This window comes from Salvelinus sp. IW2-2015, linkage group LG19, assembly GCF_002910315.2.
Source record: "Salvelinus sp. IW2-2015 linkage group LG19, ASM291031v2, whole genome shotgun sequence".
Classification (NCBI taxonomy): Eukaryota; Metazoa; Chordata; class Actinopteri; order Salmoniformes; family Salmonidae; genus Salvelinus; species Salvelinus sp. IW2-2015.
Window position 1 is genome coordinate 11436887 of NC_036859.1, and position 144179 is coordinate 11581065.

At 43.3% G+C, this 144179-nt stretch overlaps 3 protein-coding genes and 2 long non-coding RNA genes across 7 annotated transcripts in view; 4 read left to right on the forward strand and 1 right to left on the reverse strand.

Annotated features, from left to right (window-relative positions):
* Positions 1 to 21538, forward strand: part of LOC111979429 (epidermal growth factor receptor) — a 52858-nt gene extending 31320 nt beyond the window's left edge. Inside the window, exons 2-27 of the mRNA XM_024009963.1 lie at positions 3279 to 3430; positions 3933 to 4119; positions 4667 to 4798; positions 5099 to 5167; positions 5291 to 5409; positions 6423 to 6564; positions 7219 to 7335; positions 7673 to 7799; positions 7917 to 7990; positions 8123 to 8210; positions 8349 to 8548; positions 8973 to 9105; positions 9688 to 9778; positions 11302 to 11468; positions 11628 to 11666; positions 11833 to 11977; positions 12106 to 12228; positions 12644 to 12742; positions 13850 to 14035; positions 14731 to 14886; positions 15174 to 15249; positions 16724 to 16968; positions 17128 to 17295; positions 19203 to 19256; positions 19428 to 19521; positions 19782 to 21538. Of these exons, the coding sequence (XP_023865731.1) occupies positions 3279 to 3430; positions 3933 to 4119; positions 4667 to 4798; positions 5099 to 5167; positions 5291 to 5409; positions 6423 to 6564; positions 7219 to 7335; positions 7673 to 7799; positions 7917 to 7990; positions 8123 to 8210; positions 8349 to 8548; positions 8973 to 9105; positions 9688 to 9778; positions 11302 to 11468; positions 11628 to 11666; positions 11833 to 11977; positions 12106 to 12228; positions 12644 to 12742; positions 13850 to 14035; positions 14731 to 14886; positions 15174 to 15249; positions 16724 to 16968; positions 17128 to 17295; positions 19203 to 19256; positions 19428 to 19521; positions 19782 to 20212 (3614 nt within the window). The 3' untranslated portion in view covers positions 20213 to 21538. The remainder of the gene's footprint in view (positions 1 to 3278; positions 3431 to 3932; positions 4120 to 4666; positions 4799 to 5098; positions 5168 to 5290; positions 5410 to 6422; positions 6565 to 7218; positions 7336 to 7672; positions 7800 to 7916; positions 7991 to 8122; positions 8211 to 8348; positions 8549 to 8972; positions 9106 to 9687; positions 9779 to 11301; positions 11469 to 11627; positions 11667 to 11832; positions 11978 to 12105; positions 12229 to 12643; positions 12743 to 13849; positions 14036 to 14730; positions 14887 to 15173; positions 15250 to 16723; positions 16969 to 17127; positions 17296 to 19202; positions 19257 to 19427; positions 19522 to 19781) is intronic.
* Positions 21539 to 25626: 4088 nt separating this feature from the next.
* LOC139029347 (uncharacterized) lies at positions 25627 to 26754 on the forward strand. The gene is made up of 3 exons (XR_011481661.1): positions 25627 to 25712; positions 26054 to 26110; positions 26247 to 26754. It is a non-coding gene; the product is annotated as an uncharacterized lncRNA (long non-coding RNA).
* Positions 26755 to 36149: 9395 nt separating this feature from the next.
* LOC111979494 (NPC intracellular cholesterol transporter 1) lies at positions 36150 to 65101 on the forward strand. Of its 2 annotated transcripts, XM_024010078.2 has the most exons (25): positions 36166 to 36401; positions 49657 to 49785; positions 49947 to 50053; positions 50235 to 50398; positions 50820 to 50987; positions 51187 to 51436; positions 52846 to 52928; positions 53133 to 53503; positions 53890 to 54116; positions 54382 to 54482; positions 54967 to 55069; positions 55188 to 55377; positions 55577 to 55759; positions 55917 to 56031; positions 56266 to 56393; positions 57120 to 57254; positions 57355 to 57444; positions 57571 to 57761; positions 59332 to 59447; positions 59829 to 59958; positions 60198 to 60383; positions 61131 to 61362; positions 61549 to 61662; positions 62783 to 62945; positions 63637 to 65101. In XM_024010078.2, the coding sequence occupies exons 1-25, from the start codon at positions 36324 to 36326 to the stop codon at positions 63717 to 63719; spliced, it is 3837 nt and encodes a 1278-aa protein (XP_023865846.1). In that variant the 5' UTR covers positions 36166 to 36323; the 3' UTR covers positions 63720 to 65101. The 2 variants fall into 2 exon arrangements, with proteins under 2 accessions (XP_070304919.1, XP_023865846.1); XM_070448818.1 differs by lacking the exons at positions 61131 to 61362; positions 61549 to 61662; positions 62783 to 62945; positions 63637 to 65101 and having other exon boundaries at positions 36150 to 36401; positions 59829 to 59941; positions 60198 to 60381.
* Positions 65102 to 70612: 5511 nt separating this feature from the next.
* On the reverse strand, positions 70613 to 103466 carry LOC111979490 (CDK5 and ABL1 enzyme substrate 1). 2 transcript variants are annotated; one of them, XM_024010074.2, is made up of 10 exons: positions 102352 to 103466; positions 92362 to 92433; positions 91901 to 91993; positions 90492 to 90569; positions 81211 to 81316; positions 80957 to 81116; positions 79830 to 79936; positions 76891 to 76997; positions 76447 to 76654; positions 70613 to 74920 (listed from the first exon to the last, which is right to left on the reverse strand). In XM_024010074.2, the coding sequence occupies exons 1-10, from the start codon at positions 102912 to 102914 to the stop codon at positions 74780 to 74782; spliced, it is 1635 nt and encodes a 544-aa protein (XP_023865842.1). In that variant the 5' UTR covers positions 102915 to 103466; the 3' UTR covers positions 70613 to 74779. The 2 variants fall into 2 exon arrangements, with proteins under 2 accessions (XP_023865842.1, XP_023865843.1); XM_024010075.2 differs by lacking the exon at positions 90492 to 90569 and having other exon boundaries at positions 102352 to 103457.
* An 83-nt stretch (positions 103467 to 103549) lies between these two features.
* Positions 103550 to 109678, forward strand: LOC111979491 (uncharacterized). The gene is made up of 3 exons (XR_002879338.2): positions 103550 to 103654; positions 108503 to 108553; positions 109343 to 109678. It is a non-coding gene; the product is annotated as an uncharacterized lncRNA (long non-coding RNA).
* Positions 109679 to 144179: the final 34501 nt, after the last annotated feature.

The window sequence follows — 144179 nt, forward strand, 5'->3', positions numbered from 1 at the left end:
ATATCACCCATTATATTTTTTTTTGGGGGGGGGGGTATAGAAATCTATAAAACCAAACTTTTTCTCGCATGGCTAACAACCCAATGAATTTTGAAAAGACCAAGCTGAGCGGACGGGAAGTTTATATTCATGAGCTGGCCTTGACTGAGAGCTCTTTGAAACCACCTATGTCAAGAAACTTGGATGCAGAATGCAGTAAAATCATCTCAATCAAATTTGTTGAAACACAAAGCAACTCAAACAACATTGAAATTGCATCAATTATGTATTTTTTTTATACGGTTGAAGTCTGAAGTTACATACACCTTCGCCAAATACATTTAAATATTTCACAATTCCTGACATTTAATCCTAGTAAAAAATCCTGTTTTAGGTCAGTTAGGATCACCACTTTTTTTAAGAATGTGAAATGTCAGAATAATAGTAGAGAGAATTATTATTTCAGCTTTTATTTCTTTCATCACATTCCCAGTGGGTCATACGTTTGCATACACTCAATTAGTATTTGGTAGCTTTGCCTTTCAATTTTTAACTTGGGTCAAACATTTGGGTATAGACTTCCACAAGCTTCCCACAATAAGTTGGGTGAATTTTGGCCCATTCCTCCTGACAGAGCTGGTGTAACTGAGTCAGGTTTGTAGACCTCCTTGCTCGCACACACTATTTCAGTTCTGCCCACACATTTTCTATGAGATTGAGGTCAGGGCTTTGTGATGACCACTCCAATACCTTGACTTTGTTGTCCTTAAGCCATTTTGCCACAAATTTGGATGTAGGCTTGGGGTCATTCTCCATTTGGAAGACCCATTTGCGACCAAGTTTTAACTTCCTGACTGATGTCTTGAGATGTTTCTTCAATATATCCACATAATTTTCCTACCTCATGATGCCATCTATTTTGTTAAGTACACCAGTCATTCCTGCAGCAAAGCACCCCCACAACATGATGCTGCCACCCCCGTGCTTCACGGTTGGGATGGTGTTCTTCGGCTTGCGAGCATCCCCCTTTTTCCTCCAAACATAACGATGGTCATTATGGCCAAACAGTTCTATTTTTGTTTCATCAGATCAGAGGACATTTCTCCAAAAAGTACAATCTTTGGCCCCATGTGCAGTTGCAAACCGTAGTCTGGCTTTTTTATGGCGGTTTTGGAGCAGTGGCTTCTTCTTTGCTGAGCGTCCTTTCAGGTTATGTTGACATAGGACTCGTTTTACTGTGGATATAGATACTTTTGTACCTGTTTCCTCCATAATCTTCACAAGATCCTTTGCTGTTGTTCTGGGATTGATTAGCACTTTTCGCACCAAAGTACGTTCATCTCTAGGAGACAGAACACGTCTCTTTCCTGAGCGGTATGACGGCTGCGTGGGTGTTTATTCTTGCGTACTATTGTTTGTACAGATGAACGTGGTACCTTCAGGCATTTGGAAATTGCTCCCAGGGATGAACCAGACTTGTGGAGTTCTACAATTTTTTACTGAGGTCTTGGCTGATTTCTTTTGATTTTCCCATGATGTCAAGCAAAGAGGCACWRAGTTTGAAGGTAGGCCTTGAAATACATCCACAGGTACACCTCCAACTGACTCAGATTATGTTAATTTGTCTATCAGAAGTTTCTGAAGCCATGACATCATTTTCTGGAATTTTTCAAGCCTGTTTAAAGGCACAGTCAACTTAGTGTATGTAAACTTCTGACCCACTGGAATTGTGATACAGTTAATTATAAGTGAAATAATCTGTCTGTAAACAATTGTTGTTTAGTCGGTTAGGACAAAGTATATGTCCTAACCGACTTGGCAAAACTATAGTTTGTTAACAAGAAATTTGTGGAGTGGTTGAAAACAAGTTTTAATGACTCCAACCTAAGTGTATGTAAACTTCCGACTTCAACTGTATATATACATCTCCCGTTTGTCATGTCTCTTGTGATATGGTTCACAGCTGCACTTACAGATGTGTTAACCTGACAACTGTGTCGGCGTTTTGAATGACCTTTCCCCCCTTTTGTTCCATGCTGGCTGAAGACCTAGCTAGCCAGTAACGAGCTAACACCAGACACAGATGAAAGGGGAAACATGTAAATATCTTTGCCATCGATGAATAGTGTAAACTTTGAATTATATTTGCTGACAGACACACTACAGTCAAATTTTGGCACCAGTAAAATAGCTACCTAGCTCTATAAATCACGCCCCTCCACAAACACACCTTCTCCGATGTTGGTTACAAGGCAGTACTTATTTAAATTAGGTAAGAGAATATCATGTTACCATTGGTTTAATAAAATTTGCGTTAGGGTGATGTCACCCTATTCCGTTAGTAATCCCGCCTCCTGAATCCAAGTGTTTGACATGGAGGAGGGTGTATCTCTCTCCAGCTCCCTGACAGACAGGTTAAGTGTCAGTTACAGAGGGGACCAGTAACTTTATGATCAAACTTCATCAATGTAGAAGCAACAGTAATTTTTCATACTTTTGCCATCATACTTTGATCTGGTTTCATCTAAATATCAACCAATTTCATGAAAAACTAGATTTTGACTGTTCAAGACCTTTAAAAAGTCATTGTTATCTAACTCCAAAACTTGTCGGTTCATGAACTTCAGAAGATGGTCGAGAATGGGAAATTGGACCGATAGCGTTCCTTTAATGTTGCCAATATTCTTAGTTGTGACAGGGAGATGAGTGGAATAGATAATAATCCCCATGAAACGCCTGTTTGTGACGAGTAACTCAAAATATTTCTGCACAGAGTTGACACGGTGCAGAAACTCAAGGCATTTGTTTTAACTAGCCAGAATAGCAGTGGAAAGAGTCTGGGCCAAGATAAATATGGTCGGCCAGCTCAGAGCACACAGCGACTCATGAGTAAGCGCCAGCATCGTAGGGATCAATTTCCCATTCTCGATTCAATCCAGCTCAGCTATTTAATGCTATTGAATGAACCAAAGTATGACTGTGCACAGCACAGCTCACACCTACAAACAAAGAAACAAGCCAACTTAAGCTCTTCTGACACACGTGTGTGAAGAGAGGCAGAAGTGAATCAGAGAGACGGTGTACTTTGTTCTCTTGGGTATGCCAGTGTACATTTTAACAGTGACTATGCATGATGAATATCACTATCCATGTAAGGGTGCTTGGTAGCTAAGATATTCCTGTCTGGATCAAGGCAGCAGTTTTTCCATGTTCATTGTGAAATTCAAGTACGATCACTTTTCACCCAGGTGTTGTCTTCTACTTTCCTGGATGATTTCTAATCATCTTCTCCCCCCCAGTATGCCAGGGCATCACTAACCGGTTCAGCCTTCTGGGGTCAAAAGAGGGCCACTACTTGAACATGGTAAAGACCTACAGCAATTGTACCATTGTCCTGGAGAACCTGGAGGTCACACACATGGAAGACCACCATGATCTGTCTTTCCTCAGGGTAAGATAAAAGGAACGTTAGCCTGGTCCCAGATCTGTTTGCGCTGTCTTGTCAGCTCCTATGAACAACGACCATAGGAGATGTCAAGATGGCACAAACAGTTCTGGGATCAGGCTACAGGTAAGGAACCCCTTTGTTTGGAGAAAGCATTGGAGAAAGCATTACTGGATGAAAACATCACAGCTGCAACAACAAAAAATGTCTCACAAGCTTGTTTTAACCTACGGTCATGGTCCAAAGCTATTTCAACGGGTAAGCTGTCCAAAACACCTCAATAGAGCCTTATAGCTTCAGTTGAGATAGTCTCTTAGGTTGCGCTCATACTTGTGACTAGGTTCAGTGGGTTACCGGTGGTAACCTGTGAACCTTGTCTAGCTATGAGGTTATAGACAGGTGAAGACCAGTAGGACCTGAGCTGGAGCCTCTAGGTCTGAAGTTGTTCACCCCTGGCATAGTGTGTGAAGACAAGGCCTAACCCAAATGTTTCCTTGTTTGTCCACAGTCCATTCAGGAGGTGGGTGGCTATGTTCTGATCGCCCTCAACACAGCCAACAGGATTCCCCTGGACAACCTGCGCATCATCCGAGGCCACACTCTCTACAACGATGGCTTTGCCCTGGCTGTGTTGATGAACCATAACAAGTCAATGGGAGCAGGCACCACCGAGCTGTCTCTGACCAGCCTCACAGGTCAGTCTCTAGGCCTGTCCCTGCTCTGTCCAGGCAGTCTCTGTACCCAGCCGCATAATGAGTGTTAGGGTTGTGATTGAGGCTATGGTTAGGTTTGAACCAGGATGTGAACATGAAGCCTGGGTTAGGGTATGAACCAGGATGTGGACACGAAGCTAGGGTTAGGGTTGAGGCTAGGGTTAGGGTTGAACCAGGATGTAGACATGGAGCTAGGGTTAGGGTTGAGGCTAGGGTTAGGGTTGAACCAGGATGTGGACATGGAGCTAGGGTTAGGGTTGAGGCTAGGGTTAGGGTTGAACCAGGATGTGGACATGAAGCTAGGGTTAGGGTTGAGGCTAGGGTTAAGGTTGAACCAGGATGTGGACATGGAGCTAGGGTTAGGGTTGAGGCTAGGGTTAAGGTTGAACCAGGATGTGGACATGAAGCTAGGGTTAGGGTTGCTTTTGGAGCTGGAGCTAGGTTATCTACACCGTTTTATTACATTGATTAATTCACATCAACATTCAACATCCATCTGAAAATAAACGCATCTCTCTCCATTTTCCAGAGATCCTGAAAGGAGGAGTGAAGTTCTCAGGCAACCAGCTGTGTAACGTGGAGACCATCCAGTGGTTGGACATCGTGGACATTGACAGCAAACCCAACATGCAGTTACCTGAACCCAACAGAAATCGTCTCTGTAAGGAGCTCCTGTTACAGCACATTAAACAATGCGTCACATAAATGCACCTACCATAATCCCATTCAATGTTTTATGTTCTTATACACCCTTGAGGCTAGATTTGTTCATGTTGTTAGATATTAACAGGAAGCTGCTTCACCCAGCGCAGCCAACAGTTTAGTCATGTTTAACTTTCAACTAATCAAATACTCCAACTTTGCTTTATTGAACATTAAAATACTGAAGTACACTATAAAGTATTAAAGTACACTGAAGTTGCAGAGTTCTTGAACTATTATTTTGATATATTTTCTGTAGGTAAAAAATGTGATCCTGGATGCTTCAATGGTTCATGTTGGGCGCCCGGCCCAGAACACTGCCAGACATGTAAGTCTGTAAACCATACTCTAATATTGTTGAAAGGTATACCGTAAGACAAAACAAGGGCTTAGTTGTATGATATCATAACTGGCACTTGCACATTACTGATGCTGTTTTCCTTCCTTCTAGTGACGAAGCTGAACTGTGCCCAGCAGTGCTCTAAGAGGTGTAAGGGTCCGTCTCCCATCGACTGCTGCAACGAACACTGTGCTGCAGGCTGCACTGGACCCAGACCTACAGACTGTCTGGTGAGACCCTAACCATAACCCTAACCCACCTTCACACTGCACTGGACCCAGACCTACAGACTGTCTGGTGAGAGACTCTAACCATAACCCTAACCCATCTTCACACTGTATCTGACCCAGACCTACAGACTGTCTGGTGAGAGACAGACCGACTGACAGACACGCCACTTTCACACGCTACTGTCAAGTGACCTGACCTTGGAAGAGAGAGACAGATTCCACCTTCACATTGTACTGGTGGCATAGGGTGGGACAGGAGTGACCATGAACGATTCTGTGCTTTAGTTAGGCTTTAAGTAGGGTCCAGAGTTCCTCCTGGTCAGGTCACGTGGTCTGAAAAAACCCTGGCTAGTCATAGGTCAAGAATGGCATCTCTCACATATACTAGGCCGTCTTTGTAAATAAGAATTTGTTCTTAACTGACTTGCCTAGTTAAATAAAGGTTAAATAAATAAAATATTTTTTTATTTTGTAGTTATTTCTTCACCCAATAAATGTGTTAGGAAACAGACACACATTGCATTTCACATTTCACACATCATTATTTCTGTCTTATGATGCTCCCTTTTGTCTTATTGGCTGGTGACCAACATACTTTACACCAGTAACACTGTTTTCTATCCACTTTATGATTAAAACCACATTGTATTGCACATTGTATCCGGTGACCCTTTCTATCACTGATTAAACCCTGCTTTTTGACAGTGCCTTGAGAATCAGGCTTAGTCCCCGGCTGGGAAGCTAAGCCGGCGTCACCTATTCCTCTCTGGCTAAGCTGAGCCGTGAAATAGCAATGCAGTATTATAATCTGTGCATACGGGTCTGTTATGGTMCTATTGCTCTGTCAATGATGGCTGGGCCGTATTTATTAGGACATGTAACATTTTCAAACATTTTTCAACGGAAAGTGAAAACAAGCGTTTCTTATTGGACAGGTTCAGGTAGTCCATTTCCTGTTTGTCTGTTGTCTTTGGTTTGTTGCTTAATGAACATAGCCCTCTTTGGTGCCGTAGGCCTGCCGGGACTTTCAGGATGACGGGACGTGTAAAGACTCGTGTCCGCGCCTCCTGCTCTATGACCGCAACCTTCACCAACTAGTCAACAACCCAGACGGGAAGTACAACTTCGGGGCCACCTGCGTCAAGACCTGCCCTCGTAAGAAACCCCCCATGTCCCATCCATGTCCCCTTATGACCTCTTCTATGAGGCTACTGTATATGATAAAGGATATAAGGATTCATTAGAAGCTTTGTACACAGAGAGGGGGCTTCAACCGAGACTACAGAGAACACATATGAGTCTTTATTGACATTCAGTGATGTGTAACGTTCAGATATGGTATGCTGGTGTGCTGAACGAGGAGCCAGGTGATCCCTCTAGGCCAGTGTTTCCCAACTCCAGTCCACCAGTACCCCCARCAGCACACATGGTTGTTGTAGCCCCGGTTCAACTCATTGAGGACTTGATTATTAGTTGACAAGTAGAATCAGCTGAGTTTGTCCGGGGCCACAACACAAATGTGTGCTGTTGGGGGGGAGTCAAGGACTGTAGTTGGAAAACGCTGGCCTATAGGCCGGTGTATTACTCTAAGTCAGTCAGTCTGTGCCAGTCTCTCTGAGTTGAATCAGAAACTGCATAAACGAGGGGGAAAAAGGATTTAGGTTCAGGGAGTGCTAATACTACAGCTGCCTCCACTTTCTCCAGGCTCTTAGAATCAGCTCTCAGAAACTGGCATGCATACAATACTGTCCTATWCAGTACACAACGCATTACATAGATTTGTTATATATTCTATTTTTCTCCCCTCAGATAACTATGTGGTGACAGACCATGGAGCGTGCGTTCGGACGTGCAGTGGTGGCACGTACGAAGTGGATGAGGGAGGGGTCAGGAAGTGCAAGAAGTGTGATGGACTGTGCCCCAAAGGTACAGTTGATACTGCCACAACGTCTAACGTTACTTTACATCCTCATGGCAGGGGATGATGACACTGCCTGAATGTGCCTCTCTGTAACATGGAAAGTTCACCCCAGAGTGTTATTCCGCAAAGATGCACTGCAGGGTTGTGTTCAATACAATTTTATTTCCAATAGAGGATTTTCAAATTCTTGAWTTGGAATTTAATTTTACTTATTGAAAACAAATGTATTTTACCCTGCTGTACTGCGTTCGTTTTCTGGCTTGTGATTTCTCAAACATTTTAGTGTGGCAAAGAAATTAGAAGCCACGTTTGTTTTTATTAACATATTACTAATTTTCACAGTTTGCAATGGACTTGGAATGGGGAAACTTGACAAAATTCTGTCAATCAACGCCACCAACATTGACACGTTCAAAAACTGCACCAAAATCAATGGGAACATTGCTATTATCTACACGTCTATCCATGGGTAAGTGTTAAGAACATATAGAATTAAGACCTGACTCGTTTTTTACACCACACATAATGTGTTGTATTTGTATTTGTGAATATGGCAGATACATTTCACAGTTCTTGCTATTCCCAGGGACCCATTTACCAAAGCACCAAAGATGGATCCTGCCAAGCTAGACGTTTTCAAGACGGTCAGAGAAATCACTGGTAAGAGGCAGTGCAGACTAGTCTATTAACTATACTAAAAGGTTATCAAAAGAGGCATGCTGTTGATTATTTTACGTTCAAATGTATTTGAATTGTCTTTTTTTTTTTYGTTCTAAAAAAACAAACATCCAGGCTATCTGCTGATTCAGAACTGGCCAGAGAACATGACATCCCTCAGTCCCTTTGAAAACCTGGAGATTATTCGAGGACGGACCAAACAGTAAGATCACTGTTCAGTCTCCGCATCTATTATAGAGTGGCAGTAGTGAGCTGGTCAAGCCCTTAATAGCCACCTGGAACGTCTAAAAAAATGAAGTGTCTCCCTCTCACTCCCCTCTCCTCTCTCTCCCTCCTCAAGTGGTACGGTGAGCTTGGCCATAACCCAGTTAACCATCACCCACCTGGGTCTTCGCTCGCTGAAGGAGATCAGCGATGGAGACGTGGTCATCACCAAGAACTCCAACCTCTGCTACACCAAGAAACGCCACTGGAAGCAGCTGTTCAAGTCCGACAGGCAGACCATACAGCTGGAGAGCAATGCCCACGCAGACGCATGCGGTAAATCATAAAGTCATTCTTTTGTGATGGACATCTTTATTGGTGTGTGTGGTCACATGACACCCCCCAAAAAAGGAACAGCAGCAAACAGAGCAGTCGCAACAAACACCAACAGTCAACACCATAATGTCACATAAACAACTCGAGCCCATAATAAAAGGGTGATAACATGATGTTCTGTGTTTACTAAAACAAAGGTCACATCGAGGTATGTGGCTCGGAGATTAATATTGGCCCATCTCTATTGTTGTGGCCATAAAACTGTGAAAGTGTGGGAGAACTAGGAAATGAACGCTAGCTTGTTGCTTGTACAGGGTTGTGTGAAAAGTGAAAATAATATTTTGAATACTATATATACTTTATGTATTGGTTAAAATAAAGATTTTGTGTTGATATCTATGTGTTTGTACATGTGTGTTTGCAGGGCTGCAGAACAACACATGTGACACAATGTGTACCAGATATGGCTGCTGGGGACCTGGACCCACCATGTGTTTCGCCTGTCAGGACTACAGCCGAACAGGAAGCTGTGTAGACTCCTGTAACCTACTAGAGGGGTGAGGGAGGATCCCTTGTCTGTTCCCCATTTATACAATTAAAGGGACCTGATTCTGCAAAGCTGAAGCAGTGAAGAAGAGTGAAATTAACTTTTTGTACACTTGGCAAAGAAAACTATTGGCAACGCAAGCTATCAATTTAACATGGGTATTTTTGCATGGAATGAAATAGTAAAATCAGACAGAAGACTTGCCGTCAGCAGTACATGTAAGAAGTTCTTAAGGCAGTAAGGCGGCAATTAACCCAATTCATGAGAAGACAGTCCTCTCAGCTGGAATGGGAGCACTTAACTCCTAGATATTTAACTTCGGGAGTCTCCTCTGTCAAACATTGAGCGTCACCTTGCTTACAGTGGAACTCTTGCTATGAGGAAAGGGATCAATGCAACCATCTGCAAATGGAACCACTTAAAATCCAATGTTGAACGAGTAGAAAGCGTAGCCTGGTCCCAGATCTGTTTGTGCTGTCTTAGCAACTCCTATGGGACAATGACAATAAAGGTTGGCAAGACAGCGCAAACAGATCTGGGACTAGGGTAGTGGAAATATGCTACATGCTGACGTTTTATCCTCATTCTGCAGGGAGCCACGTGAGACTGAAGTGAATAAGACGTGTGTGGAATGTCACCCTGAGTGTCTGCTCCTCAATGGAACCCAGACCTGCACTGGACCAGTATGTGTGTCTCTTATATTTATTCTATGTCTAAGTATTTGTCTCTATATTATAAACTGGGTGGTTCGAGCCGTGAATGCTGATTGGCTGAAAGCCGCGGTATATCAGGTATACCACGGGTATAACCCCCCAATTTTTTTTTACTGCTCTAATTACATTGGTAGCTAGTATATAATAGCAATATGGCACCTCGGGGTTGTGGTATGTGGACACCTGCTTGTCGAAACATCTCATTCCAAAATAATGGGCATCAATATGGAGTTGGTCCCCCCTTTTGCTGCTATAACAGTCTCCATCCACTCTTCTGGGAAGGCTTTCCACTAGATGTTGGAACATTGCTGCAGGGACTTGCTTCCATTCAGCCACAAGAGCATTAGTGAGGTCGGGCACGCAGTTGGCCTTCCAATTCATCCCAAAGATGTTTGATGGGATTGAGGTCAGGGCTCTGTGCAGGCCAGTCAAGTTCTTCCACACCAATCTCGACAAACCATTTCTATATGGACCTCGCTTTGTGCCAGGGGGCATTGTCATACTAAAACAGGAAAGGGCCTTCCCCAAACTGTTGCCACAAAGTTGGAAGCACAGAATCATTTAGAATGTCATTGTATGTTGTAGCGTTAAGATTTCCTTTCACTGGAACTACAGGGCCTAGCCCGAACCATGAGAAACAGCCCCAGACCATGGTCAACTGTAAGTGCTGTTATTTTGAAGAGGAATAGTCAACTGTAAGTGCTGTTATTTTGAAGTGGAAATGTCTAGGAGCAACAACGGCTCAGCCGCGAAGTGGTAGGCCACACAAGCTCACAGAACGAGACCACCGAGTGTTGCAACCGAGGACAGACAATTTTATGCGCTATGCGCTTATGCACTCAGTGGTCCCGTTCTGTGAGCTTGTGTGGCCTACCACTTCGCGGCTGAGCCGTTGTTGCTCCTAGACATTTCCATTTCAAAATAACATCACTTACAGTTGACCAGGGAAGCTCGGCTAATGGCTGTATCCAGGCACTCCGCGTTGCGTCGTGCTTAAGAACAGCCCTTAGCCGTGGTATATTGACCATATAGGGGCGGCAGATAGCCTGGCGGGGGAGGAGCGTTGGGCCAGTAACCGAAAAGTTGTTGGATCGAATCCCAGAGCTGACAAGGTTCTGCTCCTGAGCAAGTTAGTTAACGTACTGTTCCCCGGGCGCTGATGATGGTGATGTCGATTAAGGCAGCCCTCGGGACCTCTCTGATTCAGAGGGGTTGGGTTAAATGCGGAACACACATTTCAGTTGAATGCATTCAATTGCAAAACTGACTAGGTATCCCCTTTTCCTACCACACCCCCCCCCCCGTGCTTTATTGCTTAATATACTATGTGTCTCTCCATGCCATGTCCCAGCACAGTAAGCACACTGTATTTCTCTAGCATGCTATTATTATACAATAGTTGTGTCTGTTAAATATAGTATGTCTCTTCACAGTTGTTTCTTTTAGATGTGTATGTAATACAAGGTCTTGCTATCCTCTTCTCTCTCTTTCAGGGCCAAGAGCAGTGTACCCAGTGCGCTAACTTCAAAGACGGCAACAACTGTGTCCTGGGGTGCCCTAGAGGGGTGCCAGGGGTGGCAGGGGGCAAGAACACCTTCATCTGGAAATATGCAGATAAGATGAAGGTGTGCCAGCTGTGCCACCAGAACTGTACCCAGGGGTAAGTGAAGGAATCTGTCACAACTGCATAAATACCGTAATACACAAATACAGACACATGCATCCCATTTGAATTTAAAAAATGAAATGTCTCAGTAAAAAAATAGATGTAGAGGTGTTGGAACGGACACGTGTTCATACGTCCTTTATGTGTTTACAGATGCACCGGTCCTGGTCTGAAAGGCTGTCAGTCTATAGGGTAAGCAATTGACTCTTATCATGAACAGTAACTTACAATGGTACTGTTCAAATTGTACTCAAACTTAGAAACACTAAGTTCACTAAGCTAATGGACATTTATCATTTGTATGTCGTTTTTTTTCTTCTCTGCGTTGTTTGGTTACCACCACCTGTCTCCCATGCAGTAACTCTGGCCTATCAGTGATCGCGGCTGGTGTGGTGGGTGGGCTGCTTGCCTTCCTCATCATGGGCCTGTCTGTCTTCGTGTTACTGCGGCGACGCCACATCAAGAGGAAGAGAACCCTGCGAAGACTACTCCAGGAGAGAGAGGTGAGAGGCAGACACTGAACCACTGAGCTTTAAGGGCTTTCTACGGATGGAATGTAGTCATCGTTGATAGTGCATCAAAGTGAACAGAAAGTCAACCGTCCTTATCCACATCTATTGCTATTCTACAGTTAGTTGAACCGTTGACCCCCAGTGGTGAGGCGCCCAACCAGGCTCTGCTCCGCATTCTCAAAGAGACAGAGTTTAAGAAGATCAAAGTGTTGGGATCAGGGGCCTTCGGCACTGTCTACAAGGTAAATACAAGATCTAACTTTTTCTAGATTCCGTTCAGAGAACTCCAGTGTCTTGGATTGTACTGTAGTGAAGGAGCTTATGGGAATGTGTGTTACGACTGCGTATAAACCAACACCCTTTAACCACATCTACGTCTGTTGTCAATTTTGCAATTAACAGCCACATATTTAACGTACCACATCCTGCATCATAATCCAATCTACAGTAACTACCAGTTAGTTTGCCCTTCCCACGTTCCACTGTAACGAACCAAACCTTTAAGAAATTATTAAAGTACACTCATTTTTCGTATGATTATTTAGTGCCTGGAATTTTTCCTGACCTCTTGACATGACCATGAAAACATCTGTACTGTGTGTGTGTGTGTGTGTGTGTGTGTGTGTGGGTGTGTGTGTGGGTGTGGGTGTGGTGCAGGGTCTGTGGGTCCCTGAAGGAGAGGATGTGAAGATCTCTGTGGCCATCAAGGTTTTAAGAGAGGCCACATCACCTAAAGCCAACAGGGAGATCTTGGACGTGAGTTATATCACTCTATATCACTTCACTCTTAGACAAGGCTGGTAGAAACACAATCCAGAAATGTTTCGGCCCTCAAGGACCAGGATTGATCCCTGCTTAAAGATGTTTGTTCATGGGAGTTCGAACTGGTATCTTCCAAATATAAAGACATTCTATATCTGATTTACAGTATAATCTAAGTTAGTGCTATTAGGCACAGTATGGTATCATACATTCATTGATGGTTACCCATACCACACTGTACAAGCACTTTCAAACGAAACATTCGTTGGCAAATTYGTTTTTTGACCTAATTTAGCGGCATAATATGTTATTGAGTAGCCTATACAGCCACTCWTGCATGTCACTGGACACTAATTCCAAGCACATGCTCTTCAATTCAGGAAGAAGCTGAAATAATGACAACATTTAGTTAGAAAATGGGAAATGGAGTCAGGTTTCTAGAAGTCATTTTCTCAGTGGGAGCGTAGGAAATTAGATTAACTCATTGAGAAGGTTTGGACCAGGGTTGGGGCGTGGGAGGAGGATACTAATTCAAGGTTAAGRTTTTCTGGAATGAAATCTAACGTCTTTTCCAGTAACTGCAGTTTTAAAAAACACAATCCAGACCTTGGTTCATAAAGTATTCGGAAATACTTTGGCTGGCTGGCTTCACTTGATTGAGCTTTCCTGAYGCAATGGAAGCAATAGAATAGTCCAAATTCATGCCCCACCGATCTAGCACTCCAGGCAGGCTCAATCAAACGCCCTAAGTATTTGAAAGATATCAAATATGATTTGAGCCCAGGTCTGGCACGGTTCTGTGAATATTCAGTTTCAGGATTTAGAGTGCATGGACAGCTGATGTTTTTGCAGTGATGTTTCTCTTGACCTCTTACCACGAAGGTCAAGAGCTTTCTTAAAGAAAAGGTCTTGCACGTTTACGTATCTSCCTCGTAAGCGTACATTGTCTTCAAGCTGTCAGTTGTTGAAATGGTTCATGTTTAGATATCATTATTGAGTTTTACGAGCGCACACTAGAATGATGCCAGCATCCCTAGCCCTAAAGGCTGTATACTGTACTGCCCTGGAATAAATGTTGGTACTATATCTAACCGACTATAGGAGGCCTATGTGATGGCCAGCGTGGACAACCCCCATGTGTGTCGTCTGCTGGGCATCTGCCTGACCTCCACAGTGCAGCTGGTCACCCAGCTCATGCCCTACGGCTGTCTGCTGGACTACGTCAAGGAGAACAAGGACAACATCGGATCCCAGTACCTCCTCAACTGGTGTGTGCAGATCGCCAAGGTAAGACTATGGTGCATTTAAGAGACCTGGCAGTATGTGTTCATTCAATGTAGTGAATTTCCAAGACGCTGTTGTTTTTCCAACTAACCAAAAGAAAAGTGTGTTTGTGAAAATTCCTATTCTTTTTTTTACTCTTGTTACGGCTACATTTGGAATTTCAAACCACAAAATGCTGGGTGCACTTCCTGTCCTGAAGTCGTCTGTCATGCTCTGCAGCATAATTATACAGATCTGGTGTCAGTCTGTGTTTGATTTAGAAAACTTGTTGCTGTCTTGTCACACAACGATCATGACGGGGTTAGGCATAAATGGCGAAACTGGAACGTGGCACCCAGACTATGATAAGGCTCTGACCTCTTTCCTAACCATGTGACTTGACCAAAACTCTGGCCCTTTAAGACTACCCATGAGTCACAGTGTAGTGTATTAAAATCTAATCAAACAGTGAGTCAGTGGAAAGTCCGGAATGGCCATATATGTCCATACACTCCTATAGACACCTACAGTTCAACGTTCACTTGACATCTTGTTGACCTTTTTAAAACAATAATACAATGAGTCACTAAAAAGTGCTGTAGCCCTATCTCTCTGTTTGAATACAGTTAGAATGCTTAAAACAGGGCCCATGTATGGCCATAGACTCACTCATTCGCTTCTACCTCCTCATTTGACCTTTGACCTGTGGTTGGCCACAGGGGATGAGCTACCTGGAGGAGCGTCACCTGGTGCACCGGGACCTGGCAGCGAGGAACGTCCTGGTGAAGACCCCTCAGCACGTCAAGATCACGGACTTTGGCCTGGCCAAACTCCTCAACGCTGACGAGAAGGAGTACCACGCAGACGGAGGAAAGGTCTGCTCCTCATTCCCCTCATTACTGATTAAATTGAATTACTGTGAAGAAATGTAACACAAGGAACACATTTTTGGTCAAATAAATATAATATTATGGTCCCATTTATTTATTTATTTTCTGTATGATGGTGATTTATGTTACTATTTCCATCCCGACCTAATATAGTCTATTGATAACACAGTTGCTATACTTTACCGACATACCTAATGTTGTATTGGTCATCTGGAAGAACTACCTCAGTTTGGTCTTGTGAACCCTAACTCATAAGAGCCCTCTCTCTGCAGGTACCAATCAAATGGATGGCACTGGAGTCCATCCTCCACAGGAAATACACACATCAGAGTGATGTTTGGAGCTATGGTCAGGAACCCACATACCCACACTATTTAATAGGATTAATACCACAGTGCTTGTGTAAATCCAGATACATAAATATTGTTTCTGGATCATGTACTTAATCAGAACTGTTCAAATCAGATCCAGATAGGAGTATTGGGGTTTTGAGTATCTGGAAGATTAGAGAAACGGGTATCTGGTATCGCTGATCTAACTTTACACCGGCAGGTCCTGGAGTTCCGATGTCTTAGAATGTTGAAACCTCCCACCTCAAAGCAATGTCCCTAACACACACCACCCCTGGTTTGGACACACAGTTTGGACACATGCACACACACACACTCCGCTCTGTGGGCCGGTCTCCAGATCCGGTTCTCTGAAGTTGTGTCTTCTACTCTACAAGGCAAAGACATCAGCAGGCCCTGGCAGCACCACCCGCCAGCCCTCCTAAGCCCCTCTTTCTATCCTCCGCTCCTTTTTCTGGTCCTCCTCTTCTCTTTCAAACTGATCCAACACCAACGGAACCTGCCAACTCCCACTCCTAAGGACACATCCAACTTACTGATGTTGACTCTGTGGGGTTTTAGAAAGTAACTTGACATTGTTGGTATCTGCCTATCAGCTTTTCTGGAATGAAAACAAAGTAATGTTCCCTAGTTATTTAACTTTAACTGAGATTGTTCCTATGCCACTATAAGTAGCCCTTTACACTCGTACCTCTATACGGGTTGAAAATGGCAGGTTTGTGCACTGACAAGCGCATAAATTGGAATGCAGTGGGTGTACAGTAACGTGCTATAAATGACGGCGTTTTTGGATTGCGTAAACAACAACAGTAATTGTGTGAAGGCGGGGATGCAGGGTTGTGTTCCAAACCAAACAACTACAAGTGTGCTTGTTCTAGTTCCTCAACGGCACATCTAGGAGAGCTCAAAAAGAGCACCTTACATTTGAAGACTCTTCTTTGAGTCATGAAAGTGTATTTATATGACTTAGGAACTGTGTACACTTTGGAGAGGAGTGTGGCCACTTGGAGACACCAGTTAGTCCTCTCAGTCAAACCCTTGTCAATTTTCTGTTTTATGTTGCACCTACCCCATATTTTCCAGGAATATTCTTATCATGTTACTGAATGTATCCAGAATATTTTCTGATTTTGTTATCAACAAATGCAGCGAAAAGTACAGTAAATGTAAAATGCACATAAAATCAACAGTGAAATGTTTGGATTCAGTCTTGTGTCAGGTGAACTGTTGTGTCCTCACCTTTGGTCTAATAATTGTCCCATTATCTCCAAGCTGTTCCCTTTCATTTGCTACCACGGTTATGCATATGCTTTTCATATTTCTTCTGTAAGAAACATTTCAGTTTAGCCCTATCCAAACAGGCCAATTCCCACAAGTGAAAACGTTTTTTTTTTGTGACAGTAATGAACGTTTTTAACTGAGATTAGGTCATTGATTGTGCCTCTGATCTATTTCACTGTACCTCTGTTTAGGTGTGACCGTGTGGGAGCTGATGACATTTGGGACCAAGCCCTATGACGGCATCCCAGCCAATGAGATAGCAGGGGTGCTGGAGAAAGGGGAGCGGCTGCCCCAGCCTCCCATCTGCACCATAGACGTCTACATGATTATGGTCAAATGTTGGATGATCGACGCAGASAGCAGGCCTCGTTTCCGGGAGCTGATAGCTGAGTTTTCCAAGATGGCGCGGGATCCCCCACGTTATCTTGTCATCCAGGTGAGCGGTGTAACTCATTGTCATGAATTACTGTGGGGTCACAGACCACACAAACCGATTAAACTCACTCAGCCACTGTAAGTTTAGTGAACAAACACGTACCTACTCTATAATTCTTTCGGACTGGTCTTTGGGTGCTGATGTGTGTGTCTCTTCCAGGGTGACGACCGAATGCACCTCCCAAGTCCCACAGACACCAAGTTCTACCAGAGCCTAATCAGTGGAGAGGACATGGAGGACGCTGTGGACGCAGACGAGTACCTGGTACCTCAGCACAGCTTCTTCTCCAGCCCCAGTACCTCCCGTACCCAGCTCCTACACTCTATGGTAAAATAACACATCCACTAGGCTAGCCATAATCTACTGCTTTGTAATCTCGTCCACTAGCCGGCTCTGTCTGTCGAACCGTCTGGTTTCACAGTGCCTCAGAACGGGACTTGACTGGAAGTCTATGGAAGGAGCGGACGAAGCAACTGACGGTTTTAATTGGCTGATCTCTCATCCAATCACCATCTAGCATAACCCTCAGAACCTCCCCACTACATTGTGGACTTCAAAGCGTGAGCAGCACAAGTGATTTAAACAAGGTTTAAGTGAGTTGGGATAGTTTTCACATAGAAACTGTATATGCCCGAACTCAGAATCAGTTGGGATAGAATATGGTCTATGGACCATAGATAATATAGAATATGGATAGAATATGGTCAATGGGATAGAACATTTATTTCGATTGGCGATTTTCGCCATTTTTCAAAGTCCCATCTAATTCACCACACCCCTTTCAAGTTGTTACCAGGCTCTATGCACCAGCAATTTGAGCCTGGGGACGAGGCTCAAATTGACAGAGAGATACTATTTCTCAGGAATAGTCTACTCCTAGACTAAAAAGCATGTTCAATGGGGATTTGTCCAGGAAAAGGCTGAATCTATATCCAGGAAACTAGCCCAAAGAAAAGGTTTCCAACATCCAGCAGCCACTGGCTCTCTTCCTCTACACTCATTTCTAACACAGATAAGAGTTTTTTTTTGTCTATTAAAGAAACTGGATTAAATGCATCATTGCAGTGAATCAAAGAAAAGGAATTCCATCTAACTCTTTATGCTCACAGCTCTTGTCTGTTGTTTTACAAAGAAGGGGTCTGCAGAATTTTGGTATCCAYCTCCACTGAGTTCACATTTTGGCAGGGTGAAATTGACGTTTATTGGGCAATTTAGACTACTGGAGGGAATTTAGGTTTCCCTACTACACCTTGTATTAGAACCAACAACCTTGTGGTCAATTGTTTCCGCAAATGCTAGAACAATCTCTTTATTTATTTATTGATCCTGTATTTAACAAGATTAAATCAGGTCAGGTCATGTTGATAGTACGTATCCCAGTTCAAGTTCTTAGTTAGCCCCTTTTGCAATCGTAGTGAAATTGAATCTTGGTTTATGTTGGCCGGGGAGGAAAGAGTAAATTGAATTTACGTGGGCGTTTATACCGTGTCATACCTGGCTTGAACAAGACAGGCCTCAATSGCCCACTTCCTGTTCCTGTTAAATTGTCATCAGGGGGACTCTTCTTCTTCCCCTGTCCTTGTTCTGACCCCCTACTCCCCCACTACTCCCTCACCCCCGCTTCCTCCCATGTGCCCCTTGATTGATTGCATTTGAGATTATGAGAAATCCTCTCTCTCTCTCTCCTCCTCTGTTCTCTTCAGACTCAACTCCAAGAGGTCCAGTGTTGGCTATCCGGGCTGTATGCCTGCCACAGAAAGCCGGCTGGTTACTCCATAAGCTTTCAATTTTGATTACCTTCGCAGGCAGGCAGCACTACTTGTTAAATATTTTTCTGCCAGAATACAAGTGGAGGAACCTGCTTATATAATAGAAGCGTTTGGGTACACTATACAGCCTTTTATGGACTTGGACCGTAGTCTTTGGCAGATGGTTCCCTGCTTAACTTGTTTTAATTTCCTCTTATTCAGCCTCTCGATAACAATTACATTTGGATGAGCTGTTTTGTCACTCTTTTTATTCACTGTGGTCGCTTTTATTTCACCTTCTTCTTCATACACAGTAATGAAATTAAAAGGTTTTGACCTTTTGAAACATTACTGTAAAGAATTCAACCAACAACAACTTAGTAGAAGTAGGCCTACAGAAATGTGGATATTTATTTGTGTTTTTGTGGTGTTTTATCATATGTGTTGGAATGTAATTTTTGACTCGGGTGTAAATCTGTGTTTCAGAGCCAAAACAGCACATTGAACAGCAGCATTGGATTGTGCCACAGCAGAAATGGGGTAAGAGAGACACACATCACAAATGTAACATTGAGGTGAATTGAAAAGCAAACTTTGTAGCATTGACACAGAGTCTTTCACAGTATGGAACAACAGCTCTCATCTCTAACTCATATGATACTTTGCAGTTAAGGTGTGGTTTTGGGCTAACACGGATTTTATTCTCCCTAGAATGGGTTCCCTGTCAGAGAAGGAAGCATGGTTCTCCGGTACATTGCTGACCCCACAGACAGGTTCTTGGACCATGCCTTCCAGCCATCTCCAGGCAAGTGTGCCCCTTGACCTCCCAAAGGGTCTTAACCCGAGAACATGGTTCACTTCCTAAGAAATAGTGATACATTGTGAAGTTTTCCTACCAGAAACGCTTTTATTTTGAAAAGAAGGACCTCTGCTAGGCAATGGCTGTATGTCATTGTAGAACATCTCTGTCATTGTTTAGAAAACTAAAATTGAAGTCTTCACTTAGTACACAGAGTGGTTGTTTACCTGCTGTCGTAACTCATCTCTGTTATTTCGCTTCAACAGACTACATGAACCAGAATGGAGTGTCGGACATGATGAACCCCGTATACCAGCACCCCGGTGCCCCTCGAACCCTCCTCCCCACCATTTCCTCAGACGACACAGAGACAGAGTACCTGAACTGCTATAAGAACGAGGCAGTGGGGCCTGAGTACCTCAACACCCTCCAGCCCTCTCTCCTCTCCCCCATCACCTCCAGTGGCCTCACCACCACCGCTAACAGCCTTTTCCCCATGTTCAATGGTCTCTCCTCCCCGAGCTCCAATGGCCTCTCCCCCACTTCCAATGGCGGTCTCCACTGCGTCCAGAAATACCAACCCCCGAACAGTATAGATAACCCAGACTACCAGCAGGACTTCACCCCTTCCGTCAAGACCCATGCCAACGGACACATCCCGGCCGCAGAGAACACAGAGTACCTAGGCCCAAACTGAGGCCTGTCATCCCTTACCTCCCACTGTGGATGAAAAGAGACACCGGGTAATAAGACTCTCTGTCCCACTGAGAGAAGACATAATGTCTTTGTTTAGCAGGGGTAGCGGTACCATGGACTGCTTTGCAATGTATTTATCCCTGCCTAAATGAGCCAAGTGTGTGTGCTTTCTGTTGTTCGCCAGTTGTAGTACGGTACAGTGCTGGGAAAGTCTTCTCATTCCAAAAACTCTTCCATTTCAAATGGAGTCTGAGCTGATAGTTTGATGAGATGAGACAGAAATGAGGCTCTTGATGTTTAACTCCATTGGGTGAAAAAAAGCAAGAGAATACCTTAGGCCTATACTTTCAGACACTGTAGCCCATATCAGAAACCCATAGGTGTCATGTTGCACGAAACAATGTTGTGATACGAAAGTGGAGAAACAATATTACTAGACAAAATAACGTATCCTTCAATCCTTGAGATCAGATGCTCCCTGTGAAAGAAATGTAAAAACACGTATATGCCCTTTTCTTGCCAACACATAAACGGTACATGTACTAGAAGATGTCACTGATACAGTATTGGTGTATTGAGTATATAGTATTGGGTATTTAGCTCCCACATCTAAAGGGCTGGAACTGTTAGAACAATAGTTGGATGTCTGCGCTCTTCTGTGTGGAACCTACAGTTTGAGACCTGCTGGAGTCAAATGTTGCTGAGCGTTAGTGTCGGAAGTGGGAAGGAGGAGGCCCTCATCGGAGTCTGATGGTGGCTGGTCCATGGAGGGCGTTGATGGAGGAACTTCTGAAACCTTACAGGACTCTTCCTAAAGAAGCGGTTGACGAGGACACCTCTGTGGCAAATATTGCTATTGATGACTTTGCTGAAGGCTTTTTAACTTTCATCATATGGCCAGATGGGAGAGACACTGCCCCCTGTTGGTGACCCATTGTAACTGCATCAACATTAGGACATCGGTATTGCTTATTATTGTTTTGTACAGTAATGCCTTTCATTCTAACACTACATCGTTAAATCTTCTCACAGCTTTAAAGTCTTGCACTCTTGCTCAAACTTTCAAAATTAATCTCTTTCCTAGTTTTAAATGAACATATGAAATAGCTACTTGTCATGTGAGATCCTGCTGTTTGACAGAGGTCCATGTATAGATAAGTATGAAATGATGTTGTGTACAATATATTCAATATGGCCACCTATAAATTATCCTATCAACATTCCTCATTTAAATGGTCTTGCCACTCTATATATAAATATGCAGTTATTGATGAGCTGTAATTATTTCCTTTCAAAGTGAAAATGAATAAAACGTATTTATATTTAACTATTTTACGTGTTTTTTAAAGACCTATTTACATATTTTAACTGTTCAACTGACAATCTGAGTGCTTTTCATTCTGTTTTACTTAGCTGAACAAACAAGATTATTAAGGGTCTCGTAACAAAAAAGGAAACGTTACTGTAATGAAGGCCTGAAGAGTCCAGGATTGAATGTTCTGTGTGTCAACGTGAGAAGGGTGCACTTGCAGCCTGCAATTGGGGGCGTACAAAACATTAAGACACTTTCCTAATAACGAGTTGCACCTAGGGCTGTGGCAGTCATGCCATTTTGTCAGCTGGTTATTGTCATGTAAAAGAATGCCGGTCTCACGGTAATTGACCGTTAATCAACATAAACACATTTAGCATCTCCAGGCCTCCATTCATTCCCAGTTGTCTTGAACACACTGAATTCGGAAGTCGAAGATTTACAAGTTCCCAGTTCTTTTGAACCTTGCATTAATCTCAGCCGCAGGGGGGGCGAGAGCAACAGAGGGTCCGCTTCTCACGGTCCCTGCTCTCTCCTTCCCTTCCTCCGGTGAGGCTGACCAGAGAGGGGGGGGTACCTTTTTTCACTTGATGGCGAAACACAGCATATGCTTCATGCACAAATTCATGTTGTGCCTATGACTAGAGAAAATGAAATATACTGTACTTCGATATTAAAATAGACACGACGAGCTGCTAATAATAAAATCGCAGGGCTATCAATACACTTAGATACTCATTCATTGCAGCTGCAGCGGAAGTAGGGAGAAGCAGGTTTTATGTTTTGTAATAGTATTGAATAAAAACATTATTGACAGTGCTGAATCAAAAACTTAAACATGAACTCACTGATAAAAACACCAGCTCTTTGTTGGAKTCTCTGACCGTCTCGATTTAGTTACAGATCTCCAGGTCCACCTGGTAGGCAAGGTTTGTCTTTTCAGATAAATGAAATGGTTCAAAATGGGAACACTTGCCTACCCGGTGCGCAGGGCTTCTCATTTAAGTACTGCCAACAGCACAACATAAAAACATTTTTTTTTGTGGCTTTTCTGTAGAAATATTTGGTGATTGACTAGGAATGCCTTGAATATCGACCAGTCTATCAGGATCAACCAGTTGGTGACCACTTGCCTACACCATAACAATAAATGTATTATTTATTTTAGGCAGGTCTAAATAAACATTATGATATGAAGAAAATGTATTTCAGAAGAACAGAATATGAGTTGGCCTACTGTACGTTATCTAGCTATGGGCCATGCCAGAGGCTTTAGGCTTGTTCATTTGTCAGACAATATATGCTTATAATGCTTACCATTATTTTATATTATATGATTTTATACTAAGAAGAATATAATTGAACTTAGCTGAATAAAATAGAAAGGATATTTTTCCCATTCCAGACCAAATGCACATTAAATTGATCATTTGAAACAGGTCCTATATGCTAGATTCAGAGTTATTTGGCAACTTTAGCTGTGAATTACGCAAACCATAGAATGTCTTCTAAATCAAACATATATGGGCTGCATGATGTGACTGTACGTTATTGATTATTTTAGCGCTCTGTTACTTGCCTCAGGCTGCAGACGCTGTTCTTTCATCAAGTGATCATATTTTCACCCATCAGACTATTCTCAATTTAATCTTGTCTTTACTAATACATTACATGACCAAAAGTATGTGTACACCTGCTCGTTGAACACCTCATTCCAAAATCATGGGCATTAATATGGATTTGCTCCCCCCCCTTTGCTGCTATAACAGCTTCCACTCTTCCTGAGAAGCATTTCCACTAGATGTTGGAATATTGCTGCAGGGACTTTCTTCCATTCAGCCACAAGAGCATTAGTAAGGTCGGGCACTGATGTTGGGCGATAAGGCCTGGCTCGCAGTCGGCCTTCCAATTAATCCCAAAGGTGTTCGATGGGGTTGAGGTCAGGGCTTTGTGCATGCCAGTCAAGTTCTTCAACACCTTCTCAACACCATTTCTGTATGGACCTCGCTTTGTGCACAGGGGCATTGTCATGCTGAAACAGGAAAGGGCCTTCCCCAAACTGTTGCCACAAAGTTGGAAGCACAGAATCATCTAGAATGTCAGTGTTAAGATTTCCCTTCGCTGGAACTAAGGGGCCTAGCCAGAACCATGAAAAACAGTCCCAGACCATTATTCCTCCTCCACCAAGCTTTATAGTTGGCACTATGCATTGGGGCAGGTAKTGTTCTTCTGCCAAATCAAGATTCGTCCATCAGACTGCCAGATGGTGAAGTGTGATTCATCATTCCTGAGAACGCGTTTCCATTGCTCCAGAGTCCAATGGCGGTGAGCTTTACACCACTCCAACCGATGATTGGCATTGCGCATGGGGATCTTAGGCTTGTGCGGCTGCTCGGCCATGGAAACCCATTTCATGAAGGTCCTGAACAGTTATTGTGCTGACACTGCTTCCAGAGGCAGTTTGGAACTCGGTARTGAGTGTTCGGTAGTGAGTGTTACTAGGACAGATGATTTTTATACACTACACGCTTCAGCACTCGGCGGTCACGTTCTGTTAGCTAGTGTGGCCTACCACTTTGTGGCTGAGCCATTGTTGCACCTAAACGTTTCCACTTCACAATAACAGCACTTACAGTTGACCGGGGCAGCTCTAGCAGGGAATCAATTTGACGAACTGACTTGATGGAAAGGTGGCATCCTATGACGGTGCCACGTTGAAACTCACTGAGATCTTCAGTAAGGCCGCTTTCCCACAATGTTTGTCTATGGAGATTGGCTGTGTGCTCAATTTTATACACCTGTCAGCAATGGGTGTGGCTGAAGTCCACTAATTTGAAGGGGTGTTCACATACCTTTGCATATATTGTGTATGTAAAATTTGTTACTAAARMAAAACATTACTAAAGGACACCAATAAGAAGAAGAAAYTTGCGTGGGCCAAGAAACACGAGCAATGGACATTAGACTGGTGGAAATCTGTCCTTTGGTCTGATGAGTTCAATTTTGAGATTTTTGGTTCCAACCGCTGTGTCTTTGTGAGAAGCATAGTAGGTGAACGGATGATCTCTGCATGTGTGGTTCCCACCGTGAAGAATGGAGGAGAAGGTGTGATGGTGCTTTGCTGGTGACACTGTCGGTGATTTATATAGAATTCAAGGCACACTTAACCAGCATGGTTACCGTAGCATTGTTCAGCGATACGCCATCCCATCTGGTTTGCGCTTAGTGGGACTATCATTTGTTTTTCATCAGGACAATGAACGGCTATTTGACCAAGAAGGAGAGTGATGGAGTGCTGCATCAGATGACGTGGCCTCCACAATCACCCGACCTCAACCCATTTAAGAGGGTTTGGGATGAGTTGGACCACAGAGTGAAGGAAAAGCAGCCAACAAATGCTCAGCATATGTGGGAACTCCTTCAAGACTGTTGGAAAAGCATTCCTCATTAAGATGGTGGAGAGAATGCCAAGAGTGTGCAAAGCTGTCATCAAGGCAAAGGGTGGCTACTTTGAAGAATATAAAATACATTTTGATTTGTTCAACACTTTTTTGATTACTACATGATACCATATGTGTTATTTTATAGTTTTGATGTCTTCACTATTATTCTACAATGTAGAAGATAGTAAAAATAAAGAAAAACCCTTGAATGAGTAGGTTTGTCCAAACTTTTGACTGGTACTGTATTTATTTTTAAGTTAGGACATGTGGGAGGCAGAGGCGCTCCTGTACAGTAGGTGGCGTTAATGCACAATAAACCCCACAGAAGAAGGGGCAAGGTTAGGTAGCCCCCTCCTGTCGGTTACTGTGTTTTGTTAACGATAGGGTGACCAGACGTCCCCGTTTTCCGGGGAGGGGCCCCGTTTTTGGTGGCCTGTCCAAGGCTGGAGGTGTCCCCGGAAATGTCCCCATTTTTAACTGTGCTTTAAAAACAGACTGCAAAGTGAAATATTTTACCTGGCAAGAAAGACCGGGCAGCAGAGCCTACCGGTTGACGTCTCAATCGCGTTGTGCTTGTTTAGGCCAGCAGAGGGGGCTGCTCGCTATATCAGCTTCATTCACTCTTCTTCTTCTACTAACTACTTGCTCGCGATAGTTTTAGAGAAAACTGCTGTGGAAAACTCGACCAGAAGCTAGCAAGTGTYAAGTGAATCCACAACATCACCAGAAACGTATTTTCAAGTCAGGTAAGTTACAATCGTTTGAGATACTAGCTAGTGATGTTATAATGTCACAATTTATTATATAGATAGATGATCTGCTCTATAAGGTTTTAAATAGGTTATGCTAGCTAACGTTAGCTATGTAGAATAAGTTAGCTAGCTAAGTTAGCTAGCTACTGTTATGGTAGCTAGGTTMAAAAACTTTCACATGTAAACATGCAGTGGACGGGCTATTTTGAAAATATGATTATATTAAATGAATGCACAATTAATTCTGAGAATATTTTTGTATCTTACAATTTTAATGGTTTGGCATTATAACAGTAGTGTAAAAATATATTTAGAAATGTTCATGATAACATTAGCAGTGGAGAGGAGGAAGACTGGAAAGGAAGAAGAGTGAAGGAGACAGAGGAGGAAAGGTAACGATATGGTTACAGAGCCTGACAATGTATTATTCCAAACAATGTTTTTGAGATAAAATACAAAAATTAGGCAAGCAATGGGAATCTGTTAACCAAAGTATTTGATCTAATAGTATGCTGTTTATTAATACAGATTGGAGAGAAAGGAGAAGGGRAAATTAAGGGAGTAAAAAGAGGGAAGCAAGGAGAGTGTAGAAGAGTGAGGTGGAAAGGTGAAGAGAAGGAAAGGAAGACGAGTGAAGAAAAGAGGAGAAAGATTGGAGGAGAAGAAAAAGTTAAGAGAGTAAGAAGAGTGACACAAGGAGAGTGAAGAAGAACAGACAGAGGAGGTACAATGACTGTTTCCAAGAAACGGAAATGCACTTTTTATGAAAAACATGATAAGAGAATTTCCATTAGTAAGCTCAGGTCAAGACGATAGAATCGTTCACTGCACCCTTTGTAATTCCTCTTATTCAATTGGCAGCCGGAGAAGAACGGCAGTGGTAGAACATCAGCAGACGAAAAAGCATAAAGCCTCTCTGATTGCCCGTGTTGGTATGCCCTYTGTCACCACATTCTTCAAGAAGGTAGAGCCTTCCCAAGAAGAATATGGTTTAGCTGTACAGGAGGGTGTCTTTGCATACCACACTATGCGACACAATCCTAGTTACAGATCTATGGACTGCACAGCAGAACTGACATGGAAGCTTTATGAGCCAAAGTTTACATGTGCTAGGACAAAATGTGACGCCACAGTGAGTAACGTGTTAGCACCATGGGCAACTACTTTGGTAACACCGGACCTAGACCAGGTTGAATTTGTGTCCCTGGCCATTGATGCGTCCAATCATGGACATGTAAAGCTGCTGCCATTAGTAGTCAGACATTGTAAGATATATGATGGCAACACATCTGTGGAAACAAAACTGCTTGATTTTGTTGAATTGAAAGAAGAAACATTTTAGTACACAGCAATTTTCGCTGCATGTCCATGCTCCCTGCTCTAGAAAGAGTGCTGAAAATGTATGTGACATTGAAATCCTTTTTTATTTCTGAAGACAAATGCCCTGTTGTCCTGTGAACAGTGTTCGAAGATCCACTGACTGAACTTTGGCTGGCCTTTGTCCATGGAAACTTGACCATATTCAGTGACACGATCAAGATGCTTGGAGGCCAGGACCACTGTGCTGTGGAGTCCGCTGCAATTCTTAGAAACGTTGAGGCAAAATTCACTGCAAGACGTGATGACAACTTCATTCCAGTTTTTGTCAGAGGACTTCTGAGAGAGCTAGAGGAAAATGGAGCCATGTWTAAAGAGAGCTTTCTTAAAACATCCCAATCATTCTTCACTATGGCTGTGAACTACTTGCAAGCATGGGGAAAGCACACAGATAATCAAAATATTTACATGGTCTCCTTTTAAAAAGGCAACCTCTGCGTGAAGAGATCCAGAAGGCAGCAGGCACGCTGCAGAACAAATGCCCCACTGTGACCATCAATGAGGATGCATTGTGTGACGAGGTTACTGGCCTGCAAGAGTTCCTAAAAGGGGATCGCTTGAAGAATGGAAAACATCTGAGACACTGCTTAGTCAGAGATGGAGCACGGTGGTTACCCACTTCAAAGAGAATGACATCCCACACACTAACCTGGCTAGATTAGCGTCTGTTGTCATGTGCTTACCTGGAAGTAATGCACCAGTCGAGAGAGTGTTCTCCCAAATTAATGATCTTTGGACAGCAGCAATAAATTTGATCACTGTTCCTACCATCAAGGCCATGCTTATTGTGAAGACAAACTTCAACCTCCCCTGCCAGGAGTTCATGGAGAAGCTGGCCAAAGACAGAGCAATCCTGAAGAAGATACATTCTTCTGAGAAATATACAGATTAGGTTGGTATAAGTATATTATGTAGTTACCAATCTCATCATCGTCTTATTTCTTTATTATGTTAAGTATTTCACATATACTATTGTCTGTTNCTGCGTGAAGAGATCCAGAAGGCAGCAGGCACGCTGCAGAACAAATGCCCCACTGTGACCATCAATGAGGATGCATTGTGTGACGAGGTTACTGGCCTGCAAGAGTTCCTAAAGGGGGGATCGCTTGAAGAATGGAAAACATCTGAGACACTGCTTAGTCAGAGATGGAGCACGGTGGTTACCCACTTCAAAGAGAATGACATCCCACACACTAACCTGGCTAGATTAGCGTCTGTTGTCATGTGCTTACCTGGAAGTAATGCACCAGTCGAGAGAGTGTTCTCCCAAATTAATGATCTTTGGACAGCAGCAATAAATAGGTTCACTGTTCCTACCAAAGGCCATGCTTATTGTGAAGACAAACTTCAACCTCCCCTGCCAGGAGTTCATGGAGAAGCTGGCCAAAGACAGAGCAATCCTGAAGAAGATACATTCTTCTGAGAAATATACAGATTAGGTTGGTATAAGTATATTATGTAGTTACCAATCTCATCATCGTCTTATTTCTTTATTATGTTAAGTATTTCACATATACTATTGTCTGTTGTCTATTGTCAATTTTGCTCATGTTCTCTTCTGCTCTTATTCTACCAGGACCATGGAATGGCTGTTCAGATCGGACAGTTATGTCTTGTCTGTAGCGTTTCTGTAATATATTTGTTTTCTCTGTCTATCACAGTGTGCCTGTTAGACTAAATACATGAAACTGGAATTGTCACCCTTTTTTATTTCATAGATAATATAACATTGGATATTTTAATTATATTGTAATGACCTGACTAGATCATAAAGGAACAATTGTCCAGACAGAGGCTTGAGTTTACGAATTGACGGTTTATTTACCCAACTTTACACAGGCTACTGTTTGGCCGTAGCCCACGCCAAATAAATGAAAGATAACCACAAGCCAACCGTGACCTTCTCTTGTGAAGGCCAGACATAAGAGAGAACAAAGGCTAAACCTGGTCTTAACTTCCAATGCTCCATCCCCCTGCCCAATCCCCCTCCACGCCACTCCGCCAACCGCCAGGATGCCCGGCATCAGAACATTCCAGGCATTCCCGTGATTGGCAGATAGCAGGTTGATTGGCCTGTCGGACCCCGCGAACACTGGGTACTGGTAAGTACAACACAACCACCTACTAGCCTAACACATAACACACAGCTGTCTGTGCGGGTCGCTACACAGCCCCTCCACCACAAAGTCCCTCGTCCCCGAGGGAACAAACAAAGTCTCTGAAGTGACCCGGAGGTCTCCTTTGCCTGCGTGGCCGTGATGGTCGCAGAGTGCCCCTCTGGGAACCAGGGGATGAATGCAGGGATATGGGGGACAAGGAAGCGGGAACGGGTAATACAGTCCGTGGCTCTKGGGAACCACGCGGTGACACAGGGAGGGAGACAGGGGGAGTGGGCTGTCTGGAGCCTTGTCTGCGGCACCTGGGGGTGGGTGCCTGGAGAATGTCATTGCCAGAGAGGGGAATTGTGGGGGTCCCTGGGGTTTGGGGAGAAGAGGCCCCTCTGTATGGGGCTAACCTGTCCCGGTGCAGTGTCACCTTTCTCCCCCTGGTAGGAAGCTGCACCCAGTAAACAATCTCCCCTACCCTCTCCAGGACGCTGCAGGGTCCCACCCAGTGACTGTCCAACTTGGGGCATCTGCCTTTTTTTCTTAGGGGGCTGTAGACCCAGACCAGCTCCCCAGCCACAAAGTGCCTTCCCCGGGTGTGCATGTCATAGTTCCTCTTCTGCCTCACACCTGCATTCACCAGGTGCTCTCTGGCGAAGGTGTGGGCTGTCTCCAGGTGGTCCTGGAGTCTCCGGGCATACTCCGGCCCCGGGGGAACATGAGGGCTATCCAGGGGCCGACCAAATGCCATCTCCGCAGGGGTGCGGATCTCTCTCCCCAGCATGAGGAGGGCAGGCGTGCAGGAGGTGGAGTCTTGGACAGCGGAGCGGCATGCCATGAGGACCATAGGCAGGTGCTTGTCCCAGTCACGCTGGTGTTTGGAAGAGACGATGGCCAGCTGCTGTCCAAGCGTTTTGTTGAAGCGCTCCACAAGGCCATCACTTTGAGGATGGAGAGGAGTAGTGCGGGTCTTGTGCATACCCAGCCTCTCACACACGGGACTCAAAGTTTCTGCCTTGGTCGCTGTGGATGGAATCCGCAGCTCCAAACCTGCTGAACATCCCCACTGTCAGGGCGTCGACGATGGTCTCTGCCTCCTGGTCAGGCAGAGCATAGGCCTCGGGCCATTTTGTGAAATAGTCCATGGCCGTGAGCACCCAGCGGTTTCCACTGTCTGTGGTGGGGAACGGCCCAACTACATCCACTCCCACCCTCTCCATGGGAGCCCCCACTGGGAACTGTTGAAGCTGAGCATGARAGMGGCCTGGRGGGCCCTTTCTYGYTGTGCAGTTGTCACAGCGGCRGMAAARGTCCTCCACATCCCTCTTGTGCTGCCCCCAGTAAAAGCCCTGACGGAGGCGGCGCAGTGTTTTTGTGACCCCAAAGTGTCCAGTCCCCACCCCCCCCATGAGTACTCTGGAGCACAGCCTCCCGCAGTGCTTTTGGGACCACCACCTGCCACCTCTCCTCTCCCGTAGCTGACTCCTTCCATGCCCGCTGTARYACGCCATCAGCCAGCCRCAGTCKCTCAAACTTTGACCACAACCCTTTGGTCRCGAGTGAGAGCGMTGTCACCTCTTCCCAYGGTGGCCTCACCTGCGCCTCTACCCACTGTAGCACTGGCTGTAGGTCTGTGTCCCGTCYCTGCTGCTGCCCCCATTCAGCCACGTCGACAGTCTGCAGCTCACAGCAGACAGGCCTGCTCGCCCGACACACTGTGGCACAGACCCCCTCCTCTGCACACAGCTCTCTCCCGTCCCTCTCTCCGCTCACAGTGGCGGCAGCCGTCTGCAGTACAGGGCCGACGGGACGTCGGCGTTGGAGTGGCGTGCCCCTGCCCTGTGCACCACTGTGAAGTCATACGGCTGAAGCTCCTCCAACCAGCATGCCACCTGCCCCTCTGGCTCTCTGAAAGACATGAGCCACTGGAGAGCAGAGTGGTCAGTCCTTACAGTAAAGGGCAGACCACCCAGGTAGTACTTGAAGTGTTTGACGGAAGCCACAACAGCCAAGAGCTCCCGCCGGGTGACACAGTAGCGGTGCTCATGTTTGTCAAATGTTTTGCTGAAGTACGCCACCACTCTCTCCCCCTCTGGCCCCACCTGGGCCAGCACCCCACCCATGCCCACATTGCTCGCGTCTGTGTCCAGGATAAAAGGCAAGGTGAGGTCAGGGGGGGGGCGAGCACGGGGGCCTCGATCAGTGCACGTTTGAGGGTGTTGAACGCCTCCTCACACGCCACTGTCCAAGTGAAAGCCTTGTCCTTCGGCAGCAGGCGGTTCAGGGGAGCAGCGACGCTTGAGAAGCCCCGTACAAACCTCCTGTAGTACGAGGCCAGGCCCAGGAAGCTCTTCAGCTGACGCTGGTCGGTGGGGGTGGGCCAGTCTCTGACAGCCCCTACCTTGTCCTCCATGGTGCTGATCCCCTCCTTCGCCACTCTGTGGCCCAAGAAGGACACCTCTCTCCTCATGAAGTGGCACTCCTCGGGGTGGAGCTTCAGATCTGCGGCAGCCACCCTCTCCAGCACACGCCGTAGCGCCCCCAGGGCTGACTGGAAGGAGCTGCCATGGGCCAGGATGTCATCGAGGTATACCAGACACTGCTGTCGGGGGATGCCATCCAGCACCCTGTCCATCAAACGCTCAAAAGTAGCTGGAGCGTTGCACAGGCCAAAGCACAGGACCTTGAACTGCCAGTGTCCTCTGTTAGTGGAGAACGCAGTTTTGGCTMTGGCCTCTGGGGAGAGGGGCACCTGCYAGTAGCCACTGCRGAGGTCTAGTGAGGAGAACCAGGAGGACCCCCTAACCAGGTCCAGYGACTCATCGATACGTGGTATGGGGTATGAGTCCTTCCTGGTTACCTCATTCAGCCGCCTGTAGTCCGCACAGAACCTCAGCTTGCCCCCCTTCTTCGGAAACCATGACGACTGGCGCCGCCCAGGGACTGTCTGAGGGCTCAATGAAGCCTGCCCGCTGCATCTCCAACACAGCCTTGTCTGCCGCCTCCTGGCGTGCCAGCGGGATACGGCGGGGACGCATATTGATGGGTCGAGCATCACCTGTGTCGATCTCATGCTGCACCAGATGAGTCTGACCCACCTCTTCCTCACTCAGCGCAAAGCTGTCTCTGAATTCAAACAGCAACTGCCACAACTGTTCCTGCTGCTCGGGGTCAAGACCAACACAGTTCCTCCCCCATATCTCCCTCACTGCAGACAGTGTCCTCTCCTCTCCCATCTGGGGTAGCTGGGCTGGGGGTGGTGCGGCCCGGGCTCACAGAGGGCTGTGTCGTGGAGGTAGCTGGGGGAATGTAACAAACCGCCGTAGGTGACAGGGGGGCTGGGGAAAAGTCACACACAGCTGTGGGGGAGGGGGCGCAGCCATGAGTCTCTGCTGCTTTAACTGTTGGTGTAAAGCGTTTGTTGGGTTGAGTGAATGTGACATGAGGGGGGGCCATGGTGACTTCCGGCCCTCCCTGGAAGCTCAGTGTGCCCCTATTTAGGTCTAACTGGCAGCCTGTGCTCCTAAGAAAGCCCAACCCCTAGATACAAGGGTCCTGCACAGCCGCCACCCACACAGGATGACGCACCTTCCTGCCCCCTACTGTCAGAGTCATTATTCCCTTCCCTTTCATGGGTGCCAGCTCACCTGTGACTGTGCGGAGCTGCACACTGAGTCGGAGTGCGGAGCTGCACACTGAGTCCAACCTGGCACAATATCTGGCCTCACCAGGGTTACTGTGGACCCAGTGTCCACCAGGGCGGAGCAGGGCACCCACTCCACAGTGTTGGGGACATGACAAAACTCCACAACACAGGTCCGGCCCACCACAACAACAGGCTCCATCCGCCTGCCCTCGTCTGCTTCTGGGGGAAGTGGAGCCTTGCTTCCCCGTCTGTGCCGGTGGGCTCCTCCTGAAGAAGATGGTGGTTGGGATAGAAARCCAGGGGTCCGCACTACCCGGTCTATGCGGACCACCGAGCCGTTTCCCTGAGCTCTGGGGGACATGGGGCATTCCTGCCGCAGATGGCCTGGCTGGCCACAACCCCAGCAGATCCTGGGACCAGGGCGTGTGTTTCGTGCCGCCTGTAGCGACACAGCACGAATGAGTTCTGTCATTTCAGCCACCCATGCAGGCTTTTCCAGCTCCGAGCTGCTCTGCCCCCCCAGCTCGCACAGAGGGTCTGTCTCCCTGCACCCCCACCAAAGCCCCAGCCCACACCAGCTCCCTCTCCAAAGCCATCTCCAAGGCTATCTGCAATGACTCAGGATGAGCCAGCTGGGTCTGTATGCCCAGCTCCGTAGGAGAGAGCGCCTGTATGAACTGGTCCCGTGCTAGCTCGCTCTGCACGGAAGGGGGCATGTGAGCATATGCCCGCCGAGAGAGGCTCTCAATGTCATTAGCTAGCACCCGTAGAGGCTCTCCAGGCTGCCTGCGTCTATTACTCAGTTCGGAGCGCAGTAGCCYGGGCTGTACACACTGTCCATAGAGCCTCCTCAGCGCTCCCACTAAAGCACCATAATCACGTCTGTCCTCAGGGCTAATCAATATCAAACAGGCCAGAGCATCATCCGTGAGGCATAAAGCCAACTGCAGTGCCCTATCTTCATTCGACCACCCCCTAAAATGAGCTAACAGTTCAAACTGAGCATGAAAAGCTTCCCAATCCGCCTTACCGGAATACTTTGGGGTCTTAACAGATACGGACGCAGCCGGGAACTGGGCGCCGCCATGTTTGTTTACATCCTGAGCCCCAGATTCCTCGTCGACGTCACCCCTTCGGTCCGCCCACCAGAATCCGCGCGAAGCACAGTCGACGAAGCACTCATGCCCGCTTCAACAGCCATCACTCTAACGTCCTCCCTCAAGCGGCCTCTGGGCTCCGACGCCCTGGCGATCTCCTCCGACGTCCATGCACACGCACCTCCTTGGCCATAATCGTCCCCTACCTCCACCTTCACTTTTGGATTTCCTCGAAGCATTTTCAACCACGTTCTCACCTACGGTAGCTAGCCACAGAAGTCAGCTAGCTAGCTGGCTAACTTTTATCAACGTTTTTACTTCTGACACCAATGTAATGACCTGACTAGATCATAAAGGAACAATTGTCCAGACAGAGGATTGAGTTTACGAATTGACGGTTTATTAACCCAACTTTACACAGGCTACTGTTTGGCCGTAGCCCACGCCAAATAAATGAAAGATAACCACAAGCCAACCGTGACCTTCTCTTGTGAAGGCCAGACATAAGATGAGAAACCAAAGGGCTAAACCTGGTTAACTTCCAATGCTCCATCCCCCTGCCCAACCCCCTCCACGCCACTCCGCAGGTATCAAATAAAGTTTTTTTATATAGCCCTCGTACATCAGCTAATATCTCGAAGTGCTGTTACAGACACCAGCCTTTAAGAACCCCATGTCTGTGTGGCTTTCATAGCCGATCATTAAGAGTATCTCTACTGCTCCTGCGTCTCTAGAGAGTTGAAAACAGCAGGTCTGGACAGGTAGCACGTCCGGTGGATAGGTCAGGGTTCCATAGCCGCAGGCAGAACAGTTGAAACTGGAACAGCAGCAAGGCCAGGTGGATGGGGACAGCAAGAGTCATCATGCCCAGTAGTCCTGACGCATGGTCCTAGGGCTCAGGTCCTCCGAGAGAGAAGAAAGAAGGAGAGAATTAGAGAGAGCAACTTAAATTCACACAGGACACCGGATAAGACAGGAGAAGTACTCCAGATATAACCAACTGACCCTAGCCCCCAACACATAAACTACTGGCAGCATAGATACTGAGGCTGAGACAGGAGGGTCAGGAGACACTGTGGCCCCATCTGATGATACCCCCGGACAGGGCCAAACAGGAAGGATATAGCCCCCACACCACTAGAGGGATATCTTCAACCACCAACTTACCATCCTGAGACAAGGCCGAGTATAGCACAAAATCTCCACCACAGCACAAACCAAGGGGGGCGCCAACCCAGACAGGAAGATCACGTCAGTAACTCAACCCACTGAAGTGACGCACCCCTCCTAGGGACGGCATGAAAGAGCACCAGTAAGCCAGTGACTCAGCCCCTGTAATAGGGTTAGAGGCAGAGAATCCCAGTGGAGAGAGGGGAACCGGCCAGGATGCCCGGCATCAGAACATTCCAGGCATTCCCGTGATTGGCATGTCGGACCCCGCGAACACTGGGTACTGGTAAGTACAACACAACCACCTACTAGCCTAACACATAACACACAGCTGTCTGTGCGGGTCGCTACAATATATTGACCGCCGAACTGGAAATGTCCCCGGTTTTCATTTCTGAAATCTGGTCACCTTAGTTAACGGCGGCAGGTGTTCAGAAGGTGGGAGAGAAGGTCGCTATGTGCTAACTTAGCCAACTAGTCCAAAAGAAGATTAAGATACACAGCAGGTGGGAGGCTGGGGCGAAACCATTTGCTAGCTAACTAGCACACAGTGTCGCTGCAGCCTCCCGCCTGCTCATTCGCTCCGCTTTTTGGGCACTGTTTTCCCGCAGTTTTCTCCGGTACACAGCAGGCGGGAGTCGAGGGTGACACTGTGTGCTAGTTAGCTAGCAAATGGTTTCGCCCCAGCCTCCCACCTGCTGTGTATCTTAATCTTCTTTTGGACTAGTGGTTGTGCCACTAACAAGCTAGCTAATAAGCTATCACTCGCGAGGCGGGAGTGACCGTCGCCTCCGCCTGTAGGGGACTGTTTTAGTAATGACGGAGCGCAGGCAGGAGCGAAGGACACGGTCTACCGTTATCCTAGCTAGCAAGGATGACTCCAGTAGACGGGGGCGGGAAAAAATTATATTTCCCTTTTTTGACCCATATTCAAAATTGTCACACAAGCATGAAGATGTTGCGCTTGAGAGAGAGGGGGGGGGGGTCATGAAGGAACCAATGGGATGCTCGAGTGGGACGCCCAGAATTGCGGGATGCAGTTGCAGGCTGTGGTCAAAGTCAAGAAAACGTTGCACAATGTTACTAGCTAGTATCCGCACTATCCAATCCTGGCTGTGGCAGCAATGTGACAAACGGTTGTTCTCCAGTCACCAATGCCGTAATGAAGTCAGAGTAGCAGGAAAACTCCGAAGTCTTTTTGAGTAGAGGGATGGGGCTCTTATCAGAAAGAAGCTATTTCTTTTTGTTTTACATCTTCATAATTTTGACAGAGGGACATTATAAATGGGTAAGTCAACCTACGCGTTAAATAGCTTTCTGGACGGGAGACTTTTAGCTAAGTAGCTAATCTCTTATTGCGTATCTATATTTAGCTTGCTGTCAATCACCGGTAGGTAACGTTAGCTAACTAAAGTGTGTCAAGCGAGTTAATCATTGTCAAAAAGTAAAGCAAGGCCTGTTCACTTTTAGCCGGTGCTGGTAGTGTTTGTTCAGCGTACAGTTGTCTTGGTAGGTAGTGTAGTGTTAGCTAGCATCTATCAACCAGCATCATTTGGCCAGCTAAAGTACTATAGCTACAAATTGTGCAAGCAGACAGTTAAGCCAATGTGAGCTCCGTGTCGGCAGGCGATTGCTAGCTAGCTAAATGATATTGTATAGTGACAATTCGTGTAACGAACTAACTAGGACGCAAACAGCCAGTTCTAGCTAGCTAATCTAACCCATACATTGCGAAATATTTTGCGTCACTGTCACGCGATTATCATGTAGCTAGACGAAACTCATTCAACAAATGCAACAAGATAAAGGAAATGACCACGTTTTTCACAAATTTAATATTTGCGTGATATGGGCTTACATGTAACATAGTCGGTCTCGAGAAGTGAGACAATATCTTTAAAGCCACTGATATGCATCCTCTATCCTGCTCCAATAAACAACTTTTATTGCGAAGTAAAATACAATATAATCCACACTAAAATAAACCCAACCCAAAGCAATTGTGTGCATTGTGTTGATCAGAGTTGGTCTCGTGGAATGGAATTCAATAGCCCTTTGCCAAAATGGACAATTGCTGTCTTTGTACTCGCGGATTAATTTGCATCCCCAAAATAAACTAGGGGTGTATTCATTAGTCGGATTCCGTTGCAAAATGTTTGGTCTGTTAAATGTTTTGCAACGGAAACCTTATACGGTTTACTCTAGGAAGAACAACACGGAAATAACGGGAGGAACCTACCTACATTTGTCCAAAATAAACTATTTTCCATTTGGAGTAAACGGTGTCTGTTGCAAAACGTTTTACTACAGAATTGGCTTAATGAATACACCCCAGGACTCCTCATTCCTACAGTCAAATAATGTCCCATACACAACTCATGCAGCAAAAGGGCAATTCATTTTAAGATGTGGAAACAGTGTTTTATGGGGTAACAATAGAACCATTTTTGGATACTGAAAGTGGAAACTACCGTAATTGAAGACCTGTATTCTCAAGGAAAGAACTTTAGTTTCTTTCTGAATTTCACCTTTCAATCAGACATTTTAATGACATTACTCAGCCTGTTAAGTGTCTGGCAATCCTCCTCAGAGGCAACTGATTAAGTGGTTTGTGGCAGATGGCGGGGGCCTTCAACTTCATCCCACATTGAAACACAAGGCCTGTGTGTCAGAACAGACAGGCTAGGAGGAGGACGGCTAAGGTCTGGTCACAGAAAATAAGTGCGTTAAAGGCCTCAAACACACCCCACTTCAAAAGCATGTGCAATAAGTTATGATACATGTTGGAAGTCATTTGACAGTAGTTTAGACGTAAGTTCAGTCTGGTTTGTCTTAGAGTTCATCTTACTTGAAACCCCTGACAGTGACAATTAGGGAACCAACCAAGTCTCATTCAGGTGAGACAACCACATTCAAAAGAACAGGGCACCAAAGGGAATATAGTGTACTGTGCATTATCAGTCAGTACAACAAAGAGAGAAACGTGTGCTGGAAGTCAACCATCAAAATAGTAAATCAAATTAGCAAAGAGACCAACAGCACGTGATTGATTGCCAGAAGTTAAGGTTGCATTTCGGGACCTGAAACACAGGGGTTCTCTCGAGGTGCATAGTAGACTAATATTACATTCAGATCTGGTTTAGAGAAAAAAAGTAAAATGAACCCAAAGGTGCAGAATAGGTCGGCTCACTTCTGCTTTAATTTAGAAAGAATATAATTTGGGTTTCAGCTGTCTTTAGCATTGAACAAAAGCATAGAGTGCCTTTGTGATATTCCTTGACATTTACACAGTAGGGCAATTCCACAGAAACATAATTCTGCTGAGTCTCAGATTTTCACCTTAAAATCAGATGAGGTATAGGAGGACGTTCTCATTGTAATGGCTGGAATGGAATGCAGAGAAATGTGGTTTCCATAGGTTTGATACTGTTCCATTTATTCCATTCCAGCCATTACAGTAAACCCATCCTCCTATAGCTCCTCCCACCAGCCTCCACTGCCCAAAATGTATGCCAAACAAAAACCATTGATTTAAAAGTTTACAACTATATGCACAATGACTACTTTGAACAATTGAAACAGAACATTTCACAAAAACACATTTACTGGAACTGTGCAGTTTGGTAACAGAATTCAAATCACATTTTATTTGTCACATGCGCCGAATACAACAGGTGTAAACATTTACAGTGAAATGCTTACTTACAAGCACTTGTAAGAAAATATTTATTAAATAAACTAAAGTAATTAAAAAAATAACACAATAACGAGACTATGCACAGGGGGTACCTGTACTGAGTCAATGTGCGGGGGTACAGGTTAGTCAAGGTAATTTGTACATGTAGGTAGGGGTGAGGTGACTATGCATAGATACACAGCGAGTAGCATCAGTTTAAAAACAAAGGGGGGAGACTTAAATGCAAATAGTCCGGGTGGCCATATGATTAATTGTTTAGCAGTTTTATGGCTTGGCGCTCTGATACCTCTTGCCGTGCGGTAGTAGAGAGAACATTCTATGACTTGGAATTACAGTGAAATCATTTTTTTATGTGACCATGTTTTCTAAAAACTCTGTTAAATATCTGCTCCGAGTAATCAGGTGTCAGCTATGACATGGCACCTTGAGTTAGAAAACATCTCTTTTGGTTATTGAACTACAGTACATTATACTGTACTCTAGTGTACTGTACTGTACTATACTCTACTTTTGACTGTATTTTACTCTACTCTGCTTCACTGTACTGTACTGTCCAAACTTGTGAAACATCAATGTCTACGATAGGAGCAAATCAGAAGCACTTACCAATCATGGACATCTATGTTTGTGCTAACGTCCGTGGACATTGAAATCAAGGCCAGGGCGGACTGACCAAATTGAAACTATTTTTCAACGTCCATGGATGTCTGGTGTCGGTCGATACTAAGTGGGAGAGGGAGGGGGTTGTCCAGAATGTTTTCACACTCTCGCCTTTGAGCATCAGACAACAGAAAGAGAAAGAAAACAGTTGAACATAACAGTATGTCAGTGGAAGAGAGGACAGTAGCAGGTGACCCAACTGGTTGGTGTTTGTACTATTTTTGGCAATTTTCTGGTGTTTTGTGGTGGAAAACTGACCATTTCGAGCATATCACCTCATACTAGATAGACAGGCTAGAAATGTTTTAACGATGAATTCAATTGCCACTACCTGTTGCACACAACAAGCTTCCATTCTCTCTGTCACAAGGGGATTTATGTCTGATTTTAAGATGAAATCGTCAACCCTGTTCCAGTTAACCCTTTTACTTTATTTGCCACTTAATGGGCACTTACTTTAGTATTTTCTTTGCTCTGAGAAAAGGACCAAGTAGGAAAAAACAGTCCACTAGGCTATATACAGTGATGCCTGACACCAGCTTATTGTAAATTGAGACAATATCCTTTCCCCTTACCCCCAATACAATCTATTCATAGGTTGCACCTCCGTCACTCGGTTGCGTCATGCCATTTGTTATAAACGTTCTCAAGCCGCCCTCTACCGGCGGCGCCATAGTGGTGCCCTAAAGTGGTGATAAACCCAGTCATTCTGGACGGAGGCAAACTACTGTTTCGTCTAAATTACACTATAGTTCCTGGAACTACGATGGCATTGCTAGTCAAATATTCAGTAAAAAACTACTTTGGCAGCATTATCATGTCGTCAAATTTAATTTAGACAGATGACAATGTTGTCATTAGCTAGCAAAGTTCGTCAAAATTACCTAGCAATTCAAAATGATGACAAAAGTTATCCTACTACACTGAACATACATGTAAAGTGTTGGTTTCATGAGCTGAACAGAAAATACATGAAATATTCCATACACAAATTGTGCACGAGTGTGTTTTATATCCCTGTTAGTGAGCATTTCTCCTTTGCTGCGGTGTGGCATATCAAAAAGATGATTAAACAGCATGATCATTACACAGGTGCACCTTGTGCTGGGGACAAAAGGCCACTTTTAAAATGTGCAGGTTTGTCACACGACACTATGCCACAGGTGTCTCAAGTTTTGGTGCTGAGGAGTATTTCTGTCTGTAATAAAGCAGACAGAAATATGGCTGTGCCTGGCTGCCAAGTGGGTGTGCCTATGCCCTCTAAGGCCCACCCATGGCTGTAACACTACCCAGTCATGTGAAAGCCATAGATTAGAGCATAATGAATTAATTTAAATGGACCGATTTCCTTATATGAACTGTAACTCAGTAAAATCTATATTATATTTTTGTTCAGTATAGTTATTTGCCTCCTTTTGAATGTCATTGTATTTCCAAGCCACTGTAATGCACTTTTGATGAAATCTTCATCAGAACTCATTGACGATGCATTGAGTAGAATGCTCAGTTGGGCATCAGTCCAAAACGAACGTTCAAATAACTGTTTTTCTCTATGAAGTAACGATAGAAGTAGCTGATGCCAATGGGCTACATGGACACTGAAAAGACCATTCAAAGGGGGAAATATAGCATGTATGTCAACAGTTCCATGGAAGTGTTTGTGCAGGTGTGTGAGTTTGTATATGAATGGAAGTGTGTGGGATGGTGAATATGAATGTGTAGGAGGGTGGGAGCGAATGGGTGTGTGACTGCATAGAGTATATGTTGGGCGGGAATGGATGAGTAAGTCTGGGTGTAAGTGTGTCTGAGAGGTAGGCAAGACGGGAGGTTGGGACAAGCTTGGGTAGGCAAGACGGGAGCTTGGGTGGGATTAAAGGGGAGAAAACAGAAAGGTGGAGAGGGATGGGTTTGGCTTGGGAGAGAGCGAAGGAAGGATTTAACTATACTACAATTAGGGCTGTCTCCGACAAAAATAAAATGTTCTTTCGACCAATCGATTGGTCAATTTTAAAACGTGTATTTTTCCATATAGACGCATCTTATGTGTTTTAATCAAATCAACTATACAGACTGAGCTTGTCTGATGCTTTAATCGCACTGTTTGATAAAATAATTAAGGCACACAAATGACTAGAGGGAGTCCGATCGCAATTGATTTGATTGTGGCGGACAGCGAGTGGCTGTGTGACTAGCACCCATTGTCTCTCTCTCTCTCTCCTCCCTGCTGCAGCAACTACCACAGAACATCAATAATGCTGTCCGTGTTGCTGAAGCTGCAACATAATTACAGCCATTTCTGACTGAGAAGTTCTGTTACCGAAATCCTTCATTTGTTTAGGAAAAACATTCCCAACTCCTTCAACCCTTGCTCTCTTTACTTGACACATGTATGCATTGCATGCACTTGACCAATAGGGGCTGACCTATAGCATATCATAATCACATCAATAAATTGTTATAACAAACTCCAAACACCGTAACACGTGACAGAAAAATGGATGCAGAGGACGTGACGAATAAACTCGAAACGGGGGAATGTTTACTGGTTGCTCAGGAGGTAAAGGGGAAGTCAGATCTGTGGAATACATTTGACTAGTTGTGGAAAATACTGGAGATCAAGAAAAAGAAGGTAAGGATCAAGCGCTGTGCATATGATTTGTGCCAAACAGGTGCTGTTAGTTTAAATGATAATTTTCCTGACCGTTTGGAACCATTTTAAACGACACTAAATAAATTATAAGCATACCAGAGTCTGTAACGTTCTTTTGTAAAGCCTTTATTACAGCGAAGACAGAACGGTTTATGTATTGTTTATGCAAATGTATGAAAATCATAAATGTATGTAAATCATTTCTGAGTGTTGGTGTGTGTCCCTGTCTATCCGTACATTTTAAAAACAAGAACATGGTGCCGTCTGCTTTACTTAATATAAGGAATTTGAAATTATTTATACTTTAACCTTTTATACTTAAGTATATTTTAGCAATTAAGTAAACAAGAAAAGAAAGTCCCTTTTTCAGGACCCTGTCTTTCGAAGATAATTTGTAAAAATCCAAATCCTTCATTGTAAAGGGTTTAAACACTGTTTCCCATGCTTGTTCAATGAACCATTAACAATTAATGAACAATTAATGACACTAACAGCTTACAGACGGTAGGCAATTAAGGTCACAGTTATGAAAACTTAGGACACTAAAGAGGGCTTTCTACTGACTCTGAAAAACACCAAAAGAAAGATGCCCAGGGTCTCTGCTCATCTGCGTGAATGTGCCTTAGGCATGCTGCAAGGAGGAATGAGGATGGCAGATGTGGCCAGTGCAATAAATTGCAATGTCTGTACTGTGAGACGCCTAAGACAGCGCTACAGGGAGACAGGACGGACAGCTGATCGTCCTCGCAGTGGCAGACCACGTGTAACAACACCTGCACAGGATCGGTACATCCGAACATCACACCTGCGGGACGGGGTACAGGATGGCAACAACAACTGCCCGAGTTACACCAGGAACGCACAATCCCTCCATCAGTGCTCAGACTGTCCGCAATAGGCTGAGAGAGGCTGGACTGAGGGCTTGTAGGCCTGTTGTAAGGCAGGTCCTCACCAGACATCACCGGCAACAACGTCGCCTATGGGCACAAACCGACCGTTGCTGGACCAGACAGGACTGGCAAAAAGTGCTCTTCACTGACGAGTCACGGTTTTGTCTCACCAGGGGTGATGGTCGGATTTGCGTTTATCGTCGAAGGAATGAGCGTTACACCGAGGCCTGTACTCTGGAGAGGGATCGATGTAGAGGGTCCGTCATGGTCTGGGGCGGTTTCTTTTTTTGCTGAGTTTATTATATTGGGTGACTTTCACTTTTACTTSAGTTACTTTCTATTAAGGTGTCTATACTTTACTCAAGTATGGCAATTGAGTACTTTTTCCACCACTGTAAATGTGGAAGACACATTTCCCTTATCCCAGCACACAGACCAAGAAGGCAGTTTTCTGATGTTGAATTGTAGCTTACATGGAGAAAAATACACAGTGATTTCATTGTATATCCCACCAGGGGCAAAGCTGGTGTTTTTTGTTGTTGATAAAATTCAAGCTATATTAGATCAAATCCAGACAGGAACTATTATTTTAGCAGGTGTCGTGTCTTTGGCTATGCCGGATTAAGTGATATGACATGCTATTCTATAAAATCCTTTCTCTGTAATTAATATTACCTGATTGAGCTAATCATGTAAATGTAATTAAGTAGAAAGTCGGGGCACCACAAAATAATATTTATAGAGCAGTTATCTTCCGAATAAACTCTTAAAGACCTAGTCATATTTTACATCAATAGCAGTCAATATTAATCGTCACCTTATTTCAGTCTCATCTGAAAGTTGTAAATTCTTGGTTATCTTCACGAACCCTGGCTAACAAGTTGAATCAGCAATACAAAATTGGGTTTAATTATTTATTTACTAAATACCTAACTAATCACACAGAATTACATATACACAGAATGAATCATACCTTGATTACAAATTATGTCATAAAGGAAAACGTCCCTAGCGGACGGAACAGATATGACAGCTGGTTACACAAAGAAAAGGGGGTTGGGTTTGAGTGAAAGAGCGGGAAGACTGAAGAACAAAGGGAGAAGCGATGTCTCAATCGAGCCGTAGGCAGCTACTCTATCGTAAATACAGAATCTTATGCATTCTAAATTACTGCCCATTTGGAAAAGGAAAATGCAATAAATATTTACTCTGAGCTGCGCTTCAAKAGGTTGGTGGTAGATGGAAGGCCGTGTTGCCCAACAGAGTCCTTTGACCTTTGAAGAGTGTCTCTGGTGGTGAACGGGAAACGTTGTAGTGTCGTCGTTGTGTGGTAGATGGGATACTCTGTCTGTCCTCTCCTAGCCCACGTTTACAGCGGCCGCTGCTAACTCAACGGCTAGGAGGTATCACTTCTGTAGCGAATAAGAGTTCAAAGTTCATGCCATTCGCAACCAAAGCTCACGCTGAGGTTGGCTTCGTTCTGTAGTTATTATCTGAACCCTTCTGACATCGGATCGTCATCCTAATGTACCCGGAACAGGGAGTTATATTGTTGTCAAGGCTTTATATAGAAAGGGAGAGGAGGGCGTGTTTCATAGTTTATAACCAATGTCTCTTCACGTGGGCGGGCCACTGAGTCGGGCCTAATTCACTCATGAAAACCCAATTCTCACATTTTAGAAGCTAAAATTACATTTAATCTTCTCACAAATAATTTCATATTTAAACATTTAAATTGCACAAAAATTCCATGTGAATCTGATAACTATAATGTGTAGACTTTCCACTGTACAGTTTGTCATCCTATCATTGATGAGAATGTCTCAGATGACAACCGAACTGACATCATATTCATTAAGTACCAACGCATATGTTCAACTGGTTGGATTACCAAAATATGGTTCATTTCCCCCCCACCTTCTGATGTTCCCAGAATCTCTATATTAACCAAGGGATTTTCAATAGTCACATCAGTAGGGTAGAGAGGGGAAAAAAGGGGGAGAGGTATTTATGACTGTCATAAACCTACCCCCAGGCCAGCGTCATGACACAGGCGACCTAAATCATAGAAATAAAAAAGGCAAATTCAAGGGACCTCCAAAGAGGATGAGAGATGTCATCTCTACAAATAATGTACAGGACACCGGGAGTTTACTATTCCCAACTACAAAAGACTACTAAAGCTATTAAAAGCTATTAAAGAATTGATTCAAAAATGTATTTCTTTTAAATGCTCTGAACCATTTATAGGCTCCCGAGTGGTGCAAAGCACTGCATCTCAGTGCTAGAGGTGTCACTACAGACACGCTGGTTCGAATCCAGGCTGTATCTCAACAGGCCGTGATTGGGAGTTCCATTAGGGCGGCGCACAGTTGGCCCAGCGTTGTCCGGTGTTGGCAGTCATTGTAAATAAGAATTTGTTCTTAACTGACTTGACTAGTTAAATAAAGGTTCTGTTTAAAAATATATATATATATTTTACTGGGTTCACATAGTGATATTAGATCATTCTCCGGAATAATACTTAGACATTTTACGTAGACCCGAAATGTATTAAATACGTTAAAAAGAAATCCTTTTACCATTACAACTGTAGACATAGAGGACAGAGAAAAGCAGTTCCCCGGTATAATGTGGTGTGCTTTTAATCCCATAGCCCTGACAAAATGAATACACACCAAACCAGTTATAATTATAAAAGATCAAAATGTGTTAATTAGAAACAATACAATTTAATGACCATTTTAAAAGCTATGAAAATAGTTGGACTGATCCTTCTTAGAATCAACAACCCTGAAGCAATTAACAGCAGTCAAATTATCACAAACAGAACTCCAAAAATAATTTAGACACTGATAAATAATTTGCCAGGAATTGATGGCTATTCTATTGAGCATTTTGGGACAAAGTAGCACCCCTATTTACACATGACAACACAAATGTTACTCAATTCAGTGCTTCCTAGTATCAAACAGTTATTTCAGTTCTATTAAAACCAAGAAAATGTGGAGTCCCCTCTTTTTATTACAGACCCATAAGTTTAATAAATTGTGGCAATAAAATAATATCAAAGCTCATAAGCAATAGAATGGCAAAAGTCTTACCAGACCTGATACATATTAAAAATAGACACTTACAAAAATAGAACATGTTTCAGTTTAATATAAGATATATATTTTTCAATATTTGGTGTTGATGCCGAAAAGGCTTTCAACCATCTTGAATGTTCTTTTCTGTTGAAAACTTTGGAAGCTTTCTAGCTGAAATAATACATTTAATAAAAATATTATTTAAATGTCCTAAAGCAAAATTATACACAAATAATACATTCTATGATGAAATTGCTTTAGAAAGAACATCCCTGTCTGTGCACCTTTCTCCCCGCTCCTGTTTGCACTGGCAATTGAATCACTTGCAAAAATAAATAGACAGGACTCAAACGTAACAGGTATTGGTAAACATGAAAATAAACTTATTTGCAGATCTGATATACCTGACCAATATTGGACACTCAATGCCCCCATTGCAAAAAAATATATATCTGAATAGTTTCAAGATAATCTCAGGATATAAAATGAATGTGGAAAAAAGGAAATAATGGCAATAGGGAAAATTTAAAAAAGCATTACTCAATCCTTTAAGTGGACCATAAAACATATAAAATACTTACACTAAAGAGGAACAATGGGTACACATTCAAGATGTGCATGCTCATCCCCAGAATCTTTTTACGTGTCTATTTTCTAAGAATAAAGATAAGAACTAGTGTTGTCACGATACCAACATTTTACTAACGATACCAGGCCAAGTAGTATTGCGATACCACTAAAATACAGTGGCCTAGCGTCCTGTTCGCCCTGTCCCCCGGACGCTTTTGCAGAACGTTAAGAAAACGGGAACATGTGCTACTCAAACTGGTCACTGAAATTCACACTTCTATTCAATACAACACATTTGAATTTAACGTCACACTGTTCTCTGTGTGTGTGTGAGAGAGAGAATCTACATGTCATTGTGGTAGTAAGGGGAAAACACTGCATGATACCCAATTTACTCTTCAGTTGACATACACACACTCTCTCCCTTCCTCACACTCCCTCTTTTTCCGCCCTCTCATAAACACACACCTCTCTCTCGCCCGCAAACACATACTGCTCGCAGCTTTTATAGTTTCGACTTACATTAGGCCCATATGAATCCTACCTTTGAAGCACATCTCATGAGTAGCAGACCCTTTTCCTTTTTTTCCTGTGCCAATCAAATTTGCCTAGACCTACTGTCAAGTTACCAGGTTGTTAGCTAGCTAGGTAACATGACTGAACAACGTTTCGTTATCAAACCAATAATTAGCGACCCAGGATTAATTTAAAACGGCCCGCGACATGGTTTGTGAAATTATATACACTTAACAAAAATATAAACGCAACATGAAACAATTTCAAAGATTTGACTGAGTTACAGTTCATATAGAAATGAGTCAATTGAAATCTATGAATTAGTTCTACATCTATGGATTTCACATGACGGGGAATACAGATATGCATGTTGGTCACAGATATCTTAAAAAATAAAGGTAGGGGCGTGGATCAGAAAACCAGTCAGTATCTAGGTTTGACCACCATTTGCCTCATGCAGTGCGAAACTCTCCTTCGCATAGAATTGATTGTTGTCTGTGGAATGTTGTCCCCACTCCTTTTCAAAGGCTGTGAAATTGCTGGATATTGGCAGGAACTGAAACACGCTGTCGTACATGTCAATCCAGAGCAACCCAGACACGCTCAATGGGTGACATGTCTGGTGAGTATGCAGGCCATGGAAGAACTGGGACATTTTCAGCGTCCAGGAATTGTGTACAGATCCTTGTGACATGGGGCTCGGCATTATCATGCTGAAACATGAGGAGGTGGTGGCGGATAAATGGCACGACAATGGGCCTCAGGATCTTGTCACGGTATCTGTGCATTTTTAAATTGCCGTCAATAAAATGCAGTTGTGTTCGTTGTCCGTAGTTTATGCCTGCCCATACCATAACCACCATGGGGCACTCTGTTCACAATGTTGACATCAGCAAACTGCTCGCCCACACGACGCCATACACGTTGTCTGCCATCTACCCGGTACAGTTGAAACCGGGATTCATCCGTGAAGAGCACACTTCTCCAGCGTGACAGTAGCCATCGAAGGTGAGCATTTGCCCACTGAAGTCAGTTATGACGCCAAACTGTATTCAGGTCAAAATCCTGGTGAGGATGACGAGCACGCAGATGACTTTCTCCGAGAATGTTTCTGACAGTTTGTACAGAAATTCTTCGGTTCTGCTAACCCACAGTTTCATCAGGTGGCTGGTCTCAGACGATCCCACAGGTGAAGAAGCTGGATGTGGAGGTCCTGGGCTGGCGTGGTTAAACGTGGTCTGCGGTTGTGAGGCCGGTTGGACGTACTGCCAAATTCTCGAAAACTATGTTAATGTTATTGTAGATAAATTAACATAAAATTCTCTGGCAACAGCTCTGGTAGACATTCCTGCAGTCAGCATACCAATTGCACGCTCCTTCAAAACTTGAGACATCTGTGGCATTGTGTTGTTTGACAAAACTGCACATTTTAGAGTGGCCTTTTATTGTCCGCAGCACAAGTTGCGCCTGTGTAATGATCATGCTGTTTAATCAGCTCCTTGATATGCCACACCTGTCAGTTGGAGGGATTGTCTTGGCAAAGGAGAAATGCTCACTAACGGGGATGTAAACACATTTGTGCGCCATATTTTTGAGAAATATGCTTTTTGTGCGTCTGGAAAATTTCTGGGATCTTTTATTTCAGCTCATGAAACATGGGACTAACACTTTAGTTGTTGCGTTTTATATTTTTGTTCAGTATAAAATGTTGGTATCATGACGTTTTGGTACTGTGATATTACCGTCGTATCGGTATACCGTTGAACACTACTAAGAACATTAACAACTTCATAGTTCACAACAGGAATGCCAGCGAAGAGCCCGGATCTCAATCCCATTGAGCATGTCTAGGACCTGTTGGATCGGAGGGTGAGGGCTAGGGCCATTCTCCCCAGATATGTCTGTGAACTTGCAGGTGCCTTGGTGGAAGAGTGGAGTAACATCTCACAGCAAGAACTGGCCCATCTGGTGCAGTCCATGAGGATGAGATGCACTGCAGTACTTAATGCAGCTGGTGGCCACACCATATACTGACTGTTGTTTTTTTTTTTTTATCCCCCCCCCTTTGTTTCAGGGACACATTAGTCAATTTCTGTTAGTCACATGTCTGTGGAACTTGTTCAGTTTATGTCTGTTGTTAAATCTTGTTATGTTCATACAAATATTTGCACGTTAAGTTTGCTGAAGATAAACGCAGTTGACAGTGAGGACTTTTCTTTTTTTTTGCTGAGTTTGAGACCTATCTAAAATGCTAGAGTATAGAATCAAATAAAAGTTTTTCGCTTCACTGTCAAAATACATATGAAGGGGAGTGTATGTAGCCTACAGAACAGCACATTTAAAGTTCTGATAAGCCAAAGAGAATTTCCATCACTTTAGAACTAGCGTCTCATGAATCAAGTCCTCCTTTCTACACCTTTCACAAGACAAATGTTAAGATTGCTTGTTTTGGTCCCCCTATCTCCTCTCAGGTTCAAGCCCAGCACTGTGTGTGGTACGGTGAGTGTGGGAAGTCCGACAAGGTCCCGGGGAAGAAGTACAACTGCAACTATACAGGACCACCTATCCCACTCCCAGCAGAGGGCCATGAGCTGCTCACAGTAAGGTTTATCATGGAAGCTTTTTTTGAACTGGTTCTCTATGTTTTCATTGCACTTCTGAAATTACACTTGACTCCAATTTTAATGTTCTCACATGTTTTACTTGAACAAAACCAGGTTAGGTCATCTAAATGATCCCGGTTCTTGTTTTGTGTGTGTAGGAGCTGTGTCCAGGCTATGACTATGGGAACCAGAGTCTGTGCTGCGATGTCCAGCAGCTCCTGACACTTCAAGGGAGCCTTCAGCTTCCCCTACAGTTCCTCTCTCGGTACGCACCATAGTCTTTGCAAAAATAACTTTGTCATTCCATGTGCCATACTTGGACATACTCCCGTAATAGCTATGATTTAGTTTAGCGAGATGCCTTAGCAGTAAGGTAGCTTTGTTGATATGTTGTCATCTCTGTCAATCCAAAGTTCCCTGACTCTCTCTCGGTTCTCCGTCTCCAGATGCCCAGCCTGTTTCTTCAACCTGATGAACCTGTTCTGTGAGCTAACCTGCAGCCCCCGCCAGAGTCTGTTCGTGAACGGCACCCAGTTCACTAATGACACAGCTGCCAACAAGACCAATGTGGTGGAAGTCCAGTACTACATTGGACAGACATTTGCCAATGGTGAGGGGGCACAGACCGGGGCGGCAGGTAGCCTAGTGGTTAGAGTGTTGTGCCAGTAACCTAAAGGTAAAAATGTGACAAGGTAAAAATCTGTCATTCTGTCCTCTGAACAAGGCAGTTGTTGACGGTTCCTAGGCCGTCATTGTAAATATGAATTTGTTCTTAACTGACTTGCCTAGTTAAATAAAGGTTTAAATAAAAAATTAAAACCTGTTAATGCTTTCTTGCCAACTCCTATGGTCATTGTCCATAGGAGTTGGTAAGACTGCAAACAGATTAGGCTAATGGAGAGATCCGGTCACAGTTTGAAGAGTGGAAATATACAGTCACTTCCATTGGCTAGCAGTATTGTTGACATAATGCTACAGATATCAGTCAGTCCCAAGGTGTATAATGTAATTTTGGTCCTTTCTCTTGGCAGCCATGTACAATGCTTGTCAGGATGTCCAGGCCCCCTCCATTAACATGAAGGCCTTGTCACTGCTCTGTGGTAAGGACGCCAGTGACTGCAACGCCACCAACTGGATTGAGTACATGTTCAACATCAACAATGGACAGAGTCCCTTCCCCATCATCCCTATATTCTCAGGTTAGATGCACAATACAAAATATGTACCATTTACAACGAAAGGGCATCTGTCTCCACAAGTATTCATACTTATTTCAGTTAAGGATAACATTGGTCTCAGTTTAAAACAGCACAAGAACATTCATCTGGAGTCAAATTGGTACAGCTCACATTTATTTTTCAATAACTCCACATCCTCTGACTACCCCTACCTCTCCAGACGTGCCAGTGTCAGGCATGATCCCCATGAACAACAAGACATACAGCTGTACGGAGGGTCTGGAGGATGGCTCTGGGCCATGCTCCTGCCAGGACTGTAGCCAGGCCTGTGGCCCCCAGCCTGTCCCTCCGCCCCTGCTTCTGCCATGGACCATTCTGGGCATCGACGCCATGGTGGTCATCATGTGGATCTCTTATGTGGCCTTCCTCCTCATCTTCATCGGAGCCGTGATCGGAGCCTGGTGCTACAGGCAAGGACCGAAGCATATTATGAACTAGAGGTCGACCGATTAATCGGAATGGCCGATTAATTAGGGCCGATTTCAAGTTTTCATAACAATCGGAAATCGGTATTTTTGGGCGCCGATTTGCCTATTWAAAAAWAAAAAWAAAAATGTGAATAACTTTATTTAACTGGGCAAGTCAGTTAAGAACACATTCTTATTTTCAATGACGGCCTAGGAAGGGTGGGTTAACTGCCTTGTTCAGGGGCAGAACGACAGATTTTCACCTTGTCAGCTCGGGGGATCCAATCTTGCAACCTTACAGTTAACTAGTCCAACGCAATAACGACCTGCCTCTCTCTCGTTGCACTTCACAAGGAGACTGCCTGTTACGCGAATGCAGTAAGCCAAGGTAAGTTGCTAGCTAGCATTAAACTTATCTTATAAAACACAATCAATCATAACCACTAGTTAACTACACATGGTTGATGATATTACTAGATATTATCTAGCGTGTCCTGCGTTGCATATAATCTGACTGAGCGGTGGTAGGCAGAAGCAGGCGCGTAAACATTCATTCAAACAGCACTTTCGTGCTTTTTGCCAGCAGCTCTTCGTTGTGCGTCAAGCATTGCGCTGTTTATGACTTCAAGCCTATCAACTCCCGAGATGAGGCTGGTGTAACCGAAGTAAATGGCTAGCTAGTTAGCGCGCGCTAATAGCGTTTCAAACGTCACTTGCTCTGAGACTTCTAGTAGTTGTTCCCCTTGCTCTGCATGGGTAACGCTGCTTCGATGGTGGCTGTTGTCGTTGTGTTGCTGGTTCGAGCCCAGGGAGGAGCGAGGAGAGGGACGGAAGCTATACTGTTACACTTGCAATACTAAAGTGCCTATAAGAACATCCAATAGTCAAAGGTTAATGAAATACAAGGTATAGAGGGAAATAGTCCTATAATTCCTATATAACTACAACCTAAAACTTCTTACCTGGGAATATTGAATACTCGTGTTAAAAGGAACCACCAGCTTTCATATGTTCTCATGTTCTGAGCAAGGAACTGAAACGTTAGCTTTCTTACATAGCACATATTGCACTTTTACTTTCTTCTCCAACACTTTGTTTTTGCATTATTTAAACCAAATTGAACATGTTTCATTATTTACTTGAGGCTAAATTGATTTTATTGATGTATTATATTAAGTTAAAATAAGTGTTCATTCAGTATTGTTGTAATTGTCATTATTACAACAACAACAACAAAAAATAGTCCGATTTAATCGTTATCGGCTTTTTTGGTCCTCCAATAATCGGTATCGGCGGTGAAAAATCATAATCGGTCGACCTCTATTATGAACTGACTGGCACTTTGAAGTCTGAAGCAGTGTTTTCCTAATATGTATCTAATGGTGCTGGATTTTTCTACTTTTCTCATCCAGAAAAAGGACAATCGAGTCGGAGTATGGTCCCATTTTGGACAGCAATAACCCTCCCTGTCTGAACAATGACAACATTGACCAAGGTACGGTGCTGCATATCAATAAGTCTTTGTGCAGCACTTACTTGTTTTACTTAACTTTCTGGACTCCAAGCTTTTAAAGTATCTACATATGACAGTGCCAATTGCCAAATCAGCCCAAAATGCAGTAATGTTCAAAAAAAAAAAAAAAACTAATTTTCTACCTGACCATTAACTCATTCCCTCCTCTCTCGCTCTGTGTCACAGTGGACGCATCGTGTGGTGAGACGCTGGGCGAGCGCTTCGAGAGCTCCCTGCGTTCCCTCTTCACCCGCTGGGGCTCGTTTTGCGTACGGCAGCCCCTCGTGGTCATCCTGGGCAGCCTGGCCGTAGTGGCCGCCTGCTCAGGGGGCCTGGTCTACATGAAGATCACCACGGACCCCGTGGAGCTGTGGTCCTCTCCCAGCAGCCAGGCCAGGCAGGAGAAGGACTACTTCGACAGCCACTTYGGACCCTTCTTCAGGGCAGAGCAGCTCATCATCACCACCACGTTGCAGTCAGAATCCATCTACTCCCCGTACCCCGCGGGGGCTGACGTGCCCTTCGGAGCCCCCCTGGACAAGGATGTCCTCCACCAGGTGGGTTAGTTGGAGGAACTGGGCTGGGGGGGTGATGGATTGAGGTGTGATTGATATGTTCAGATGGAATTGTTGTAGCATTTAGAATGTGATTATGGGTTGTGGACATTTTGGTTCAAGCTATCTGAGTAGGGTTTCCCCTAGGATTTCTTTCAGCAGCTAAAACCCTGGATCAGTGACCTTAGTTATAATCTTTGGCTCCCGCCTCTGCTAAATTAGTATAGGGGAAACGATGCTGTGTCAAGAATATATCCGCTGTCTTGTTGATCAAGTGTGGAGGCTCTTCTCTTCAGGAAGACGTACAGTATTTGGTCTTTGCCTTAGTTCTAACGTGACATTTTATAGTTTTAGTTTTTCTCAAATTTTTACACAATTTCTTATCTCAGGTGTTGGATCTCCAGACGGACATAGAAAACATAGTGGCTTCATACGGGGACCAGAAAGTGACCTTAAAGGATATCTGCTTGGCCCCGCTGGCCCCCTTCAACGACAACTGCACCATTCTCAGTGTTCTCAACTACTTCCAGAACAGCCACGAACAGCTGGACCATAGCATAGGAGATGAGTTCTTTGTCTAYGCAGACTACCACACACACTTCCTCTACTGCGTCAGGTGAGTGAACACTTTCTCTAGTGACATCTGCACCTGGGGAATGCTACAGAACTCATGAGATTATACCAGTTGCAGTTCCTCTCCAACTCAAATCATTCACATTGAAAAATTGGTTCTGATATTGCACATTGTAAAATGTTTTTCTTGCGCTTCATTTTCCTTCAGCAAGTATATACTCATAGCTGTGTATGGTGAATAGTTAGTTTTAGATTTGTGTATATTACCTCAGTTATTAAATCATTCTCTCTGTCTCTCCCGTGTGTAGTGCCCCAGCATCCCTCAACGACACCAACAAGCTCCATGATCCCTGCCTGGGTACCTACGGAGGCCCTGTCTTCCCCTGGCTGGTCCTGGGAGGCTATGATGGTGAGTGGGGATACGTTAACATCATCACACAAAGAAATAGAATCTAGAATTAGTCAGTGGGAATAAGAATTAGTCAGTGGGAATAAGAATTAGTCAGTGGGAAATATACCTTTTCAATTTTGTGCTGTTTTTTTCTATGGGTATGTTTGAGTGTATTGTATGTGTGTTTATGTTTTTAAATTAGGAAAACGTGTCTGCTACAAAAGACTAAACGTTATTGCTTAACTCCTGTATATAATCACACGTGTTTTTCTAGTTTTTATTATGCAGAGATACCTATGCAAAGATAGTTATTTGGTCACTGACCTTGTAGAGTCGGGTTTAATGGGCTAACTTGGACTGTTTGCAACTTTGAATCTATGTCTTGGAACATCTTTCAGGCTCTTTGCTATTMATTTTACTATTGTTTACTGTGTTTTTTGTATGGAACTTTGTCAACTGTCAACACAAATTCCCTTTTTTGCATCTTGTTCTCCCACCCCAGCCACCAACTACAACAACGCCACAGCTCTAGTGATCACGTTCCCTGTCAACAACTACCATAACGACAGTGTCAATCTGGGAAAAGCTCTGGCCTGGGAGAAGGAGTGAGCAAAACAAATGTTTCAGATGCTAGTGTATTTACTAAAGGAATTTCACATTTCAGTCAGATTTGGTTTTGTGCCATGAGTTGCCATTTGAAGTAACACATCCCTCCATTTCCAGATTCATCGGTTTCCTGAAGAACTACAGCAACCCCAACCTGACCATCTCCTTCAACTCTGAGAGGAGCATCGAGGACGAGATCAACCGCGAGAGCGAAAGTGACCTCAGCACCGTCGTGGTCAGCTACGCCATCATGTTCGTCTACATCTCCCTGGCGTTAGGACATATCCACAGCTTCAGGAGGGTGCTGGTTAGTAGTAACTAACTTCAGGCATTATAATAGTTTACTTTATTTAATAACGTGTTTTGTCGACATCTCCCCGACTCAAGACAATAGTTTAGGTCTTTGTCTAGCTCAAAAGAGAGGTCAAGCCCCTATGCGCAGCATTGTGTCTCCTGCAAGGTTCTGATTCTGAACGACTAACCCTCTGTCTTTGCTTTCTGCCCAGGTGGACTCTAAGATCTCCCTGGGCATAGCAGGCATCGTGATAGTGCTGAGCTCAGTGGCCTGTTCTCTGGGCATCTTCAGCTATGCTGGCATCCCTCTCACCCTCATCGTCATCGAGGTCATCCCCTTCCTGGTKYTGGCTGTCGGCGTCGACAACATCTTCATCGTTGTCCAAACGTACCAGGTACTAAGCTTTATTCTCGTCTGACTATACTTTCATTGAACCACAATGTTTCATTATGTGTATGTAACGGCATGTATATGGTCACTGTCGAACTCTGTAATGGCAGTGATGAATGAATGAATGTATTAATCACCATGTGTGATGCGTTGTTGTACAGAGGGATGARCGGATGCCTCAGGAGGAGCTGCACCAGCAGATAGGCCGTATCCTAGGAGACGTGGCTCCCAGCATGCTCCTCTCCTCCTTTTCTGAGACAGTGGCTTTCTTCCTGGGTATGAGAATGACCTGTAACCTTCAGTCACTTAACACCTCTAGTGTTGACACACTACTTGGCTACATTATAGAACAATCATACGTATTGTATAAGGCAGTATGTAAATACTTGAAGATGTCAACTAGGTCCTTTGTCATTCCCATGGATTTCCGTGTTGACTGCAATYTGTGTAACGACAAGCTTGAGTCTGGAGCTCTGATGTCAGTGGGTTACCTACCTTTTTCCTCTCCAGGGGCCCTGTCCACAATGCCAGCTGTGCGGACCTTCTCCCTGTTTGCTGGGCTGGCTGTGTTCATTGACTTCTTGCTACAGATCAGCTGCTTTGTCAGCCTGCTGGGCCTGGATGCCAAGAGACAGGAGGTAAGGAGGGCTGGGCTGGTATGGGGGTGGGGTGGGGTGGGGTCTGGAGCTCTGATGTCAGTGGGTTACCTACCTTTTTCCTCTCCAGGGGCCCTGTCCACAATGCCAGCTGTGCGGACCTTCTCCCTGTTTGCTGGGCTGGCTGTGTTCATTGACTTCTTGCTACAGATCAGCTGCTTTGTCAGCCTGCTGGGCCTGGATGCCAAGAGGGCACGGAGGTAAGGAGGGCTGGGCTGGTATGTGGGTGGGGTAAGATATGGCTGGGTTAAGGGTTGGGGATGATTTCCTGCTACAGATCAGCTGCTTTGTCAGCCTGCTGGGCCTGGATGCCAAGAGGCAGGAGGTGAGGACGGCTGGGGAGTAAAATAAATGTTTCCACACTGCATTTGCTTCTCCTGTGAGAGGACTGGTGATGACTCACAGGGGTAGGCTTGGCATGCTAAACAGTAGCTGTCAGCATTCTGTGTCACTATTTGCTAACTCCCGGTTTCATTACCATGTTATTCCCAGCTAAGCATGAGCGTCACAGTTACAGCCCACTTCAAGTGAGCAGTGCATCGATGTCACATTTAATAGAGAGACACAAGTTATCTAATTAGGAAGTAGATTCTGAACACTGTTTTTAAAATGCTATACTGATTGGGTCCTTGGGGCCTTATTCAGGATTTCCGGGTTAAGTCAACATCATTCTCTTGCGCTTCAAGAATTTAGACGTTGTTTTTCCAGGGGAATCGTCTGGACATTGTGTGCTGTGTGAAGCTGCCAGTTGGCCAGGAGGAGAGGACAGATGGCTTCCTCTTCCACTTCTTCAAGAAGGTCTACGCCCCCTTCATCCTCAAAGAGTGGGTCAGACCCATTGTGGTGAGTGCTGATACTCAGATTTAAATTCAAGCCAACATGTTTTGTAAACAGTTAGCTACTAAACTTCCATGGTGTATTTTTAACAACTTTTCTCGGACAGGTTGCTGTGTTTGTGGGGATGTTGTCCTTCAGTATCGCTGTCACCAATAAGGTAGAGATTGGACTGGACCAGAAGCTCTCCATGCCTGATGTAAGTATGTCTAGTACGTCTAACCCCACCAGCCTCACTCAGTGTGCTATTGATAATCGGTCTTCTCTTTTGATGCGTTGGATAATGTCAGACATTTTGTCTCGTGTTGAATCTCCTATCCAATAGGACTCGTACGTGCTGGACTACTTTAAGAACCTGAGTGAGTACCTCCACACGGGTCCTCCGGTCTACTTCGTGGTGGAGGACGGCCATGACTACCTGAGTCTGGAGGGCCAGAACTCTGTGTGTGGAGGGGTGGGCTGCAGCAACAACTCTCTGGTCCAACAGGTCTACACAGCGTCTCTCATCAGCAACTAGTGAGTGAAGCAACAGCAACCCCTCTCAACTTCTTTCACCTTTGGACTGCATGTTGAAATCAGTAGYATGATGTGAAATCAGTCGGGGTTTAACAGGGAGACTAAAACTCTGGTTTTGAACTCGCTGACAAACAGTGCTGGGATTCGCGACACCCACAATAACATCTGCTAAATGTGTGTATGCGACCAAAAAAAWTTGATTTAATTACTTGAAAAAGTCATATTACCTATTACTTGTTACATGTAGCAAAACCACCCACCACTGCTGTGCATGGCCAAAGAGCTCTATTTTCATGTCATCCAACAAATGTAGTTTGTTGTAGTTTGCTGTAGTTTGCTAAACTGCATTGTCACTTGGATTGGAACCGGTGATATGGTCAGATGACATGAAAATAGAGCTCTTAGGCCACAGACAGCAGTCGTGGTTTTGGTGTCAAAAGAAGGATAAATATGCTGAAAATTACCTCATGTCTACTGTAAAATATGGTGGTGGATCTTTGGTGTTATGTGGCTATTTTCTGTCCACTGGGGCCATTGTCAAGGTCAACAGCATGATGAACTTTACCTAGTACCAGGATATTTTAGCCAAAAACCTGGTTGCCTCTGACAGGAGGCTGAAACTTGGCCACAAGTGGATCTTCCATCAAGAGAAGAGAAGGCAATGGACTTCTCAGTCTCCGAACTTGAACCCCATTGAAAACCTGTGGTTTGAATTAAAGAGGGCAGTCCTTAAGCTCAGACGGTGGATATCAAGTATCTGGAAAGATTCTGTATGGAGGAATGGTTTAAGATCCCTCCCAATGTGTTCTACAATCTCATAAAACATTTTTGAAAAAGGCTCCTTGCTGTTATCTTCGCAAGGGGAGGGAGGGTGCCGGAGTATTGAAAACAGGGGTGCCAATAATTTTGACCCCTTATGTCTTTGAGAGAAAAAAAGATGACTTGTTAAACAAAATCACTTTCTGTGAACAATTGTACTCGTATTAAATAATATAATTTCATTTTTTTGCATTTAATATAGCTGTGTATTTGTATTATTTGTGTCTTTTTCTGCTCAGCTTTATCAAGGGTGCCAATCATTTAAGAGGTGACTGTGTATAGTTTAATGTTACAGTTATCGCTATCATATATGGGCCTTATTAGCCTAATATAGGCTAAGCTAAACCTCTGTACAGATTTCCTTTATTTTCATTCAAAATCCAGCCGTCAGTGCTGGTTAGACCTCTGCATAGAGAAGGATAGAGGGCGCCCTTGGCACTAGACGGTGAATCCCTATGGGTTTTGTTATCACAGAAGCGATCAATGGCACAGCTCAGAGGTTAAATATTTTCTGAAAGTGACGCGCACATTACTTGAAAAAGTAACTATTATTACTCCCAAAAAATGTAGTAACGTGTTACATTACTCCGTTACTCATAAAAGTAATATCATTACATAACGTGTTACTTTTGTAACGCATTACCCCAACACTGCTGACAAATACCTTTCTTGTTTGGAGGAATTATAATACTTTCTTGAATGTCTTCCAATAGAAAAGGATCTAGTAATCTCAATTTAATTCTCCCCCCAGCACCACTATAGGATTCAACCCGTCGTCGTGGCTGGATGACTACTTTGACTGGGTGAAGCCTCAGTCCTCCTGCTGTAGATATTACACCTCCTCTGGGGCCTTCTGCAATGCCTCAGGTAACACACACACACACCTGCTGTAGATATTACAACTCCTCTGGGGCCTTCTGCAATGCCTCAGGCACTAACGTTAAACCATTATCCAATGTGCCAATAGCACACTGCTCTGATCAGGTCACACACTCTCTTTAGTCTCTTCCAACAGCTGCTGGGCAAAGCAAGTCTACACGTTCAGGACAACTCTTAACATGTCTAACAATGTCTCACTCGCATCCTGATTTTGAAGACACAGGCTACATTCCGATATCAAGCTGTTGCGAAAGTGCCATTCTGAAGTATTGCTTTTAGTCAATGAGGCAGTATTTGAATGGCTTTTTCTTTGTAATTGTATGTTAGAAATGTTGTATTGAAGTACCTACATTTGTCTACTTTCATCAGTGGTGGACACGTCGTGTGTGCACTGCCGCTCTATGACCCCCAGTGGGAAGCTGAGGCCCATAGAGCAGGACTTCATGAAGTTCCTCCCCATGTTTCTGTCAGACAACCCCAACGTCAAGTGTGGGAAAGGGTAATGGTTGTTCCTCTATGGCAATGAAGGCATTGTAGTTCATAGTTGAGTGTGTATTGAGACATATTGACTGGTTGCATTTCATGCTTTTACCTTGATGTAGTTAACACTTTTTTGCTTTTCACTGATGGCGTTGAACTCTTACATTGAGATTCGATCATTCTGTTTAATGGAATTGTAATTTGTTTGAACTGACTRACTCTGTATTTGCCTCTAACTTGGTCTTTGTGGTCCTGCAGTGGTCATGCGGCCTACAGTTCAGCTGTGGTCCTAAAGGGGAACGACACATCTGTGGGGGCCACCTACTTCATGACCTACCACACCATCCTCAAGGACTCCCCTGACTTCATAGACGCCATGAAGATGGCCCGCGTCCTGGCTGACAACATCACAAGCGCCATGGGCCACAAAGTCTTCCCCTACAGGTAGACTATGGTATCAAACACATCAAATAGGTGTTTTCCATGTGGTTGATACCACTCGATTGACCATTCCAGCCATTTCTATGATCCGCCCTCCCCTCAGCAGCCTCCTCTGCCTCACATGTTATGAAAAAAAGAGCGAGGCTTTTCCTGCGAAGGGTTAGTGTTACTGGGTTAGCTGGGGATATAACCATCACTGGTTATTTTTGCCCTCATGAGAAGAGAATATAGTCACAACTCACTAGTGAGATAGATACGCCCTGAACTCACTGATTCTGAGTTCCTGATTTTCTGGATAAATAGAACCGCTCTGAAAAGCTGTTAAATTGTGTGGTCCAGGTCTTTGTTCCTCAAAATAACCATAGAAGGTGAAGTAAGTCAGTCATAAATTAACACACACTCATAACATGTTGTTTTAGCTGCCCTCATAACATAGATTGTTCTCCATCTTTTTCTTATACATCCAGCTTTTATGCCCCCCTGTTTACTACACATCCTGTTTGAAGGGTTCAAGAGGGGTTGTATAGTACATGTAAACACTGCATGTAAGATGTACGTATTTTGTCCTGTCAAAGTACTGCCCTTCTGGTTTTTTGTTTTGCTTCTTGGTTAAAGTGCCTTGAGTTGCCACACTACCTCTTTTAAGTACATCATTCACAACATGTCATTTTCTACATACTGTACTAGAATTATGTTGCAGAATTAGAATTTGTCGAAACTTAAATTGTAACTGTTGTTTTCCCTCTCCAGTGTGTTCTACGTGTTCTACGAGCAGTACCTGACCATTGTCTACGACACGGTCTTCCAGCTGGGCGTGTCGCTGGCGGCCATCTTTGCGGTGACCACGGTGCTGCTGGGCTTTGAGCTGTGGTCAGGAGTGCTGGTCAGCATCACCATCGCCATGATCCTGGTCAACATGTTCGGGGTCATATGGCTCTGGAACATCAGCCTCAACGCTGTGTCCCTCGTTAACCTCGTCATGGTGAGAGAAGGAACAGGCTGATAGTTTTGGATTTGTATATTTAAAAAATAAAATAAATAACTGTCTTCCTATAATTTGTCATTTCTGGGTAGTTTTGGTAGTTATTCTAAATGACATGTTTTGAACACTCCTTGTGAACGCAGCCCAGGATCTCCGGTGTATTCATTGTGTGTGTATGTGTTGCAGAGCTGTGGTATCTCTGTGGAGTTCTGCAGTCACATAGTGAGGGCTTTCTCCATCAGTGTGAAGAGTACCAGGGTGGAAAGGGCTGAAGAGGCTCTGGCCCACATGGGCAGCTCAGTAAGTACATCTCTACTCTTGTAGTTCAACCCACACTAGCACACTTTGTGTTGTGTTCATGGAAACGGCACACTGTCTGAATATGTATTTCAAAAAGCATGTAGCTCATCCTTTTGATCGAGGATTGTCTGTTCTATCAGTAATCTGACATGTAAAAATAGTATGGAGTGGCTCCAGATCCAAAGCTTTTGGGGATCTTTACACTGCACTAAAAGATCCGGAGCCTCCCGAGGCTTCTGCACGTGTGTATATTCTCTACTTTATGCGCGGAGAACAGGCTACTCAGGCGACCGGTCATGGTGCTCCTTTAACAAAGTTAGATCAAAGGTGAATCGATGTCTGCAAGATCACATAATGATAGTGTCCTACAGAACTGAATATGATAGTATAACGTTACTGTAAGACAAAAACACCACTGCATTTTCCTCTCGTGTGGCCAAAACTCAAGTGCGCGCTACTAGGCAAAATACACAGGTAGGCTATGCTACAGCTGAACACCATCTGCTCTAAATTTCGTTCACTCCATTCAAAACAACACTGTAGGCTACTTTGAAACTACACTGTATAACTCAAGAAGATCAAAATGCATATCACTGTGTAACTGATTGAGATCAAATGGTTACTATGCAGAATGACGCTGCATGGATGTTTCACCGGTTAAACTTAATGAATGATCATGTGCGATTGAATGCGATGGTGTTTTTGTCTTAAAGTAATGTTATATTATTCTATTATATTGGTTTCTGGTATGTAGAATACTGTGATCATTGTGTGGTCCTGCAGACACTGATTCAGCTTTGATCTGACTTTATTAAACGAGCACCGTTCCTCTGAGTAGCCTGTTCTCTGCGAGTAAAATAGAGAAGGCGCAGAAGCTTCCGGAAGGATCTTTGAGTGCAGAAGACTAAAGATCCCGGGGGGAAAAAATTGGCTCTGCAGCAATGGAGGGAGAAAAAAACTGTGTGAAATTGAATTCTTGGCTTGAATGGAATATCTAGGAAAGTAGAAATCACCTGATTGTTTGGCTCCGGTTTTTAGAACCTGGTTATTGAATTCATTTTTGACTGCAGGGAATGCTGAGCACCAGAATGGAACTTAACCATGGCTCCTCTTCTCCCAGGTGTTCAGTGGGATCACTCTGACTAAGTTTGGAGGCATCCTGATCCTGGCTCTGTCCAAGTCCCAGATCTTCCAGATCTTCTATTTCCGCATGTACCTGGCCATGGTGCTGCTGGGGGCCACGCACGGACTCATCTTCCTCCCTGTGCTGCTCAGCTACGCAGGTATGCATAGGGTGATTTCTCAATTGGGCAAAAGTCCATCTTCTAAACTCGCCATGTGTAGGAGAGTACCACTTTGATAATAAGTGAACGGATAGCCTCTTCCCGCCGAGGAACCTCATAATTATCGTACCGGCTCCCTATCATGGAATAGTTTTGAGATTCGTCACACCCTCTTTGAATCAGCTGTTGTTTTCTTGAAGAAAAGCATGCATACATTTCAAAACGATACGCTACTTATCTACACGTCTGGCACAACCTGCTACATTTCCTTTTACCACTTTACACATCTATTTGGGGATTCCTCTGTAAACATAATTTGCACGATGACGGGCAGGTGGAGAAGATGTCTCATTTCATAAGAGTAAAATTGTTTCCTTTTCAGGATGGAGGCGTCGAGCAAAACCAATTAAGATTCTCCCATTGTGTGTGTAAATGTGTGGCCTTTTACCGCAACTATAATTTGCATCCTAACATCACACTATAGCACCTCTCTGTAAGCTCACAAACTTGCCCTGAAATTCACATTTGCCTAATACCTGAGTATTTTGTGTAGTGCCTCATCTTAGTTAGTACCAGTTTGTCTTTGTCAATGTTTACACTGCATGGAACGAGGATAAGGTTGCCTCCCAAAAGTTTTAAACGATTTCACCATTGGAAAAATTACACAATCTGTCGGTCTCTCTTCCCTCAGGTCCTTCGGTAAACAAAGCCAAGGTGTTTGCAGCCAACAAGCGCTATGCCGGCACAGAAAGGGAGCACCGCCTCAACTTCTAGAGGCTCTGTGGGGCAAAGAGCAGGACAATGATGATTTTGAACTAACTAACCTTTCTGTCCTGGTCTGGGAGAGACGGTGTGGGGTGGTGACGCAGCGTGACTGAGGCAGCAGTTTCTATGATTTCTGACACACACTCGCTATGCAGGGATGCAACTCAGGAATAACTGTGGGGTGTGTCTCTGAGGCCTCTCACACTTTATTTAATTATTCTGGGCAATTCTGGGTAGTTTTCATTAGGGCAACACAGTGGCAAAATGTTTTGCAATGGAAAATGAAAAAAAATAGCATTTCCTATTGGACCAGTAGTCTTTCCCTGTTTTTGTCTGTTTTGGTGCCTAATGAACACCACTGATTTCAGTAACCTAGAATAGCCCCCTAATGTAACATTAGCAGCAATAGGAAGATATATATACTGTTTCCCCTCTCAACACAGGAAGTCAGCTATGTGAATATAGGACAAACTTAAACCCCCCATAAACTTCTAGTTTACATCTTATGACCCTACTCTTTATTTTCTCTTGAGGAACAGTTATTCTTTAACCCAACAGTGTTTTTTTGGAGATTAGCTAAGTAGAATGTGTAAAGAGAATGATAATATATGCAAAAGATTACTTCTCTGAGGAAAAAAAACTAGTTTGATATGAATCATTTACGTACACTGTAATGTAACTAATAATGAAACCAAATAATGTTTAAAGATACAATTAACCTGGTATATATTCCAGGTGTACCACACATAGAAAAAACAATTACTAGAATTCTGTAATTATATTTCTATGGTTCCACAGTTACTGAAAAACTTGACCAGCTTGATTGAGGCAACTTTATTAACGTTATAATAATATTGTGTGACAATATGTATTCCTATATAGCCAAGAGTCAATATTCACAGAGTGACGCAGAGTAAGAGTGATGATCTAGGACCAAGGCCACCTTGTCCATATAATTATAAATGAAAAGGCAAAACTGATCCAAGATCAGTGAATAAGAGCTCAGTCTGTAAGTACAGATCTGGCTCCACATCTTACAGTAATGTTTKTGCTTACAGTTAGGGCTGTGCCCAGTTGTCTGTAGTACCTCAGAATGTAGGGTTGAGCTAAGATATTAAAGTAATATTTACTATGGGGGCAACCAGGGGCTCTAGATGTTTGTTACAGACATGCTTGTTGACAATGCTGCGCATTGGCACTAGAAAGAAGCACAATGTTGTAATATGGTAACCATGTCTTGAATGCAAATCTTAATGTTTTAACATTTTAATGTGTGGACTGCATTGCAACTTGGTATTGACAGATTTAAATCTGATTTGCAATAAAATCTCATATTGGTACACCACTATAGATTTGCATAATATTTTGGGAAAATAAAATACTAACTAATATCTCATGTGTGCCTTTGGAGTAACCTAAATGCACTGAGCAAAAATATAAACGCAACATGTAAAGTATTAGTCCCATCAGCTGAAATAAAATAACCCAGAAATTTGCCATATTCACAAAAAGCTTATTTTGCTAAAATGTTGTGCACAAATTTGTTTACATCCCTGTTAGTGACGATTTCTCCTTTGCCAAAATAATCCATTCACCTGACAGGGGTGGCATATCAAGAAGCTGATGAAATGTCATGATCATTACACAGGTGCACCTTGTGCTGGGAACAAAAGACCACTAAAATATKAAGGTTTGTCACACAATGACACAGACGTCTCAAGTTTTGAAGGAGCGTGCAATTGGCATGCTGACTGCAGGAATGTCCACTAGAGCTGTTGCCAGAGATATCTATGTTACTTTCTCTACCTTAAGCCACCTCCAATTTCTTCTTAGAGAATTTTGCCGTATATCCAACCCGTCTCATAACCGCAGACCACGTGTATGGCGTTGTGTGGGTGAGCGGTTTGCTGATGTCAACATTGTGAACAGAATGCCCCAATGGTGGGGTTACAGTTTGGGGAGGCATATGCTATGGACAAAAAACACGATTGCATTTTATTGATGGCAATTTGAATGCACGGCGATACCGTGACGAGATCCTGAGGCCCATTGTCATGACATTCATCCGCCACCATGTCGCAAGGATCTGTACACAATTCCTGGAAGCTGAAAATGTCCCAGTTCTTCCATGGCCTGGATACTCACCAGACATGTCACCCATTGAACATGTTTGGGATGTACGACTGACTGCATGTTCCAGTTCCTGACAATATTCAGCAACTTCGCACAGCCATTGAAGAGGAGTGGGACAATGTTCCACAGGCCACAATCAACAGCCTGATCAACTCTATGAGAAGGAGATGTGTAACGCTGCGTGAGGCAAATTGTGGTCACAGCAGATGCTGACTGGTTTTCTGATCCACGCCYCTATCTATTTTTTTTAAACCATCTGTGACCAACAGATGCATATCTGTATTCCCAGKCATGTGAAGTCCATAGATTAGGGCCTAATTWATTTATTTCAATTGACTGATTTTGTTATATGAACTGTAACTCAGTAAAATMTTTCAAATTGTTGCATGTTGCATTTATAMTTTTTATTCAGTATACATGTTTAGAAGGAACCGCCTGGTTGAAGGGGGTTATATAAAAAGAGACCACATTGTGTCGCCAGATACCACAGTAGAGCTAGCTKTATGCTGCCTGGAACTACCTCTCCTGATTTAGTGTTGACTTATTTTTCAGCAATCCGTAGGGCTATTGTCGCTGTTATACAATATTTCCTCACTTCAGATGGGTGTGGTCTAACTTGCTAGTTTCGATACCTTACATTTACTGCCAATTTGAAGGCTCGCGTTTGTTTTTACTGCCTTGTGGTTGTAAGACGTGAATATTTAAAGATGTTTTTTTCGTGCTTTTTAAAACCAACCATTTGTAACAATATGAACGTAAAACTTCACCCACAGTGCGTGCACTTCCACATCGAAAATTATATCCTAACAAAAATTGTCTGCCAAACCGAGGACTGACGGTCGGTAACAGTGTCAACTTCCTCTCTGGCCGAGCCTTGCAGCCGTGTTGTCACACAAAATACCACTTCATCATTTATTCATCAGTTTTCTCTTTCAGTGTTTGGGCTGTTCTTTGAATCTGTCAGAGAGAGATTAAAATATTAATTTGCCCCTGGTTGGGGCTGTGTAGGGAACAGGACAGAGGAGGAGAGGGGAACACGAGGGAGGAGGAGAATCTAGGTTCTGGTGTTATGTAAGCCCTGTATGGCTCACCTCTCCCTGGACCCTGCACCTGACCCAGCTCACGCACATCTGAGCCCCAGTACAGCTTAACCCCAGACTGGCTACAGCTTAGTGCAGAGGACACAGCTGTCACTGTAGCAGACAATGCTGTTAAATTAATAATATGGTTGTAATGTACAGCTGATTTGCCATTGCTGATATTTCATCAGCTGGTTTTCAACTAAGTTGCAAATCACATACCAGACATTAGGCTTTGCAATAATTTATTTAAATCCTTTATTTGAATAGAGACAGACACTGAATTATTGAGTCATTTACACCATGCTCTTGCTTGTTTTCAGCATCAGTCCCTCGATGAGCTTTACCAGTGAGAATGTGAATATAGCCGTGAAACAAGGTAATGTTTATGAACAGCAACCATACAGTATACTGTACTATCTCTCAGGTGCAAGGTTGCTGTGTCCTGTGGGCATTCAAGTACAGTGTTTCCCATCCATTCCGTTTGTTGACAATACCTCCAGATTTACACGGTTATCAAAACGTCACGCCAGGGTAAGCCACGAAACACAGCGCTTATTTTAAGTGATTCTAAAATCCCCTATGGGACAAATGAATGGTGAAAAAACTATTGGAACCATTTCCCTGTTTGACTGCTAGGTTTTATGACTCATAATATGGTCCTCTATTGCACCGTTGTTTTAACAGCACAACATGGTTACTAAAAGGCAATGTAGAAATTGTGGGACGAAAAGGCAGCAGCTCACTAAACTAAAGCAAGTTATGTAAATGTTCTACTGGCACAGAGAGGGAGAAGACTTACTGTCCAGCACCAGTTACCATACAAGCTGGTGCATTATTGGTGCAGACATGGTGCATTATTACATTAATCAAGTTGAATAAGGGATTTAAAAACACCTCAGAGGACGTGTTTAATGTGAAAGAATGTAGAGAGAAAAGTAATGCTGTGAAATAACACATTATCATTCCTCTCTTTCTGCTGTGAGGTCACTTTGCTTGACGTGCGTTGCCATGACATCTTATTGGCACAATGACATGCTGTATGCTTACTAAAACCTTTACTCAAGCAACACACATCACATGAGTATAATAAGGGCAGACAGAGGATGATCCCCTGCTGTCTCGCTAGTTGCCTACCAGGAATCCAAAGCAAATTCTGCAACGCCTCCACATCTCTCAAAGCTGGTTCATGAAAGTACACATACTTCTTGTCAACACCTTACCCCTAACAAGTCATTGAGTTGCATTATTTGCTGCCAACACTATCCTTGGGGTTCAAATTCAGGCCACTGGCTCTATTTTCTACTTGAAACATTGGACTGAATCCCTTTAAAGGGTCCATTAATAAGTAAGGTGAGAGGGGCATTTAATGCCCTGTTGTTTTGAGTCACTGGTTATCTGTTAGAGCCGGGCTCAGTTGAAAATAGACTGAGTGGTAAAAAAAAACATTTTAGTCATTTAGCAGACCCTCTTATTCAGAGCACTCACAGGAGCAATTATGGTTAAGTGCATTGCTGAAGGACACATCAACAGATTTTCGACCTAGTCGGCTCAGACATTCAAACCAGTATACTTTCAGTTACTGGCCCAACGCTCTTACCTGCTTGGCTACCTGCCGCCCAGTGGGACTAGAGAATCATCTCAGACATGCAGAGGATCAGATTCACAAACAAGTCCAACTGCAGGGCTGCCTGGGGCCTGTTCAGGGGGATGTAAAGTTACAGAAGGTTTACATAGAAATGTATTGTTAGACTACATAAAATGTCTGTCAGCTAGATAGGAAATYGTGTCAGCTCTATTCATTCTATGTCTATCTGCAACATTCAAAACATTTCACATCACTAACTGAATACATCCCTGTGTGCCCCACTCCTCGCTGACCAGACAAACAGCCAACCAGGGAGTCCCTCTCCCACTGACAGCCACAACACGCCACACAGCACCCACCATTCAGTTCCCACCATTCCCAACATTCACTTCCTTGTTTACAAACGTGGTGGGCCCAGCAGTGACCAGGGTCTGACCTGGGTTGAAAAGCCCTGAGTCACTGCATCAGGAGGAGGGGGGCAAACTGCCGTTTCAGCCAAATGTTATTTTAAAAAGAGGGAAGGGCAATAGACTAGGCCAGGGGGCTTGCCCCCCAAACGATGGAACACATATTTGGTACAATAGAGGTGGCTGACATGTGAGCTGACCCRAGGGAGGGCAGTCAATAGCCCCCTTTATGAGTTGCTAAGAGGGGTATTAGGAGTATCAATGGAGAGGACTAAGCCATATAGGCCATGTGGCCGTGGCCAGGCCTGGAACTGTTTGTTTTGATTGCAGCACGAGACTAGGACTGGCGTGACCGCCCGCCTTGTTTACCTTGGATATGTGTCAGGTGGCCCGAGAGAGCCTGTTCGTTCCCTCCCTTTCTCCATCTCACTCACTCTCTCCCTCCCGTTTGCTTTATTTTCCTTTTCCCCCTCCCTCTCTATGAGAAACTTTCCTCTCAGATTGCATCAGAGCCACAGCCAGGCACAACAACATGATCACTGAGCTCAATGTAGGACAGAGCCGGTCACTTGCTAGTCTGACATTTCTGACTTGCTAACTGGTTGAACCCGGCACGTGTATGACCACAGAGTTTCTAAACCCAGAAGCGCAATACCGCAAGACTTCCGGGAACGCTAACRAAGCAGACCAGGCCGGGGTTTGAGAAGTCAATGAGAGATGAAAATTCTTCCTTAGTTGTTCATTTTCTCAAAATCTAAAGGCAAAACCTAGATTCGAGCCAGTGTCTTAACTAGTTGAACATGTTATTACTCCAACTTCGTAAAACAACTTTATATCGAAGGAGTACCTTTGATTTGATGGCCTGCACATGCATAGTTCGGTGCGAGATGACCGTTAGACCCGATAACGTGTTTCTACAGCATGAGCTTAGATAGCCAATGTCGCCATGTTATCACCTAAAATTCCTGATCGGGGATTTCTATCAGCGAAGCAGTTTCTGCTTATCTTCATACTGTACTGTCTTTGGTATAACTACAACCAGTTAGCAAGTCGGAGATTTCCGAGTTGCAAAGTTCCAACTAGCAAGTGAACGCGGCAATAGTCACACTGGCTTGGAGTAGTTTTTTTTATGCTATACTGCCAAGAAATATTTTTATATATTTTTATTTTACCAGGCAAGTCAGTTAAGAACAAATTCTTATTTACAATGACGGCCTACCCCGTCCAAACCCGGACGACGCTGGGCCAATTGTGCGCCGCCCAATGGGACTGCCAATCACAGCCGGTTGTGATGCAGCCTGGAATCAAACCAGGGTCTGTAATGACRCCTCTTGCACTGAGATGCAGTGCCTTAGACCGCTGCGCCACTCTGGAGCCCCGGGATATACTTTAATATTCATAGTCTAATTTACAAGTTATTCATAATATCCCCTTTTAGGTGACAGACTCAATGTCACAGTAAGATGTGTAATGTGTTTTAACACTTGGGGCTAAGCCTCCTTAAGTTGTCAAGGGGGTAGGATTTTATGAGAAACATGCACTGCCTGATCATGCATGCTTGAATTGTAATAGATTATTGGTTCTCTGCAATAAATATTAAATGTGTAACCAGATATCTTATGTTATGGYAGTAAATCAATTCACCAAGATCAGCAGCCAGCAGAATAGAGTGACACAAAATGATGAGGAAGCCAATCACATTTCAGGAATCTTGTTTTTATTGAACAAGCAAGGCAGTATATTTACAAACATACACGTGTATTTTGGTGTTGTTGACCATGAGCTTTCTGCCCAACCATAAGTGTGTATCCTACAACAAATTATTTKGGCTTAGAAATCAAAACATCTAACAATAGTATATCACCCTGATTTCAGCATATTTTCTGTATAATTAAAATGACTACAATTTGATTAAAATCAGACAGTGTACAAAAGACAAAAACGATTTTGATCTGATAAAATAAACAATACTTTCCTGTTTTTCAAGAGAAACTCTTGGTAACACCGCTATGATGTCACAAAAATAGCATTAGCATATTCCGAGTCAGTATTCATGTCATAAGAAGGAATTCCCCTCGACCACGCCCACAAATTGGAGAAAACAAACATTCTTTCCCATTGACCCCCACTGTAAAAGAAACAACTTCATCGTACATTTTTTTGTTATAAAGAAATAACAAACGTGCCGGAAACCTGCTGTGTTGTTCGATCAAATTTTATTGGTCACRAACACATATTTGCAGATGTAATCACGGGTGTAGCGAAATTCTTATGTACAGTGCATTCGGAAAGTATTCAGTCCCCTAGACTTTACCACATTTTGTTATGTTACAGCCTTATTCTAAAATTGATTATTACATTTTTTTTTTAAATCCTCAATCTACACACAATACCCCATAATGACCAAGTGAAAACTGTTTTTTTGAAATTGTTGCAAATCTATTAAAAAAACTAAAACAGAAATACCTTAAGTATTCAGACTCTTTTCTATGAGACTCGAAATTGAGCACGTGCATCCTGTTTCCATTGATCATCCTTGAGATGTTTCTACAACTTGATTGGAGTCCACCTGTGGTAAATTCAACTGATTGGACATGATTTGGAAAGGCACACAYCGGTATATATAAGGTCCCACAGTTGTCAGAGCAAAAACCAAGCCATGAGGTCGAAGGAATTGTCCGTAGAGCTCAGAGAAAGGATTGTGTCGAGGCACAGATCTGGGGAAGGGTACCAAACATTTCTGCAGCATTGAAGGTCCCCAAGAAGACAGTGTCCTCCAAGTTTGGAATCACCAAGACTCTTCCTAGAGCTGGCCGCCTGGCCAAACTGAGCAATCAGGGGATCAGGGAGGTGACCAAGAACCCGAGTTGCTCTGTGGAGATGGGAGAACATTCCAGAAGGACAACCATCTCTGCAGCACTCCACCAATCAGGCCTTTATGGTAGATTGGCCAGACGGAAGCCACTCCTCAGTGAAAGGCACATGACAGCCCACACTTAGACCATGAGAAACAAGATTCTCTGGTCTGATGAAACCAAGATTGTACTATTTGGCCTGAGTACTAAGCATCACGTCTGGAGAAAACCTGGCACCATCCCTACGGGGAAGCATGGTGGTGGTAGCATCATGCTGTAGGGATGTTTTTCAGCGGCAGGGACTGGGAGACTAGTCAGGATCGAGGGAAAGATGAATGGAGCAAAGTACAGAGAGATCCTTGATGAAAACCTGCTCCAGAGCGTTCAGGACTTCAGACTGTGGCAACAACCCTAAAATTGTCCTTCTGGAAGGGAGAACCTTCCAGAAGGACAATCATCTCTGCAGGACTTCAACAATCAGGCCTTTATGGTAGAGTGGCCAGACGGAAGCCACTCCTCAGTAAAAGGCACATAACAGCCTGCTTGGAGTTTGCCATAAGGCACCTAAAGACTCTCAGTCCATGAGAAACAAGATGATCTGGTCCGATGAAACCAAGATTGAACTCTTTGGGATGAATGCCAAGCGTCACGTCTGGAGGAAACCTGGCACCATCCCTACGGTGAAGCATGGTGGTGGCAGCATCATGCTGTGGGGATGTTTTTCAGCAGCAGGGACTGGGAGACTATTCAGGATCGAGGGAAAGATGAACGGAGCTAAGTACAGAGAGATAATTTATGAAAAACTGCTCCAGAGTGCTCAGTACCTCCGACTGGGATAAAGGTTCACCTTCCAATAGGACACCGACTCTAAGCACACAGCCAAGACAACGCAGGAGTGGCTTCAGGACAAGTCTCAATGTCATTGCATGGCCCAACCAGAGCCCGGACTTGAACCCAATCGAACATCTCTGGAGACCTGAAAATAGCTGTGCACCGACGTTCCCCATCCAACCTGACAGAGCTTGAGAGTATCTGCAGAGGAGAATGGGAGAAACTCCCCAAATACAGGTGTGCCAAGCTTGTAGCGTCATACTCAAGAAGACTTGAGGCTGAAATCGCTGCCAAAGTTGCTTCAACAAAGTACTGCGTAAAGCGTCTGAATACTTACGTAAATGTGATCCGTTTTTTTTATTTTTATAAATTTGCCAACATTTCTAAAAAAAAACAGTTTTTGCTTTGTCATTATGGGGTATTGTGTGTATATTGATGAGGATCCGTTTTATAATAAGGCTGTAACATTACAAAATGTGGAAAAAGTAAAGGGGTCTGAATACTTTCTGAATGCGCTGTACATGCTTATGTACATGTAACCTGGTAAATCCCGACCTACGGTTTGCAATGCTCCCACGTAGGGAAATAGAGCATGGGAGAAGAGCCCTGTGGCTTCAGACTATTCAGTGTGGGAAATTGTGGAGACCCAGTGTCCAAGTAGGCTACACATAGCTATTTGTTTAGAAAACATTTAATCACAGGTCTGTGTGTAACTCCAATCAATACTTGTAGCTTTATAGTCAGTTTGTTTGTGTTGTTGGTCTTGGCTAGTTTAATGTTCTGGTTGGTAGCTAGTTAGCACTCACGTGGCTAACGTTACCACCTTCATGAAAAGGGGCATGAGGGAAGCCCTACAATATTACGATTTTCTAAGTAGTGAGAACGCTTGAGAGCAGGCAATGTTGAAAAGTCATCCTTAGACATGTTTTATTTTTCTTAACTGTCACTTTGTAATTGACAAAAACAAGCAGACAACAAGAAAATTGTGTTTGAAAAAAGGTCAAGTTTTTGCTGTGAGCCAAGGTTATTTTCCCTACAGTCGGGCAGGGCAACAACATTCTATTTAATACTGACTGGGACACTAACAATGGTGACCTTCGAACTGGAACCCCTTGTCATAAAAGACAGATGGCACAATCATATTGTGACCATGACAAATTGATCACCTGCCATATCAAACACTTTGTCAAGTCTTGACAGATATTGTGATTATGATGCTAATTCAAGTTCAGTTTCAATATCACAGCTGTAGCATTGGCAACATCATGCCCTACTTCCGATACCTTTCCACACACTCTAGTAAAGCACTAGAAACGTGCCGATAATACACTCTAATATAGAGCACAGGAGATTACACATTGAATGACAAGAGTGGGCCCATTCACATAATGTCCAAAGCAAGCACTCAACAGGTAGAAAACAAGAAGAGTACTTAAATGTACTGAATAATGTACAGTATAAAATCCTATTAAATCTGTAAGTATTTTGCAATCGAAAAGGTTATGTCGATAAATTGTCATGCGGATAGTGGGATTGGTGGCTAGTAAACAGAAAAAGGAAATGGATTAGAACATCTATTGAAAGCCATTTAGATCAACTTCCCTTACGGGGTTTGAGTCAACTCAAATTGATCAGAATGAGTTTGTTTCACAACCCTCACCCAGTCAAGAGTCTCCGAAAATGGCCTCTATCCATGTCTGCAATATTCAGAAAGTGCACTTCTAGTGAGGAGACTGGAAAAAGTTTTTCAAAAAGCACAGAGTCACTGGGATAACAGTCCTGTCAAAATCGGCCACGCGACAGGTTTGCTTCGTTCTTCATGACAATCATAAGGCAACCAAAACATGCCAAGCAAGGATTACAAAAAAAATCATTTGTTATGAACAACTTTCGCCAACTTTCAGCTACCAATCTTTTGAAGGTGTAAATAGAGTTAAAGAAAGTAGAAGTATGTTGAAGTAAGAATACGGGTAACTTTGGCTGCTTTCAAGTCTCGATCTGAAAATGTACATCTGAATGTGGCCTGCAGTAGCGTGTAGAGGATCTCCAACACTATGGTCCATGATGGATCTCCAGGCTGCAGGGAGACCAGCTGGTCGCGGGACTCGGTGAGGTGGGGTGGTCCAGTACGGTGGGTCTCCTGGTCCTGGATCAGGAGGGCTGGGTGCTCCTCCTGCTAGGAGGTCTGGACGAGGCGTCTGTAGTGGGGCATGACCTCGTTCTCAGGCAGGTGCAGGTTGAACTCCAGGGCCACCAACACAGGGAACTCAAAGGCTATCAGCTCCCTCCTGTTCACACGAAACCTCTCCTCCAGTTTCTACACATCAGAGAAAAAGGGAGATGGGAAATGTACAAACTAACCCACTTTATTACTTCCTATATCCTGTAATACACACAGTGTACAAAGCATTCAGAACACCTTCCTAATATTGAGTTGCCCCCTCTCCATTCTTGACACACAAGGGAAACTGTTGAGCGTGAAAAACCCAGCAAAGTTGCAGTTCTTGACACAAACCGGTGCGCCTGGCACCTACCACCATACCCCGTTCAAAGGCACTTAAATCTTTTGTCTTACCCATTCACCCTCTGAATGGCACACATACACAATCCATGTCTCAATTGACTCAAGGCTTAAAAATCCTTCTTTAACCTGTCTCATCCCATCATCTACACTGATTGAAGTAGATTTAACAAGTGACATCAGTAAGAGATCATACAGTGCCATGAAAAGTATTTGCCCCATTTCTAATTTTCTATACTTTTGCATATTTTTGATACTGAATGTTATCAGATCTTCAACCAAAACCTAATACTAGATAAAGGGAACCTGAGTGAACAAATAACACAACAATTGCATACTTATTTAATTTATTTCATAAATAAAGTTATGCAACACCCACTGCCCCTGTGTGAAAAGGAATTTCCCCCTTTACACTCAATAACTGGTTGTGCCAACTTTAGCTGCAATGACTCCAACCAAACGCTTCCTGTAGTTGTTGATCAGTCTCCCACATTGTTGTGGAGGAATTTTGGCATACAGAACTGCTGTAACTCAGCGACATTTGTGGCATTTCAAGCATTACCTGCTCGTTTCAATTCCTGCCACAACATCTCAATTGGGATTCTACAGGAGAATGTCAGGCCATCAGTCTGTGAGCTGAAACTGATGCAGAGCTCTGTCATGCAGCAAGACAATGATCCAAAACACACAATCAAGTCTACATGAAAATGGCTAAAAAGCAACACATTCGAAGTTTTGGAATGGCCTAGTCAAAGTCCAGACCTGATCCCAATTGAGATGTTGTGGCAGGACATGAAACGAGCAGTTCATGCTTGAAACCCACAAATGTCGCTGAGTTAAAGCAGTTCTGTACGTAAGAATCGGCCAAAATTCCTCGAAAGCGATGTGAGAGACCGATTCAAAAATATACAAAAAAGAGAAAAGCAGAAAGGGGGCAAATACTTTTTCACGGCACTGTAGCTTTCACCTGGCCAGTCTGTCATGGAAATAGCAGGTGTTCATAATGTTTTGTAAACTCAGTGTATAGGGACTACAAAAAATATTTTGTCTATGATCCCTATGCTAGCCACTTTGCCATCTGTCATGTGGTGCTTCTCTGTCACGCAGATTCTACACAGACTACATAACAGCCGATATCTTTATAACGTCTGAAAAAGTGTTTAACTTCAAAGGAACCACATCTAAGGAATTCATATGATATAACAAATCGTATATTCCGTGCAGAATCGCTGTTTGTCGGCGTGACAGGAAAGCGCCCATGGTTTCCACCAGGCTGCTCAGAGCCGAAGCCTAACGCACTAAGAGATGCGGATGACACTTACGTCTATGAGCTGCTTGACCTCGTGCTTCTTGAGGTCTCCGCCGATCTTGGCGGCGAGCAGGACGCAGGCGCCGGCGCAGAGTTTGCGGTTCTGCTTGTTGAGTTTCCCCTGGAGGACCAGCTTCTCGAAGTAGACGAAGGCCATGGCTACGGTGGCTTCCTCATAGCCACACTCCTCCTGGGCCAACTTACGGATCTCTCTCTTCAGACTGGTGAAGGGATGGGGAGGAAGGTAGAGAGGGAGGGGGTGGAAGGTGGTGAAGGCAGGGCGATAACAGACAAATGCAGAGAGGTCAATGCTAAAGAAAAAAAAGGTACCAGTGTCCCCAATGTCTGTCAGGAACTATTGTTGATACGATTAACCACAAGGGGTTAAAATAAGGCTGACACAAAATGATATTTTCAACATCATACTAAAACGTATGTTTCGCATAGACGTCCCTACCTCCTGACTTTGCTGAGAGTCAGCCGTATGTGGGGGAACTTCTCCTTGAATGTCTCGTTCATGTCCTTCTTGAGGTCAGAAGGCTTGACATACTCTATGACTGTAGTCTGAAGAAGAGATGAAAGTATTGGTGTCAGAAAGACACGCTCTGACGTTAAGCTCTACTGTCGGTAAAATTGTGCAAGTGTAACGTCATTGTATATGTGGAAGAGGACACAGAGAAGCATCAATCTCACTCTGGAAGGTGATGTGACCTTCAGATTCAGGGTTAGGTTTCATTGAGGTGGTGGTTGAGTATCAGAGACGGTGCACGAGATATTGGAGTCAGGCAGAGGAGGCTGGTGGGAGGAGCTATTGGAATGGAATTAATAGAACGAAGTGAAAAGTGGTTTCCATAGGTTTGATACCGTTCCATTTATTCCGTTCCAGCCATTACAATGAGCCCTTCCCCCACCAGCCTCCTCTGGAGACAGGTAACATTGGGTGGCACACCGTACACGTTCCACGATAAGATAGAATAATACTCCAGAACGTTTACGACGCTCTGTACGTTCGGTTGATGTACTTTAGCGGCGCCGTTTAACTTTATTTCAGGTCAGAGGTTCCTATCTGTTATTTAGGAAGATAGAAGGAGCACTGCAGTGGACCTGCTGAATCTAGGTATGTGATAGGAGAGCGATAATCAAAACAGCATACTGCCCAAGTTGGCTCATGGCAAGTCATTTGCTTTGTTCAAACTTGCATTCCTCCCTATCTGAATCCGAAATATACCAAACTATTTGTACCAACCAAAATATTTCTAAGTATACTTTGRCTGCTGCAGCAAATCTGTGGCTACTGTGGGCCCTGGCAAACCTAGAGGGAGCATTTCTAAACCGAAAGGACTGTAAATTTAGAGATATATCCTTTACTGCAAAGGAAACTAAATGTACTAAAATGATTTCTATCTATCCCGCTCTACAGTTAGTAGCAGACTTGAAAGATCAGTTCAAGAAAGATAAAAGGCTTAGATTAGCACAGTGACTGATTGTGCAGTGAAACGTTCAGCATCTACTGGTTACATTCCTCGAGTGTAAACACAATAGCTATTGTTGTTTCGCAACGGGAGGAAGATAAGAGAAAAAAATAAAATAAACTGTCTAGCCTTAACTGAATACTTCACGTCTGGTCTGTCTATTCTACCAGCCCAGATAACACCAACGGAGCCAAATGAGAAATGAACTGGGAGTCTGTTGTTGTTGCTTTGGTTTGAACACAAAACGAGCGTTCCCTTGCCAAGTTCTGGACATGAGAAAGTGATTAAGTAACAGTGAGGTATGTCCACAGGAAAAGGAGCGGCGCGGATAAACAACATTAGAGGTGAGTCTGAAATGGCACCCTATTCCCGACTTAGTGCACTACTTTTGACCAACTCCCTATGGGCCCTGGTCAAAAGTAGTGCACTATACAGGGAAAAGGGTGCCATTTCTAACACACCCTAGCTGTTATGAAGTGGCTGTTTAAAGCGCTACTGTATAGAAAGACAGGGAGTGTATTCACACACATCACAGACAAGTAGGAGTGTGAGCTGAACCAGGGATTGGGCCAATGACCTTTCTGATTAGAATGGTCAGACAGCCTCTTTGGACTTACAGTGAGTTCAGTTGATGCAGTATGAGGTAGAGCCATGCGCAAACGTGTGGCGAGCTGGCATTTGCACGAGGACTTTAAAAAATATATATATATATTGATGCAAAAGCGTTCAAAAATAGGGACAAAGTACAGTATTTTTAGGCTGATTTGCCTCAATTTAAAATTGATCTGTCCTTCGCATCAGAGGCCTGCAGGTTCTGTGCGTGTTTTGACCAATCAGATTACGGAGATCACAGGTCGCGGGAACCGGGTTACAACGCACGTCTAGCAAAGCTCAATGCGCACTCTCCACTTTCCTCCGAACGACAAAAACTAAAACCCTTTCCATAAATGCTGTAGCTGCCTACACCTAAACATTAGTGAGCTGACATGCTGTATGGATGAAAACAAGACGATTTCTCAGTCTGATAAACTGTACGCCAGTAGTCTTCAACCTTTTCTTGCCCAGTGACCCACTCCCAGAAAAACCGCCGACCAGGGACCCGCTCCCAGAAAAACCGCCAACCAGGGACCCGCTCCCAGAAAAACCGCCAACCAGGGACCCGCTCCCAGAAAAACCCGCCGACCCAGAGACCCACTCCCAGAAAAAAACGCCGACCCAGTGACCCCTATCATACTTTAGCAAAAAATAATCATAATATTAATGTCTAAATAAAAATATTCTTGTCTTATCAGGGGAATTAAGAACTAATCAACATTTATAAATAATAGATTTGGTAGATTTGGTAGTTTGACCTCCCCGCATTATAATTGGAAGAGGAAGTGAAAACTCTAACATAGTCTATTAACTAGAAAGGTCACTCTAAACACATTTTCACTAAGAGCATCTGTTTCGCTGGTTAAATAAGGTACCCACGGTTGAAAACCTCTGCTGTAGGCTACTAACAGCAGCTGTATACAGCCTACTATGCGCCCTGTCCCTCTGGGCAGGGTAAACAAAGCGGTAACGTTATGTATTTATAGCTCATCTGTTTGTGATAGGAGAAAATGTGAATGTGATCAAACTTGGGCTGRCTAGGCTACCTAGGCTACCTAGAACTTTTTAATCCAAAAGTATTAACTGGAAATAATCAAAATGAACACAATAGTGATGACATGGAACGAGTTAATTTTGAATTAGGCCTACAATAAAAAGTAGGCATACACGATGCAAACCTGCATAAAGCAAAGTCAGCCCTGTGAGTTCTATTGTAATTGTTGTCTCTGTGTCGAGGAAACCCCCACGAGTCTTGTTTTAAAATATAATTAATATGAACAAGTACAAGGTTGCTGCAGTTTGACAGGGTTTTCACCCCCCCCCCCCTCACCATGTATGAGGGGAAGGTTAGGACTCTCTTGTGCTTCCCACACGGCCACTGGGGATCGTCCAACAGATTAGGGTCGTACTCCCGGATCAAGTCCCCCAGATCGTTCCCTGTAGGGGACAAAATGACACAGTCACACATTGAGCCAAGGAAAAACAAACACTGGGGACAAGAAAGAAAAATATACAGTGTTTTTCCACTTCTTCTAATACATAGTCAAATCAAATGTTATTTGTCACATGCACCGAATACAACAGGTGTAGATCTTACAGTGAAATGCTTACTGACAAGCCCTTAACCAACAACGCAGTTAAGAAAATAGAGTTAAGAAAATAAATAAAAAGTAACAATAAAATAACGAGGCTATATACAGGGGGTACCGGTACCGAGTCAATGTGCGGGGGTACAGGTTAGTCAAGGTAATTTGTACATGTAGGTAGGGGTGAAGTGACTATGCATAGAAGCCCTCAATGTTGAACATGTAATTGACTCAACTAAAACGTCACACTGCGGATGGTTATGCCTCGGAAAAAGTGATATGTATCATACCCACTCTGACAGGCCTACTCATATTCAGGGCCTCTCTCTAGCATGGAGGTTCCACACACGGACCTGTACGAACACTACAACTACTCCAGAGGTTCCACACACTGACCTGTAGGAACACTACAACTACTCCAGAGGTTCCACACACTGACCTGTAGGAACACTACAACTACTCCAGAGGTTCCACACACTGACCTGTAGGAACACTACAACTACCAGAGGTTCCACACACTGACCTGTAGGAACACAACAACTACTCCAGAGGTTCCACACACTGACCTGTAGGAACACTACAACTACTCCAGAGGTCCACACACTGACCTGTAGGAACACTACAACTACTCCAGAGTTCCACACACTGACCTGTAGGAACACTACAACTACTCCAGAGTCCACACACTGACCTGTAGAAACACTACAACTACTCCAGAGGTTCCACACACTGACCTGTAGGAACACTACAACTACTCCAGAGGTTCCACACACTGACCTGTAGGAACACTACAACTACTCCAGAGTTCCACACACTGACCTGTAGGAACACTACAACTACTCCAGAGGTTCCACACACTCATATGACTGACCCGTGTCGATGCTGCTCTGGTTGCTGTTGGCCCGGCCCAGGCTGAGACTGCGGTGGCTGACGTTACGAGACTGAGTGAAGGACGACACGGAGTCTATGGTGTTCCTGCGACCGCTGTCCAGGGCGTTGGTGGGGTACAGGAACTGGGTGTACGACACAGTCTGCGGAGAAAGCGGGAGACATATGCTCTTGAAAATGTGTGTGCTATTGTTAATTAAGGCTCTCACACAGGGTTTGTCTCCAGTCCTGTCTCACCTTCCCGTCGGCACCCAGCTCCACTCCCTCCAGCCCGATCACCATCTCCTTGGCACTGACCCCGCCCGAGGGGTGCCGCTGCCGCCCGCTTTCCAGTTTCACATCCCTGCCAGGGCACAGCACCTTTAGACATTCCCTTCCCATAAAAGCCCACACCCCCTGGCAAACAGTCTGCTGTCTAGACTCCACCTCAGCATCTCGAACTCTGTCCATCTAGTTCCATTTTTTACACACAGTTAAATGTGCTTGTTATTGATTTGTAGAGCACTGCACTAACCCAATCAGATTCTCTGATTACCTGTTTGTGATCTCTGACTGGGTGGGTGATCTTTGTTAGAATTTGGAATCCTAAGAAGTATACAGCGAGGTTTGAAATGAGTGTGTGGATTCATAGAGACATACTGGAGCATTCTGCCAAGTAGGGTTGAAGGAATGCAGGCGGCTGCAGCTCAGACGTTGCATCACAAGTACTCTACATTTCATATCAGTSTGTTAGATTTCTAAGTAAAAAGCGGGTCACATGCTTGACTAAAGAAGGAAATGTAGTACTGCGCTGAGCTGAAACTGTGTCAGTGGTACACAGTCGTTGGAAATGACCCGTCAGGTTACAGCCTTGAGCAGATGGTCTAGAAAAAAAACCTTTCGGGGTCCAGTGTTGCTGTAAAACTATCTACCAACTAAACGTTTCACATTGACTCATACTAAATGAAAATGCATTATTATTAAACGTTCATCACTTCATAGACTTTCACCACTGATTTGACAAAAGGGTATGTGGTGGTTACAGTTTCCTGTCAGAAAGGCCAGTAGCAATAGCAGGAAAAGGCCACTGGACAAGCATGACTGCTTTACAATGACACAGATGGCCATCACATGACCATTGTTATTAGGATTAGTTGGCATACTGTCTGAGGTGGAGCTGTGATGAAAATAGCATTATCTGGCACATGGGAAAATCTTGTTGACAGATGCATCACACACACAAAGATCCCAAGGCAGAAAACTTTAAGGAAGGGAGATAAGAAGGGAGGAAACTGAGCAAGCCAGGAAAGCCAGGGGTTGCAGTCTGTCAAAGGATGAAACAGAGAACACAGTAGTGGAAGGAAACAAAGAGTATCTTGTCAAGTGGCTGAGGAATCAATTCATAAGAAACAAGGGGCAAAAAAATAACAGATCGGCCTTTTTACAGACATAAAACCACAATATCTAAACAAGCAGAATCAAACCTAAATGTATTCAAATGTTTTTTCATTAACAATTATCAAGGTTACAAAGAGACCTCCAGTTCAGGAATGAGCAATGAAAACAATGTTCTTTTTAATATTAACAACAGGAGACGGCTCTGAAGAAAGGAATGTGGAATTGGACCAAATAGAGAAGAGAAGCCAAACACATTCTAAGTTCCCAGAATTCTACGGTGCCATAAATAGTTATTATGAACACTGTCGTAAATCAATAAAAACTGTCATTGGGGCAAGAAAGGGAGAAAATGCAGGAAAAAGTCATAACAGACAGAAGCTTGGACTTGTTCACAGTCTAGTTCTACAGTGCATTCAGACCGCTTGACTTTTTCCACATTTTGTTACATTACAGCCTTATTCTAAAATGGATTAAATAAATAAAAATCCTCAATCTACACACAATATACCTAAATGACAAAGTGAAAACAGGTTTTCAGAAATGTCTGCACATTTATTAAAAATAAAAAACAGAAATACCTTATTTACATAAGTATTCAGACCCTTTGCTATGAGACTTGAAATTGAGCTCAGGTGCATCCTGTTTCCATTGATCATCCTTGAGATGTTTCTACAACTTGATTGGAGTCCACCTGTGGTAAATTCAATTGATTGGACATGATTTGGAAAGGCAAACGTCGGTCTATACAAAAGGTCCCACAGTTGACAGTGCATGTCATAGCAAAATCCAAGCCTGAGGTCGAAGGAATTGTCCGTAGAGCTCTGAGACAGGATTGTGTCGAGCCACAGATCTGAGGAAAGGCACCAAAACATTTCTGCAGCATTGAAGGTCCCCAAGAACACAGTGGCCTCCATCATTCTTAAATGGAAGAAGTTTAAACCACCAAGACTCTTCTTAGAGCTGGCCGCCAGGCCAAACTGAGCAACCGGGGAAGAAGATCCTTGGTCAGGGAGGTGACCAAGAACCCGATGGTTACTCTGACAGACCTCCAGAGTTCCTCTGTAGAGATGGGAGAACCTTCCAGAAGAACAACCATCTCTGCAGTAATTCAAAAATCAGGCCTTTATGGTAGAGTGGCCAGACGGAAGTCACTCTTCAGTAAAAGGCACATAACAGCCCACTTGGAGATTGCCAAACGTCACGTTTCACCTGGCACCATCGCTACGGTGAAGCATGGTGGTGGAAGTATCATGCTGTGGGGATGTTTTTCAGCTGCAGGGACTGGGAGACTAGTCAGGATTGAGGGAAAGATGAACGGAGCTACAGTTGAAGTCGGAAGATTACATACACCTTAGCCAAATATATTTAAACTCAGTTTCACAACTCCTGACATTTAATCCTAGTAAAAATTCCCCGTCTTAGGTCAGTTAGGATCACCACTTTATTTTAAGAATGTGAAATGTCAGAATAATAGTAGAGAGAATTATTTATTTCAGCTTATATTTCTTTCATCACATTCCCAGTGGGTCAGAAGTTTACATACACTCAATTAGTATTTGGTAGCATTGCCTTTAAATTGTTTAACTTGGGTCAAATGTTTCAGGTAACCTTCCACAAGCTTCCCACAATAAGTTGGGGAAATTTTGGCCCATTCCTCCTGACAGAGCTGGTGTAACTGAGTCAGGTTTGTAGGCCTCCTTGCTCACACACACTTTTTCAGTCAGGGCTTTGTGAAGTGCCACTCCAATACCTTGACTTTGTTGTCCTTAAGCCATTTTGCCACAACTTTGGAAGTATGCTTGGGGTCATTGTCCATTTGGAAAACCCATTTGCAACCAAGCTTTAACTTCCTGACAGATGTCTTGAAATATTGCTTCAATATATACACATAATTTTCCTACCTCATGATGCCATCTATTTTGTGAAGTGCACCAGTCCCTCCTGCAGCAAAGCACCCCCACAACATGATGCTGCCATCCCCGTGCTTCACGGTTGGGATGGTGTTCTTCGGCTTGCAAGCCTCCCCCTTTTTCCTCCAAACATAACGATGGTCATTATGGACAAACAGTTCTATTTTTGTTTCATCAGACCAGAGGACATTTCTCTAAAAAGTATGATCTTTGTCTCCATGTGCAGTTGCAAACCGTAGTCTGGCTTTATGGCGGTTTTGGAGCAGTGGCTCCTTCCTTGCTTCCTTCTGATGTCGATATAGGACTCGTTTTACTGTGGATATAGATACTTTTGTATCCGTTTCCTCCAGCATCTTCACAAGGTCCTTTGCTGTTGTTCTGGGATTGATTTGCATTTTTCGCACCAAAGTATTTTCATCTCCAGGAGACAGAACGCTTCTCCTTCCTGAGCGGTATGACGGCTGCTTGGTCACATGGTGTGTATACTTGCGTACCATTGTTTGTACAGATGAACGTGGTACCTTCAGGCGTTTGCAAATTGCTCCCAAGGATGAACCAGACTTGTGGAGGTCAACAATATTTCTTCTGAGGTCTTGGCTGATTTCTTTTGATTTTCCCATGATGTCAAGCAAAGAGGCACTGAGTTTGAAGGTAGGCCTTGAAATACATCCACAGGTACACCTATAATTGACTCAAATGATGTCAATTAGCCTATCTGAAGCTTCTAAAGCCATGACAATTTTCTGGAATTTTCCAAGCCTGTTTAAAGGCAGTCAACTTAGTGTATATATACACTGACTCATTGGAATTGTGATACAGTGAATTATAAGTGAAATAATCTGTCTGTAAACAATTGTTGTAAAATTACTTATGTCATGCACGAAGTAGATGTCCTAACCGACTTGCCAAAACTATAGTTTGTTAACAAAGAAATGTGTGGAGTGGTTGAAAAACGAGTTAATGACTCCAACCCAAATGTATACATGTAATCTTCTGACTTCAACTGTAAGTACAGAGAAATCTTTGAAAACCTGTTCCAGAGTGCTCAGTACCTCAGACTGGGGCGAAGGTTCACCTTCCAACAGAACAACGACCCTAAGCACACAGCCAAGACAATGCAGGAGTGGCTTGCAGAGAAGAATGGGAGAAACTCCCCAAATAGAGGTGTGCCAAGCTTGTAGTGTCATACCCAAGAAGACTTGAGGCTGTAATCGCTGCCAAAGGTGCTTCAACAAAGTACTGAGTAAAGGGTCTGAATACTTAGTGGACTCCAAAATTACTGGCACCCCTGATGGGCAATGCACATACAATACTTATAAAAATCTAAACAATATAATTGTAGAGAAACTCAAAATACCAACATGTGAGAAATACTGTACTTTATTATTAATGTTTCAATGGAACCCACCAAAATCATTTATTGATTTAATTAAAATTCAATGCCCTCCAATTTAAGGTTTCACAATTAATGGCACCCTTAAAGATTATTGTAAATAACATCGACCAAAATTAAACCAGGAATTAAATTCTTAAGGAACTATATTGAGCCATTACATCACTTTCTGTTTCACTAGGGTATAAAAATGAGGTAAAAGGCATGCAATATCTCTTTGCCATCCAACACCATGAAGAAAACAAAATAACTGGCAGCTCAAAAGAGACAGATGGTCATACTTTCATAAATCTGGTAATGGCTACAAGAAGATCAACAAATGATTGAATATACCACTGAGCACTGTCTGGGCAATAATTTAAAAATTCAAACGATATGGAACAGTTGAAAACCTCACGGGTAGAGGACGCAAATGCATTTTGCCCCCCAGGAGAGGGAGGAGGATGGTGAGAGAAGCAACAAAATCCCCACGAATCACTGTGAAAGAATTGCAGGCCTTGGTGGCGTCTTGGGGTCACCAGGTTTAAAAAAGCACCATCAGACGCCACCTCCACAACCACAGGCTCTTTGGAAGGGTTGCCAGAAGAAAGACCTTAATGACCCCAAGACACAGACGCAATCGCTTGAAGTTTGCCAAACGTCATTTAAATTATGACTGGAAGAAGGTGCTCTGGTCAGATGAGCCCAACATTGAACGTTTGGTCAGATACAGCATCAGCATGTTTGGCATCGAAACAGAGATGCATACTAGGAGAGGCACCTCATACCCACGGTGAAATATGGTGGTGGGTCAGTGATGTTTTGGGGCGGTTTTAATTCCCAGAGGTCCAGGGGCACTGGTTAAGATTGATGGCATACGGAATTCCATGAAGTATCAGGCAATTTCCAACAAGACAATGACCCAAAACATACCTCAAGATCCACACAGAAATGGTTCTGTGAAAACAAAATCAATGTTCTGCCATGGCCACCTCAATCCAATCGAAAACCTGTGGGCTGGGGCAGTTGATAAGCGCAAACCCAAGAATGTGAAAGGATCTGGAAAGGATCTGCATAGAGGAATGGTCCAAAATCCCTACAAATATGTTCCTTAACCTTGTCAAACTACAGGAAAAGACTCCATGCTGTTATCCTTGCCAGAGGTGGTTGTACTAAGTACTAAATGAGGACTGCCAATAATTATGAAGCCTTGATTTTTGGTGAAATGTATTTTGTATTAAATAATTGTATGATTCTAGTTGGTTCCATTGAAACATTAATAAAGTACATTATTTCTCACATTTGGCATTTTGAGTTTCTCTATAATTATATTGTTTTAAGTATTGTTTGTGCATTGCCAGTCAGGGGTGCCAGTAATTTTGGAGCCCACTGTATGTAAAAGTGATATTTCAGTTTTCAATTTGTAATAAACTTTCTCAAAACGTGTTTTTGCTTTGTTTGTCATTATGGGGTAGTGTGTGAGTGTGTAGATTGACAAGAGGAAAAACAATTTAATACATTTTAGAATAAGTTTGTAATGTAACAAAATGTGAAAAAGTCAAGTGGTCTGAATACTTTCCGAATGCACTGTACGTCTCATGGACATAATGTCAGTGATCATAATTGTACATGGCACTGAGTATTTACATTTTAGGACAGGCATGGGATTTTAGCTTGGGCAGTTCTTTACATAGTCAAAGTGTATTTTGATGTAGCGACACTCCCAAGACGTTACATAACCGTCAACGGTCAATTACAGGTGTAGGATGTTAATTTGATCACCCTGTTGCAGTAGAACGTTCCTGCAATGCAGGAAATCTAAAACTTGCGGTGGATTTGAGGTTTTAAAAAAGTATTCTGAAAGTTTGTAATTTCCACTTTGAAATTTCAGACTGGATTTTCCCTTACACTTTTTTTTATTTTTAAATCAACCTCAACAAAAATGTCCATTCATTATAATCCACATTTACTTTTGCCGCTGTCGAAAACCTCTGTGGCAGCATTAGGCAGTCAGGGCTCAGCTATTGGATATAACTAGGGGCTCTTTAAAACCCCTTGATGTATGGATATTCTTAGGAAGACTACGCCACATAAACGAAGCGGTTATGCTCTTCACTAAGCCCCTGGAATGGCTCCTTCTTTCTCTCTGTCCATTGTATTCTCTGTGTTGATCAGTTCCTTTTCTCTTACGCTTCCTCCAAAACAAGCTCTTTCTTGAGGGGCACTAAGACCTAGGTCACAACAACACTGTCACTTTCCCCATAGACAGGCAGGCAGGCCAGGTGGGAGGATACCAGGCCGGAGAGTGTTCAGGACTACTATGGGTTCCCATAACATGTAGGAGTCTGAACCTTGTGTTGCAATAAGAAAGATGACTACTGATAAGCCAGGCTTTCTCTTCCAAGAGCCAGAAAATATCACTAACCACACAGGGAGGATAAACAACATATCATATCAGGTGTAAACAGACAGAAGCTTGGACTTGAAAAACTCCAAAATGCTCTTTTATGGATGGTTCATTTGGGTCCACTCCGAAAATGTTGTAATGTGTGTTATGCAGTTGCAGCAAAGCGCATGCAAAGATCAGAGTGAGTGCTGAGATAAAAGCATGCTACGGAATCTTTGACGGCAGCAATGACTTGAGGAAAGGTGCAGTCTACATGATAACAGCAAAGCCAGAAACGGTTGCAACAGGCAAAACAGTGGTTTATTAGAATGAAACTAACTGAAGTTCATGACTTCTTCCAAAGAGATCTAGAGACACAGCCAACAACAACCTATAGGCCAGAGGACTGGTAGGAGGAGCTATATGAATACGGGCTCATTGTAATGGCTGGAATGGCATAAATGGAACGGTATCAAACATATAGAAACCACGTTTGACTCCGTTCCATTATATTCCATTCCAGCCATTACAATGAGCGCATCCTCATATAGCTCCTCACACCAGCCTCCTCCGCTATAGAACTATATGAAAACATAGGGAAATGGATACAAGCCTTAAAGGGAAAATCCACCCAAAAACTATTTGTTGGTATTTTTTTCATTACTCCACTGTTCATACAGTCCCAAAATGTATTGCATGTCAGCAGTCAAGGTTTTCAAGATATTAGACTTCATGATGATGCAAAATGTATCATTTGAGTGGATTTTCCCTTGAAAATGGGTGTGATTAATTACTTGTTCATCTCTCTTACAAAGGTTTTTTGTTGTAAAAAAAAAAAAAAGTATCTACCAAAACGTCCAGGAAATTGTTCAATCTAACAATGTTCAACCCTCCCAATGTAATAAAGTACCAGTTATAGGAGATTATATCCGCAGAAACAAAAGGGATTAGAATCGTTCCACGAAAAGAGTGCCTTTTATTTTAAGTAGGAATTGTGCACCAAATTAGAATTAGAAGCCTGTTATATTAAATGTGCCATTTAAAATAAGCCCCATGGAAAATTCAATAAATCTGATCATTTTATATGAAAAAAGTGATTTGTTGTTATAACAATGTTGGTAACAACATGCGAAAATCGGTGTGGAAATCTGTTGCAGTGCAAAATTGACTACGATACCCATAATGCAATGTTCTCTCTCTGGACTGGCTAGCTAGCTAGCAAACATAGCTACACACAATAATTCCAAAGTCAAGATCAGCAAGTTAAGTGGCTGTAAAAATCACCTGAACAATTTAGGAATCTATCTCACCGAGTTCAATTTGCAGTTGGTCTCTGCCAAGGTGAGTGCAGAGTACATTGCTTTGGCAACAACGGCCCTTTCCCCCACAGAAACACAGTGTTTAGGTAGCCTAGTGGTTAAGAGCGTTGCGCCAGTAACCGGAAGGTGGCGGTTCGAATCCCGAGCAGGTGATCCCGAGCCGTTCCGCCCTTGAGCAAGGTAGTTAATCCCCATACACAACTGCTCTCAGGGTGCCGATGACATGGACGTCGGTTACGCCAGCCCCCCGCTCCTCTTTGATTCAGAGAGTTTGGGTTAAATGTGGAAGACACATTTCAGTTGTGCAACTGACTAGGTTTTCCCTTTCCATTGCGAGATTTGAAGGAGAAACTGGGTTTCAAAAAAATTGTACATGGCTTATATTAAGCACATCTAAGCGAAATACATACTTTGTCATGAAGATATACAGTAAACGGATTGATGTGTTTTTGTTGTCGTTTTTTTTTACCCCTTTTTCTCCCCAATTTCATGGTATCCAATTGGTAGTTACAGTCTTGTCCCATCGCTGCTACTCCCGTACGGACTCGGGAGAGGCGAAGGTCGAGAGCCGCGCGTCCTCCGAAACACAACCCAGCCAAGCCGCACTGCTTCTTGACACAATGCCCGCTTAACCCGGAAGCCAGCCGCACCAATGTGTCGGAGGAAACACCGTACACCTGGCGACCGTGTCAGCGTGCACTGCGCCCAGCCCGGGAGTCGCTAGAGTGAGATGGGACAAGAACATCCCTGCTGGCCAAACCCTCCCCCAACCCTCCTTTGGACAACACTGGGCCAATTGTGAGCTGCCCGATGGGTCTCCCGGTTGCGGACGACTGCAACAGAGCCTGGACTCGAACCAAGGTCTCTAGTGGCACAGCTAGCACTTAGACCACTGCGCCACTCAGGAGCCCGGATGGATGTGTTCTAGACAAGTAAGCCCATACAATCTATTGGCTGATTTGGCGATCTGGAGAGCAGGTAATTGTTTTAAAAGCGTTACGTGATCTTAAGTGTGTTATCCCCTATATTCAGTGGCGAGAACCATGTAGCTTCTCAAAAGGCACCGAATTGGTGGAATGAACCATGAGAGAATGGAGGGAAAGCAGGGAACGAGGGAACAAAGTTAGAAGGATGGCATGCTGTAGGATACATACCCTGCTTGGCTACAATCTCGATAGGGCAGGACAGAAAATACACTATAAAGGGATCTTCTGCCACTGATTAGGACTATCCTATAAAAACAAAAATAATAAATATGCTAATTAGAAATTAACTCTGAAAAAGACACTCAGATCTACAGGTTAAGATGGAGAAAAAAGTGTGCAGTAAAACAATCAAGATTTAGAAAACTAAATGAAATCATGTATTTTTTTATATGTGTTGTGTGAGAGTTGTGTAGTCAGTGGTTTGGGGACAAAATTATGCATTTTTTGTATATTGATCTTTTAAAAATGAGGCTACTAGCCATGTCTAAAGAGACTAAAAAAGACAAAACTTGTTCATCTTACAATATCTGAATACCAGCTACACATGAGGTAAAAACATTGAACGATAGAACAGTAAAGTTGAATCACTCCTGAAAGAAGTGGTTTGTATAACTACTGCTTAATAAACTTTGTCACTGATTTATACCTTCGGAGTTCACATCCCAATAAGAGGCCTACTCATTGATTAATATCAATGTCACAGGCAGAATGTGACTTGTGGCAATGTATTACTACTGTATATGGCACACTGATAAGCTAGATACGAGTAAAAAAAAAAAAAACAGCATAGATGTACTTCTATTTTCTTCCTGGGACAGAAGAAAGACCCGTACAAATACCTGTCAAGACTGATATTTCAAAAACAATGAATCAAAAAGAAATCGGTTCGGTACACCCAAGTGTAAAAGAAGCTTGAGGCTTGTAGCTCAAAAATTCCCAGAATAAAAAGCTACTTGAGTGATCGGTATAATACGAAATTAAGTGCCATGGAAATAGTTTAACTGTCCATTTCCTTTTACATTCCAGAAAACAGCCATAAAAAAGGTGATAGTATTCATTACTGAGAGAAGCTGAACAATAGCTACATATAACTGTGTGCATGTATAAAAAATAAACCAGTGTGCTAAAATGTCTTCAGTGCTCTGGAATTTCTAAGTCAACATGCACGCACCATTGTTTATAAATGTGAGAGAGTGACATGTTGCATGACTCATTTGTGATTCAATGGTGTGATCCTTAATGTAGAGCTTTAACAAAATATTCAGAACAAAGATCTAAACTCCATTTGAGAATATTTCAGTGAAAACTAACCGGACTCCCAATGAACTGCTGAGCAGTCTGACACATGAATCAATCAATTAGATCAGTTATTAACCAATAGTACATTAATTGATAAAGTACTTCTACGCTACAAGGAATAACCTTTCATTAATAACCTACATTTCTTGTCCAAGATGTATGTTAAAGTTGGGTAACCTGATAGACATTCAAACTGCTGAGTGTTCATTGGGGGGCATCCTGCCATTTTCCATTGAAACTTTGTATGGAATTAGGGCTGGGGTTGTTTTCATTCATACCTTCCATTGCGCATATCATGTTGCCTCATGTTCTTGATGAAGTGAACCTTCTTGAAGCTCTTTGGTCGGGGTGAACCTGAGAGGGTTCTGCATCTAAAAACACACCAAATAAATAAGACTGATCAAAACAAAATGTGATTAAGTGGGATCCATTTGAGCCGTAAAGACCACATATATTTTTACAACTCTAAACAGAGAGACGGAGCCAGACCAATACATTACCGCCGCAGCATGACGTTCCCACCATCACTAACCCACAGAACATAAAAGTACTCCACAAATCAAACTGAAGTGAAATTACAGTCCCCCCAATGTCATTATCTACCTAAATACTTCCCCGGCTAAAGCTGTTATTGACTTGTCAAGTACAGCTCTAAAATGAGAGGAAAATATGAGCAAGCCAAACTTATGTTTCGGGGTGGCGTGCCGTGTGGTCTGTGACAGTTGTTGCTATACAGTACCTGCGTAGAGGGGCGTTCTCCTCAATGTCTTCCAGTGTCTCCAAGGAGGAACGCTGAGAGATGAGCCTCCGTCTGTGGAGAAAAGGATAGAAGAAGAAGAGAGGGCAGAGGGAGAAGGAGAGAGAAATAAAGAAGCAGTTGTTAGGAAAGATGCTGGTATGGAATTTACAAGCAACTTGCGGTGCTGCTAACCAGCTCTTACCTGGCCATGGAGGAGGAAAAGCTGGACACAATAAGCATTAGGCCTATTTCTAATATTTTATTCTGCACTGCAAGATTTTTAGCGAAATATGATTGCTAAATTTGGTCATTAATTTGATAATGATTATGCATATGAATGTCCTGGGCTTACCATGACAACGTGGTGATGTACAAAAACAAAACAAAAAAGACCATTATATGAGTATTGGACAACCTTGCAGAAATCGACAACACGGTCCTGTTCTGAACGCAAATATTCAAATCATTGAAKATCTAAAAGCAACAGTGATCAGCAACGACAATCATTTTCATAGTTCTTTAACGGTCTGGAGAATGAATAAGTAGCCTAAACTAACTAGAACTCATGTGCCTCCAAGTCAGATTTTAGGCATAGCTAAAACCTCCACAGCTGTGTGCTGTGCTGCCTCTTACAAAGCAGTGCTGTAATCACTGACATCAACACTGCCTGGCTGCCGTCGTCAATGACCACTGTTGTGTTCGAAATTCTGACCGGCAGCCTCTGTGTGAGATCATGTAGAATGGTTAGAACAATCTAGAGTCAGGCACTGGTTTGGTTGGTAACTGAGAGGATAAAGACAAGGGCTGATTCTGAAAGCATTTTCTCATGTAGAACTGTTTCCTCACAGACAGGCCTTTCTTTCACACTTGGGTTGCATAACTCAACAGGCAGAGCCACATCTTTTAGGCTATTGCTGTATTTATTTTTATTTAAGTCAGTTAAGAACAAATTCTTATTTACAATGACGGCCTAGGAACAGTGGGTTAAATGCCTTGTTCAGGGGCAGAACTGCAGATTTTTACCTTGTCAGCTCGGGGATTCGATCTAGCAACCTTTCAGTTACCTCTAAACACTAGGCTGGCTACCTGCCGCCCCTATATAAATCAGCTGCCAGTCTTAGAAGTAGGCAGCCAGGCCTACTGAACATGTGAGATTAAGCCTATACAAGCTCGAGAAATGTAATCTGGATTTTTCTATAGTAAGTCATAACCTTACTTAAAGGACAAAACAAGAATTACAATCCATCTCATGAACCATGGACTTAAATTCATGGTGGAAGAAAATAGGGCCAGGCGTTTTTACCAGTATTTCCAGCATTGTCCACTAGTGTTGCTGCAGGAAATCCTAGGAAATGTTCTGATTATGGATATACTGATAAGATACTTGTCTCTCCGTCCCTAACAATGGGAGTCGTTGTACACAAAGCGGCATGGCAGGCTGTCTAGCTCCAGCCTATCCTTTCTTTGGAATGGTGGATACATGTAATTATATTAATACTTTTTGGAATATTCAATGAGGGTTGTTGACGTCGACTGCCTGTATTCAATGGAGAGATGCTATGCTACTAGCCTCATGCCATGAATATGCATAGCCATCTCGAGACAACTCCGATATAAAGTGTTTTTTCTCAAAGTTGCGGGGATGTCACATTCTACTTATTTCGGTACTCGTAAGAACCTAAGCATTATGAAATGTATATAACTTATATCCTTACCGGTGGGCCAAAAAAAAACGGCCCCTGCTGGAGTGAGACAGATTTCCCGCCGAGTTAGGCCTCTCTTCAGCTGTCCCAGACAGGTTTTTGAGATCGGAGACAAAACACCCATGTCGTTGCGGCTGTCACCGACGCTTGTTTAATGTGAGTGGGTCAGAGACGCAATCATCAATGCCGGGCGTACACTACACGACTTTCAAAATCCTAACATCGTGTAACGGTTAAGGTGTTGGCTTGTAATCGCTGGACCTGGGTTTGAGTCCAGCTTAAGCAAAGTGAGGTGTAGAATCACTGATGTACAAAAAGTATTCCCGCCCAAGTAATTGGCTTTTGCTTTCAATATACTTTGTAACCATCATTTACTCAAGTGTTTCCTATATTTTGGCAGTTACCTGTATGTCTCTCCACCTTCTCCCTGGAGAATATATTAACACGAACAGCTAGGCAATAGCAGTCAGCTGAACAAATACAGGCCTCTCACTGTTACAAACATAGCAGTGACCATGACCTGGTTCCAGGTACAAATGATTAGGTTCACTCAATTACAGATGGCCTACTACACCATCTCTGTTTTTGAGTAGAGGACAAAAAAAGTCTTATAACTCGGAGGCACCTTTCCTTTTTTAATGTTTTTGGACAGAATACAAGTTTTCCTTCGACGAATAGGTTTTTCTTTCGCAGTTCGTACGGTACACATCTGAGCTCTCTGAAAATCCAGCTGCCATGAAAACTATTTTCCACAGTTCAGCGGGACACTAGGACTTTGATCCAGCCACTGTAGATGAGCAACGGCAGGCCAGTCAGGACATGGTTTTTGGCAAAGGACAGTTTCCACACCAGTGTAAACTGTGGACACAATAACACACAGACCAGACCACTCATTCACTTCAGACAAAACTCTGACGCGACCAGCTATTGGATGTTAAACTGAGGGTAAGGATGGATGTTGGATCAATAGAATCCAATGGTCTGATGTTAACAAGGACTGGTCAGACTCAGAAGCTTCAACGCAGAGCACAGGCTACTTCGGATTCTTGCCTCCTTCAACGTTGAAAGAACAACAATGGCATCTGTTGGTAGCGCTGCCAATGAAAGACCCTATTTGTCTGTGTCTTTGTTGCCTCAAGTGGTTGTTTTCAAGCCCTGTTCAAATTAACAATGAATAATTTCAAGCAAGGTCAATGATCAATCTTTACAATAAACGTAAAAACAAAATCCATATGTAACCTGTCTGCTATGCTTGCCGTTTTTAGGTTACGGAGCAGGAGTGCTCTAGAATAAAAAATGTTTCACATGCACGCCCATTGGCAGCCTGCCATGGACATTGCCTTCCCGTTCTACTGTCGGGTGACGGAGTGGAATTAAAAATAGGTCGTTTCACCAATTCGGTGCCTTTTGARAAGTGTAACTTGGTCAAAATAACATTCGATTTCACCTAATTATAACATTCTGTCAAAAAGAGCACATGTTCATCTTCATAAGAAACACCAAAGATAAGGGAGGACCAAGGCACTCATATAATTAATTAAAAATGCCTTTATTTGTATGGCATGTTCAATGGAACCAAGATGTTAACTCACTCGCTTCGGCATTATGGCCTTAGGTCAGGGAGTATGAACACATTCTCCCCATGAAGAGGTTAAATAAAAACATTTATTTAACCTCTGCCTATTAAAGGCCCAGTGCAGTCCCCACAAATATTTTACTGTGTTTTATATATATATTTCCACACTGAGGTTGGAATAATACTGTGAAATTGTAAAAATAATGATAATGCCCTTTTAGTGTAAGAGCTGTTTGAAAAGAATGCCTGAAATTTTAGCCTGCTTAGGTGGGATGGAATTTTGGCCTGCCTGGTGACATCACTTCTTTCCCAATAACAGCAAATGATCCGTTTTCCCCTCCCCAGTCCCAGGCAGTCCTATCAAAACTCTTTGCTGAGAAGCTATTTGTTTCTTTTTGACCATTTTAATTGAAAACAATCACAGTAAGGTAACTTATTGTTACCCAGAAATTATTTGGCTACTGAGATAAAAACGTTTGCATTAGACATTTAAGTGCAAAATAAAGTAACAGGTTTGACCATAACAGGGTTGATGATTTCATCTTAAATCAGCTATAAATCCCCTTGTGACAGGAGGAATGGAAGCTTGTTGTGTGCAACTGGGAGGCGCAATTGAATTCTTCACAAAAATGCTTAATTTAAAAAAAATCTACCCTGTCTATCTATGGGTAACAGGGTTGATGTGTTATGCTTGACCAACTCAGTTTTACACCACAAAACACCAGAAAAAATGGCCAGACATCTTCACCATATTAAAACGAGAGTTCAGTTCACGTAATAGGGTTGACCTTAAAAACGAGGGCGGACGTAAATGAATCACATGAAATAAATCATCTTCAGAAATGACTGTCAAACCAACAAAATAACTATGGCTTTATAACGATGGAGAAAAACGTTGGGGTTAAGTAGCTAGTAATGCATAAGTAACAGACCTTCTCAAAGACAATAAGCTAGCTAGCTAACTTTAAGCCTTACTGTAACCTAACGCTACAACATTACAGTATTGGACATTTTGAAGACTTCTGTTTGCAAGTCCATAACAATGGATGTTATTGTTACACTTTCTGATCTAGACTCTTTTGTTGGATCTTATTTTCTTTCAACCAGGGGAGTGTGCAAAAGGGTGCCAATAAACCCAACTGTATATTGTTCAAGACACAGAACCGTGTGGTTAGTTGCCCCCGCACCTCCCTGACTCAGAGGGGTTGGGATAAATGCGGAAGACACATTTCAGTTGAATGCATTCAGTTGTACAACTGACTAGGTATCCCCCTTTCCCAGTGGCTTGACAAAGTAAAAACAACACTGAATCCATTTAGTCCTCCATCCCTTAAAATAGCATGTCGTTTAGGGTGAGAAACAGTGCAACTAGCATTGTGGAACGTGAACTTGTATTCAGAGATCCATTTTGGAACTACGGAGTAATCCATACTGACTAGCTTGTCTCAAGACTCATTACCAGTAATGTTTTGATTATGGTGCCGTTTTTAACCATATCCTACAGCTGCTTGGAGCTTTTGCTTACAGTTCAAGTCTCAAGGGTTTCAGAGGAAAACTAGCCTAAGTATGCTGCTTACATAAACATGTGATTATGCCAGCTATGACATCACCGAACAATCAACCTCCTAACCTAAAGGATATGACTCGATCACACAAAACTGCAAAGGACCAGACCATTGTAATGGCTTATACCGCATGTGGTTTCTCTGCTATGGCTTCCCTTGGCTTCATAGTCTCCCCATAGTAGGCTTCTGAACACAACGAGAACTTCTGAAAAATGGTTTAAAACATGGGGAGACTTTGCAATGCACAATGTAATTAACTGCATTAAAAACTGCCAATCAACAACCATTTCTATKAAATAGATTTTGTGCCAACAATGCTCACTATGCTAAATATACATTTACATTTAAACCGGTTCAAACAGATCAACAGCTCAGGCGGACACACCTTTAGCAGCAAGACGGAGTTGGTGTCTTAAACGATGCCTTTTCCATTCTAGCCTAATTTATGAGTCTAGGTTGAGCAGTAGAATACTGCAGCCTATGTAGACCCAGCCATCATCTGCATGCATTCAAACCAGGGCACACCGGACAAGAGGATGGTTTTAAGCAGCCCTGAGCTCTGGTCTAGTATCTTTTGGCACTTGATCTGAGGGTTGGGGGCTGGGGATTGCTGGCTGGGAGCAGAAGCAGGACTGGAGGCCAAAAGAGAGAGAGAGGGAAGGGGGAAAGAGAGAGATAACGAGAGAGAGACAAAGAACATCAAGTAAAAAACACATGTTGACTCCAATGCTTCCCACACTTGTACCAAGTTGGCTGGATGTCCTTTGAGTGGTAGACCATTCTTGATGCACACTGGAAACTGTTGAGTGTGGAAAAACCCAGCAACGTTGCAGTTCTAGAAAACCTGGTGCACCTGGCACATACTACCATAACCCGTTCAAAGGCACTTAAATATTTTGTCTTGCCCATTCACCCTCTGAATGGCACACAAACACAATCCATGTCTCAAGTCTTAAAAATTCTGATTTAACTTGTGTCCTTCCCTTCATCTACAATGATTGAAGTGGATATAACAAGTGACATCAATAAGGGATCATAGCTTTCACTTGGTCAGTCTATGTCATGGAAAGAGCAGGTGTTCTTAATGTTTTGTACACACACTCTACCGTTCAAAAGTTTGGGGTCACTTAGAAATGTCCTTGTTTTTGAAAAAAAWWGCATTTTTTGTCCATTAAAATAACATCAATTGATCAGAAATACWGTGTATACATTGTTAATGTTGTAAATGACTATTGTAGCTGGAAACGGCGGATTTTTTATGGAATATCTACATAGGCGTACAGAGACCCATTATCAGCAACCGTCACTCCTGTGTTCCAATGGCACATTGTGTTAGCTAATCCAAGTTTATCATTTTAAAAGGCTAATTGATCATTAGAAAACCCTTTTGCAATTATGTTAGCACAGCTGAAAACTGTTGTCCTGATTAAAGAAGCAATAAAACTGTCCTTCTTTAGACTAGTTGAGTAGCTTCAGAAAATCATCAGTCTATTCTTGTTCTGAGAAATGAAGGCTATTCCATGCGAGAAATTGCCAAGAAACTGAAGATCTCGTACAACGCTGTGTACTACTCCCTTCACAGAACAGCGCAAACTGGCTCTAACCAGAATAGAAAGAGGAGTGGGAGGCCCCGGTGCACAACTGAGCAAGAGGACAAGTACATTAGAGTGTCTAGTTTGAGAAACAGACGCCTCACAAGTCCTCAACTGGCAGCTTCATTAAATAGTACCCACAAAAAAAAACACCAGTCTCAACGTCAACAGTGAAAAGGCGACTCCAGGATGCTGGCCTTCTCGGCAGAGTTCCTTTGTCCAGTGTCTGTGTTCTTTTGCCCATCTTAATCTTTTCTTTTTATTGGCCAGTCTGAGATATGGCTTTTTCTTTGCAACTCTGCCATTGGAAAGAACTAACCAAAAAACAAAGCAAACTGGAATGCCATTTGGCCTTAAACAGAGTAACTGACCACTCTGACTGACCTAAAATTAAGGAAAGCTTTGACTAAGTACAGACTCAGTGAGCATAGCCTTACTATTGAGAGAGGCTGCCATAGGCAGACCTGGCTCTCGAAAGAAGGCAGGCTATGTGCCCACAAGATGAGGTGAAAACTGAGCTGCACTCCTAACCTCCTGGCAAATGTATAACCCTATTAGAGAGACATATTTCCCTCAGATTACACAGACCCACAAAACAAATCCAATTTTGATCAACTCCAGCAAGAGTTGTGGCCACTAGTGAAGCACAAACACCATTGTAAATACAAACTATATTTATTGGTCTATTTATTTTCCCTTTCATACTTCAACTATTTGCACATTGTTACAAAACTGTACATAGCCAGTAATATAACATTTCAAATGTCTATATTATTTGAAACTTTTGTGAGCATTTGGGTGGCAGGTAGCCTAAAGGTTAAGAGCGTTGGGCCAGTAACTTGGTTATTATTATTTTTCCATTTTTGTTTATTATCTAGAGAGAGAGAGACAGAGAGATGAAAGAGAAAGAATGTCTAGTCTGGTGCCCTTGGGAGAGGAAGTGGAGGATAGAAAACGAGAGAAAGGAGAGCCTGGCTGGGCAGCGTCTCTGAAAGCCTGGGCATCCTGCCTTCCCTTTCCCAGCCAGGGTTCTCTGAACCTGGCCACGTTTCCACCAAGCTGCTGCCCTGAGAAAACAAACCAGCCACTGTGGGACTCCCATCTATGATATGCCTGTGGAAAATGTGGCCAGGGTCTATCAGCAGGTCGCCCTAGTTAGCTTATAATTCAGTTTACATGGGCTTCCTTCTCTGACTGACCGCATTCCATAACCTGTGGGGGTTTAGCTAATAAATCATGGTACTGTAACTCAGGCTCACTACATGGCTAACTAATGCAATGAGAAGCCCCCTACGCAAACTTTAGTCATGATAACACCTTCAAGAAAAATATATTGCAGTAAGCTAATGAATTAAACTTTGTGTAAAATACTGTTGGGGTTGATAAAAACACATGAATTCCGCTTTTAAAAACTTTTCTTTTTAACAAAACATAAATCATCTGTAAGGTCTTTGTTAATATAACAACTTCATAACACATTCATTATCAAATGGCATGTTTTACGCTACATGTACTTTTCACTATTAAGGTATGGCATTAGCTCATGACAGATTTCAGGGGCAGTCTGACTAATGTCACTTCGATGAAGTCAAAAGGTGACCTAAACGCTTCACAATGGCTTCATGAATGCTTTGTCCTGTGAAGTCTGGCAGTTGCAAGACGTGGAGTGGCTCCATCGTGGAGTGGCCTGAGAGTGTAGTGTATCTAACAGCATTTTCTGACACAGTGAGAGAAAGAGAAGACTGTTACTGACAGCTCTCCTGCAGTATATATATAAATATAGAGAGAGAGAGAGAGAGAGGGAGGAGAGAGAGAGAGAAGAGAGAGAGAGAGAGAGAGAGAGAGAGAGAGAGAGAGAGAGAGAGAGAGAGAGAGAGAGAGAGAGAGAGAGAGAGAGAGAGAGAGAGAGAGAGAGAGAGAGAGAGAGAGAAGAGGAGAGGAGAGAGAGGAGAGAGAGAAGAGAGAGAGAGAGAGAGAGAGAGAGACAGAGAGAGACAGAGACAGAGAGAGAGAGACAGAGAGAGAGAGACAGAGAGAGACAGAGACAGAGAGGAGAAGACAGAGAGACAGAGACAGGAGACAGAAGAGAAGAGGCAGAGAGACAGAGAGACAGAGAGACAGAGAGACAGAGAGACAGAGACAGAGACAGAGAGACAAGAGAGACAGAGAGACAGAGAGACAGGAACAGAGACAGAGAGACAGAGAGACAGAGAGCAGAGAGCACAGAGAGACAGAGAACAGAGAGACAGAGAAGACAGAGAGACAGACAGACAGACAGAGGAGAAACTGTTACTGACAGCTCTCCTGCAGTGGCAAGAGACAGCCTCATATTTCCCTGTGCTCTGGTCTACTCTACAGAGTAAACAAAGGCATGGAATAAAAGGCATCCGTGTTGGGTTACAGGATGTTTATATCGCATAGGAGAGGGCAAGGCGGCAGGTGCTGGGCCGCTTTAGAAAGACATACACATCCAAACGGATTATGGGGAGAAAATACACATACCCTCAGCTCCAGAATAAACAATCCAGAATAAACAATAGGCCTACCTGGGCAGCATTAGCTTTATATACTGTACTGTGCAAACCAATAGGCTATATGGTCAGTTAGCCCCCACTTAATTGGCCATGTTAGGTAACAAGTAGATTACCAGTTCTCAAGATAGGAAACATTTGTCTGAAGTGATGAGGTCTGTGAAAGGAACTAGGCCACAGCTTGATCTATATAGGCCTTCATCTCCATGCCTGTCAAGTAGTCATGGTGGGACTGAATCTGCATGGGGGAGAAAAAGTCACCCCTTTCTTCCTTCTGGACATGCCTTTACTTGTTTGATCTCTCACATGGTTTCAGTGCTATCCCTAACATGTTTTACAAATTCTGTTTAAGGACGTGCATCATACTATTAAGGCAGACTAATCGAAATGATGGCACAATGGTTAACCGTTTCCACCTCATCCTGTTGATATGCAACATTGATTCCCCTTGAATCAATGGGCCACCGCATGTGTATTGGTGTGTTAATGAATCTCGGCACACAASTGTATAAATCGCTCATTGATGAGATACAGTTTCACAAATCCGAGGGCACTTTGTCTTTGCCGTCTGTCGCTTTCTTTTTATTTAACATGTCTTTAGCAGTACACTGACTAAGATTTATGATGACCTTTGAGCAACCATACTACAAAATGTGACAGAACTAACCCATTCTGTTGTTTAAATTATCTCTGTTGATAAACGTTAACCTAGCCTAGCACAGCCCTGATCTGTGGATAACGTTTCTTGGCTTCACTCAACAAAGACCTTCATCAAGTTAACACTTACCTGTTGCAATACTGTAGCCTGTAGTGTAGTGTTGACACTACTGGGTTGCAATATTGTCGCATACGACATGATGCCTAATTTGTGAGAGTGTAGTGTAAACATTGCCTGTGTGGGCTTCTGTGCCAGTAGTCTACCCAACATAGGCAACATTGATATACATAACAGTCAGTGTAAACGCCTTTACACCTCAATGAATGTAAACACTAACGCTACATGATGCAGAGATCTATAGTTACCTTGATCTCTGCAGTTCCAGTCCCGAGTTGGCGATCTGTCCTCCCTCCAGACAGCAGACCTGGGAAGCCTGCCTGGAGTGGGCAGCAGGCACGACTCCCTGAGTGTAGGTCTGAAGCCTGCTTCTAGTCGCGGCTGGTACTACAGAGAAGGGCGAACTGAAAATCGAAGGGCCGAAAGCATCCCCTTCCGGATATGTACATGCTGGAGCTGCAGCGGCTGAACCAATCCCAAAACTGGCTCGGGTGTTAGCAATCAGAGCCTGGTTTGCAATAGCGAGCGCCTGGGCGGCGGTGGGGGTTGCTACCGCAGCGCCACTGCCAACCGCGTACAGCGGGCGCTCTGCTGTGGAAACCAGGCTCTGTCTAGTCCTGGCCTCAATTGAATTATCCTCTTCGATCTGATTGTCGGCATCATCTTGCACGGGTCGACCATCCAAAGAAATGTTACTGAGAAAAGAGAGCGCGGCTTGTCTCCTCCGAGGGTCTATGCGTTTCCGCGTATGCTCGACACTGGAATACTTGATCTGAAGCGTGGATGTGTTGCTGCTCATGGCAGCCGCCATGGTCCGCTTTCAGCTATACGAAGCTGCGAGCAGCGGTTTTGTCAAGATTACATTACAAGTGTGTAAAGAGTGCTTATGTAGTTAGCAAATGACAAATGCTTGTCTTTTAAGTGCAAGCGTTACACTGACTAAACACAGGATGGTCACGTGTGTGCAGTATTGTGAATTGTGGCAGCAGAAAAAATTGACCAATAAGCTTTCAGGGATACGTATGAAAGGTTTTTTTCCTCCCCTCTTCTATGGAATTACTTGTGTGCCTTTTTAATATCAAGCAAACCTTTTGAATTCGTGAATAAAATTCTTATTGCAAACAAAAATGATATTGAAAGCAAAACATTAACCCACAAGTGTTGAGGTCAAATAAATAACATAACAAGGAAATCATTTTGAAAGGYAAGAACAAATAAATTGTAAATGAATGAGAAAAAAATGGTTTTCATTTAAACATTTTCAATGATTGCGAAAAAACGCACGTTACCCTGCCCGCCCTTTGTTTTAGCTGCCTTTTTTTTGCGTTTTCAAAGTTGGCACATTCATTCCATATAGGCGGGGTTTAAAGGGAGGCGTAGAAGATGCGTCTCTATTGGTCAACTGGTTTTGGAATGACAGGTCATCCTTGATTTGTTTTCACTATTTTTTAAACGTATTTAACTTTTCCATTTCAGATAAAAAGGTCTCAGTGGCTACTAGCTAGCTGGCCAGCGTAAAATGTACGACAAGGACATCGCAAAACATCCTAGGTAAATGTCTTTTTTAGGTAGCTAAGTTAGCATGGTTATATAATTTATATTACCGGTAGCAAGCAAGATATGATGCACTGAACTTACTCTGAAGTTACTCTAGAGGTACAGTATGTGGCTATTCGAGAACAAGGGCACTATTAACCCTTTTCTAGCATAATAATGGGCTAAAGGAGCCTACCATTCATTCCTACTATTCCAATGACTTTTTCTGTTTAAAGGKCGAATTGGCTCTGGAAGCCAAAACAGCCAAATACTCCATCTAAACATGAATCGATTCTCAATTGTGGTACGGTTCTATAAACATAAATCCCTCTACTTTCATATTACATCAAAATAATTTCACAAATACAAAATACACACTTAGAGGAGGAACTATAGGAGGAAGGGCTTATTCTAATGGCTGGAATGGAATCGAGTCAAACATAATTCCCTTCGTTACAATGAGCACATCCTCCTATTGTTTCTCCCACCAGCCTCCTCTGGTGTACACTGCTTTTACCGGTTTTAACAGTTGTTTTAAGTGACAACGTGTTTGTAACGTCTGTCTTTGTTTACACACAGGTGTTTGGAGACACAGATAGTTAATTAGCACAGGTAGCACTCTGTCTACTGTCTGTTTTCAGTAAACAAGCGCTGTAACATGGAAATATGGCAKCGTGGAAACCCTAACCCTAGAAAAGTGTGTATCAATTTAACCTTAAGTTATTTTTTTTTTAATGTATTGCCAATATGAAAGATAAGGTCCTAATGCTTCCAAAACTGTACCACAAGCAATGCGTGTTAGTATTCAAACCGAGTGTTGCGGCTCTTAACAAAATCCCCCCCCTACAGAAGACGTCTTTGTCCAATGTCTTTTATGTGTAATGTATTGGAATTGAGTCATGATCAAGGCTAGCCCTTCTCATGACTCCAGTGCTGTATGGCTTTGGGCTCTCCAGAGCTATGGCACTACTACCTGAAAGCTTGTCATCAGAGTGTGATTGTACTATAGACAATTATGTTTTGCATCTGTTCAGGAGTCTTATGGCCTGGGGGTAGAARCTATTTAGGAGCCTCTTGGACCTATACTTGGCGCTCCGGTACCGCTTGCTGTACAGTAAAGTGAACAGTCTATGACTAGGGTGACGGGAGACAATTTTTATACCTCCTGGTATAGAGGTCCTGGATGGCAGGAAGCCTGGCCCCGGTGATATACTGGGCCGTACGCACTACCCTCKGTAGTGCTTTGCGGTTGGAGTGCTTTGAGAGGCTAGTTAAGGATCATATCACCTCCACCTTACCTGTCACCCTAGACCCACTTCAATTTGCATACCGCCCCAATAGGTCCTCAGACGATGCATTCACCATCACACTGCCCTATCCCATCTGGAGAAGAGGAATACCTACGTAAGAATGCTGTTCATCAACTACTGCTCAGCATTCAACACCATAGTACCCTACAAGCTCATCATTAAGCTTGAGGCCCTGGTTGTCAACCCCACTCTGTGCAATTGGGTCCTGAACTTCCTGACGGGCCATCCCCAGGTGGTGAAGGTTGGAAACAACACCTCCACTTCGCCCCACAAGGGCGCGTGCTCAGCCCCCTCCTGTACTCCCTGTTCACCCATGACTGTATGGCCATGCACGCCTCCAATTCGATCATCAAGTTTGCAGACGACACAACAGTAGTAGGCTTGATCACCAACACTGACGAGACAGCCTATAGGGAGGAGGTGAGGGCACTCGGCGTGTTGTGTCAGGAAAACAACCTCTCCCTCAACGTCAAAAAAACAAAGGAGATTATCGTGGACTTCAGGAAACAGCAGAGGTAGCACCCCCCCATCCACATCRATGGGACAGCAGTGGAGAAGGTGGAACGTTTTAAGTTCCTCGGCGTACACATCATGAACAAACTGAACTGGTCCACCCACACAGACAGTGTGGTGAAGAAGGTGCAACAGCACCTCTTCAACCTCAGGAGGCTGAAGAAATGTGGCTTGTCACCTAAAACCCTCACAAACTTTTACAGATGCACAATTGAGAGCATCCTGTCGGGCTGTATCACCGCCTGGTACGGCAACTGCACCGCCCACAACCACAGGGCTCTCCAGAGGGTGGTGCGGTCTGCACAATGCATCACCGGGGGCAAACTACCAACCCTTCAGGACACCTACAGCACCCGAGGTCACAGGGAGGCCAAAAAGATCTTCAAGAACAACAACCAGCCGATCGATCCACTGCCTGTTCACCCCGCTACCATCCAGAAGGCGAGGTCAGTACAGGTGCATCAAAGCTGGGACCAAGAGACTGGAAAAACAGCTTCTGTCTCAAGGCCATCAGCCTGTTAAATAGCCATCACAAACACCAAGAGGCTGCTGCCTACATACAGACTTGAAATCATTGCCCACTCTAATAAATGGATCACTAATCACTTTATTAATTCCACTTTAATAATGATGTTTACATATCTTGCATTACTCATCCCATATGTATATACTCTATTTTATACCATCTATTGCATCTTGCCTATGCTGCGCAGTCATTGCTCATCCATATAAACTCCATAGAAACATCCTCTCACTGTCAACTGCATTTATTTTCAGCAAACTTAACATTTGTAAATATCCGTATGAACATAAGATTCAACAACTGAACATGTTCCACAGACATGTGACTAACAGATATTGAACGTGTCCCTGAACAAAGGGGGGGGGGTCAAAATCAAAAGTCAGTAAGTCAGTATCTGGTGTGGCCACCAGCTGCATTAAGTATTGCAGTGCATCTCTTCCTCATGGACTGCACCAGATTTGCCAGTTCTTGCTGTGAGATGTTACCCCACTCTTCCACCAAGGCACCTGCAAGTTCCTGGACATTTCTGKGGGGAATGGCCCTAGCCCTCACCCTCCGATCCAACAGGTCCCAGACGTGCTCAATGAGACCCGGGCTCTTCGCTGGCCATGGCAGAACACTGACATTCCTGTCTTGCAGGAAATCACGCACAGAACGAGCAGTATGGCTGGTGGGTCATGTCAGGATGAGCCTGCAGGAAGGGTACCACATGAGGGAGGAGGATGTCTTCCTTGTAACGCACAGCGTTGAGATTGCCTGCAATGACAACAAGCTCAGTCCGATGATGCTGTGACACACCGCCCCAGACCATGACTGACCAATCGATCCCGCTCCAGAGTACAGGCCTCGGTGTAACGCTCATTCCTTCAACGATAAACGTGAATCCGACATTTACCCCTGGTGAGACAAAACCGCGACTCATCAGTGAAGAGCACTTTTTGCCAGTCCTGTCTGGTCCAGCAACGGTGGGTTTGTGCCCATAGGCAACGTTGTTGCCGGTGATGTCTGGTGAGGACCTGCCTTACAACAGGCCTACAAGCCCTCAGTCCAGCCTTTCTCAGCCTATTGCGAACAGTCTGAGCACTGATGGATGGATTGTGCGTTCCTGGTGTAACTTGGGCAGTTGTTGCCATCCTGTACCTGTCCCGCAGGTGTGATGTTCAGATGTACCAATCCTGTGCAGGTGTTACACGTGGTCTGCCACTATGAGGACGATCAGCTGTCCGTCCTGTCTCCCTGTAGCTCTGTCTTACAGGCTGACTACGCTCGCATCGTGTGTGCGAGCGTTGCAAAATAAATGTAGAAATCTATATTATTCAATTATTGCACCCATACTGCTCACGCGCTCCAACGAGCGTCTGCGTTGCCACGGGCTAAAATAGAAGTCAGTTCTGTTTCTGACGCAGATCGCGCTGCAAGTCCTGCCTCTCCCATCTCCTCATTGGTTTATAGAAGCAGGTACCCACGTGCCATCTCCTCACTGGTTATACCCACGTGGGTGACAGAAAGACGAACGAAGTCGGTGGCGGTAATGCACCTAATTTATGAAAGTTTCCAATTGCAATATAAAGTCAAGAGAAGAAAAAGCCTGGAAGGAAGAGAGATGACTAGAAACGATTTGGTTGACCGTTTTATGTGTGGATTAATTGTCGGAGTAGAGGACCTTGTGCATTTCAGGTAAAATAACAACTCAATGTTTATATCCCAGGACAAGTTAGCTAGCAAGAGCAAGCTAGCTAAATAGGACAAATTAGCTACCAAGTGCAAGCTAGCTAGCTAAATTCCCATAAAGGTTTAATGCTTTTTGACCTGTCCCCAAATTAATGTAATTGGTTCAGAGTTTGTTTTGATATTTTAACTYGCGTGTCGTGATCGCGTTTGGTGTGGGGGGGACAAAATAAATGTATGCACGATAACGAAGCAGGTTTGGGTTCCGTGTTAGGTGTCTCACAGTACGAACATTGCAATTTATTGCCCTGGCCAGATCTGCAGTCCTCATGTCTCCTTGCAGCATGCCTAAGGCACTTTCACGCAGATGAGCAGGGACCCTGGGCGTCTTTCTTTTGGGGTTTTTCAGAGTCAGTAGAAAGGCCTCTTTAGTGTCTTAAGTTTTCATAACTGTGACCTTAATTGCCTACTGTCTGTAAGCTGTTAGTCTTAACGACCGTTCCACAGGTGCATGTTCATTAATTGTTTATGGTTGATTGAACAAGCAAGGGAAACCGTGTTTAAACCCTTTACAATGAAGATCTGTGAAGTTATTTGGATTTTTACGAATTATCTTTGAAAGACAGGATCCTGAAAAAGTTATGTTTCTTTTTTTGCTGAGTTTATTTATACGTTTCTGTTCTTATTCCTTAGATTTGTGTGTATTAGGTAGTTGTTGTGGAATTGTTAGATATTACTGCACTGTCGGGAACTAGAAGCAAAGCATTTCGCTACACTCGCAATGACGTGTATGTGACCAATAAAATGCTAACCATGTGTATGTGACCAATAACATTTTATTTGATTTAGCACTGAGATGCAGTGCCTTAGACCGCTGCGCCACTCGGGAGCCTGACACAAGTAGGTATCCTATATTAAGTAAGTCTACTACTACTTGGATAGGAGGTTGGAAGCATAGAGGTAGAGAATATCTACATTATGGATGCAAGTCATTACTTTGCACTGATTCTGCACGTAGGCAGTACCAATATGGGTTTAACCTAAAAGTCATGAGACTGTCCGTTGCATCCCCATTCTCCACCCTGCACTTGCACACTTTTCTTGCAAGGATTTAGTCATGCTGGAAACTCCATCCTGCTAATGCTTACACACCTATCCTATGCTTTTAAATCCATGACGAGGTGTGTGCAAGTGCAGACTTCAGGAGAAGAGTAGAGAAGTGGAACGTAGCCCTTGTGTGCTCTCTCAACCACCTCTATGTCTAGCCCTGTAACTGAAGCATACAGCAACATTCCGATGTAAGTGCTACTCTACGGCATGGTAGTGTTWACAGTAGAGTTTAAATGGAATTATATTCTTATTGTAGTTTCATCCCCCCACCCGTGAGTTCTTGTAAATTACATCTTGTTTGTTGCAAGTCAATTTTCTGTTTGTATATTTTGGCAATTGCCAACACTACAGTATAACACCTAATTGAACTACAATAAGACCATACTTGGGTAAATTGAGTGAATTAATGGTTGTTGTGACAACATGCATTATCCTGGAGCGTACAGTTATCGTGAACAATAATACACATTTTAAAAAATTGTAACGAGTGCACTTATCATTAGTTGTACATTAATAATTTGTGTTAGGTTTTCATTCATGTTAACCTTTTTGCATAATTTGTGATAATTTATTCCACAGGCGGTTCTGGCTGATGACCTGTCTCCATAGCTGAGAGAAGCCACGGTGGAATATCACTTCRTTCCCAACAATACTGCTAATATTTCTGTACCGATGAGAAAGAGCAGGGCAGACTTATACAATTACAATACAGAAATGTTCTTGCTCTTTAGTGAAGTTCTGCCAATCATATGTTGGAAACCATTATCAAGGAAAACTAGTTGAACACTTTTTGTGGAAATTTTWATCTGTTTCTTGAACACCAGTGATTCATCTAAGGACAATAACTCTTGCCTGTAGGAAAATGTCTAAATGTACAATAAGGGGTATATCCTTAATAAAAGAATTGATGGTTAATTGTGGATGGACATGACAATTAACTAACACTTATCTGCTTTATGCTTCTGATTTTCCAGTTGACATTAACAAGGAAAAACTCTATACACAATAATGCAGCTTTAACAGTATTGAGTCAAGTAACAGCTTTGTCAACTGTCTCCCCAAGGACTAGCTCAAAGAATGTTAAGGCCAAGGTTATGTCCATCTATTCTGTCTATTCATATTTGACAAATACACATTTGGATCTATTGTTACTGGCCATATAAGCATGGATTGATGTGTTTAGAAAAGTTGTTTTTTCTTATGTTGCACTGCAGCTATCTAGTAAAAGTACCACAGTCATATCAAATATTTGTATAACTAACCCAAAATAGACGACAGCCTGTTGTTTCCAATGGGAGCAAATTAATCATAATGGTCAGAATAAGCAAGGAGGTGAGCAGAGTCAAGCACAAACTAGCGAGTGCCTATTGGCGTGTTCTAGCATGTATTTGCATATTTCTGTTAGGGAAATATTTCTGCTACTTTGTGAATTGTGTGTGTGCCTTAAAACTCAGTTCGCCCTTGCACTCCTAAACAAAGAAATGTTTTGAAACTTTGGCAAAGGGTAAAGTCTACAAAACTTAGTCCACTCTGTTCGTAACATATTTTAGTTTTGGAAACAGAAAACTGTATTGAGAACAAATGTTTCATTGATAATAAATTTAGCAGAATTTCGGCTGAAATCCATCTCGCTCCGTCTTCTCCCACTGCCGGTCATTGGGTTTCCTCTCACCAYCATATTTGGTAGTGAGTGGAAACACCAACCGGATGCTTCACATTTATACATCCAGTGAAATCTCTGTCTCATTGTTGTATCTTCGGTCATATGTGTGAATCACCTAGCTTCTTAACCTGTTAGTTAGCTACATACGATAGAAATAAGCTGAAACATTTTTATGTAATTAATTTCATTCTTTTGGCCAAATTTCATATACACAAATGTAAATTTACAAACAAAAAAACTAATTTTCTTACCCTACAAAAAGAAATTGAACTGTATTTTAAGACAGTTAAATACTCTACTAACAAAAMAACTGTTAGAATTGTAAGTGTATGTATGTCCCTTAAGGTCCTTGTGTAATTGTAATGTGATATTGTACCCCCTAGCTCGATTGTCCATTGTATATCATCTATATATACTTGTGTTCCCTCATGTACTTTCTGTATTGATTTTTTGTAAAAAATWAAAAATWWAAAAWAAACTGTTAGCTAGCTAACATAGGTGACGTTTAGGTGCTGAAGATAAYAGTTCAGGGGATACAATCAACACATCTAACTTCTGGAATTATCAATTAAGCTACTTTATACAGTAACAAACCAGTTGCTAGCAAGTTACCTGGGCGCAGGGTAGCCTATCTAACCTACATGGTGTTAGGTTAACGTTCTGCAAATTTTCTCATCGATTTAAACATTTGATCTCAATACAGTTTTCTGTTTCCAAAACTAGAATCTGTTGCGAACAGAGTGAACAACATTTTGTAGACTTTACCCTTTGCCAAAGTTTTTAAAAATTGTTTTGTTAAGAAGGAAAGCATAAGGCGTATTGAGTCGTTGCACATWTGCACGTCACGGAGTAGAGGCATTCCCTAACGGAAATTCAGGCTAGAATGCCCCATCAGGCTCTAGATAGCTGGTGCTTGGCTCGGTCCACCTCTTTTCTTGTTCTGCCCACTATGATTAATTTGCTCCCATTGGAAATGACAGGCTGTGGTCTGTCTTGGGTTAGTTATAAAAAATATTTGGCGAAAGCAAAGGGCAGGGTAACATACGCAAAGATACAAAAACTTGCAGGCAAAGACGGGAATGTTTCACTGAAAACTATTTTTGGGGGAAACTATAGTGTGCTTTGGTGTCATATTGTGGAAGTAATTGGTTAAATAACCTATACATTCTACCCTAATCCCCTAGGCTACCAAGACTTCAAAGCATTAATATTGAACATTTACTGCATGGAAGTCTCTAAAATACCTACATTGAATCTGTAAAACAACAGACCTTGATATTGAAAATAAGTGGGCTGCGCATTTTTTTGAGCAATGGAACCGCTGCGGTATAAACATAGAGAAAGATAGAGGACTGATCTTTATATCTGTGCCATAGCTTCTGCGACAGCATGGGCAGAGCCATTGAGGCTACAACCCGTAGGAATCTCAACCCAGTTGACTACTTTAAAATGGTGGAAGCCTTCAATGGCGCTGCCCCTGCTATAACAGACTCTKGGCCACTAGAGGCCTCTATCATTCTCTGGGTATATCGGGGTTGTGTCATTGCTTCGCCCACCTAGCAAGGAGTTTTTGTATGAAGGTCAATGAGAGAGGTTTATTTGATCGAATAGTGTCGTAATGCTTAAARGTTGTTACGAGTGTACTGATAGGACCGGTGACATCCCGGCAACTTTTAGAAAAAACACAGTATCGGAGTTGTCTCGAGATGGCTATGCACATTCATGACATTAGGCTAGTAAGCATCGCATCTCTCTTCATTGAATACAGGCGGTTGACGTCAACAACCTTTATCGAATATTAAAAAATTATTACAATAATGAGATGTATTCACCAATCCAGAGAAAGGATAGGTGGGAGCAAGACAGCCCGTCGTGCCGCTTTGTGGACAACGACTTCCGTTGTTAAGGTGAAGGGACATCTTGTCAGTATATCCATAATATTCGGTTGCATCCGTTTACATGGACCAACATCACATGCGCACTCAGTGCTCACAGGGAGAAGTCATTGGATGAAAATAAAATGATCATATCTTCGGCTGTGAGGACGGGGAAAAAATTGGCCTCAGCAACCGTTATTTGAATAATTCAATGGATGTTTTGTGCACAAAGGTGATGACTAAAGTGTCTTATTAGGAGTTTTCAAATCTGACTTCTCTATGTGGYCGTCTATGGAAGTTGTCTTTTTGGGCCGGGCGTCAGTTAAAGTGCAGTACCGAAGCAACACTGTAGGAGCAGTTGAAACAGTGCTTCTAGACCAGAACCCTGGCCCCTTGAATAGAACCTGCAGTATTTCCAAAGTATGCAATTCTGCATTTCTTCAACATTTGCGCCATCTGTCTGCTTTACATGGTTTATTCTGATTTAGTAGTCAGGTTAGGACATTTTTAGACTAAATCACAATACTGCAGTTATACACCAATACAAAATAGTGCTAATTTCACTGAGTCTGCGTTCACCAATCACCAATGTGTAGTAGGAACCCCCCTGCGTGGTATTAGCGTTTTTGCCTTTCATTTATGAAAGATAGTTCCCTAAAACGCCATCCAGGAAGCTGTGTTATTTAGACAGTTTATGATGAAAAGGCCTCTACTCACCACTGGATGTCCCTGTGGCTCTTCTAATCTCACTGTGTTCATTTTAAACACACACAGGCTCCCATGTCGGATTCTTGCTGAAAGAATCCTAACCAACTCCTGCAATTGAGGAGTAGATGAGGGCTGCTCGTAGTGTCAAGTTGAACATTCTTTCCCGAGAAGACAAGCAGTCAAAAGCATTGGGGTGATTGATATTACTCTGATCTCTGGTGAGTCAACCACACTGTCCTACTAATACACATCCCAATGGAGTTTTAGACTGACTATTGAATAATAGTTGCAGAGGAATATTAGGGGATGACATTTAATGATGAATACCTATAATTGGGGCCAGGAGTTTTTCACTTTCTGGTAAGGTCAAATGGTCAGGAAAACTCCTGGCCCTAGCTATAGTAACTTCTGTAATTGTGTGCTGATTTTGAGTAACTCTTGACACTGATCCAAGCCCATGCTGCCCATTTGTTTTATTACTTCCTAACCCCAGTAGCAGAACACTACTGTGCAATGCCATACAATGATGTAAAATGAAACCAGTGTGCACTGCAGATCTTAGGCTCAGATGCCTTAGGTTAGATTCTGTCTCTGAACTGCAGGTCCTTTAGCCACCTACCATTAATCTGAGCTGCCCATCAGCTGGGAAAGAGAGAGAGAGCGAGACGTGGGCTATGGCTCCGACTCCTACTACCCCCTCCGTTGCCGTGAAACACTGGACTTCCTGTGTTTGTGTGAAGCTTCCTACAGATGAAGTGCTTTGGCACCTCATTGTGAGCCGCAATGCACATGACTCTGCTATTACTTTAGAGTTGATTAAGGAAAAACATGCCAAGTGTTAGAGCACCATAAATTATTACCAGCACTACTCCTGAAGGGTTATGAGGTGCAGACAATACAGCCTTGTCCAAAATGATTGGCACCCTTGATAAAGATGAGCAAAAATGACTATAAAATAAATTATTCAAATACTGAACTATATTGTGTGCTCAAGCAAATKAGTAATTATATTCTATACTAATACAATTGCTCAGAGAAATATATTTTGTTTAACAAGTAATATGTTTTTCCCCTCAAAAATATGCTGAAGGTGTCATAATTATTGGCACACCTAAAGATTCTTCGAAATAAAATCAAACAAAAGAAAATCTGCATTAACGTTCTACTTTAAGTTAATCTCAGCTCAAGGAACTGTATTGTGGCCTTCCATGGCTTCCTGTTTGACTGGGGTGTAAAAATGAGGAACACGCATGTAAAATCCGTCGTTGTCATTGGTCACCATAGAAAAGGCGAAGAGCTCACAAACGTAAAAAGATAAATGGTTGTTGACCTTCATAAATCAGGTAATAGGTGCAAAAAATTGCAAAATAATGAAATATACCACCTACAACTATTAAGGCAACACTGGAACAGTGGTAAACATGCCTGGTATTGGATGCAAGTGTTTCCTGTCCCCATGGACAGTGAGGAAGATGGTTTGGGAGGCAAACAAAAATCCAAGGGCTGAATTTGGAGAATTACAGTACGTGGTCGCATCTTCGGGTCACCATGTCTCAAAATCTACAAATAGACGCCACCTCCATGCCAATAGGCTCTTTGGAAGGGTTGCCAGAAAAAATTWCTTTATTGAGTGCAACAAAAACATGTAAATGCCTGAAGGTTGCTAAACGTCGTTGACACTTGGATTGGAACCGGTGTTATGGTCAGATGACACGAAAATAGAGCTCTTTGGCCATGTACACCACTGGTGGGTTTGGCCTCAAAAGAAGGATGCATATGCAGAAAACAACCTAATACCTACTGTAAAATATGGTGGGGGATTTTTTTATATTATGGTGCGGTTTTGTTTCCACTGGTCCTGGGGTCCTTGTTGAGGTCAAGGGCATCATGAACTCTACCATGTACCAGGACCTTTTAACCAAAACCATGGTTGCCTCAGCCAGGAGGCTGAAACTTGTCCGCAAGTGGATCTTCCAGCAAGACTATAACCCGAAGCACACATCAAAATCCATAATCCTACATTTTGCATTGACCATCTCAGTCTCCTGACTTGAACCCCATTGAAAACCTGTGGTTTGAATTGAAGAAGGCAGTCCATAAGCACAGACAAAGGATATCAAGGATCTGGAAAGATTCTGTATGGAGGAATGGTCTAAGATCCCTCCCAGAGTGTTCTCCAATCTCATAAAACATTTTAGAAAAAGGCTCAGTGCGGTTATCCTCGCAAGTTGAGGGTGCAGAAACAGGGGTGCCAATAATGTATCTTTTTGACAATTGGTTTTATTACTTGTTAAACAAAAATCTCTTTCTCTGAGCAATTGTATTAGTATAACATAATATAATTTAGCTCAGTATTTGAATTATTTATTTTATACAGTCTTTTTTGCTCACCTTTATCAAGGGTGCCAATAACTTTGAACCTGACTAGTTTACAGCAACAAGATGGGAATGGAGGGATATTGTAGTATGATGGTAATAATGGGGGTAATAAAAAAAGAGGAGGATGAGAAATGAAAAAGAGATGAGCCAGGAAAGGGGTGAGGGTGAAATATCTTAAACRATGCAATTGTTTATTCTTTTTTTTAAATCCATTATCTTACTTGGCATGAATCAACGTCAGATACTTTCTTCAGTATTGAGTCAGGACTGTTGAGGTTTTTTGTTAATACTAGTGCTGGGAAAGTTTGTATCTTTTTGTTTTTCAACCAGTAATATTTTGAGCTAATGCAGGGTATGGCAATTAAAATGCCTGTCAAGCTAGTATCAGGGGGTGTTATTGTCGCTTGCCTTAGTTGGGCTTGCTTGGAGAAGGACACACTTTGTATGCATGCCTAGAACACACACACACACACACACTTCCAGAACGCTGCACCCTAGGTCAGCAGCCACATGGAAAAACCCAACAAGACCTTCATCTTTAACACTTCACCGTGGCATGAGCATGGAAAAACACAGCCCATCATGACTGCAGAACATTTTGTAAATCCCTAACAGCCATAGCAACGAAACCCTTTCTGTAACATGAGAAATAAGATAAGTCGTTTAAATGGCCTTTTAAAGCTTTGATATGTTATTCCTCACCCAGGGTGTGAGAGTCTTATGCCCTGAGGAGACAAAAAAATATATATCAAAATTAGCCCGTGTTCAGATTAGTAGTTGTGTTGATGAAGGATTAAGATAAGAGGGAGGGTGTGAGGAGGGAGAGCAGCACTTCCACTGTGTGAGCGGCTACAGTAATGTAATGGGAAAAAGAGGGTCTTATCAGTAGCTACCAGCTAAAGATCTCCCTGTGGTTCACCTCCGTTCATATTCTAGATGCAGCCAAGTCACTCATGATACAAGTCAGTATTCGACGTCCATCCATGTCTGAGGGCGTAGGGAGATGTGGAAATCGGCCACTAAGGGCAACAATGAGCTCTGTTATCCTTCAAGTAGGTTTTGGATTAGCCAGGGTGATGGGGATGGCGGATGGGCATTTGCCTCTGATTCCAAAGGTTGCAAGTTTGAATCCAGCGATGTTTTAAGCCTATTCCAAACCTCAACCGTTACCTTAACCATTCTGAGTTAATACCGAACCTTAAGATTTTTGAGTTAATGCCTAAACTTAACCCTAACCTTAAAAATTCCAGAGTTAATGCTTAAACTTCACCTTAAACACTTTTTCGACAACTTCGAAATTTGACGTTTGGAAAACAGAAATTAACGTCTAATTCTGACGTGAGACTGTGAGAGCTAGTTGCTGGATGACACATATAMACATAGACCCTCATGAGAAAGGGGTAGCTCTCTCAGGGTAATCTTAGGAATTTCCCTCTGAACTGGTTTGGATTGCGCTTTTAGGTCAGACTTTACATGAAGTAAATTTTTTCTCCTTTAGTAATTCTGTAATTACAACTCAATTAATGTAAAGTGTTACAGACTTAAGGTGCTCTTAATAATTAAGAGAGAGAAAAAAACAGAAAGAGATTACAATTTTATTGGTCACATACACATATTTAGCAGATGTTATTCCGGGTGTAGCGAAATGCTGGTGTTCCTAGCTCCAACAGTGCAGTAGTATCTAACAATTTACAACAATACACACAAATCTAAAAGTAAAAGAATGGAATTAAGAAATATATAAATATTAGATCGAGCAATGTCGGAGTGGCATTGACTAAAATACAGTAGAATAGAATACAATATATACACATATGAAATGAGTAAAGCAGTATGTAAACATTATTTAAACTGTATTAAAGTGACCAGTGTTCCATTATTAAAGTGGCTAGTGATTCCAAGGGCAGCAGCCTCTAAGGTGCAGGGTAGCGTAACCCGGTGGAAGCCAGTTAGTGATGGCTATTTAACAGTCTGATGGCCTTGAGATAGAAGCTGTTTTTCAGTCTCTCGGTCCCAGCTTTGATGCACCTGTACTGACCTCGCCTTCTGGCTGATAGCAGAGGGAACAGGCCGCCCCCGGGTGATACAGCCCGACAGGATGCTCTGAATTGTGCATCTGTAAAAGTTTGTGAGGGTTTTAGGGGCCAAGCATCCTGAGGTTGAAAGGCGTTGTTGCGCCTTCTTCACCACACTGTCTGTGTGGGTGGACCATTTCAGATCGTCAGTGATGTGTACGCCGAGGAACATAAAGCTTTCCACCTTCTCCACTGCGGTCCCGTAGATGTGGATAGGGGAGTGCTCCCTCTGCTGTGTCCTGAAGTCCACGATCAGCTCCTTTGTTTTGTTGACGTTGAGTGAGAGGTTTTTTCCTGGCACCACTCTCCCAGGGTCCTCACCTCCTCCCTGTAGCTGTCTCGTCATTGTTGGTAATCAGGACTACTACTGTTGTGTCGACTGCAAACGTGATGATTGAGTTGGAGGCTTGTGTGGCAACGCAGTCATGGGTGAAAAGGGCATATACAGGAGGGGGCTGAGCATGCACCCTTGTGGGGCCCCTGTGTTGAGGATCAGCGAAGTGGAGGTGTTGTTTCCTACCTTCACCACCTGAGGACGGGCCGTCAGGAAGACCAGGACCCARTTGCACCCAGTTGCACGGGGCGGGTTCAGAGCCAGGGCCCTAGCTCAATGATGAKCTTGGAGGGTACTATGGTGTTGAATGCTGAGCTATAGTCAATGAACAGCATTCTTACATAGGTATTCCTCTTGTCCAGATGGGATAGGGCAGTGTGCAGTGCGATGGTTATCCTCAAAGCGGGCAAAGAAGGTGTTTAGCTTGTCCGGAAGCAAAATGTCGGTGTCCGCGACGTGGCTGGTTTTCCCTTTGTAGTCTATCATTGTCTGTAGACCCTGCCACATACGTCTCGTGTCTGAGCCGTTGAATTGCGACTCCACTTTTTCTCTGTACTGACGTTTTGCCTGTTTGATTGCCTTACGGAGGGAATAACTACACAGTTTGTATTCGGCCATATTCCCAGTCACCTTGCCATGGTTAAATGCGGTGGTTCGCTCTTTCAGTTTTGCACGAATGCTGCCATCTATCCACGGTTACTGGTTAGGGTAKGTTTTAATATTCACAGTGGGTACAACATCTCCTATACACTTCCTGATGAACTCAGTCTCCGTATTCGTCGATGTTATTCTACCCGGAACATATCCCAGTCCGCGTGATCAAAACAATCTTGAAGCATGGTTTCCGATTGGTCAGACCAGCGTTGAATAGACCTTAGCACGGGTACTTCCTGTTTGAGTTTCTGTCTATAGGAAGGGAGGAGGAAAATGGAGTCGTGATCAGAGGGCGGGGGAAGGCCTTGTAGGCATTTCGAAAAGTTGAGTAGCAGTGGTCCAATGTTCTTCACGCGTGCTACAGTCAATGTGTTGGTACAACTTCGGTAGCGTTTCCTCAAATCTGCTTTGTTAAAATCCCCAACTACAATAAATGCGGCCTCAGGATATGTGGTTTCCAGTTTGCATAAAGTCCAGTGTAGTTCTTTGAGGGCCGTCGTGGTAACGGCTTGAGGAGGAATATACAGTACCAGTCAAAAGTTTGGACACACCTACTCACCTACTCACTCAAGGGTTTTTTGTTATTTTTACTATTTTCTACATTGTATAATAATAGTGAAGACATTTAAAATGATGAAATAACACATATGGAATCATGTAGTAACCAAAAAAGTGTTAAACAAATCAAAATATATTTTATATTTGAGATTCTTCAAAGTAGCCACCCTTTGCCTTGTTGACAGCATTGCACACTCTTGGCATTCTCTCAACCAGCTACATGAGGAATGCTTTTCCAACAGTCTTGAAGGAGTTCCCACATACTCTGGGCACTTGTTGGCTGCTTTTCCTTCACTCTGCGGTCCAACTTATCCCAAACCGTCTCATTTGGGTTGAGGTCTGTTGATTGTGGCGGCCACGTCATCTGATGCAGCACTCCATCACTCTCCTTGGTCAAATAGCCCTTGCACAGCCTGGAGGTGTGTTTCGGATCAATGTCCTGTTGAAAAACAAATGATAGTCCCACTGTGCGCAAACCAGATGGGGTGGCGTATCGCTGCAGAATGCTGTGGTAACCATGCTGGTTAAGTGTGCCTTGAATTCTAAATAAATCACTGACAGTGTCACCAGCAAAGCACCATCACACCTCCTCCTCCATGCTTCACGGTGGGAATCACACATGCGGAGATCATCCGTTCACCTACTCAGCATCTCACAAAGACATGGCAGTTGGAACCAAAAATCTAACATTTTGACTCCAGACCAAATGACAGATTTCCACCAGTCTAATGTCCATTGCTTGTGTTTCTTGGCCCAAGCAAGTCTCTTATTATTATTGGTGTCCTTTAGTAGTGGTTTCTTTGCAGCAATTTGACCATGAATGCCTGATCACGCAGTCTCCTCTGCACAATTGATGTTGAGATGTGTCTGCAATCTGAGGTGCAGTTAACTCTAATGAACTTATCCTCTGCAGCAGAGGTAACTCTGGGTCTGTCACGCCCTGACCTTAGAGATCCTTTTTATGTCTCTATTTGGTTTGGTCAGGGTGTGATTTGGGGTGGGTATTCTATGTTCTTTAGTTCTATTATTTGGGAGGTTAACTTTGTTTGTGGCACATATCCCTTTAGCTTCACGGTTGTTTTGGATTGTTTATTGTTTTTGTCGGCGTCATATAATAAAGGAATATGTACCCTCACCACGCTGCTCTTTGGTCTACTTCTGTTGACGGCTGTGACAGGGTCTTTCTTTCCTGTGCCGGTCCTCATGAGAGCCAGTTTCATCATAGCGCTTGATGGTTTTTGCGATTGCACTTGAAGAAACTTTCGAAGTTCTTGGAATTTTCTTGAATTGACTGACCTTCATGTTTAAAGTAATGATGGACTGTCGTTTCTCTTTGCTTATTTGAGCTGTTCTTGCCATAAAATGGACTTGGTATTTTACCAAATAGGGTTATCTTCTGTGTAACGAGTGCCTTGAGAGTCGGGAAGCAAGTTCAGGGAGAGAGTGTTTTAATAAATAAACGTAACATAATACAAAACAAGAAAAACACGAACACACAGACATGACACAGAAACAATAACACCTGGGTAAGGAACCAAAGGGAGTGACATATATCGGGAAGGTAATCAGGGAGGTGATGGAGTCCAGGGGAGTCTGATAACGAGCAGGTGCGCATAATGATGGTGAAAGGTGTGCACCATAACGAGCAGCCTGGTGACCTAGAGGCCGGAGAGAGAGCATACGTGACAGTACCCCCTTCCCGGCGCGCGGCTCCGGCCGCAGGACGCAGACCAAAATGACGATCCCGGGGATCAGGAGCGGACCGGTCATCCCTGCTGAYGCGCGAATACCTGTCGCCGGCTGGAGCGCGGGAACCTGACAGACCGGCTGATGCAGGGGAGCCTGGCCATCCGGCTGAGGCATGGGAGCCTGACGAGCCAGTGGAAGTAGGTGAGCCTGGCTTTTCCGGCGAAGGCATGAAAGCCTGACGAGCTGGCTGAGGCATGAGAGCCTGTAGCGGCTCCCGGACCTGACGTCATTCCCACGAGGGAAAAAACACTCCCTGATACTTCCCTTAGGTGAGGCGTTATTCTGTAACGAGTGCCCTGAGAGTCGGGAAGCAAGTTCAGGGAGAGAGTGTTTTAATAAATTAACGTTAACATAATACAAAACAAGAAAACACGAATAACGCACAGACATGAAACAGAAACAATAACGCCTGGGGAAGGAACCAAAGGGAGTGACATAAATAGGGAAGGTAATCAGGGAGGTGATGGAGTCCAGGTGAGGCTGATAACGCGCAGGTGCGCATAACCTGGTGACAGGTGTGCGCCATAACGAGCAGCCTGGTGACCTAGAGGCCGGAGAGGGAGCACACGTGACATTCTGTATACCACCCCTACCTTGTCACAACACAACTGATTGGCTCAAACACATTAAGAAGGAAAGGAATTCCACAAATTAACTTTTAACAAGGCACACCTTTTAATTGAAATGCATTGAAGGTGAAGCTGGTTGAGAGAATGCCAAGAGTGTGCAAAGCTGTCATCAAGGCAAAGTAAACTACAAGATTCCATATGTGTTATTTAATAGTTTTGATGTCTTATTCTACAATGTAAAAATAAAGAAAAACCTTTGAAAGAGTAGGTGTGTCCAAACTTTTGACTGGTACTGTACACGGCTGTGACTATAACCGAGTAGAATTATCGTATGGTGTTGGTTGTCTGTGGTCAAGAGAGCAGTAGGAGTGGTTGTGGTGCGGTCTGGTTGTGTGTGTGTCTGGTTTGAAGAGGAGGGGGAGGAGGGGTCTCTGGTCATGATCCAGGATGAATGCCTCTGTTCTGGGTCGTGAGGAAGCCCCCCCAGCCCCCTCGTCCCTCTCCAGGCCCACCCGCACTGTCCACCACAGCTCCCCAGTCCAACTTCAAACATGCCGGGTTGTGGTGATCTATGGAGATGGCCAGGCAGCTCTTTCAACTGAGTCAGGCCAGGTCCATCAAAGGATTTATCTCCTCACAAGATTAAAGGGGGCCAAGGCGTCTGCCAAACAAAGGCTAAGGCTGAGGGTCAACCCAGGCCTCTGCTTGAGAGATTTATACTGAGGCAGCCTTCAYATTGTAGACATTGTATCCCTCTCAGCCCCTTGTGACGTCCCCTCACCTAAACCTCTATATTAACCAGACCTGCTCAAATATGCTGAGAAGTAACATCGGTATGTCTGCAAATTGTTACCCAAATATGATCAATATCTCAAAATATTTGTGGAAATTATGAGAAAAACATAGTTAAAGCCATTCATCTGAAATTGTTTAATTGAAAGACTTGAGGAGGATTTGGCAAAATGTAGCTGTCGTATATATTGTTCTTTGCGTCACCACGTGCATAGTTACATTAACTAAGTTGTGAGATTCTGAAGTAAATTTTCAGCAACATCAACTATAAACACATTAGCAAATAGTTTGAGTCAAACTCTGAGGCAGGGTGTAAGTTATTCAACCCTCCTCTATATTTCTGACATGTTCCTGGCATCACTGAGAATTCCACAGTAATGAGGAAATAACTTTTATGGAGCATTAATAATGGTTAGGGGGAAAAAACGAATTCACCCCTTTAAACAGTATAAGAGCTATGCATTCTGTGTATGATCCTATTGGCTGAGGAAGTAGCTCACCTGGTCCATCATACATATGTAACACTCCCACATAGCCTACTAGTACATTAAAAAACATTTTCGTTATAGAGCATGCCCTCTCAATGACTCTATGACCAAAACACTGACTCAATCAGTGAAGCTCTCTCTGTCCTCAGCTCCAGTCATTAATGGACATTAGAAGCAATTTGATCACAATACGATTGCATTTTCAAGAGTTCCACCGCATCATAGACTCTTAGAAAAAAGGGTTCCAAAAGGGTTCTTTGGCTGTCCCCATAAGAGATCCCTTTTTGGTTCCAGGTAGAACCCTTTTTGGTTCCAGGTAGAACTTTTTTGGGTTCCATGTAGAACCCTCTGGGTGCTCCTATGAGGACAGCCGAAGAACCCTTTTAGGTTATAGATAGCACCTTTTTTTCTAAGAGTATGTATTGTCCCCCACAATGAAATTGGGGAGGGGACTGTGGATCTGTGTCCGTCCGTTCGTCTGTCAGTCACACGCAATGTCTCAGACACATTGGCGCGATTTTGATGGAACTTGGGTGAATTGTGCGTCTTGCCATCGAGATCCAGCATTTACAAAATTACACTGATTGGCCCAAGGCGGGAGCTATAGTAACTGAAATGTATTACTCACACACCATATCTCAATTGTCCCAAAGGGGGGCGCTGCATCATTCGTGGGGGACAACATGTTTCCTGTTGCCTTGTTTTTCTTGGGGATGAGATTGGTTCGTTTTGAGAGTAGGAACGCAGGCTTGTGATAACATACTTTGCCGTCTAGCTCAGAATGAAAACACTCATTTGTATTCATTTGCGGGCGTCTCGGTGTGGGTAAGACAGAGTGAGTGAAGGAGTTGAGGCTGGTGGCTAGATAGGACCAGGCACCATTATGACAAGGGGGACGATATGGGTTCACTCAGAACATCTGGAATACCAGGGGACTTCTCATTGAGAGGGAGCAGAGACAGTCTAACCAGAATCATAGAACTCAGAGAGGTCTTCCGTAATGAGTTGTTATCTTTCAGACACAGCCTTATTGATGAAACATACCAGCGAATTCCATAGTRAAGAACATTGGGCCGTGTAGAGGAAGGATGCGGGAGGTAGTAGACTATACATTTCCACCAGATTCCAATAGTAAAGGGGGTGTTACTGAATGGACAATATTCAATGGTGTCAAAGTCAGAGATGTGACCTGAGAGGACCTTGACCACCTCATCCTATACCTAATTTCTGGACCATGATCCTCTAGTTTAGTTTTCACCTGTACTGATGAATTCCAAGGCAATACATTTGTCTCCCTTCTACTCCAACTTCTACGTTGCCCTTGGTGTATCACTGTGTGTTTTCAAGTGTATTCATTTGTCTGCTTTTTTTAAGCGCCTGCCTCTGTATGCTAGTCTGTATGTTCTGATGTGTGTGTGTGTGTGGGTGTGGGTGTGGGTGTGGGTGTGGGTGTGTGGGTGTGTGTGTGTGTGTGTGTGTGTGTTGTTGGTGTGTGTGTGGTGTGTGTTGTGTGTGTGTGTGTGTGTGTGTGTGTGTGTGTGTGTGTGTGTGTGTGTGTGTGTGTGTGTGTGTGTGTGTGTCTTCTGTACATGCAGTGTGGAGCCTCGCCCAGTAAGTAGTAGTAGGAGGAGTATTCATCACCATGTACTCAGACTGTACAGGGTCAACACTGGGCTGGAGGAGACGCTCACTCCACTGTGCCTGGCACCAGCAGGCACCTCACACACACACACATAACACACACACACACACACACACACACTATTCAGGCAGCCTTGAGAAATGCAGCCAGGACAGAATGTACATTAAAACAGGAGGGAGGCTCTTCTGTCTATCCTCCCCTCTTGCCCTTACTTTCTCGCTCTACCTCTCCTCCTCTCTTTCTTCTCCCAGTTTCGTCCCGATCGTAGTGTGAGGTAAAGTTCTTCGGCTTTGCCCCCTCCTCCATACGCAGAAAACCACATCCCGTTTGTGCGGCACTGGATACAAATCGCATTCTCCCTCATACCTCCGTCTCCTCTTATTATGTTTACAGTGATGTCAATGGGAGCAAAGTGGATAATATGACCCCTGGAAAGCGGAGAATGGAGCACAACACTCAGCTCAGAGCATGACTAAACCTCTCTGCTCTAGCCCTGCCAGCAGAGCTGCTATTGTCCCAGGTTTCTTACTTCCAATTAAAATAAGACTGAAATGCAACCGTACTTCATGACATTACTATAACATTACTGCACAGGAGGTTGGTGGCACCTTAATTTGGGGAGAGTGGGCTTGTGGTAATGGCTGGAGTGGAATGAGTGGAATGGTATCAAATACATCAAACACATGGTTTCCGTTCCATTTGCTGCGTTCCGGCYGTTATTACGAGCCGTTCTCCCCTCGGCTGCCTCCTGTGCGTTACTGTCTTTTCTCTGAGGGAATGCAATATGACACATCCTCTGGCTTTCTCTTTCTCTCTCGCTCTCTCTCTCTCTCTTTCTATTTTAATACGAGAGGTCATGAGATGCTACTTTGTCTTGTAAACACTCCGAGCTAGGGTTTACCTCTGTAGCTCCAGTGCTGAAGGTCTGACTGGAACAGGGCTCCCAACAAGGAGCAGATGAGGAGAGCTGTGCTCTAGAGGTTTATGGCTGTGCATGTGTCAGTGTCGGGTAGACTGTCAGAGACGGCTTAGCAGAATCTACAACAGGTCCTAGAACTGCTGGATTACTATGGCATATACCAGCATCATCAACCCCCTGTTTTTCAGCCCCAAAAATGAGAAACTGAGACATACCTTTGTCCTAAGACTAAAATACAGTCTGAACAACCCCGAAAGAAGAAATAAAATAATTTAAGTAACTTTTAGAAATCAGATTTACTACAGAACTAATGCACTGTTTAACATATCTAACTCAACATTATTTGTCAATTGTATATGGTGTCCTTGGGACATATAACATGCCTCTAATATAGTTCAATCATTTTTATGATGCCCCTATTTCTAATAAATCACTTCTCAATGATCTGAGGTACTTGACCCTGGCAGTTCTAACCAGCAGACAGACAAGCACTGCTCTCCATCATAGTATCCTCTTTAATTTATCTCCACTTCATCAGTCGGTCAGAACCTCTCAAATATAACTGCAATTTTTCTGTCAGAATGATTCAAATGTAACTTCCATTTTCCCCCATGTAGAATCTGTCATGGCTCTCTTGTTCTGTTGACGATAGAGTGGAGTGGATTACAGAGATAACATAATGAGCACCGTTCAGGAATAGATGCGGTGAAGAGGTAAGTCGAACTCGAACAAAACAATGAAATTCCCATGGAAACACGTGGGGGGAAAGATCCCGAGTCTCCTCATTTCCCCCCAGCAAAATTAGTCTACATTTTGGCAGTGGTGTAAAGTACTTTAAGTTAAAATACTTTAAAGTACTACTTAAGTAGTTTATTTGGATATCTGTACTTTACTTTACTATTTATATTTTGGACTACTTTTACTTTTACTTCACTACATTCCTTAAGAATTGATTGTACTTTTTACTCCAAACATTTCCTTTGACACCCAAAAGTACTTGTTATATTTTGAATGCTTAGCAGGACAGGAAAATAGTCCAATTCACGCACTTATCAACCGAAAATCCCTGGTCATCCCTACTGCCTCTGATCTGACGGACTCACTAAACACAAATGCTTTGTTTGTAAATKATGTCTGAYTGGTGGAGTATGCCCCTGGCTTTCCGTAAATAAATAAAAACAAGAAAATGGTGTCATCTGGTTTGCYTAATATAAGGGATGTGAAATAATTTATACTTTTACTTTTGATACTAAAGTATATTTTAAACCAAATACTTTTAGACTTTTACTCAAGTAGGATTTTACTGGGTGACTTTTACTTGAGTCATTTTCTATTAAGGTATCTTTACTTTTACTCAAGTATGACAGTTGGGTACTTTTTTCACCACTGCATTTAGGCTATTGTTTATATGTGTATTTCACACTATGTTGAGGTAAACATCTGWGTATAATGCTTGTATGGATSTCRACCCCAACACATGTTCATGTCATCGTTACCAACCATCTGTATTACAGTTAAAAACTGCTTTGACTACCACCGCCGATGTCTGTATGCTGGCTATGCTAACCAGTTTATACGAATGGGAGTTAGCTATGCTAACCAGCTTATACGAATGGGAGTTAGCTATGCTAACCAGCTTATACGAATGGGAGTTAGCTATGCTAACCAGTCTTATACAATGGAGTAGCATCTAACCAGCTTATACGAATGGGAGTTAGCTATGCTAACCATCTTATACGAATGGGAGTTACTATGCTAACCAGCTTATACGAATGGGAGTTAGCATTAAGCAGTCAACTCTTCTAAATCTGAAAAGAGACAACTTCTACATTTTATGCAGCGAAAACAGCCAGATATATCCAAATCGGACTTAAGTAASCACATTGTGGGCCTGTTACAATACATAAATCATGACATATTTGACAAATATCCACTTTGTTACATCAGATTTGTTTAATGTGCGCCAATATGGTAAATGAAACGTCTGCGTTCCATTGACTCCTTTACCGCAATTATCCTACAACGCATTAGGTCATGAGAATTTGAGCGCATTCGGCATGAATGATGAAATGACTCGCCAATGGGACCTGAATCAGTCCACAGAAAGAAGGAATGATAAATACACGGGGCTCCACTAGAATTATTACATTTCATTCTGGTTTTTCTCCCTCCTTTTCATAACGGAAGAGCAAATGAGCTGTTCTCGCAGGCGGCTCAGGTCTGAAAATGAGCTTGTTACACGCGTGGGAATTTTAAGTGACAGACAGACAGAAAGAGTGGGTCAATAGCCAGCCAGTCGTCAGAGCTATTTTTGTTTGTCCAAAATTCAGAAGTGCAAGAGTTTGCCTGCTACTCAGGAGGGGGCTGGTGTTTTCATTATAGCTCAGCTCAGTTTCCCATTGAGCCCCCTCCCCTCCTACCCACTCTCTCTCTGCCATCCCCTCTCCCTCCTCCCCCCTCCCCCGAGCAGGAAAAAGCTTGCAGGCCGCCTTGGAGACAGGCTGGCTGCRCAGGAGGCCTGGGCAGATGCACTGCAGATATGTTTGTGTGTGTGTATGTGTGTGTGTGAGAGAGAGAGTGTGTGTAAGCTTTGGGCCGCGACCCTCGGCGGCAGGACATTGACCAGATACTGTCAGAGACAGGGCAAGAGCCGGCCCAGCGCCTCCTCTCTCTGTCTCTGTCTCTGTCTTCTTCTCTATTCCTCCCACCCCTTTCTGTCTGTCCTCGTTCCCTCCCTCTATCTCCAGCCCCATCCTCTGCCTGCCTGTCTGTCTCACCACCAGCCCAGAKGGGAGCCATGGGGGAGGACAGGACAGGCCCCCTGGAGCCATTGCGTTCATCTGGAGCCACACACACGCACACAATAAGACCCCTGGATCACTTCCTCTCTCCAACAGAAGCTAATGGATAGCTGAGGCAGGGTGACAGGACAGCTTTTGTGACAGCAGCAATGCCGGACCACTTATGAAAACAGCCTCTTTCGAGCAGCATCAGCACTTTTCCCTTTCTTTTGTCTGTTGTGGCGGAGAGGAGGAAACGCATCGGGTGGAAATATGAATAATTTGTCATGTGAAAGGATGGTGGATGGCACATGGAGTGTCAGTTTGTGTTGTGGTGAGACAACAGAGGTGGCTTCATGCCCTGATTTATAGAGCTACTAAAGGCCTTCTACTTCAGTAATATTCAAACTTTTTCCTGACTTGTGTTCAACACCAAGTAATTTAACCTGTGAGCATAGCTGCAGGAAGTACGGGTGCTGAAGGTGCTGCAGCATCCCCTGATAAATACAAATAAAATACAAATGCATCTTTATTTGAGTAGGAGACTATTCCCCCAAAATATATATATATGGTGTTGTGATGATTGACCTTATAGACTAGCCAACAGGACCCTCTCTCTCCTGGTCCTCCACTATCCCAGCATGCCAGGCAATAGCAATGACTTCCTGACTCCGTCTAAGTGGCAGACCCTGGGGGGATGAGATGAAAGAACTGGCACAAGTTGAAATGCCAGCAGGGATGTATTGAAAATGTTGCAGCCGCTTTGATGTCAAGCTAATTAAGCTTTCACTAGTTTTATCTTTTCTAGAGAGAGGAGGGTATTTACAGCACCCCCAGGGGGGTGTGGTATACTGTCTCATATACCAYGGCCGTCAGCCAATCAGCATTCAGGGCTGGAACCACCCAGTTTATATTTAGAGCATAGTGTACAGGCTATGGTGAGATATTGAGGTGGTGTGGCCGACTGAGTTTGAACTCGGGTCTCAGGCTACAAAACTGTATTGGCCTGCTGAGCTAAAGTCTTCAGGTCGCAAGCAAGGTTACTCATCATCTTTGCATGGTTCCTTACAAGAGGCCTATTTTGTGAACAAAAAAAAAGTTGTGTTAATTGAATTCGCGGCCGTACTTTTCTGAACCATTTGTCTTCTGAGCAAGTAGTGGGGGGCGTCGTCCACCACCCCTCTCTTCCTGTTATACTGTGTTCACATGAGTCATCATCTCACAGTCCTGGACTTTCATACCTCCTTTCCCTCCCTTTGCTCTGAAACATAACCTACAGAGGCTACTACAGAACGGTACACTACCGATCCATCTCTCGCTGAAATATACAACTCCCACACCCTGGAGCATTAGGAAGTGGTGGAGTAGCACATCCAGCTCCTTGTAGCTGGGAGGTTAAACCTAGTTTGTCATCAGATTCCAGTGGGAGTGAAGTGATGAAGACATTGTGCAAAGAACAACCAGGCTTGATCATGAGCAGGGGATGACTCCTCACTCCATCTACTATTTCCAGGATTTCTCAGTGCCACTCTTTGAAACTGGAATGTTATATTTCAGTGGCTCGTTGCAGTGTTTTTGAAACGGGTGGGATTCTGTTATTGTAGCCACCCATGCAAAACCATCTTTATTCACCTTTCATTTTCAGGGTTCTTCTTTTTTTTTGTTGCTGCGTTTGTATTTGGCCAAATTCCTCATTTTCCTAGTATTTTGCCTTCAATTGAGGTACAGTACTTTTAAGCTATAAGGGCTCTCTCCTCAGGGCAGCAATAGAAAGCTCAAGTCTGTTAACCCTCCACATATAGTGACTAGCCAGTGCTACACATGTCTGACCCAACATGTAATCCTAAACATCCCCAACTTAATGTTTCTGTCAACTTTCCACCAACCTCTGATAAATGAGATACAGCGGAGAAGTGTTTAACGAGTCATAAACTACCATTGTTTAACATTATAAACATATCCATTTATCATTTGTTACCATATGAAAATAAACCGTGAAAATGTAGCCACCATTTAAGGCCAGCAATATAAGGGCCTTGTAGTTTGTAAGCAGTGAACAGATTTGGGAGTGAAGTAGAGATGGGAATGTTGAGTAGAAAAGCTCTCTCGGGATCTTTCCAAACTCTACCCTACAAATTCTATTATGCTAATAGCTCATGTTGCATATTCCCTTATGTGATGTATGGCAGCTCCATTTTGCTTTGGCTAGAAACTATATGAATATGACAAGTGGCATAACAAACTTGATACAGTGTATGGTGTGTTTCTTTTTACTTTCCCAGGTTCTGTTGCTGCCCCTTTGTGATTCAATATGATTATTGTTAGAAATGTGTCATAACAATTTTGCCACAGGCTATGGCACTACATTTCGCTTCTGCATTATATATGGTTTATGATGCCTGTATTCATCCTTATAAGTGATGTTCCATTTAAAGATATGTTCCGTTTAAAGTGGAACTGAGGTTAGTTTAGGAACCTGGAGCTGGAGGCCCACTTACTGAACACCAGGAAGACAGTGACATGGAGACACAGAGAGTTCAAAGTTCACAGGTCAGACTGCTCGTAGTCCTCACTGGTCTGGATAAGAGAAGTTCCAAGTGAAGCCTCTGGAATCATCTCTTCTGGGGATGTTCATTTGTTGTCATTATTTATGTTTTCCTGCAGGGAAATATCTATTGGAATGTTTTATTTTATATTTGAGTACCGTATCATTATAATTAATGGGGTCTTTTTAAGGGAAATATGTATATTTCTTTAAAAAAGCTATGTATCATATGTCAGATTCAATTAGCAAATATGAATGACTATGTTCTTGAGGGAGTGTCTTGTTTCAATTTAGACTTAAACAATAGCATGGCCTGAACTTGATACCCCGCAATGTGGCTTGTACTTTTGAACATGTCTTTCAACATGAGTACAGTTTTGTAACAAAGAAATTCACAATAGAATAAATATTAAGGCAAAACCTTGGGATGTTTCCCAGATTAAATGATCAATGATTAAAATGTTCATTTTCACTCTCGTCCTCAGAGACTGAGAGCGCTCCATTATGACACGTAGGGAGAATTCACTGTTGGGCTTTTCACATTCCTTTGRTGGGAAGATTCAAGTTCCCGGTCGACCTAGTAGGTATCAAAGAGCCAAGTGGATACATTTCATTCACAACACATTTCTGGCAGCGATTCAACGCAACGCAACCACCAACGTCTGTTCTGTACTGTTCTGTCTAGCCACCCCGTTCCTATACCTCAAGTGGAAATGTAAACAACAAATTCWAAGTAGGCCGTTCGACACAAACATCCACTGTACTGGGACAGCAGGTAAAATACAGTTCTGTCATATTTACCTCCTATATTTACCTCACACTAGCTGTTCTTTAATCTCTAATCCAAGGCTCAGGCTTCAGACAACACAAGGCTAACAGACCCATTGTATGGCTCACACAGCGAGGGAGGCAGCAAAGGTGTGTGTGTGTGTGAGTGAGTAAGCCCTACTTTACATAGTCAGAAATGTAAACACTGGATCAAAAGAGGGCAGGGGGAATCTGGAGGTGAAAGGTCAAAGAGAGGTGAAAGGTCAGACTAAGGAAAGGAGGGAAAGTAGAAAAGGAGGGAGGGAGCTTCGAGGAGGAGATAAAGGGTGATAGAGGAAGAAACTGAGGGAGGTAGGGAGGGAATAAAGAAGTGGAAGAGGGATGTAAGGAAGGAGGCAGGGAGGGAGAGAAAGGAGGATAAAGGGGGAGGAAGGGAAAGGGGGGAGGGTGTGGGTGGATGGTAGGAGGGATTCAGACCGGTCCAGGTTTTAGTCCCCTACCTGCACATAGGTTAACCTGGCGCCATGCAGTGAAGCCAAACAGTCCCTCCGTGGGTTGATGAAAAATAGCAACGCAAACACCGCTGCGCTGCTCGTTATGTGATTAACTGAACAAAACACTTCTAGCAATCCTTGTCTCGCTGTAGGAGGGAATGTGCATGGAGGCACTGTTTCTGAAGCATGGCTACACTCAGATGCTTAGAAATGGTATTTAAAAGCGTTTATGACAACATAAACACATGGATAATTTCACTAAGCATGCTGAGGATGGAGGAATCCACTAGGCTTTAGGCTATTAGGTGTTGGGCTTCCATGTGAGATGTGGTTGTGAGGTGTTCCCATGGATGCTGTGACACTTTATAAACAATAATGAGAACAGGGTGTGCTCAAATACAAGCACACACGCACAAACACTCACACACACACACACACCTTGCCCCACCAGGAGTTGTCCCACCAACAGAGTCAACTACAGGACCACACAGCGGGTATTTACGCCTCACACTTCTCTGCATAAACACCTCTGTTTATGAATTGGTCTTGGGCAGCTTACCAACACTCTGCTCTGGCCTCAGGGTAGGTAAATTATGGGAACAGAATAGATTGAACAGTAGGGCTTCTCTCCTCCCCCTTCACCCCTCTCCCCCGTTGTGTGTGTGTGTGTGTGTGTGTATATATATATATACACGTTCTCCCAGCCAGCCACCTAGGGCCAATCAGTCAATGGTTCCCCTGGGGACATTTTGAAAAACAATCACTCTCTAGTCAAGTAGTCAAGAGATGCCACGGCTAATTCTAAACAAACTATTGATGTTCCAGAGGCCCAGTAAATGTTTGGCAGTGTGTGTGTGTGTGTGTTTACATGTTCTACTATCCTCGTGGGGACCTGAAATCCCTAAATGTTCCCACAAGGATAGTAAAACAAGGAAAATTCTCTGTCGTGGAGACATTTCCTACGTCCCCATTAGGACAAAGGCTATTTTAAGTTTAGAGGTTAGGTTTAGGGTTAGAATTAGGGTTAAAGTTAGAATTAGGATTGGGTTAGGATTGTGTGTGTGTGTGTGTGTGTGTGCGTGTTTGCGCGTGTGTGTGTTAGGGTCACAGAATGGTTCTGCTTGACAGAATGTTCAATTGGCCATTTAGCAGACTTCACCCGAAGTGGGGCGGCATCAAGATAGCCTCAGACTAAGTGGTAGGTGCCTATGGGCTCCCCATTGTAGGTGCAGGGAGAAGATACCTCTTATTTCATGGTCTAAGTCCCTAAACCATAACTCAACAAGCAGTGGTTCACCAGGATCAGGTGAACCACTGCTTGTTGAGGGCCAGTGGTATACAGCTCCCTGACTTCTTCTGTGGCGAACTAACAGCAATTACWAGACATATGTTGGCTGTTGCCACTACTGTGTTCTCTCAGTGGAATCCCTAGGATAAGCCACTGACACGATTCTCACATTTGTTTTTATCCTCTGATGTTTAGCTCTTGGACATCCAATACTGTAATGTACTGCAATGTCAACAACAGTTGCTGCTAGGGTAGGGTCCCATTTGTAAGTGGTGTATTGGGGGTAAATCAACTGATAAGACTGTCACAATAGACCCTGGGCCTGCTGGGCTGAGTGAAAAAGGTCTGTGACACTCCMGAGCCAGATAGAATTCCATCCACCTCCGGTTAAAACAACATTGCATTCTGGCGATTCCAGCTATCGCACTAACCCTAAAACACAGTCTCATCCACCAAAAGAGACTTGTGTATTTATTTTGGTATGTGCTGCCTTTCTTTCCTCTGAATAATGAATTAGAAAAACATGAGGACTGGACGGCCTGKCCACCTCAATGCCTGGTGTTGGATGTGTGGGAGAGAGATGTATAAAATTAAATTGGATTTGATTTGATTTGAGAGAGATGTGTGCTCAGTCCCAACGCTGGAGGGATGGACGGATGGAGGAGGAGAGGAGAAGGGATGGAGGAAGGGAGGAGGGATGGACAAGTGCCTCTAGAGACCCCCCCCACCACCACCTTACAGTAATGAAGTCATGTCCTAAGTTCACCAGAGGAGGCTGGAGGGAGGAGCTATAGGAGGATGGGCTCATTGTAATGGCTGGAATGGAATACATGGAACAGAGTCAAACATGTAGTTTCCATATGTTTGAAACCTTTCCATTTATTCCATTCCAGGAATTACAATGAGCCCGTCCTCCTAAATCTCCTCCCACCACCCTCCACTGCAGTACACAGTCTCAGAGAGACAGGCAAACAGAGGACAGAGAGAGGGGGAGATGGAAATGGACAGGGGGGAGTTCTGTGGGTGACGGTGACAGTGATGCTGTTATAATGTAGGAGTTGGCTGGGTGTTTGTGGGTGTGTAGGGAGTTACCATTGTAAAAGTTAACTTCAGGAATACAGGGGATGGGGTGATGGTGCCAATGTTTATGTATTCGTCTTTGTGTGTGTGTGTGTGTGCATGTGCCTTTTAAAGTTGTAGTACTGTCAGGAAAGGGGATACTGTAGTTGTGCCAGAGAGATTGCGCAACCAGCCTCCCCCTCTAAACACCTTATTTCTCTTTGTGTCCTCTCTCTGTGCTGTGCTGGAGAGAAGGGTTAAATCAATGTTAGTGATGTGATAACCGGCCTGTTTATGGAGGGGCCTCCGGCCAGCGGGCCGCTGCTACGAGGGCTGCCGGCGTTAGCTACTCACTGATGATGTCATGATGTCATATCAACAGCCCCCCTTCCCCTTCACCCCTTCCACCCCCACCAAGCCCTGTCCCTCAGGAAACCCCCTTCGTATCCATCATCACTACCCCATACAGTGGTGTAAAGTACTTAAGTAAAAAATACTTTAAAGTACTACTTAAGTCTTTTTTGGGGGGTATCATATATTTTCCTTGACACCCAAAAGTACTAGTTACATTTTGACAGGAAAATGGTCCAATTCACACAATTATCAAGAGAACATCTCTGGTCATCCATACTGCCTCCGATCTGGCGGACTCACTAAACACAAATGCTTCATTTGTAAATGATGTCTGAGTGTTGACCCTGGCTATGCATCAATAAAAAAAAAAAATGTTTTATACTTGAACTTTTACTTTTGATGCTTAAGTATATTTCAAACCAAATACTTTTAGACTTTTACTCAAGTAGTATTTTACTGGGTGACTTTTGCTTTAACCTGAGTCATTTTCTATTAAGGTATCTTTACTTTTACTCAAGTATGATAATTGAGTACTTTTCCCACATCTGTCCCCATACCATCCCCATGCTCTATGACATATCTAGTGACATGGTCTCGGGTGTTTTAAATCTGTAAAGATCAATGACGTCACATAATTTCTTACCAATCAACCTCTATGCATGACTTGTAAAGTGGCTGTACACAGCATTTACTTCTCCCTTTTATTTACTTTCACCACACAATCCAACAGATCTGCGGTACAGATATCATTAGGCCAAAACAATAGAGAGGATTTATCTGATGTTCAGCCTGAAAGAATGTGTCACCCCCTACTGTAGAACTCACATGTGAATTAGCTCAAAATACAGACTTTCTGAAGCTTAAATCCTCCATTAAAGCCTGTTTTACTAGCCCTGCCCGGGTTGGTGCACTTTAAGTCTTCACTTTCTCCTCCTTTCCGGTTTCCCTGTGAAAAACAGAGGGTGAGGCAGACTAGAGGTGAGTTTCAGTTCAGAGTTGAAAAGGGCAACTTTGGAAAACACTCCCAGGTATTCAGCGGGCAAATACAGAGCATGTATGATAACAGTCGAGTTGACTTGTTGCTCTTGAATACTACGCTGTAGATTTCGTGTAATTAGAAGTGTTGCAGCAGAAAGGGGAGAGGAAGATAAAGTGTGTCAAGGTCGATTTGTCAGGTGGTGGTGGATGGGGGGGAGAGAGAAAATGCTTTGTGCAACAACTCACTTGGCAGAAAATCCTACAGTACAGCAGAATGTGTTGCAAATACCAGGCTAAGGCAGCGTATCTCTTGGTATTAGCTGAAGTCATATTGTGGCGCTGCACGGTGTTAATGCAGTGAGTAAGAGCCAGCTAGTCATCCCGCCTGCCTAAGGATAATACTGGGCGAATTCACTGGAATTTTGTTTTCATAAAAGAGGACAGGAAAAGCTTAATAGGGAGCGAATAAATCAATAGCTTTTTTATTCCCCCTGAATAAGTGACTTCATGAGTGTAATAATAAACATCTTAGTCAGAGATTGATGGTGGATGATGGGCCTGACTAAGGGCACGTAGCGGTTAACCCTGGCATAGGGGCAGTGGGCAGTGCCCATCTTGAACCCGCCTGACCAGCCTTTTCCTCCGAAATTCCCACATTACGCAGGCTAGAAACAGGAAGAAATGACAGACATAATTTCCCTGCGATCAAACATTGTTGATCTTTACATTAACACGACCTGATGCAATCTGCTTTCAGACCGGGTAGCACAAAATAATTGAACGTGCTGAAATTAGAGACTATTTTGAGGTTATTTCCTCTGTTTCCAGTGCTGGGGCAGATTGGCCTTAATTGAAGAGAGAAAAACAGGAAGCTTTAAAGTCATGTCTATAATTAATTGGCGGTCCCAGCCAAAGGGTCTGCGCTGGTCAGTCTGTCCAGGGATCAAGGGGAGGGTTGAGTTGTGTTCTCCACGGCCAGAGTAGACACTGCTGTGTTCAAATCATAGAAAAATAATTACAGAGCTTTGGCTTGAATGGGAATGTCCGTTGTGGTAATACTATTGTATTCCTATGAGTCCTGGGCAGCCCAGAGCTCCTTTCTCCTCTCAGAGGCCCAACAACATCCTACATGTTATCCTCATTATGCGCCTCCACAGCTATCTGGAACTCCAAATGAAAATGTATAGCGTTTCAAGACTTCAATGGGCCAAATAATGTTTACACAGCCATACCAGAGAGAAGAGAGGTAGAGAGAGAGGGAGGGAGAGGGAGAGAGAAAGAGAGACCCTGGCCCTGCATTGCCTTCATAGCAGGAAGGAGGGGCTGGTATCCCACTAGACTACATAGCCTGTACTTGACCCGAGTGACTAGGGCTGTAACTCCATGCAGAATCTCTGAAGAGTGAGCCATGGAGCCAGAGGACTGATACCAGCCAGAAGGATGGATGTGTTTTCCACCCATGCAGGCACGCACACACAATATGTTGGAATGGGGTGACCATCCTTCTCCTCCTCACATTGTTCTCTATCTGTCTCCCACCGAATATTGTGTTTGTACTGCTGCCGGTGGGACCGGAGGAAGATAAGATGCATATATTTACATATCAGAAGTGAAAGCATGGGGAAGCCATGACGCTGTGAAGTAATATAGTAAGAGCATGGCAGTTTGTGTAACAGTTGGCAGGATTAAAGGAGATCAGCCTTTTATATTAATAACTGAAATAACTTAACGGTTATAACAGTCTATGAATACAGGCAAAGATGACAGTGTTATACATTCTCGTAGGCCAATATAGTTTACCTCAAGACTATGATTGACACCTGCTCATACGTCACCTGACTATAATTCGTCTCCCCATTAAAAGAATGCCTAGCATGTTGTTTGTTGACACAGTTAATTGATTAAAATGTCTCCGCTGTGATTTCACATTGTTTTGTTTTTGAAAGGCCTGGACTTTGACGGAAATACTCTGGGAATTATTGCATTTGGCTGCGAGCTAGGTTTCCCATACACACAAGTGCTGAACTTAATTCAAAACCCCTTTGGACGCCAGGCTGACTGTTGAGCTAGTGGGAGAGGAGAGATAGCTATGACCGGACTCTGAACTCACAAGAATCTTGGATTATGCCTTCCTTGGATAGACTAGGACAGAAAATACTTAAATGAGTTACATGATTTACTAGATAGATTTCAAAGTACTAGCTCGGTTCTTTATTGAAAGAGAGAAGAGAAGACAGTCGGTCATAGAGCTTGAGACATAGTAGTGGTGCATTTTCCATTAGGAACAGTAGAACAATAGACAAACCTGTCTCATCGTCATGGGTGAATTTATGATCATTTGACAGTCAAATTTTGTCAGGCTTTCGTGTATTCAGAGGCCAGAGAACCCTTCCACTCTCTTTCTTAACTACGGAGCCTTGGCTGGTATTTTCATATCCTAGTAATACCAAAGAATCTTTCGCGTTCAGGTCAATAATTGATCTGGGTTGGAAGCTGCATCATATGCTGTATATATATATATTATACAGTTGAAGTCGGAAGTTTAGATACACCTTAGCCAAATACATTTAAACTCAGTTTTTCACATTTCCTGACATTTAATCCTAGTAAATATTCCCTGTCTTAGGTCAGTTAGGATCACCACTTTATTTTAAGAATGTGAAATGTCAGAATAATAGTAGAGAGAATGATTTATTTCAGCTTTTATTTCTTTCATCACATTCCCAGTGGGTCAGAAGTTTACATACACTCAATTAGTATTTGGTAGCATTGCCTTTAAATTGTTTAACTTGGGTCAAACATTTCGGGTAGCCTTCCACGAGCTTCCCACAATAAGTTGTGTGGATTTTGCCCATTCCTCCTGACAGAGCTGGTGTAACTGAGTCAGGTTTGTAGGCCTCCTTGCTCGCACACGCTTTTTCAGTTCTGCCCACAAATTTTCTATAGGATTGAGGTCAGGGCTTTGTGAAGTGCCACTCCAATACCTTGCCTTTGTTGTCTTTAAGCCATTTTCCCACAACTTTATAAGTATGCTTGGGTCATTGCCCATTTGGAAGACCCATTTGCGACGAAGCTTTAACTTCCTGACTGATGTCTTGAGATGTTGCTTCAATATAGCCACATCATTTTCCTGCCATCTATTTTGTGAAGTGCACCAGTACCTCCTGCAGCAACGCACCCCACACAATGATGCTGCCACCCCGTGCTTCACTGTTGGGATGGTGTTCTTCGGCTTTCAAGCCTCCCCCTTTTTCCTCCAAACATAACAATGGTCATTATGGCCAAACAGTTCTATTTTTGTTTCATCAGACCAGAGGACATTTCTCAAAAAAGTACAATCTTTGTCCTCACGTGCAGTTGCAAACCGTAGTCTGGCTTTTTTATGGCAGTTTTGGAAACAGTGGCTTCTTCCTTGCTGAGCGGCCTTTCAGGTTATGTCGATATAGGACTCGTTTTACTGTGGATATAGATACTTTTGTACCTGTTTCTTCCAGCATCGTCACAAGGTCCTTTGCTGTTGTTCTGGGATTGATTTGCACTTTTCGCACCAAAGTATTTTCATCTCTAGGAGACAGAACGCGTCTCCTTCCTGAGAGGTGTGACGGCTACGTGGTCCCATGGTGTTTATTCTTGCGTACTATTTGTTTGTACAGATGAACGTGGTACCTTCAGGCGTTTGTAAATTGCTCCCAAGGATGAACCTTGAATATTTTTTCTGGGGTCGTGGCTGATTTCTTTAGATTTTCCCATGATGTCAAGCAAAGAAGCACTGAGTTTGAAGGTAGGCCTTGAAATACATCCACAGGTACACCTCCAATTGACTCAAATGATGTCAATTAGCCTATCAGAAGCTTCTAAAGCCATGACATCATTTTCTGGAATTTTTCAAGCTGTTTAAAGGCACAGTCAATTTAGTGTATGTAGACTTCTGACCCACTGGAATTGTGATACAGTGAATTATAAGTGAAATAATCTGTCTCTAAACAATTGTTGTAAAATGACCTGTGTCATGCACAAAGTAGATGTCCTAACCGACTTGACAAAACTATAGTTTGTTTAACAAGAAATTTGTGGAGTGGTTGAAAAACGAGTTTTAATGACTCCAACCTAAGTGTATGTAAACTGTATATATAAAACATATTCAATAAAATAAACACAGAAGCACACAGAAATACATATGTATTTCTCTGTGACGTTTGGCCAACTGACTCTTTATCATTTTTGAATGTGATTTTTTTTAAACATATTCAATAAAATAAACACATATGTATTTATGTGTGCTTCTGTGTTTATTTTATTGAATATGTTTTATACATACAGTATATATACAGTATACATAAATACATATGTATTTCTCTGTGGTTCTGTGTTTATTTTATTGAATATGTTTTATACATACAGTATATATACAGTATACAGAAATACATATGTATTTCTCTGTGGTTCTGTGTTTATTTTATTGAATATGTTTTANTTGAATATGTTTTATACATACAGTATATATACAGTATACAGAAATACATATGTATTTCTCTGTGGTTCTGTGTTTATTTTATTGAATATGTTTTAAAAAATCACATTCAAAAATGATAAAGAGTCAGTTGGCCAAACGTCTGGTGACAGGACATACCTTTACATGCAAATTAAATAACGGCAGGTTCCTAATCTGCCCATGGCTACTCGACATTTGACCATTTTACGCCATGTTCATTATAAGTAGTTTGGAAAGCTATATCACGCACAATTAAGTCAGTCTTCCGCATGCGGTGTGTTGTGTCCAGAAAGTAAAGTCCCCTTCCCAGTAACCTGCCGTGGTCAACTGTGGAATGCCAGGTGAGAGAACAAAGGGGTTGGAGTTGAACAAACACTTGGTAAGCATGACCGATATGTTCCCAGCTGGCATAGGAGTTACGAGTTAATCTTTACATCTTATTATGTTCCTCAAACAGAACAAGCCTTTTACCTGCTTACTGCAGCACAGGATAGAAAAGAAACACCTTCTAATCTACTGTACGGCACCTACTCTAACAGATATGAATAAAGCACGTTATATTTAGGTGTTACAGTATAACCTTCAGAATGTTACATCAGCAAAGGACCTTTTGTTTATGGTATAACAAATACATACAGCTGAAATAACTGAGAAAAAAATATTTATAAAAAATATTGAATTATTTTATTTTGTAAATATTTTTTCACAAAGTAGTGCACTGGGCTTTTACTAGTATTAGCGGACCAATATAGACGTCTGTAGCGTCAGCTTGGCAAAAAAAAGGTAGTTGCATAATTAAGACCAGATTCAAAAGTTGGAATTGTAAGAGTGTTTGTTCTGTCCCTTTCTCTGCAATTGTCATTCTAGTGGAATCCAGAAACAACAAAACCCTGTCCTCAAACATTTACATCAAAAGGTGCAAAGTTATGGGCAAAGACACAAAACATCCACATCAAATTCAACATTTTTCTTTATAAAATAACATGGAAAACTATCACTGCAATATTAATTTACTATCCTTACAAACCACTTAATGTAAATGTACATTACTGTATTGTACATAGGCTGGTCATCTAGGTTTGTACCTGTAGACTTTCCATCACCATGAAGAAAAACAATGACCAATACAGTAATTGAGTACATTGAGACATCAAGTGGTTTGTGATGATGTGGCTCAGTTGGTAGAGCATGACACTTGCAATGCTAGGGTTGTGGGTTCGATTCCCAGAGGGGGCCATCAGGAATATGTATGCACTCACTACTGTAAGTTTCTATGGATAAGAGTGTCTACTAAAATGGAAAAGGAATGAATAGACCTTTTCAGTTTTCACATAGAAATAAGTTGCATTTGCAAAGTATTTCAAGAAACTAGAAAACATATATCTAAGCAAGTTTTTTAATATTCCACAAGTATTATCAGATGAAGTGTTTAGTACAGATAATTATCAAACTCAAATTACAAATGCTGGTAAACCCTCAAATACATTTAGCTGTTAATTAAGAAATGCAGCAGACTGAAGCCAAATGAGAGATGTCTTGGGGGGGTATTTTAATGTGGTTGTCTCTTGTGTATATATGTTTCCACGTGGCAAGCGTTTGTACATTCACTCTGCCAAAACAGTACACAGTTACAGTAACTCACCCTTCTAGATAACTTGAAATTGTCTAACCAGGTCTTGTGTCTTGAAGTCCCCTAGACTAGGTATTGCTAGCCAAATTATTTAGCCAATTAACTTGTGCCAGCTGGTGTGCAACCGTGGCAAAGTTGTTTTGACATTGGATAGCCTTTCTCTGGGGCTAGTTAGGGACCGTCAATACATTACATAATGTAAATGGGAAAATATTTTCATGTTGCACAACTGTCACAAGCTCATTAAATACTTTAACTATTTGTATGGGAATTTCTACAGTGCATTCGGAAAGTATTCAGACCCCTTGACGTTTTCCACATTTTGTTAAGTTACAGCCTTATTCTCAACAATCTAGACAAAATACCCCATAATTACAAAGTGAAAACTGTTTTTTAGAAAATGTTGCAAATTTATACAAAATAAAAAACAGACACCTTATTCAGACCCTTTGCTATGAGACTCGAAATTGAGCTCAGGTGCATCCTGTTTCCATTGATCATCTTTGAGATGTTTCTACAACTTGATTGGAGTCCAACTGTGGTAAATTCAACTGATTGGACATGATTTGGAAAGGAACACACCTGCCTATATAAGATCCCACAGTTGACATTGCATGTCTTTGCAAAAACCAAGCCATGAGGTCGAAGGAATTGTCCGTAGAGCTCCGAGGCAGGATTGTGTCGAGGCACTGATCTGGGGAAGGGTACCAAAACATTTCTGCAACATTGAAGATCCCCAAGAACACAGTGGCCTTCATCCTTCTTAAATGGAAGAAGTTTGAAACGACCAAGACTCTTTCTAGAGCTGGCCGACCAGCCAAACAGCAATCGAGGGAGAAGAGCCTTGGTCAGGGAGGTGGCCAAGAACCCGATGATCACTCTGACAGAGATCCAGAGTTCCTCTGTGGTGATGGGAGAACCTTCCAGAAGGACAACCATCTCTGCAGCCCTCAACCGATCAGGCTTTTATGGTAGAGTGGCCAGACGGAAGCCACTCCTCAGTAAAAGGCACATGACAGCCCACTTGGAGTTTGCCAAAAGGCACCTAAAGAACTCAGACCATGAGAAACAAGAATCTCTGGTCTGATGAAACCAAGTTTGAACTCTTTGGCCTGAATGTCAAGCATCAAGCCTGGAGGAAACCTGGCACCATGCCTACAGTGAAGCATGGTGGTAGCAGCATCATGCTGTGGGGATGTTTTTCAGCAACAGGGACTAGGAGACTATTCAGGATCGAGGGAAAGATGAATGGAGCAAAGTACAGAGAGATCCTTGATGAAAACCTGCTCCATTGTGCTTGGGACCTCAGACTGGGGCGAAGGTTCACCTTCCAACAGGACAACGAACCTAAGCACACAGCCAAGACAAAGCAGGACTGGCTTCGGGACAAGTCACTGAATGTCCTTGAGTAGCCCAGCTAGAGCCCGGACTTGAACTTGAACGAACATCTCTGGAGATACCCAAAAATAGATGTGCAGCGATGCTCCCCATCCAACCTGACAGAACTTGAGAGGATCTGCAGAGAAGAATTGGAGAAACTCCCCAAATACAGGTGTGCCAAAGCTTGTTGCGTCATACCCAAGAACACTCAAGGCTGTAATCGCTGCCATAGGTGCATCAACAAAGTACTGAGTAAAGGGTCTGAATACTTATGTAAATGTGACATTTCCATTTTTTATTTGTAATAAATTCTCAAAAATGTAAAGAAACAAGTTTTTGCTTTGTCATTATGGGGTATTGTGTAGATTGATGAGGGGGGGAAAAACATTTTAATACATTTTAGAATAAGGTTGTAACAATATGTGGAAAATGTCAAGGAGTCTGAATACCTTCTGAATGCACTGTAGGTGGTGTGAGGTTTTTAAGTTATTCAAATTTGGAGCTATTGACATTTTAAAATATTGTCCCATGTATTGTGTAATTTACTGATGGTCCGTAACTAGCTCCACAGAGATATTGAGTGTAAAACCAAATTGACCATACGATAGGGTCATGCAGCTGCGCTCCGAACTGATGATTACTTGCATGCTGCCAGCTGTGGGCATGTGGGCAGGGTTGAAATTAACCCAACCCAAAGAAAACTGTTACAGTACCCTTCATTCCATGACATACCATTTTTTCCTATCATCTCGCAAATATCGTATTTGGACCAGACTTACTTTATGACCAAAATTATCCTATTTACACTTAGTAGTCAATTTGGACACTAGAATACATTTTTCTGACTCGTATCGATGCCACATAGGCCATTTTCAAAAAGAGAAAAGTTTCGTTTTAGGCTCAATAAGTATGTTCACTCATCCATTTAGGACTACAACACTGTTACAGGCCCAGTGCAGTCAAAATTGTGATTTTCCTGTGTTTTATATATAGTTCCACACTATGAGGTTGGAATAATACCGTGACATGATAACGTTTTAGTTTTAGAGCTGTTTGAAAAGAACGGCTGAAATTTCTGGCTGTTTTGGTGGAATGGAGACATCACCAGGCGGTAAATGAGTTAATAGACCAATAACAAAGACAGTTCCAATCCTCTCTGCCAATCACATCTAATTTTCAGTTTCCCCCTCCCCACTCAGACCACTCCCAGACAGTACTAGCAAAATTCTTGCTTGAGAAAT

Bases quoted from the DNA above. Each gene is read 5' to 3' on its own strand.
- LOC111979490 (XM_024010074.2), bottom strand. From the start codon at position 102,914: ATGGCGGCTGCCATGAGCAGCAACACATCCACGCTTCAGATCAAGTAT. The intron at 81,317-90,491 runs GTATGTATCCTA...GTGCCCTGGCAG, and splicing joins CGAGATTGTAGCCAAGCAGG to GGATGTGAAACTGGAAAGCG. The intron at 74,921-76,446 runs GTAAGTGTCATC...TCTGATGTGTAG, and splicing joins AGGTCAAGCAGCTCATAGAC to AAACTGGAGGAGAGGTTTCG.